Here is a 119,681-nt window from a genome sequence, read left to right as displayed (position 1 = left end):
TTTGAGTCAAGTAAAAGAGCTCCATATTTCTTTACCACTCCTCTTTTAAACCAGTTTTGTGGACAATGGTGCTCATTGAAATGCACTATAAAACACTTCCTTAGTATTCCTCTTTAAAGGTGTGTTTACTGCTGGGATGTAACCTACTGTATAATCATAAGGAATTATGAGAGTCCATATATTTAAGTGCGCCTCCCTACTTGCCCCCTAGCCCCTAGTCTTTTCAGTCTTTCATTTTCTCCATGTCGTCACACTATTAAAATAATCGCCTAAGTCATTTTTTGTCAAAATTGGGTTTTTTTTTAGCCTGAATCATCTCCTCATGACGCCGGCCACCTATGGTAAAATCACCTACATCCTCATTCGATCAGATCATGTGATTTTACCCCTTTAAGATAATCACTTCTTTGACAATTTGCCACATTAATAGGCATCAGATAAGAACCCAGCAAAGAAGAGCTAGAGGGAGATTGTTTTGTTATCAGTTTAGTTTATCAGTTTTTTATTGTTGACACTAATATTGGTAACACTATACTCTAAGGTGTCTACATTAGAGTGACATGAGCATGTTATAAACATGACATGGGATGTGTCATGAACATTATTGACACTTTGAAGTAACATTAATGCTCATGATACTTGTCATGTCATGCTTCTGACAGGCTTGTGTGACTCTTATGTAGACACCTTCACAATAAAGTGTTACCATATTTTGCTTAAGTCACAAAGGCATGTTCAAAAAAATGCCTTGTTGTCATTTCTTTCTCTTAAGTTACATAATTTACACACAGTGTTATTACTATGCCAATAGCCTTCCTTTGTTACATCCTTTTTGAGTGAAATGATCTATAAATGTCATGTGTTACACTTTTGGTGAATTTTTTTTGTGTTTTCTGCAAAACTTGAAAAAATGAGTTAGGCGATTATTTTAACGGGGTGACGATGTGGTGATTCAAAGTAGGCTTTTCATCACATACAACTCAAACAAACCTGACCATTTGATATGATGTGCTGGAAATTTGCCGCGGCCTTTCTTTTTTCACAAAATGATAGTCGTCTTGTCCAATCCCTGCTCAAGCAGAAGCTTGTCCCCGCCTGTTTTTGGCTCTTGAAAGTGCCTGGACTAATCAGCGCTCGCCTCCGTGTGTTCAGCCATTTTGTAAGAAAATCAAGCAAGTCTGCCGCCCTACCTTCGCTTCAGACCTGCAGTTTTTTTCTTGTGCAATGGACGGGTAAGTGAAAAAGAACCACACTTAAAGATTAAATTTATATATGGTAAACCGACCGTTGCGTCGTCTGTTTTCATATTTCGGTTGCTTAGTAACATTTTGAACCCAACGGCTGTTTTGTTAACCGCGAGACCGGGAAAGTTTTGAAACCGTTTTTTTTTTCATCAAAACATGCAACAGTTAGCCAGAGCGTAAGCTAACTAGCAACTGCTAGCCATCGCTACAGTTGGCTAACCGTAGTTGTTTAAATCGTTTGAACAAACATATTTTATAGTTTTGTGATAAAGGGACTAACACCAAGCAAACGTAACTTAATTAGGGTTATAATTTTAACTAACTTTTATCTAAGGAACTTACAGACTACTCGGCCGTTTACTACCAGACGTTAGTTACCGTTGGGCTAACTACCTTGGTAACTTGGTTTCACGGGAGCTCAGGCGCTAGCTAAAGCAACGTGTCTCATTTCCGCATTCATTTGTCTGCCAGGGCCATGTTGAAGATGTCTGGCCTGAACATTTCCCGTTGATTGAATCAGAGACTCCTATACCTGGTTGTCTAAACAGGGTGGGATACACAATAGCGTTTTTATTCCACAATCAAGTGTATTGTACGCCTTTCATGAGATGGATTCGAGGAATTTAAAAGGACTTTTGATGCAGTGTGAATGTTTCATCGAACTCGCTTAGCATCAACAATACGCTCGATGTGCATTTGTTATTCGAGATTTGTTTCATTATTACTTGTAAGTATGCAAAGTGTCCACTCTGAAGTTTGCTCTTATGTTTTTGCCAACCCACTACAGCCGCCTAGACGCTGACTTGTACCCTCTGGGATCCGGCTACGTCCCTGAAATTGAGTAAGTATCTTGTATGTTTTTGCACGTCTTACTTGATTGTTCTGTGATACTTTCTGAATTTCAAAGCTCCGTAAATGAAAAAAATAAGTCAGTTTGCTTTTGGTTGAACTGTACTATATGACTCCCTTTTTATGACTGAGTCTGCAGAGTGCAGACTGTGCTTGCTGTGATGCATTGTGTAATTAGATCTCATGATGGCAATTTTCTTTGATTTCCTGTACAATTCTGAACTTTCTTTCTCTTTTACAGAGGTGTCCATGACATATCAGTTGGCACAAAGGTAGGCAGTTTTTTTTAAATAATCTTTTCTTCTCTCTTTGTAGCTCTGCTTCTTTTATCGTTCCCCAATTTACTGACGACACTTCAGATACGGTCTTTGCAAAGTGAATACTGTAGTTGTACATTTGTGTGTGTGTGTGGTGTTGATTGTAATACTCATTGACTCACTTATCAGGTTTTGGAGTTTTAAAAAATGCATTTATAGCCATATTATAGATACACATTTTTGCTGTAATTGGTTTTTCCTTTACCAAATTAGGTTGGAGATCAGATAATGAGTTTTTATTGTATTCACAATTTTATAACTGGCAGGGACATCTGCATGTGTCCCACCTGCAGCCGAATTAATTTTTAGTCAGCAGTGTTTTTGAGAGATTTATTTTTTATAAGTCAGAGTGGAAATGGAAAAGAACTGTGTTGGCACTGGGGAGTTGAGACACACAGTCTGTCAGTTTGCAAGAGCTTCCTCTATAATTACAGAACTGCTGTCCAGGCTATATCTCATGTCTTAATGAGCTTGCAGTTGCAGGCCGACTCTCATTTTTAAAGATTTATGATATACAATGCTCAGCACATAAAGGTTGGAGCAGCCCTCAAGACTTTGGACATGGAATATTTGATAATTCAATTAGAATAGATTATCTGAGGTGGGGCTTTATGTTTTCCTGTCCTGTTTCTGTTAGATTGTGTTGCTGTAGGGAAATTAAACTTCCTGTTTGTTTTATGTGTTCCTTAATAGCACGTTGGCCTTACTGGAATGTTAAGAAAGCAGCTGAATCCTGCCCAAGTGCTTGATATTTTCTCAGCCTTGTTTTAGCACAAAACTACTCAACAAACACAAAGCAGCAAAAGTATCGTCCAATGTTGCACCTTTTTGTCTGAATCTGCTTTTATCTTTTCCAGTGACGAAGGAGCTGTTGTGTGCTTATTTAACGGAAATAACAACCCTTCTTTACGTGTTTGTGTGTGCAGACTTGTTGAAGGGGGGAGTACATTTGTTTTTGGCCAACTGCTGTTTGCTAACTTGCGTACCCAATAAAAATGCCTGCCTAAGTAGTAATCCTTGGTAACAGGGCCTCGAGCAACTATGTGTAGGAGGAGTAATTGAACTCAAGTTAGGGCTGTAACGATCCTGCGTAACTGTCCTCATCCTCCTGGCCAAAGGTCTTTACACTGCTTAAACAAGCACTCAGATACACACGCCCATAACGGGGACACACCCCACCCCCTCTATTCATTTCAGTAAGGCCTGTTGTTTTTCAACATGTTAACAATGCATGGTTTGATGAGTGCTGATCGGTACTCAAGATTTGCCTCCTGGTGTGATTCTTTCTTCTTTTAACTTTTCCTGTTTTTTTGGATTTGATGTACTGTGGTAATGATGATGCTGAGTTATGGAGCGCTGCCTTGCTGGAATCTGTAATTATTCCGTCTGGGCAGAGCGTCTGGCATTCCGCGGTCGCATTCCAATCTCCCCCCTCCAGCCCCCTGGTGAGGCACAGCTCCCTGCCCCCTTCACTGGCAGAGGCTGATCACATTGAACAAACATGTCCGTACCTGTACTCTTCTCCTTTGTGCTTATCCTTGGAGAATACCACCCACCAACCCCCCAGCAGAGTCTAAAAGGCAGTTGCTTGCTTATTCATGTTAGATTTAGTTGACTTATTAAGATCATATTTTTACAAACGCTGCCAAATCCCACACTCTTTTTTCCTTGTCCTTTGATGCAATGCAAACCAGGTGTGATGTGGTGTATGGAGCTGGGAACTTGCCCTCAGTCCATGTTCCCCTTTAAAAATTAGGTTCAAGGTAGGCCATTGTCGGCGACAGGAAAGCTGCTCAACAGTTTCGGTATGTGAGCCAGTAATGTGTCATCGTCTCCCGAAGGTTGCTATTATACTGTCAGCTTCCCGAGCAAACAAAGGATGTGAGCAAGTCGATACACATTTAGTGGGTTTTTGTTGGGAAAAAAATGGGTTTGGCACTCTGTTGGAGTAAACTAACAAACCATTTATAAGCTCTATTTTTCTTCCATTGGCTTCGTAACTTAACTTTGTGCTTCTCTGCACTTTTTACCACATTCCCTCCAAAAACTATAGCTATTTTATTAAGTTATTTGTTACACAATCCTCTGTTTTTGTATGTGACTTGATGTCCCTGCTCTTTGCTATTGACTGTCTAAGCTCTGGTTATTTTTAGAATAAGGAAGTAGAGGGAGAGAAAGAGTCCTGCCATGGAACAGTAACCATCAGTCCCCAGGAGGAAGTTTAGCAAAACCCTGGAAGCAGGCCTGAGCTAGCTGCTCTTCCTGTTTGGAGTCAGTCTGCTGACTGATAATGTGACACTGCCTGCCCACAAGCATCAGTCAGAAGGGAGCCACTTCCTTCATTTCTTCTGGCTTGCATCTGGCCCTGGCCCATTTATAAAGCGGAAATATATTTTTTTTAGTTTTACTTTTTTTCCCACCATCCAGAATGCATTCCTCTCACACATTCAGTATGATCTGTATTGCACAACATTTTTATCATAATGTTTGAGTAAGATACAAGTTAGCAGGCTAGTCACAACCTTTTTTTGGTCCCCTTTTGTTTTGTGGTCTATTTTGTACCATAGTTATCTTAGCTCAGTAATTGTCTGCCCTGTATGCATTCCATTTATGTACAGAATTGAACATTTGCCAAAATGGGAGGCCCCTGAGCCTGAAGCCACAGTGAAAGGCATAGGAATGTCTCTTGTTGCTCTTAGTTCATGAACTGAGATAGCAGACGCTGTTTTTGTGGGCCTCAGAGAGAGAGTGACCGACTCAGCCAAACCATCTGGAAGTCAAAGGGTAGTTTATTCTACTGCTTACAGTGTTGTGTCTCATGGCAACTAACTCACTACCCCATACCGCCCTGTGACAATGTTTTAAAGGCACCACCAAATGTTCTCTCTTAGATCACCTTAATCCTGCATTTTAAAAGCCTGACTAGAACCCTCACCACCTTGCATATTTAAAGGCCAAGATACACAAGGTGGAGTTGAATGCTTGCAAACCTGCATGACTGGTTGTTGTTAAAACGCTTCAGGGCTCTTCAGCTCCCAGAGAGTCCTTGGGGCACCATATGTGTGTGCGCTGTCGTGTAACAATGCCCCTAGTCTCAGCCGGAACAGGACCTTCATTGTAGAGTGCTGTAGGGCTTAGGCTGCTGAGCCACTTCTTGTGACTGCTGTACTTCATCTCGCACAACCACAAACTCACACACAACCCCGAGAACAGCCTGGAAACAGCACTTTATATCTACTAGAGAGGGAGAGGGATGACAGTCACGGCTGTCAGCAGACAGTAAAGCAGTGTGGGCTGGAGTATCCCCATCTTGTCTTCTGATCTAGAGGGGGTCAGTGTGTTGAATTATGAGAAGATGGGTTGTACTGAATGACAGCTGCTGTCAAGCTAAGGTGTTACTGCTGACTTGCATGCTTCAAGCTGAGCAGTATCTGTGACTCCTTGAGTGTGATTGGCATTAAAACATATTGATGTGGTGCATTGCCTCGAGTTGAAAATGACGACCAGTCATAATTGTGGCTAAGGTTTTGCACTACGAAATACTGTTGAATATAAAATGGGATGGGAAGAGATTAGTATGATGATGTCAAATATCCCTCCTGACAATCCCAGCTAATTCTTCCTGGTGAGGAAGGTAGGGTTCTTTTCAAGCGTGTTAGCTCAATCCTCTTTTGGTTATCAGATTACTTCCTGCTTTATCACACAATGGCTCGGTAATATGAGAGCCGTGCTCTCCACCTGCTATGCTGTGCCCTCATTGGTGAATGCACTGAAGTGAGCCATTGTTTTCTCTCTTTCTGCAGAGGGGATCCGACGAACTCTTTTCTTCCTGCATATCCAACGGGCCCTATATCATGAACTCAGGTAGGGGGGTTGCCATGGAGGGGCGAATCCTTTTTATTGAAGTGCTTGGCGTTTCTGTGTTGTTTGTGTTGCCATGACGATCAATCCATTATTCAAGAAGAACCCGAGCCTTCTGTTCCCTCCCTGATTGTATCTGCTTCTGTTTTTTCTTGCAGCCAATGGCAACGACAGCAAAAAATTCAAAGGTGACACCCGCAGTCCCGGTGTTCCATCACGTGTGGTCCATGTACGCAAGCTGCCCAACGACATAAATGAGGCTGAAGTTATTGGCCTGGGACTGCCCTTTGGGAAGGTCACTAATTTGCTGATGCTGAAAGGGAAAAACCAGGTATGGACTTGTATATGCAGGTTGCTCACCAAACTTGTATAACTTGCAGTCCTGAGTGAAATTTCTCTTTAGGCCCAAGGATCAGCTTTCTAACCTTCTGCACTGGCCTGAAAATTTTGACAATGACCCTTTTGTCAAATCCTTGTGGTTAAGTAGGTAGGAGTAGAATTTAACTTGCTGAGATTTCCTGGAGGAAGACATTGAATCCCTTTGAATGTCTTCATTATCTCCCATTTCTATTACCTGCCCGTCTTTGTCCAAACTAATAAAGATGTCAAATGAAATTTGGCTAAAAGCAGAGCACTGTCGATGGGCAGCAAAAATGGGGTTTTAAGCTAACCTGCTAAATTATCAGAAACGCTTAATAAACAGTATCAGAGTGGCACTTTATATATTAGAATAAACAAATTGAATACATTTCTCCGGTGTTCCTCTGCAGGCATTCTTGGAACTGAACAGTGAGGAGTGTGCACAGACGATGGTGAGCTACTACTCCTCTGTTACTCCTGTCATCAGAAACCACCCCATTTACATGCAATACTCGACCCACAAGGAGCTCAAGACGGACAACTCCCCCAACCAAGTGGTAAGCATGTGCGCTCACACATATATACACACTTGCTTTCATGTGTACTGTTTTTAGGCTTACATTGCTGTTGTATAAATTGCTAGGTACTTAGAGTTACGCTGTTCGCTCAAAGTCTCAAATTTATTGGTATAACTTTGCGATACTTTGAAAGAAGAATTTCATAGGTAAACTACAGAAAATGGCTTGTTTTAGTCCCCATGAAACGGAAGTCAGTATCTGTGCTGTGATGTCTTTCCCAGTGAAACAATATTTAAGTGGAAGAAAGATAATAAAGGGATTTAAATCAAATGCATCGCAACTTATTGGATCACAAAAATGTGGGCCTGCCAAGAGTTCAGCATAAAACGGAGCAACGGAGGAATGTTGTCTCAGTACAAACCCTCCTCACCTGTTGTCAGATCAGGAGGAGGGCAAGGAATAGATGAAAGGGAAACTTTGCCTTCTTTCAACCAGCTTCACATCAATGCCACGCAGGCAGCACACACTGATGAATGGCACCTGGCCTCCCACGTACCCCATGACATTCGCGCCCAGAGCTCTCCGCTCACCAGCTTGCAAGTGTTTCCATGTACAGCCTGCGTTGCAGTAACATAGAATCACCAGCAACAGCTCCCTGACATAGACAACAGCCGCATTGGATGTCAGTGGGCAAAATTAGGTTCCATGTACAAAACAAACGCATCTCTTCCTATTTCTCTCAATATGGTCTAGTAGCTACCAAGGCATGCAAATGTTGAAGTGTGCTTGCATGACTGGTGTGCTTGGGTAGTCACCCATAGTCTTATTATACTATTATGTTATATATTTGCCATACATCCAGAGATATATGAACAGTTAACACGGGGATACAGATTAAAGCTGAAGAGAAGTATTTTTAAGTTCACTGAGACTTTAAAATTAATATTTGCCTTGAACAAACAACATGATCACCTGCATTTACTCAGTCATTTATGTCTACACACTTTTCTCCACCCATGTTAACTTTCTCTTTCTTTTCCCCTTAGCGTGCCCAGGCAGCTCTGCAGGCAGTCAATGCACTGCATGGAGGTGGGATGGGAAGCATGGCCATTCCTGCAGATCCAGCTACCATGGGAGGAGCAGGGTCCCAAAGCCCTGTACTCAGAGTCATCGTGGAGAACCTCTTCTACCCGGTCACCCTGGATGTACTACACCAGGTAAGGGCAGTTTTTGCTTAAGCAACTAAGTTACCTAGTTGTTTTTACATGTCTTATATGCCAGTCCCTTTTTCACTCATACAACAGACTGCAGTTATGTAAGCAAACCTAACTATTTTCTTGCATTTGTACTCAACAAGAAAATTAGCAGTTGAACACAGAACTGTACTTTGCCATATGTACTCACTTTTTTTGCATTTGCCTCTTTCCTTTTCTCATTATGATACCAAGATATATTTCTCTGTGGCTTTATTACAAGCAAAATACATAGCAAATCTTGAAGTGCTAAATAAACAAAATATGCATGTTAATAATAGCAGGATAAAAGGCATGCAATGTATTCGCTTTGTCTTTTCTACTACAATTTTAATGAAAATTTGTGTTTTGTGATGTTACGCCTAATCTTGCTATCTCCCCCTTCAGATTTTCTCTAAGTTTGGCACTGTGCTGAAGATCATCACCTTCACTAAGAACAACCAGTTCCAGGCTCTGATTCAGTATGCCGATGGCTTGACAGCTCAGCATGCCAAACTGGTAAGACTGGTACAACCAATTCTCTTTTCTCATGTTGTTTCAGTCTGACATTGTTACACTGCTGCTTCAGGGCAGTGTAAACATTGTGGGACCAATTGCTCAAACACGAAACTGTAGTTACAATCACCCGTGTTAAATGCTTAACAAATATGTGTATAGTAAGTCTAACATGCTACATGTCTGTCTCAGTCTTTGGATGGACAGAACATCTACAATGCCTGCTGTACCCTGAGAATCAGCTTCTCCAAGCTCACCAGCCTCAATGTCAAGTACAACAACGACAAGAGTCGGGATTACACCCGACCAGACCTCCCCACTGCAGACTCACAGCCTTCCATTGACCACCAGACCATGGCTGCTGCATTTGGTATGATTGGGACAGGATTTGTTTTTGTTTTTGATATCATTTATGATTAGCATTGCCTATATTGCACAGTTGCCTTAGTATTATAACTTCGGGGGGTTATAATAATTTTGTTTGGGTTCTTATTTTTGTTTTGCCTCTTTTTGCAGCTGCTCCAGGCTTAATTTCAGCCTCTCCTTATGGTGGAGCTCATGCCTTTCCCCCAACCTTCGCCATCCAGCAGGCATCAGGTCAGTACACCAACAAGGACTGGTTTTAATCAAATGTCAATCATGATTTTGGCTTCCAGTGATTATGAAAACAAGATCATCAGTTCCTGACTGGAATTATTTGTTTACCAAAATGTCCAATATGTTTGAGTATTCTGTAGGTTGAAGAAGTGCACTAACGTTACAACATAGTTATTTATTTTGATTTGATTTCAATTTTTTTTGTATTTCATCTTTTTAGAGAATGTATTTACAAGTCCATACATATTTTCATATTTTATTAATAAATACATTTATTATTTGTTTTTTCAGTTAGTGATATTCAGTTTGTAGAAAGCGGTTGGTACAAGTGAAAGTAAATATTTTGTTTCTCTTAGGCCTGTCGATGCCTGGTATTCCCGGTGCCCTGGCGTCCCTGGGCGTGAGCCATGGTGGCATGGCGGCTGCTGCAGCGGCTGCTAGCCGGCTTGGCCTGTCAGGGCTCACTGCCACTGGGGGACACCATGTCTTGTTGGTCAGCAATCTGAACCCTGAGGTCAGTAAACTCACTAGGCTTAAACAGTTCTACACCCTGCTTCTGTCAGTGAAGTGCTGAGAAACGTAAAAGTACTACGCCAGTTGTTTACACTATGGTTCAATGACCTGGATCTATTTGTACCAAGAGCTCCAGTGTTTTTCCCTCTCCCCCCATTTCCCACCACCTCCACATGATCAGAATAGTCGGAATACCCTTACCACTGTTTTTTATTTTTTTAAATTAAAAGGGGGTCATCGAGTCAACACCTCTTCTCTTTCAGGACCTCTCTGTGTTTGACCAAACCTGCTGCATTTCTGACCTGCCACTTTGCTCACTGTGAATTTTAAGTTTATTCAAAACACTAACTTCTTTTTTTAAAAACTTACCATTTCATATCTTCATTTTTTGTCCATTAGTTGAAATCATTCTTGAGTTGTTGGAGAGACAATATTACTTTTTTCTTTGTATTCTTTAAAGATACACACCATGTCCATGATTTAGGTAATTTTTTTATATAGTGTGTAGAATGTATAAGTAGTCTGTCACACTCATTACATTTAGCATGTTAATTTTAAGATAAGCATTTAAGTTAGAATATCATTATTTAAATTGACATTCAGATTTGACTGTTTTTATTATAATGTAAATATAAATAATCTAAACAAATAGCTTGTAATTAAAAGTACATATTGTCTCTGCCTTTTTCTGTATTTCATTGTTAATCTTTTTTTCTCTTCTTTTTCTCCTAGTGTTCCCATAGTGACAGTGCATTTTAATTTAGCCAGTTCTACTGTCTGAAGCACTACATTTCTTTGTGTATACTGACCTTGTTTTTTACTTCCTTTTTTCTCTCTCTTCTTTCTCTGTCCCCCTCTCCCTCTTTGTTTTAAAACCCCCTCACCTCAACTCTTGCCAACTGACTGCACGCCCCACAACCAATTGTTCCCTCTGTCCCCCTCTCCCCTCTGCCACTCCTCTGTTACTACAACAACAACCACTCCTCCTTCCACCCACCCAACCCTCTTTCTCCCCAATTCATCATCTTAAATTCGGACACCACCCACAAATTAAACACAATAAAAACACAACACTGGCACCTTATTGGTCCCCACAATTTTGCCATCATCTGTCCCTTCATTATCTTTGTTTCCTCCACATCATCCCCATCTCTTTTCTCTTTCTCCTCCTCCTCTCATACTATTTGAACCCTCTCCTCCTCCTCTTGTCCTCTCTTCATTCTCTTCGTCCCTCATGCCTCTCCTTCCTCCATGGTACTGTGGCCTTCCTGTGGACCTCGCTGCCTGTGGCCTGCGGACATGTCCCGACTCCACTCCACTGTCCTCCACTCCGCTCCGTCTCTTTTCCCCTGTCCCCTGTTCCCTATCCCCCTTTGGCCCCCTGCCCCGCTGCTCCCCCTGCTGTCTCTAAAGAGCGTTACGCCACACTGCCTCTTTATTCTTTTCGGTACGTTATCATCCTTTCATCTCCTTTTTTATTACTACTGTTACCTGGCAAGGTGGGCATGTCTTGTCTCATGTTGTTGGCTTTGTTTTTTTTTAACCACTGATGGCTCGTCATCAGGCTACAGGGCTATGAAGGGTGGGGGTGTCTGTTTGTTTTGGGGGTTTGTATGACCTGCTTTGGTTGTTGTGGGTTTGTGTGAGGAAAGTAAGGTGAGAACACCACACAAAGCTGCAGCATTTCATTTAATTTTAACAGCAGTGCTTGACTGTCCACGGGCTAAAACATTTGCAGTTTTTCATCTTCAAAGAGTACAGCCCTCAATGAAAATATTGCCGCACTAAACGGGAACGTGGGTATCATTTTGCTGGGAATGAGGCAGGAATTTGATCTAAATTCTAAAGCATCACCCTCAGGACAGGGATAAAAGTCAACACTTTATTTGGCTCAGAACGATTCCAATTTTAAGGCATGAACATTCGGCAAATTTCATTTTTGTTTAGCTGACTTCCACAGTTGCCTTGAGTCACTCAACAACATTACATATAAAGATGAAATGCTGCTGCTTTTTTTAGCAATTTGTAAGATGACATATCCTTCGGATAATGTCACCATATTATTACTTTGCAGTTTGTCTCAGTTACTCTAATGTAGGTTTGTGCATGTTTAGTTTATTCCTGCATGTCTCTCTATTAGGCCCTCAAGTTGGTCAAGAAATTAACAATTTCTTCACTGTAGAATGATCAAATCAATCAGAACCACTCATTTTACTTCTCTTGATTTTTTTGCCTTTTAAATCACTACCTCTCCCTTCCCAAGCATAACCATGTTAGCTGTCGGCGTCTGGGTAAATGTAATCAAAGAGGGCTTATGTAGGATTAGTTCTAGAGATCCCATGCAGAATTGAACATAAAATTTGTAGAATAGCCTGACCATTACTTATTAATCAGACAGTGTTCAGTTAGTAGCAGTATGAATATTCATGTCCCTGATGTGATGGTTTAAATTGTTTTTGTTGCTGTGATTGGCTGTGTAGCTTCTGTTAAGGCTGTGTTCTTCTTTGTTTCACTTGTATTGTGACCCCTTCCTCTTCCTCCCTAGGTGTGTATGGCGATGTGATGAGAGTGAAGATCCTGTTTAATAAAAAGGAGAACGCTCTGATCCAGATGTCTGATAGCACACAGGCTCAGCTAGGTAGCTACACTCCAGCCCTGCAAAACACGATTCGCTTTCTTTGATGTGTCATTTTCTTTCATCTTGTTTTGTTTCCTCACTTGCATTGTTTAGAGCCTTTACCTAGTGGGCCTCCACTGAGCAAACAGTGCGGATCTTCTTTTGATGAATCAATGAGCGCCTGTTTTCTGCTTATTAACTTGTTTTACCATACATAACTACACTTAATAGATGTATAGAAAATATTTTCAGATATTTGATGCAAATATATTGTAAGCACAGGGTTTGTTTGTGAGTCTCTTGTGTCAAAGTTTGGAAAATGCTAAATCGTAGCAATTATGTTTTTAAGGAAAGGAATGTGCTTGGTATTGTGTATATACTTGATCTTCAACACAATCTGGTGCTCCATCTACACAATTCTCATAGACCAAAAATCTTTTAATATTTGAATTGAAATAATCCTGTCATGTGTATCCTTACATCTCACACTAGAAAAGCTAATACCTCATAGAAGTCCTCTATTGATCCTTACTGAAATTGGCAAGCATTAAATAATCATAATGAAAATATACAGTCAAAGTTAATATAATCATCTGGTAAAATAAGTGTCAATATACATTGGTTGCTGCAGATTTAGATGTGATGATAGAACCTCATTTTGGTTTTGGTACCATGCTTACATTTCCCCATTTTAAAATCTGTATGATCCCTGTAAGCAGGGAACTGAAGAAAATTAATTTATCTTATTGTTTCTCAGCAATGAGCCACCTGAACGGCCAGCGTCTTCACGGCAGGGCCATGCGTGTGACATCATCCAAACACACCACAGTGCAGCTGCCCAGAGAAGGCCACGAGGACCAGGGTCTCACAAAGGACTACAGCAACTCGCCGCTGCACCGCTTCAAGAAGCCCGGCTCCAAAAATTACTCCAACATCTTCCCACCCTCTGCAACACTTCACCTCTCCAACATACCGTGAGTGCTGCTGCAACAGCCTCATTTTTATTCTCACTCTCTCCCCCAACAGCTTTTGTGCTGTAAGCTTTTTCCTTTGTAGTCCTGACTCATTTTTTTTTCTATATTTAGTGCCTGGGATTAAGTAGTTGTGGCAGTATTTTCTAAACATGCTACTCTAGAGCTGCATTTTTTTTAGATTTAATCAGGCCTCTTGTGTCTTGTTTCACAATACCAGTAAATACACGCAAAAATGCAAATAAGTAAAGGGAACATAAATGTATAAATGCTTTATTTTGATTCTTTGTTTTCCTCTCTCTATTTAGGCCTTCTGTGGTGGAGGATGACCTCAGGAGGCTTTTTGCCAGCTCAGGAGCCACAGTCAAGGCCTTCAAGTTCTTTCAGTAAGTCTCACTTTTGTAACTCTTTTTCTTTTCTCGCATTGTTAGGTCCTTATGGGTGCTTGAATTCTTGTCTGTCTTTCTCTTTATTGTTCAGAGTCTGAGTAGGATGTCTCGACACTTTGAGAACACATTGTCCCTTCTTTATTTAACAGGAAAGACCGCAAGATGGCCCTGATCCAGATGGGCTCAGTCGAGGAGGCGATTGAGTCCCTCATCGAGTTCCACAACCACGATCTGGGAGAGAACCACCACCTTCGAGTGTCCTTCTCAAAGTCTACCATCTGAGTGCCTTTCCTGCCTTCCTCCAAGTCTATTGCCATCTGAATGCTACTTTTGACAAGGTTGCTTTCAGTGGAAATGGCCACTATTACATATTTATGGTTGTGGTTCTTTGTAGAATGTTGCTCCCTTCACCATTTTTAATTACTCCTCATCGTTAATAGGTTTGGGTATCGCATTTAATCATTTTTGCTTCCAAATACTGTTACCAGTGTTGCATTTAAGTCATCAAAATATGTTAAACGGCATTACTTCCTTATGTTTTCTGGTGTTGTAAATTGGCACAAAATACAAGGCATTTTTAAATTGAAATCTAGAAAAATATATATTCCCTCATGTCACACAAAAATTGTTGTTTTACACGTTACGTATTTGAGTTAGTCCTGTTAACAATGGCTGACTCTGGGGCATTCTGATTTTGACTGGGACCTCAAAAAATCCTGCTTTCTTGTACAATGCCGCAGTATATTAGGTGGACTTCTTCCCCGGAGGAGGTTGTTTTTGCTGAGTGATTATATTTTCCTTTTATCTTTACTCCCTTTTGTGAAGCTTAGCTCCACTTGAAAGCAGTATGTCCTGCCCATAATGATGTAAATACTATTGACATGCATTGGCACGAGCGTAACAGAGGATGAAAACAAATTGGCCCAATGCCGGCACAGGAATCAGTAAAATAAATCGCTGTGTTTCTGGTTCCAGTTCAGAAAAGCATCTTGGTACCCAAATCAGTAATTTGTTCCATCATAAAGGTTTATGTAGGGGCTGTGTGAAAGGGGCAACATTTTGCATAGAAACATTATAATGGAGGTAAAGTAGGGGGCAGCTGATGAACTGTCACTTTAGACCAAATCGCTAAACAAAAGACACCCTCCACCACAGATGTATGCTCATGTGGAAGAATCGCATCCACACCAGACACACTTCAGCATTCCTTTTACTATGATAGTCGTGTGGATATATATCTATATGTGTGTGTGCCTTTTTTGAAATGCCACTTTGAACCTGTTTGGCCAGTCAGAAAAAAAACGGTTTGATACAAAAGGATTTTTGTTTTGGCTCACAGACCCATCAATCAGTGTGTTTCCCAATATCCATTTTGATTTTATCTTCTAACTACCCGCTTATTTGCTTCTGGGGATCCATACCACTATCTGAAGTCATTCAATAAGGATGCATTTTTCTTTCAGTATCTGTATCTGCAGTCTTGTGCCTTACTTTGCCCCAAACCAGATTGCCTTAAGCATTGCTTTGGCTTTATTTTTTCAAAAGACATGGCTCCCAAAATGCCTTGTGGTATGTACCAGCGTTGTTAAAGTGGAGGGGGGGGAAGTGGCTCATTCAATCTTCTGTTTCTTTTTAAACACAAATGTTTATCTTTGTATGCATATATCCCCATTATATGTATGTAGAAACTATGAATGTATGTCGGTTAGATGCCTAATATCCTTGCTAGGTGATGTAGCTCTGTTAGGTGTTTTGTGGCAGGAGTTAGAGCTGTATCCAGCCTTCCTGTCTTACAGTCCCCACTCACCTCCATTTAGTCCTTTTTCAGTAGGGGACAGTGGTGTTTGGGGCGTCATTTAACCATATTATGTTCATTTATATGTGGACACCTATATATTCATTTATCTTTTCTTTTATTAGCATTTACATGTGTATCACTTCGAAGCTTAACTGATACCTTTGTGTAGTGGCTGGGTTTGATCATTATCACAGTGCCTTGAGGCTGAAATACTTTTCTGGCCCGGTCAGTTGACTCTGTTTACCTCTCGTTCAGGTGTTTTATCTTACCTGTCAGCAAAGATGCCTTTATCCCATTATAGTCAGGTAATTCTACCTGAGAGAGGGCAGCTTGGAGGCATTTTGTCAACTGAAAAAAGTAACAAAAGTCTTGGACTGTTAAAATACCCAGTAAGTTTTTTCTCTTAAATTCAGGATAACAGGATTACAGGGTGAGATAGCCCTCACCCACTCCTGTCTGTGTCCACGTATCGCCACAGTCAGGTTCTTTAGTGCACTTTTTCCTCAACGTTAGGTCCAAGTTGGCGCCACCACGCTCAAGTCTTAAACGTCGTCACATTCCTGCGTGCCTCAAGCACCAGTTTCCACAGCCTCGACCACTGTAGTTTTGGACCAGATACAGATGCGCTCTGTCTCTATTTTTGTAAAAGATTATTATGCATGGTTTAAAGAAGCTTCATGTAGCTACAGGCGGTTATTGCTGTTAAGGACCAAAGTATCTTCTACCCCTGCTGTTTTGTAGAGTTTTGACTTCTTAAAGGTGTTTTCACATTTCCATAAGTACACAAGGCTTCAGTTTTCTTTTGATTTCCATTTCTCAGATGCCTTGGACAATTGTCACATGAAGTTTAAATATCCTATCAGCCTATACTGTATATTGTATCCCTTTTTTTGTTTGACTTTACAAAGCGCCTACTTTGGTAGCGATTGCTTTAGAATGGATACTTAATTGAACCACAGTCTATGGTGTAGAAGATTATATGCCTTTCGATTTTTGTTTAAAGCTTTTATGTTTCTCCTTTTTTATATGGGGGCGGGGTGGGGTTATTGTATGAAGCGGGATTGATGGTTGTATATATTCATGTTTTTGTACCACAAAATCATTTGGATTATATCCACTTTACGTTCAAAACATGTATATTTTGATAAAACAATACAGACCTATTGAGCTCTGCGGAGCTGTAAAAACGACAAAAAAAACAACTTTTGTAACACAAAGACAATTAAACCTATCTGAACACAGAAGTGTCTCTGTATGTGCCCCACTCCCGCCCTTGCCATTCTGTTCTTGTCTCTTGCATCTTCTGCTGCCTTCAATAAATCTTTAGTTTGTTCCTTCTTTCATCTGGCCTCATTTGGTTTCTGTCTCTTCCTCTCTGTCCTTTGGAACTGCTGCTCTGTATCGGTTAACATCTCGTAACATTTTCCACATTTCCCATCCTGTATACTACTGGTGGGTTATTTTAATCTTTTACTGTATTTTCCAACTTCGTACTCATCCCATCTGAAACTTGACTGACTGCTCATCTGGGCTCAGCTCAATCCTTTGATGAAACTGCTGTGATGATGATGATGGCGGGGTGGAGAGTTAATTTGATATGCAACACTGGATACTTGCTATTCTCAATGATTCTGAATAATCCTCCTGTGCTCTGCTTTGACCTTTTCAGTTTAGCAGGTCTGTCTGACTCTGAGGAGATGAGCCAGGTTGCTAGGGAAACTAAGTCTCTGTATCTCATAAGATGAATAATTAAGATAAAACACAAGCATGGCTATCAGGCATATCTGACATCCATGTTTAGCACCAAGTTCCTCAGGGAGGTGTGAGGGGGAAGAAAAAAATATCTCAATGACAAACTGGCTATACACCTCCTGAACCACTAGGGGGAGGTCTTGCTCTCTGCTGGTAATCGAAGGCTGTTGAGCAGAGGTGACTTTACCTGCCACTCACACAATGTCAATAGTTAGTGGCTTAATCTCAAGTGCCTCCTTGGGCTTTCTGGCATTATTATACCTTATTTTTTTTCCCCTTTTCTTCGACTTCCTTACAGAGCGGTAGAGAGGATTAACCTCAGATCTTCCCTGCCTTTTCAGAGGGGGACAAATGAGAGGAGAATTGAGTCCAGCGGTGTCTGTATTTGTGGCTGAGAGGAGCTGGATTTTGTTGTATAATCCCAGCAGTTTGTGGAGTGTGGTCTTAAATATAGTGTGCTCCAACTTGGTGTGAGCGACGGCACAGCCAAGGCACTTGTTTCTCTTATTAGTTTGCATAAGAAGGCATGCATGAAGGTCATCATGGAGACAGATACTTGTTTCACTTGCTGGGTGGAACCGAAATGACATAAAAAAAAATCTCAACAGCAGGTTTTAGGCTGCAAAAAAGAAGGTTGCGCTCTTGAACAGATGATTTATTTTAATGTTGCCCTTGAGGTATTGGAACAGTCACTTCTGCTAAGATATGTTCAGATACTTTTTTCCCCCTTAAATATAAAATCCTCAGTGTATTCCTACCAATGAGGCAGCTGCATGGCAGAAACTTTGATGCTGCTTTGATACCTCAGACCCTTGTTTACTTGCAGCATCTTTAGTATTTCACTCTGCACTGAAGAGTAATTTAGAGCAGGGAGCAGTCTACCCAGAGCCCTCTTTGGAATATATTGAAATGCAAAGAGATTGCATAATTGGGTGCAAGGGTAACTCAAAGTAAGATGATCCAAACATAGATTTGTGATGTTTTTAGGTTATCAAATGCTAGAAGTCAACTGGCACACAAAATATGGTACTTGATATAATTTTAATCTGTCGAGACGCATTTTTAAAAAGATGAAACTGGCAAGCACTACGTGTACAGCAAGGGCAAGCATTTATTCTCCAAAAGTACTCTGATCCAAAAGTTATTTGACTTCAAAGAAAGAAGCTTTACTGTATAAGCTCTGTTAGAACATCAGAAATGTCACTGTTTGCACTTTTAACTAGTTCAGTGTGTCATGCATGTTACCGTACCCCACCTTCTCTCCATTTGTTTGCCCAATCCAGACCCTCGGGATGATCCTGGCTTCATCCATTGCTGTGTGCACGGGGGCTAAATGAAACCATGTGGGTCAGGGATCCTTCCACATCTGGCAACATTTATTTACATTAGTACTGCGGCCTCTAATCAAGCAAATACTGGCAAACGCCAAGGCCACACACACAAATCGACCCTGATGGGGACTGAATGTGGACTCAAGTGCTTCAAGAGACTGTCCTGTGTATATAATCTGACATGTTCAATCCCCACAAAAGCCAGTTAGTCTTTGAGGGGGGAAAAAGCTGTATGTGTGATGTGTGAGACTTGAATGTGAATGACTCCTTTGTTAGTCAACAGCTTGGAAAGACATACATTCATCTGTTTTATGTTTCGAGATCTGAAGCTGGGAGATAATTCATGTGTCTATAATTTATGTCTCTCGAGCAGAGTTAAACTGCAGAGCAATCACAGACTTAACCGGCTATAAATTCACGGATTTAACGCCCTTTTAAGGAGCCATGTATCTATACACTGGCTCTCTGACCCACATTCCTTTAAGATTTAGGATCACTTAAGAGACCTTCATATCTGAATAAACCCAAAACTGTGTAGCCGGCACAGCTTACATTACATTTAAAGTCACTTTCAGGGTGACACTGCAGCAGAGAAGGAAAAGCCTGAAGCTGAGGTGAAGGATGTCTTTGGTCTGTAGTGGCTCCCCTTTAAAAAAGCCATCAGGAGACGATCCACCTGTTTACATATGCACGCCTCAGACAGATGTTGAATAATTCATCCACAGAGGCGGACAACATGCAGCTGTATTTGGGTTATGGGGGTGCATGGGTTCTCTCCCTGCCTGAATTCATGCAGCCCAAATTATAGGCATTACTTTGCAGGCAGAGCAGGGCAAAAGCAAAAGTAGGACACTTTGCATAAAGGATCCAACCGAGAGGCACAATAAGATGTGAAAGATGGAGCTGCAGGAAGGTTCAATTTCATATTATAACACAGGCCCGTTCAGATTGGGATGGCTGGGAAGTCAGTGTCATTTTGGAAGAGTGTTTGTGTGAAGCTGAGAGTTTGTACACTGCAGAACATCCTTTTCTCTTGAGTCTATAGATTGTATTTTTCTCAGTTCAGTCTGCTAACTCGCACCACGAATGGGCCTACAGGGGACAGGCCCAGGGGCCAAATGTGTTGGGACCACCCTGGCCTTCAGTTCAAGACCCCAGCACCCCAAACTACTACACAAAACAACCACAATGACTACAAAGAAACATATTATGACAACAGTGAGACAAAATGACTGAAGAGAAACCACTATGAAGAGACAAAAAATTAGATGCATTTCCACTACAAACAGATGAAACACATGCAGACACAAATGAGACAAAATGAAGAGACAAACAAGACACAAAATTACAAAGAGACACATTTTCGACAACAAAGATGTAAACCAAGTTACAAAATGGCATATTGATAATTGGACACATGACAACAAAGAGACAAAAACAAGTACCAAGAAACATAATTACTATGAGAAACAACTATAAAGAGACACAAAACAAGACAAAATTAATACAAAGACACATTTTCGACTACAAAGAGATGCAAAAGAAAAGAAGATACAAAATGACACATTGACTACTATGAGACACATTATGACAACAAAGAGACAAAACGACAATGAAGAGAAACAACTACGAAGAGACACAAAACTACAAAGACTAAACGCATACAGACACAAATAAAACATGACTGCAAAGAGACACACAACGACTACAAAAAGCAAAACTACACATTGACAACAAAGAGACAAATATGAAGAGAAATGAGACATTTTACTGCAAAGAGGAAAGCATAAAGGCACAAAACTGCTACAACGACACACATTTTCGAAGAGATGCAGAAGAAACAAGATACAAAATGACACATACTGACTACAAAGAAGCACAAAACAACTACAAACTGTTTCTTGCTCCTATGCAGGAGAGGTGTTGCGGGCCCGTCTGTGCCCAGGGGCCCGCACTAACGCTATGCCCTTTTAAAGAATGCAAATTAACTCGTAGCAAATAATTTTCTTGAATCGATTCCCATCTCGTGGAGTGAATTGATCCTTTGGAACTCATTCTGCCCAGGCTATAGACACATGTTGGAAAAATGATTGCACGCTTTGTGGAAACAATGTAGTTACCAGACCTCCCTCCATCGAAGCTGAGACTAAAGACCTAAGATGGATTTGTTTTTGCAGAGGCGTCTGCACACACACACAGAGACAGGGACAGAGGCAGCAGGGGTGGCAGCGCTCTGTCAGACACAGCTATCTGGAGGTTTATGGCTCACAGGTTTTAGACTCGGCGCTTGCCCTTTGGGCCTAATGGACACTGATGGAAAATGACTCCACTGTTCCAGCGATCCATCAGACGCCCTCTTTCTCCCTCTCCCTGAGCCCATCCATCAGGCCACAGCTTTCAAACACATAGTGAACTTTATGGGTGCTTTACATGCCCAGCTGCGACGCAAATAAACCACATTCAGTCAAACAGATGGTTGTAGCGGTGATTAATAAGTAAACATTGACAAAGAAAGAAACTACAGTTCCCAGATTGCTCTGGAAAACCTCAATAAATCATCTTAAATCGTGTTTGCACCCAAATCCATAATTCATGTCGCACTAAAAGGGTCAGTTAACTTTCTAAAATTAAAAAAAAAAGTGTTTAGTTGACTTGAGGCTTTTCTCTATACATCCCCGGTTGTGTATCACTGGGACGCGGTGAGTCAGCCAGCCCCGAGTCCCCGGAGGGAGCGCGGCACGGCACGGCTACAGACCCCGCCCGCGCAGAGAGAAAAGCGAGCGGGAGATGGAGAGAGAGAGAGGAGGGGGGTGGGGGTTACTTACACCGAATCAGGGTGCCGGTGAGAGTGTTATTGCCGCCATAGGTGGAGGTTTGCACGGGGAGCGTGTTCGGATTAAAGCTGTGATCATCAGCGGCTCCCCCTGGCTGCGCCGGTCAGCGTGACGCACAGAAAAAGTGGAGGCGCACCGCGACTGGAGTCACATTGGATTAGAGCCAGTGACAGCGGAGCGGAGGGATCACCAAGTTGAGATGCTGTAAGAGCTCTTGGTGTGTGTGTGTTTGTGTGTGTGTGAAGAGAGGAGAAGGAGGAGGATGCTCCCGTCTCGCAGTTGTTTTTTGTGTCATAAGTTTGGACTGAAAATAACGGGAAAGGAGCGCGATCGTCTATGTTGGATGTATTTCTTTGAACTGCAATAAGAGAAAAGGTCAAGTGGACGCAGTCTGGAGAGATTTGCGGTGTGAGAGAGGAGCGGAACAAAGCGTGCGCAAGGCTCAATCCCCAACACCAATCTGGGTAAACAAATATGACGGCCGATTTTGACGTTGTCTTTAGTCTGCGGATGAGCAACGAGATCCCTAATAGAATTATAAACCTCGGGTGAATTCTGGAGTGTAATTAATATTTTTTTTCTTCCTTTTTTTTTTTTTTTGGAGAAAGAGGGGGATCTTATCCAAGTGGCGCATCTATCTCCCCGGGGCTGCGCGTAATGGGAGAAAAGTTTCGGACCTTGCAGAGGAGACGCACTCGCAGCATCCCGCCGATTATAAATATCATGTGAATGCTGCCGATCCGTCCGTGGCAGACGAAGTTTGAAAGTGAATTTCAGGGCATTCAGTATGACTTGAAACAGCCTTGGTGGTTATCGGAACTCGCATCAAGCCAGTTAACGATCCATGAACCGCCGAACCGATTGGTCCAAATAGCGCAGACGGACATTAATGATCTAAAGAGGATTTCTGCAGCAGCAGCAGCAGTGAAAGCCTGATCCCTGTTAGAGAGAGACCCCCTCCCCTCCCCCGGATGTCTATGATGTTGTGCCAGCTCGGGCAGAGGTGTGTGATGGAGGTGGTGGTGCTGACCATCCTGTCCTGGGTGTCCGTGTGGGCAGAGGAGAAGATCATATTTGACAGACACGCTGTCTACTGGAACAGCTCCAACCCCAAGTGAGTTTAACTGGCCCAAGTGTATGTGTGTGTGTGATAGAGAAATACTGTTTATATCCCTGCTCTGAAAATAATAATAATAAACATTTCCAGCATGGAGACTGAGCCATGAAATCGTAAAGAAACTTCCATTTTATTTGGCCACATGCTGTCTGAACAAATCACTCTTTTTTTCCCTCCCGCATTTTATTCTCTGTATTCTCTTTCTTGCTGTTTCACTAGTGTTTTGGCTGAATTCTGCAATATTGATGTATTTTACAAATGAGCAAGCAACACACACACACACACACACACACACACACACCACAGGCGTAAGTGTGTGTGCACATACACTAGATGTGGCACAGGGAGCTCCTTTTGTCTAAGACAATGAGGGCAGCCTGCCTCCTCTTCTCATCAATGTCTAGAGATTTTCTCTCTCTCTCTCTCTCTCTCTCTCTCTCTCTCTCTCTCTCTCTATCTCTCTCTCTCTCAAACACACACACACACACACACACACACACACACACACACACACACTCAAAGCCTTTACCTTTCTTTTTGGCTAATTTCAGCCACTTTCAGTAAACACAAGTGCACATTATTTCTCTGTCAATTGCAAACACACACCTCATCCATAAACAAATAAACACAAAGGAGGATGTAAACACACACACACACACACACACACACACAAACACACACACACGGTTGTCTTTAACCGGGCCTCTCTCATTGACATGGGGCAAAGCACACTGGGCCCGTCTGTCTAATGGTTTGTGACAACCTGGCCAGCCTCTCTCTCTCTCTCTCTCTCTCTCTCTCTCTCTCTCTCTCTCTCTGTCTCTCTCTCTCACCCCTTCCTCTTCTTCTCTCCCCACCCTTTTTCTCTCCCCTCCCTCTCTCTCCCAGGTAGATAAATAAACAGTGAAAGTGCTCCCTCTCGCTCGCTCACGCCTGAATTAGTCCAAACTAACAGGCCTGTCTCTCTCTCTGCATCCACCAAATACACACACACATAAACACACACACACGCGCACTGAGCTAACAGGCCTGTCTCTGACTGCATCACTTTTCCACAGAAGGCTTCTCAAATATTTAACAGGCAAGGGGGAACATTTTCTCCCTTTCTTGCTGTCTCCCTCTCTCTTTCTGTCTTTCTTTTGGTCTCCCTATGCTCTTTCTTTCTCACCAAACACACACTCACACAAACACCTACACGTTGCAAACGTCACAGGGTAAATTTAAGCTATATGGACGGGTGCTGGGGGCGCTGTTATTCCGTCAGGGTCGTACGGAGAAGTTGAAGCAGAAAGGGGGCACATCAAAAATGCATTGCTACTAAAGCAATGAATCTAGGCTCTGGAGCCCTGGTGAAGTTGGTTCCCCCTGTTAGACCCTGGCACTGTCATTGCTCATGCTGCGCCTTTTTCAGCACACACACAAAACTCTGTCCCGCTGCACTTGTGAGGACCTTCCACTGACAACATTCATCCCTCAACTTTAATCTAAAGCTAATTCTCTCTCTAAACTTTTAGGATTATTGTGAGTTTTTGAGGAGAAACTAGCCCACTGGCAAAAAGAGATGACAAGACAGACACCGTAATCATCCCAGCTCATACAAAATGTGCAAGACAATTCTGCTTTATTAGCCTATAACTTGAGTTTTATTTACAAAGTCGGGGCCATAATAGTAAGATTGTATTTATTCGAGCTTCTCGCTGTGATCTGTGGAGGCTGCCAAATTGTGACAAGAAATAAAAAAGCCCAACAGGGCCAGAAATACCAGCAGACCATCACACTGGTAAACAAACAATAAAAAATGACAGTAAGTTATTCCACAAATTTCATTGGTGGAGGAGGTAACATCTAGTTCCAATACAACAACATAAAATGACTCAATTACAAGTGAGAGTCCTGTATTCAGAATATTACCAAAGTAAAAGCACAGATGTACATAATGTTTCAAAAGTAAAAGCACTGGAGCTGCAGAAACATGTAAGTGATTGATTATTATATACGAAATTATTAGATTATTAATACTGATGCATCAATGTGCATGCAGCATTTGACTGTTGTAGCTGGTCGAGGTGGAGCTAGTTCTAACTATACAGTCCAGTGGCTCCCAAATTTGGAGTCGAGCCCCTGCAGAGAGCCACAAGACAAATCTGAGCTGTAGTGAGATGATTAATGAGGTCGGAGAAAGGAAAAAGATCTGTGTAAATGTTTTGTGCTGTTCTTTAATCCTTGTTCTTTTTTGTAGAATAATGGATAACTAACTCAAGCTGTTTGATAAATGTAAAAATGACAATATTTCTTCTCTGAAATGGAGTAAAAACGTGCATCAAATAGAAAAACTGAAGTACGAAAACCTCAAAAATGTACTTAATAAAAGCACTTGATTTAATGTTCTATCAATTTCTTTGCAACATCACAGTTTATAGAATGACAGTATTGGACATATTTGTGTACACCAACATTTCAACCTAAACATGATGGATCATTTACTATATTTATTATTTTATTTTATTTTATTTTATTTTATTTTATTTTATTTTATTTTACCTTCAAATTAAGGGGATATGTAGTGTGGTTATAGTGTTGGATTGCTGACAAACTGTTTTTTTATTTATTTATTTATTTGATGACACTTTTTCTCCACGTCTAACACAATTATAGCATTGTTACCTCATTCACAGATAAATTGTGAACAATAATAAAATGGGCTATGGGACGGTGGTGTCGTGGTTAGCCTCACAGCAAGAGGGTCGCAGGTTCGACTCCGGCCTGCAGCTCTTCTGTGTTGAGTTTACATGTTCTCCCTGTGTCAGAGTGGGTTCTCACTGGGTACTCTGGCTTCTTCCCACAGTCCAAAAACATGCAGGTTAGGTTTCACTGGTGACTCAAAATTGCCCATAGGAGTGAATGAGAGCATGATTGTCTATCTCTATGTGTCAGCCCTGTGATAGTCTGGTGACCTGTCCAGGGTGAACCCTGCCTCTCGCACAAGTCATCTGGAATCGGCTCCAGCAGCCCGCGACCCAAGTTCGGATAAGTGGTTAACGATAATAGATAGATGAATAAAATTATATAAAAATGGCTAAAGTTACAAAATATACGAATCAAATTAAGTAAAGTGGAATTACCCTTAAATGTAAATCTGGCTGTTATTATAATTTTTACAACAGGAAAAAATATATATCTGTTGATATTTTACTAGCCACATCTGAATGTACAGGTACATCTAAAAAAAAAAATTAGAATATCGTGAAAAAGTTCAATATTTTTTGTCAATTATTTCAGAAAGTGAAACTCGTATATGATATTGATTCATTACACATAGAGTGAAATATTTCAAGCCTGTATTTCTTGTAATTTTGATAATTATGGCTTACACATCATGAAAACCCATAATTCAGTGTCTCAGAAAATCAGAATATTGCATAAGATTAAAAAAAAGGATATTTTAAACACAAATGTCAGGCTTCTGAAAAGTATGTTCATTTCTATACACTCAATACTTGGTTGGGCTCCTTTTGCATGAATTACTGCATTAATACGGCGTGGCATGGAGGAGATCAGCCTACGGCACCATGTTGCTTTTACAGCAGCCTTCAGGTCATCTGTGTCTGGTCAAGTCAAGTCAATTTGGCCCAAAATCACAAATCACAGATTTGCCTCAAAGGGCTTTACAGACTGTACATGGTACAACATCCTCTGTCCTTAGACCTTTACATCGGCCAGGGAAAAACTCCTCAAAAAACCCTTTTAACAGGGAAAAAAGAAGAAGAAACCTCAGGGAGAGACAGAGGAGGGATCCATCTCCCAGGACGGACAGACTTCCATCTGGTGTCTCTCACCTTCCTCTTGACAACAGCCCATAGACTCCTATGGGGTTCAGGTCAGCCGAGTAGGTTTGCCAGTCCAGCCCAGTAACACCATGGTCATTGAACCAGCTTTTGGTACCTTTGCCAGTGTGGGCAGGTACTAAGTCCTGCTGGAAAATGAAATCAGCATCTCCAAAGAGCTCGTGGAAGCATGAAGAGCTCTAAAATGTCCTGATGGATGGCTGCTATGTTGACTGTGGACTTCAGAAAACACAGTGGACCAACAGCAGCAGAGGACATGGCCCCAATTCACCACTGACTGTGGACTCACATATTGAACTTTTTCACAATATTTAAATTTTCTTAGACACTGAGTTTTGGGTTTTCATCATCTCAAAGCCAGAATCATCAAAAATTCAAGAAAAACAGGCTAGAAATATTTCACTCTATGTGTAATGAATCTACGTATATAATGTATGAGTTTCACTTTCTGAAATGATTGACAAAAAATACTGAACTTTTCCATGATATTCAAAGTTTTTTCAGATGTACCTGTGTCTGTGCAGGTTTTCCACACATTTTCCTTTAACACCTGATTGGCTTATTCAATCACATGTCCAAGAACAATCAGGAAGTGTTTTGATTGAAGTGTGGAGGGCCAGTAAATGCCACTGGAAAGATTTGTTTCATCCAGCCTGTACTTCAAGGTAGGACCCCCGGCACATACTGAACCCAGACCTTAAACTCACGCTGTGGTGTTAACTACGACATGCAGAGAGGTGTTGGACACCTAATATTCTGGAGGAGAAAATTTGCTCATAGTTTCTCAGAGCTCCTTGTTGTGTGTGCAGCCTCTACGACTAATATCTTACAGACGATGATATTTCTAAAAAGCTCATACTTGTCACCTATTAATAAACTAGATTATGATTTAGTCACCGAGGACTGATGAGAAGCTCGGAGACTATGATAGAATAATGAGTCTCATCCAAACTGCAGCCATTGTCTGAGGCAGCGGAATGACACAAACAGCTGGGAGAAATGAACAGCTGTGTGTCTTAATTGATCACACAACATCAAGCACACAGCTTGTATTGAGCTATCAGGATGTGTTGTCGCCTCTTGTGTTCATCAAAAGTTTGCTCCCACCAAAAAAGCAGCTTGAGAAGGACGTTCTCTGCAAGGTCACAAGTGCCGACTTGAAATGTGTAGAATTGATAATCACTTGCTGTTTTTCTACTCCGGGCAACTTTCTGTGTTTTTTTGAAGAAAGGGAAAGTGGAAAGCTGCTTGAAGTGACACAACACAGTGTAGGAATGTGTGGAAACTTTACTGAAAAAGAGCTCGCTACATCAGCTTTACTGTGGCCCTGTCCCTCTCACTTTCTCTTAATCCGTCTCCAACATGGAGCACCTCTGAGAATAATCTCCCTGGGTTACATGGATGATTTTGATGTTAGTTGTACATCTTAAACCCTTTTCCAAATGCTAACTATACACTTAAAAGCAACTATTATACATATTTTTTATATTAACAACAGATGAAATCACTACATGTAATGTGATAGGGGTCATTTATAGTGATTACCCACATAGAATTGCAGTTTTAGCATCTTTCAGCTCCTAAAGCCTGTAGCTTTATTGTTTTGGTTCACTTACAGCTCTCATTGGCATCATTATTAACCGAAAACTTTAAATAAACTCTAAAAAACATCTTCATGCTACCTGCGTAGCACAAAACCTCAGTTCAGCAAAAAGCCCTGATCATACAGAATGCTTTTTAGCAGCCTGGGACAGCTTTGTGTAATTGTTTTAAATGAGAGTGAAGCTTTTTTGCTCGCTGCTTTTGTGTTCCTGAACGCCACACGTTTCTGCAGTAGCACGCTGAATGCTTTGAGCACAGGAAAAAAAGACATTTAGATATTTTAATTAGCAAAATGTCTTCCTGCAAACAATCACCCAGAAAAGTCTTTCAAACAAACTATTCCTTTCAAAAATTAAATTCCATTCATCCTCCTCATATCAGAGTGACAGTAGAAATTTCAGGAACAGATATCTTAAAATCAAGGCATAAAAAACTAAAACTATATGTATGGCGAGATGCCTAGGGAGCAGGTGGGAAAATGTTTTATGTAACTTTATGAGTGGCGGAATGTAACTAAGTTCATTTATTCAAGTTCTGTACTTAAATTTTGAGGTTCTTGTACATTGAGAATTTCCATTTTATGCTACTTTATAATTCTACTCCACTTAATTTTAGGGAAAAATATTGTACTTTACTCCTAACATTTATCTGACACCTTTAGTTACTTGCGGATTAATATTATTAATACAAAATATGAATCAACTAATAAATTATTTTTATATCAAAATCTTCACCAGCTGCAACATTAAAGTGATGAATTATTGCGTCATTAATTTTAATCCAGTAACATAATATTATTCTCAAATGTGCCATTACTTTTATTTTCGGTCATTTGAGTGTATTTGGAATATTTTTGTACTTTTACTTCAGTTTGAGTGACGTGACTCTTTCAGAATGAATGTTTCCCTGTGGCCACAGAGGACACGGTTCTACATATTTCTAAATATTGCTGATGTTTTCCAGTTATATCCATTAATATTTGTCGACTTCCTCTCTGACAACCTCATTCCTGCTTGCTCTACTTTTCTCTCGAGTGATTTTCTGGCATTAATCACCATCCACGCTGACACATTTTAATTGTTTTTTACTTGCTAATTAATTGCCCTGCCAGGTCTGTTAGAGAGCCTTGATCTCGACGAGACTAACCTGGATAAGTCAAGATAAATAAAACGAGTTAAGCATATGTTCCTACTTGAGAGAGGAGGCATACTACAAATTGGCCAAACCCTTTATATGAAGGGCTCTGGCTCTCAGCAGGCCTATCTCTTTCAAGGTCTTGCTGGATAATAGAAAATGTATGAGATAATCCAATTCAAACAGCTCCGGCCACTTTTGGTCACGGCAGGGAGCGGCGCTCACACACACCCAGAGTGATGTCCATCCCCGTGTTGTGATTAAATACGTGGTGCCGCACAGTAACAGAGTACCAGAACACACATTATCACAACAATGCTGCAACACTAGAACAGGATCTGGAAATCTCCCAGACCCACATAAAGGGATTTATGTCACATGCAGGAAGGAATATGGAAGAAACACACACACACCAGTGGTAGCTGGATGTAGGTCACAAACTCACACACACAATCACATAGAACCAGAATGGCTGCCCATTGAATACGAGGTTAGGCAGCCTCCATTTTTCTATTTACTCACTGTCATGTACACACACTCACATGGGAAGGCAGATATGGGACACACACTTATGTGCACACACACTCGAACCGGCTCTCTATTGAGTGAAATCCTTTTTCCTCTTGTTGGCTGCCACACAAGCGTGCACGTGCACACACACTGAGCACCCTTCTGGCTCCCAGGCCCGTATTATAAAGCTTGCAGGTGAGGGGCTTTGTTCACCCCGAGCAGCTAATGTGCTCAGAGCAATGGGCTCTCCTCCACACACACTCTCGCAGACACACACACACACACGCATATACTGGCTCAATGGTCCAGAAGGAGCACCTTATCTAATCCCATGGTTTATCCTTCAAAAGACTTTCTTTTCCTTTTCTTCTTTGTTCCTCCTCTCTCCTCTCTCTTCATCTCGGTGTCTTTGAGGAACTCCGTGTCAGGGAGAAGCGCTGATGGTTGACGACACTCTCATTCTATGGGACAGAATCTATCTCCTTGGAGACACACACACACGAGCCCACACATCCTTTGAGGAAGAAGTGTCTTATGCACGGATCACCCACACACTCATACATATACTGTCACACAGAAAGTTTCCTATGCACACACACAAACACACACTGTCCGTACACAAGTCCTTGCACATAAACCCACACACACGCTGTCTGTGCGTCGCGTCCCCTGTGGCGCCCAGTGATACGAGTAGTCACTCGCACTTCCTCAGCCCTACCACACACATACAGACACACACACACACAGATTTGCATCCAATTTACATGGAGACTTGTAGTCACCCCCGCTCAGTTACTGACAGTTTGTCAGACTCAAACCTGCCCCTGGGTTAAATCCATCTTGCACTGCCACTACCACCACCACCACCCACTCCACCTCTCTTTCTCTCCATCCTTTCTTCCTCTCTGTCTTTGTGTCTTCCTATCAAGCTCTCATCTTCCACTCTCTCTCATCTCCCCTCTCTTGTATCACGACTTCTCTCCCTCCCCTCCCTCCCTCGTCCCATCGGGATGCGGTTAGCATGTTTTTCTTCTGCAGGACCCTGACACTGCCTCAGGCAACCTCTTTCTCTGCATACACACATAAAGCTGCTGTACATCGGGGTCACATGTTCTTGCCATAACCTACATGATTGGACAGAGTATGTGTTGCTTTAAAATGTCAGTACTGCTATGTTGAGAGAATCCGCTCTCGAGAGTTATCTGAGGAGTCCAGAGCCTCTCATGTGGAGCTAAAAATGATACTTTGAGTAATTAAAGTCGGAGCAAATGATTTCTCCCAGCTCAGCAGGAGAGACAGTTACATAACAAGATCTAGTGTTGCTGATCTTAGTCATCAGCAGATTCAATACAATGATTGGCAGGTGGAGGTCAGCTAAATATTCAGGGGCATTAGAGTGGAACAGTTTGCCTGATGATGTTAAATGCACTGCCAATTCCTTCAGTTAAAGCATGAAAGTCAAATAATGGTTGTTTAACCAAACACTTGTGTGATTCTTGACCACAGAGGTTTTATTTTGTTTATGTGGAAGAAAGAAAACTCTGAATTCTGTATTATTTATAATTCAAGAGAGATAAAACGTACAGCATCATGACATGGATCTTCTGTAGAAGAGCTTATAATCCTCAGAGTGATTTTCTATCCGTTTTGACAGATTAAAAAAACACTTTTACATTACAACTAACCTGGGTGTGAGGCCTATTTATATGGTGGGTACGTAATTGGCCAATGCAGCGTGATGCCAGGTTGCATTTCTCCAAAACTTTTTGACTCAGGCCACAGTGAGTTTTTCTCTCCACCGCTGCAGTCCAAACACACTGCACACACTCGAATGAATGGACGGACTGGAAGTATCATAGCAGTTTGTGATTTAGTGTGAATACAGCAACTAATTAATGGCAAAAAGCATGCTCAAGCTGACAAAGTAGGGCGGACGTGAGTTTATACAAATAGGTCGTGTACGTGAACTGACCATGACTATTTATATAAGTAGTTAATGTGAAATTTTGATAGAATGTTAGCCAAAAGCCAGCTAATGTGGGATTCAGTGACGCTAGCTATTAGCACTGTACAGCTCTGTATTATGTTAAGCTCCTAGCAACATTTGCTAGCTAGCTTAGCATGCTAATTTTATACACGGTGTCATTAACATAAGTTTGTTGGACTAGTTCTGCACTAGTAGTGGTAATAATACTAGTTGACAGGAACCATAACTGTTGAATCCAGTTTGGGTTATCTCATCTAACATAGCAAGACATTCGTTAGTTAGCTAATGTTTGCTAGCTAGCAGCTTAACTTGGAGCACACATATGTGTGTCTTTTGATCTTGGAGATATTAATTTAGGAGAGGGATCTCCTAAATGGTTTAATCCACAGCCAGCAATGCTTCTCTTTCGCTTTGAGTCTTGGAAATGGAGAAAAAACGACTCGTCCTGCTAAACTCTGGAGTACCTGGTGTCAAACCGTTTCACCTTGTTGCTCACAGCTCAAAGCTTGACGGACTTTCTTCTGTTAGTAACAGTTGCTGAGATACGATTGGATGAGGAGCGTTCAGGGAGGAGTTTGCCAACGGTCAATTGAGTGGTGACAAAATTCTCTCATAGACTCTTTCCATTGTCTATAAAAGGACCAATTTGCTGCACAAAGCATGCTTGGATAATTGATGCGGTCATGTGGATCAGACTGGTGATACAACGAGAGGATGTAAAAACACCCAAAGTGCCTGGCAGGGCTGGGTGGACGCAAGTTTATACAAATTGGTCACATACAGAGGGCCTGCATCATCAGACACATTTGTAGAGTGGAGTAAACAAGGCACACTGGCATGTTTGATGTAAGACTGAAGAAACCATGTGCACAGGAAGGAAAAAAGTTATGCACACAAACATTTTTGATATCGGCATATTCTGCATTGCCAACCATTCTGATGAAAACACATTTGTTATATTGCAAAACAGATTCTGTGTCATGCCACAGCAAATTCTACCACATATTTATATTATAAAATGCCTGTGTTCATATTGTTAACCCTATAAAGCCTGAACCATGAAATAATTGCCAGAAAATTCAATTTTTGTAAAAACTGAGTGCTTATTAACCTGCTGACGAATTTTAAGAAATGAATAAATTGCATATATGAATTCTAATTTGTATCATATTTGATACATCAGGTCTTTTTGTGCATTTTGTTGCTCACAGTTTGTTTTTCTCGAACTAACAAAAACATATAAACCGTAACATTTTTAACCTATTAAGAATTTGACTTTTCCTTTTTCCTCAACCATGCAAAATACATATTTTTTCCATATAACACAACATCATACATATGCAGATATGAAGTTTTTTAATGCAGCAATAACTGATCCATTCGTGGAACCTGCATATCATTTTTGCTACATCTGGTATTTTTGTGCAATTTGTTGCTCAGTTTGTTTATCTTCAACACATGTATACATCAGGTTTTTGATGATGTAGAGGTCTCAAAAATTACTGTATCTAATATGATACACTTGGCTTTATAGGGTTAAGGACTGCACTAGAAAATAGTCTTAGGCTTTATGATGCTGGAAAGATTAATTATTCAATAAACAAAATAAATATATAACTTAATTTTAAAGTCCTCTATCGTGCAAAAATGCCAAACATTCATTGGCTCTGGTTTCTCATATGTGAGAAATTGCTTTTCACTGTTATATATCGTTACTAGTTGAATATCTTTATGTTTGGGCTCAAACAAAACAATTGAGACTGTTTTTACAGCAAACATATTGGCTGTTCAAACACAGGTGTAGCTGATTACATTAATGATTGGCAGCATTCGGTGCAGGTGTTTCAGGTTCACCGTGCATGCCGGCTGGCTGGCACAACATCGTTAATGTGATTAATTACACCTGTGCTTTGACAAACTGCTGTGACAAGCCAAAATATTTGCTGCGAAAAAGACCTGTTTGAAGATGCCAACCTCAGTTTTAAGGAAGAGTGATTTATTACTTTTTTTTGGTCATTTTTCAAACCTAATGATTAATCGACGATGGATCTCATCAACAGATTATTTTATGATGGGAAAAAAATCATTAGTTGCAGTCCTAGATAGCATTCTGTTATCGTTGACAAACTGGCTGAGATTTAGAAATCTTGTCTTTTTTTGTCAACTACCCTAAAAAAAAGTTAAAATAGTTTGCTAATGATATCGTAGTAAACATGCAGCTTTCGTGAGTTTCACTTTTATCTCTGTTTCGTTGTGCCTGATTTGAGCATTTTCACATCACGGCAGCATTAGTTGTTCTTCTGCAATCTGTCAATCAGCTGATGCCCACAGGGGGGTAGGAAGTCTCTGTGATGACTGTCAGAAACAGTCAAACTTACACACTTTGTCACTTCCATGCTTCTTATTAAGAGTATCTTCACTGTTCTATTTTAGAAATTCAACTGTTATATTTTTTTCATGCACATAAATTCTATAGTGTTGCACACATGATAAAAATGTGCATAGAAAAATAAAATGTCGAGAAAAGTGTTCAATTCCTGCACACTGTCTGCACTGAATATATATCAGAGAGTGTTTCAGTCATGGGCCTTTTGATGGGCATGAAGAAAGATGGAGTAAATGGCTTGTCACTTGGTTATGTTGTGTCACTTTTTGTGAACATACCTTGATTTAATTGGGGTTATTCCTACTTTTCCAGGGTCCTATATTCCTTGCTGCATATGGCACATATTGGAACCCTGGAAAAAAAAATGTTCTCCAGTTCTGAGTTCACTTAAAGTGACATGAGTGAAGATTAGGTGAGAGAACTTAAAACATGACTCTGAGAATTAGTCAACCAGTTAAAAGAAAAACAAATAATGAAAAAGGGAGAAAAAATTATTAGGGTAGGTTGACTCTTGCTATCTCCAAATGGGTTAATATTAGGAGCATGGTTAGGGTCAACTGGATAATTTATGAAATATTTTAACTTAAAATCGACCAGATTTGACCTGAACACAACAACAGAACATTGAACTAAACTGGGGGAACATATGACCCCAGGAACACTGGAGCAGTGGTGGAAGAAGTAATCAGATCCTTTACTTAAGTAAAAGTACTAACTACACTGTAAAATTACTCCACTACAAGTAAAAGTCCTGCATTCAAAACTTACTGAAGTAAAAGTACAAAGTATCAGCATCAAAATGTACTTGAAGTAAGTGAAGTATAAGTACTCGTTTTGCAGAATGGCCCCACTCACGTTGTTTTAAATCTTCTCAATGTGTTATTCGATTTTTGTATTGTATTGTATTTGTATTGATGCGTTTAATTTTGTAAAGATAGGGCTCATATTGACTACTTTTTATACTGTAATGTGGTTTAATTTATAAAAATGTCTAATCCTGTCAAATTGATCATGTTTTTTTATGTTAAATCTCAACCTTAAAAGTAACTAAAGCTGTCAGCCAAATGTAGTGGAGTAAAAATTACAATATTAACCTCAAAATGTAATGAAGTACAAGTATAAAATTATATAAAATGGAAATACTCAAGTGAAATACAACTACCTCATATTTGTACTTAAGTACAGTACTTGAGTAAATGTACTTCACATGTTCCTTGGGAACATGGGATATTGGAAACTTAGGACCCTTGGAACATAGATACACTCCTAATTTTACTCAAATTTTATTTTTACTATTTCTGCCATGAGTGACACTTGAGCTTCACCTCCTCATGACAAGTCGATGGCCCCCGGGCCCCTGGGCTAATTTGCCCTGCCAGTCATGTGTCACACACTCTGCTGTCAGTGAATGTAACAATTAGCAGGAAAAATAGATGTCACATTGAGAGAAATCTCCATTCTCATGATTTTATTTCTCTGTGGTGGTGGTGGTGGTGCTGGCGAGATCTTCATTTTAGGATTAAGGATTTTATTCTTTGTGTTATCAAGGTAGTGGCTTAGAATCATAATCCTTGTCTTAAAAATGATTTCATTTTCAAACCAGGGTTTACAAAAAAAAATTCCCCCAGAGCGAATAGGACCTGTTCCATGCATTTTTTCCACAGAAAGGTGCTCTTTTTCAGATTTCAACCCTGTCCCATGTGTCTGTGCATGCTGCAAAATATCATCATTATTTGATCAGCCCATAGGAGTGTAATGATGTGTTTGGTATGTCAGCAGCATGGCACAGAATGTTTAATGCAATCTGAAATGTTTACTTAACTTCCTCTCCACGTTTGATTGTTCCTGCAGAGTAGCAGGTTTAAAGAAGCGGTAAAGATGTTACGCTGCAGTGCTGCTGCTTCTGTTGCTACCTTCCACTAATGAGGTTTGTTGATGGTAATGACTATGGCAGTGATGGTGATGATGATGTAAGTGCTCAGAAACAACCTGGGGAGATCCCAGGAGTTGTTACTTTAATGAAGAGAGAGAGAGAAAGTGTTGGAGCCAGGAGATAGAGAGTCGGTGAGCCGGGGGTTTTAAGAAGAGACACAGAGGCCAACAGACATGGATGAAAGAATGAAAGCATGAATAAGAGAGGACAAAATAGGGAGATACCAGGCTGGAATATGAAAGATGCCAGACTGCACTCAATACATAGTGAACAATGGGCATTGTCATTCCTGCTCCATCCTTGTTTCTGCTCCTCTCTAATACTTTTTCTCAGGTCCCGGCTGGTTGTGCTGATTGTGTTAGCCAAGCGAAAGAATAGGACTCTTTCTGTTCTGTCTGCCTGATACTCAGATGGGACCCCAGCCGCTCAGTCCTCATATAGACCAGCTGGAGACTGATAATAACACATACACCACTGTCTGGCTACGCCTCGGACTGCCCCTGGGAGACGAAAAAGACAAAAATGTGAAAGGGAAATAGAGAGATCTGCTTGAAGGATTAGGGACGGCATGAATTAGCATGAATATGAAGAAGGACAGAAAGTTGACTGTAGAACAAAGCCAAGGCCACTTTTTTTTTTTTTTTTCTTTACAAAGAAGAAAGAGTTTGTAGTGGAGGAGGGGAGATGCAGAGGAAAGAGAAATTAAGTGGAAAAAGCGAGGATAAGTGGTGGAAATTGGAGTGGAGGAAGATTACTTCTGGAAGTCTGAATGCAGACATACAGGAGAGAAAGCAACAATAAGAGCATGGTTGGATGGTCCCAGCAGGTTGATGTCGAGGGGCTGGTATTACAGGGGAAACACTGGCCTTTAGCATGGAGCCTCACCCAATGTTAAAGATGCCCTCTGGCGCAGGCAGCTTTTAGAATGAGAAAGTTGGCATTTAAAATAGAGGAAGAGGAGATGGACGGGTGAGGTGAAGGATGATTCCACTCTCTGTTTTCCACTTGGCATCATTGCAGGTGAGATTTAACTCCAATAAAGAGCTGACCTCAGTAACTTTCACGCTGATAATCGCCTAGATGTTCCTTTTTTTTTTTAAATAAAGCAATGCGGCAACCGAGTTCACCCTAAAAATATTTGGACCGCATATTTACGAACAGCAGGGTTATTTTCTCCTTGTCAGACTCCACAATAGCATCACGAGAGTCTTGGCTTGCGTTTGCACGAGTGTGTGTTTGTGTGTGTGCAAATACTATGGTGCAAGTGTTGGAGTGATGATGAAAACTGGTTTTTCATCTTCATCCAAAAAAAAAAAGAAAAAGAAAAAAAAAATCCCCAGTAGACTTTGAACAGTAGGAGTGGAAAGTCAAACAAAAGCAGAAGCGAGTGAATCATTTGCATTGTAATCCATCAGACAAGGCAGAGAAATCATCTAATTCCCAGCCAGCTACGGACGCCTCGCTACCTTGGTTTCATCCAGAATGGGGGCACCGTAAACAAACTTCTCATTTTACACTATGCTAATGGGACATAATAAGGCAGAACCAACAGATGTTGCAGCACTCTTATGATTTTGTCGCTACTTTATTCTGCTTGGTTCTGATCATGGGCAGATTATGAGAGGACGGGCCCCTGGGCTCAGACATGCAGGAGGCACTGGAGCGAGACGGAGACTTTATAGTTGTTCAGCCTCTTTTTGTTGTTGCTTTGTGTCTCTTTGTAGTCCTTACGCATCTCTCTTTGTTTTTGCATCTCTTTGTGGTCATTTTCTGCCTCATTGTAGTTGTTTTGTGCCACTTTGTAATTGTCTCAGCCTTTTTGTAGTTTATTTTTTTATCTGTGGTTGTTTCACCACTTTTTGTAGCCGTTTTGCATCTCTTTATAGTTGTTTTGTGTTTCTTGGCAGTCATTTTTTGTCTCTTTGTATAAACTTTGTGTCTGTTTTTGGTAGTTTGACCCCTTTTCGTGGTTGTGAGTGTTGTTTGTGGTCTCTTTGTAGTCTTTTTTGTTTCTATGTGGGCATTTTGCAGGTCTTCGAATTCTTATTTTTGTCGTTTTTACCCCTTTTGTAGTAATTTTGCATATTTTTATAGCTGTTTTGTGTCTCTGTAGTCAATTTTTGTTTATTTTTTGCCTGTGGTTTTTTTGCCCCTTTTTTTGCAATCATTTTGGGTCACTTTATAGTAATTTTGTAGTAATTTTGTGTCTCCTGGCAGTCATTTATGTCTCTTTGTATTCATTTTGAGTCACTTTGTATTTACTTTGTGTCTCTTTACCATGATTTTGTATCTCTTTGTGGTTGTTTCGCCCACTTTTTATGCCTTTGTGTCTCTTTGTATTTACCTTGTTTTGGTAATTTTGTGCCTCTTTGTGGTTGTTTTGTGCCTTTTCATAGTCATTGTGAATGTCTTTTTTATCCCTTTGTGGTAATTTTATGTTTCCTTGTGGTCATCTTACATCTCGTCATGACATTTTGCAGGTAAAGGCCACACAGGCCCCTGGCACTTTGGGCCCCTGCTCACTAATCCATCCTAAGGCTTCTAACTAAATCAGACCTCTGATTCCTATATGACTTTCTGAGTTGTCCATATATATGCGACCTTCTGCTTAAGTGTGTGTGTGTAATTTCTTCTCAACAGCAAAATTTCCTCTGACCTGCAGAATAATCCTCACCGCAGGCCTAATCCTGCGCTAATTCTAAGAAGGTCTCTGAGGGCTCGATGTTAGAAAGCTGGCCTTTAATCTGATGTGCCTGCAGACAGAGAGGATGCACAGAGGAGATGATGACGGTGGTGATGAAATTGATCATTCTGATATGATGAAAGCGATGGCACCAGTGATGAACATATGGGTGAGGGTGGCAGCAGAGGTGTTAATGATAACGATGATGATAGAATCTGTCAGCATTCAGTCCGATCCAGCTGGAAACGTGTATTCAATCTCAACACAGACCCATAAATTAAAAACTGTACACCTATTACATTACACATTCAGGGCAGGTACAGATGCAATACAATGCAGTTGTAATAGTTCATCTGGTGTTGTTGAGGATGCTGACAGCCTCGGGGACAAAAGACCTTTTACAAAGGTTGTTTTTGGCCATCTGCATTTTAAAGCACCAGGCTGAGGGCAGGATCTCTAACTCATGCTGGGGCAACTCTTTTCAAAACTTTTCTATACCTGAGTTATTTTTCGCTGCATGTTTATTTTTCCCAGCAGATTTATTAACAATGCTGTTTGATTTATTTCTGCTTTTAGAATTCAAGTTTCTGAAGCAGCTCTAGAGTTTTCTCCATCGGGCTGATGCATCTCTATGCTAGTGTAGCCTGAAATCCTCAGCATTCTAACTGAAGAAATATATACTTGGTATTTATTTACACAAATAAAATCAGTGTTGATCATGACGACAATGCTAATGATGTTTATGACGATCATGATAGGTATAATGAAAACAGTGGGGAGCGTAACTATAGTGATTAAAATTTTGATGAGGAAAATGAGGCTGGTGACAGTGATGATGATAGGGATTATGGCGGCCGTGGTTAATGTTTTCATTTGATGTTGATTATATTAATGATAATGATGATGGTAGTGGCAGTGGTGATGAGGAGGATGGGTGTATTTTTAAACTACAACATGAAGTGTGTCTTTGTTTCACCAACAAAGACGATGAATAATCAAAAAAACATAATTACAACATAATAAAAATTAAAATATTTATGCATATTATAACCCTGATTCCAAAGAAGTTGGGACACTGTATAAAGCTTTAATAAAAACAGAATGCAATGATTTTCAAATCCCTTTCAAATCCTGAACTATTAAAAATCTTAGTATTTATAAGATCCAGGAGTATTTTTTAACATTTATATGTAAAACGTCCTACACCTGCACCTGTCTGTGCCGTGGCTGGGACACAAAGTGAGCAGAAGCAATTGGCTTGTTGCTTAAAGTTAGTACAATCAACCTTTAGTGGGTAAAATATTCAATAATACACTTTTTCAAACATTAACACGCACAGCATGTGTTAGCTTAGCCAATAGCAAATCCTTTACACAAGCTGAAACAAAAGCTGTCTGTATAAAGTTAACTGGTTACCTTAGTGTGCCACATATCTTAAAATGTGTTTTTTGTAAACTTAGCTGTTTGCTGAGACAAACCTGGATGCAGTGATAGTAATGGGCAGTACAATTAGTCACCACTTGAGTTAGCAGCTAGCTAGCTCGCTAGCTATGAAGGAGGTTAATGCTTGCTTGGTTGGTTAAAAAATTACCAGTTTCATTCATCATTTATGAAACTATGTCTTTTTATAATAATGACTTATAAAGTAGACAACTGCTTTGTTTGGCCTCATATTTATTCAAATAACCATCCAGTGTTCCCTGTTACCCTTGGTAACTAGGCCTACCTTCGGTGGGTACATTCTAGAATCCACCTGTTACCTAGCTGCAATCTGATTGGCTGATTGTTAAGTACTGTTGCCGTTATTTGCTAGTAGTTGGCAGATGTTAGTAAGTTATTTATTTTAAAGATAATTACTGCTGTCACCTTGACCGATGTGGATTAATTATTAAATCTGAAAAACTTGAGTTTAACACCCCAGCGTGCACTAGCTGCAGGACATTGCTACAAACCAAACCGCCGGGACAACATGGCTAACTGCTAGCTTGCCAGACAAGACGCTTTCTTGCTTCCCTTGTTTGTTATTGGTTGGAGGGGATGATACCTGGCCAAAAAGAAGCTTTCCGATATGTAAAGAACTTTTCTGACCGGATAACCAAACATGAAAGCAGTAGGACAACGCAGTCAAATTGGGCTAACCCAAACTAATGGCTAGCACATACAAACAGGGGGTTCAGTTTAACGGCAAGGTAAGGAGAACAGGTATGTGCTCAGACAGATTATCACCTGTGTTAAACTGTGTTATGTGTGAAATGTTAAATATACTGTCCAAAGTAGCTAATGCCTCACTATTTTCCACTTAAAACGCCCCTGCTAAAATAAATTGATAATCATTATGATTAGCTACACTGATATGATCAAGATAATACAGATGACAAGCATGAGGATTATATTATTGGCAAATATGTTGTTGATTTAAATACTGATTACCTTGCTGCTAATAGTGATATATTGATATAATAATTGCACCAATTGGACTGTTATGATGGTTATGAGGAGGATAATGATGAAGATTATAAAGGTGTTGATGACACTAACAATAATGAGGCTAATGACCATAATGCTAATGCATAAACTGATGACCATAATAATAATTATTTGACTGCTATGGTACAGATGTGGAAATTGATAGAGGAAAATATATGAAATATAAAATAGATAATAGAAGAAATTTTGACGATCACAATTATTGCGCATACATTATGAAGATAATCATGAGGGCAACAATGGTGATGGAGGTGTAGATGAGGGGGAGAATGACAGTGAAAATTCTACAAATGTTGAAAGTGATTATGATGGTATTGTGAAGATGACAATGATTATCTTGTTGTTGACAGAAACGCTAATGATGATGACAGAAATACTGATGTGATAAAGATGAGGATAATGATGATGCCAATAGTGAGGTAGAGGAGGATGATAAAAAAAAATCCTGAAGTAAGTAATTATTAACTGATTATATGCTGTTGACAGTGCTGCTTGTGGAGATTATATTGACGATCACAGTGATTGCGCTGGTATGATGATGACGACTGTGTCAGAATGGGGAGGAAAGAGGTGAAAGTGATGCAAGTGATTGTCATGGCACGATGATGATGATAGTGTTAATGACAACCATGATGAAGATAATGATGGTGGTGCTTGTGCTAATAAGAAGAAACAAGGATATAAAATTCTGAAAGTGATTTTCAAGGGTATGACGCTGATGATGGCTATGTTGTTGACAATAACAAGCATAATAACACTGATGCTAATAGCGATGATAGTGTTGATAGCAGTGATTGTACTGGTACGGTTATGAATATAATGATGTCAAAGACAGCGTGAGTAGCACTGGTTTTGAGGCTACTCAGAATGATGAAAGGACCATGATGAGTCACCTAGTCCGTGCTGTTCGCTCCCCTCGCATAGAATAATTTTAAGAACCCCCAAACTCCTCCATAACTCCCCCACCCTCTCTTTCTTGAGGAGACGAGAATCAGAGCACTCCATTAAGATTCTTCTTAGCGCCCCTCTGTTGCCTCTCCATGGAAAATGAAGAAGAGGAGTGAGGAGACGTGAGAACATTATTAGTTTTTTCTGTCTTTTCTTCGAATGGAAATAGAAAAATGAGGAGATTCTCTGCTGATGAGATTGCTCCATTCTTTGAGTCGTCACCCCTAACTCACTCACACAGCTGCAGAGGGGTGTTATGTCACAAATGAGGGGGAGATTGTTCATTTCGTCTTTTGTGGTCCACTCTTTTTTTTCCCCCCTGAAATATATTTTGGGTGTATGTGTGTGTGCGCCTGGCTGCCGACTGTGTGGATCCATGCCTGCCTTTGTATTCCTTTGCCCATTTCATGTGGGTGTTTAGGTGTGGCTCAGGAGTGTGTAAGTGTGTTTTCTTCAGGAGGAAAAAAAGATCTTTACACCGGTTTGAAGAGCCTAATCAAAGGCTGGCAAATTTTCCTCGCCTCTTGTGTAGTTCTGAAGCAACTGCTGGGCTCCTCTTCTCTCGGCTTCCCCCTCTTTGCTCCCTCCTCTCCCACCTCCTCTCATCCCTGATTACTGAAGGGGCTGCAGGAGGGCTCTGTTCTTTACCAGGCTTTGTGTTGACGTCCTTCATAGCTGTTGCACCAGAGGAAGAACGTACTTCTTTATAGGTGGTATCCGCCTCTGAACAAACAAGAGTTTCTGCAGAAGCTTGCGACAGTCTGCATTTTTTATTTCCCACTGTGGATGCGTGGACACGAGTGGGTGACATGAAGCTCACTGTGGCACCAATCATCCAAAGCCTGAGGTGAAGCCAGAGACAGGAGGGAAGGAAGGAAGAGATAGTAACGGATATATTTATAGTTTATGCACAGTGGTGAATTATATTTGCCTAACAAGGAACATGGCTGTGAGGAGCTTCCTCGTTTTTTTTGAGATAAGGATGTGTTATGAAAAAGGAGGAGAAAAGAATGGGTCTAAATAACATAAAGTTTAAAAAAAGAAGAAGCTGTCAGCCATGTATCTTAATGAGATTAGTGTCTGAAGCAATTACCATGTGATTTGTTAACGCAATGAGCACAAAAGTGTTTTAAATCAATCCAAAATTTAAAAAAACGGGAGGGAAAGAGGAGGGATGGGATGGACACACAGGAGTAGGAAGAGACGGAGGAAAAGGAGAAAAAAATTGAGACGAGGACGGAGAGTGGAGCGCGAGAGATGGAGAGAAAGAGAGAAAATTGACAGGAGGCGTGTATTGCTGTCTCTGGGTGCAGTGAGGAGTATAGGCTGTGGCATCCGCTAGTGGTGCTGCATACTCTCTGTTTGATCAAACACACTTCAAACACCCTCGCTGACTTCCTCTCGCAGAGAGTTTGGGGAGACGAGCGGGCGTGTGTTTTTCGCCCTGCGTGTGTGCGGGCGTGCACAGCGGCGTGTTTGCTGAGGAAAGCGTTATTGATGTTTTGTTTATCTAAAATGGGTCAACCCTAAACAAAACAAGCACAGTGTCTACAGTGGCGGCGATGTCGACTGCTGTAAAGTGCGGCTTCCTCGCGGCTCCCAAATGGGTGAAATAATGTTGACGAATGACCCTGTGTGTGTGTGTGTGTGTGTGTGTGTGTGTGTGTGTGTGTGTGTGTGTGTGTGTGTGTGGTTGGGCTTGTGTGAGCTTACTCATGTGCACTACTTTCTCTATTATCACTCCCCTGCCACTCTTTGCCCCTTTATTAAGTTATTCGCCATTAATCGCTCTCTACATCTACTTCATTTCAAATCTTCATTCTCTCCGTTTGCCCCCATTGTGGTTCTCCGCTGCATTTCTGCGTCTTAAAGAGCCACGACTCCAGAGAGCTCATTAAAGCCATTAGCGGAGAAGTCACAGAATAGTTAGCTCTCTCTCTCCGTTGTCTGTTCTCATCTTGCTAACAGCTCCATGCAGCAAAACCAACCTTTGACTCAACCAGTTATATCTGCCTGCCCTTCACCTTCTATAGGTTGCCTCCTCATGCATGTTGCATGATGTGCATACTGCAGCTCGCTGTGACTTCTTTAATTCTCCTCTATTAAAATCACTCTAACACAGTCATCCTGTCACATGAAAGTTTGATTAAGAACATTATTGAAGATTAGATTGATGAATTATTGATCAGCAAGGTGGGAAGTCTGTGGGGAGTAGATTAGACACGGGCCACAAAGTGTGTTTGCGCAAGTGTGTGCTTAATGCATGCATGGGATTGCGTCTGCATGTGTGCAGTTGAGCATGTGTGTCATTGACTATGTATGCTCGTAAGGGATCAAGCGAGAGCCTATGTGTGCGTATGTGTGTGAGATCAAGTGATCAAGGGCAGAGGAGTGTGTTTTTATTGCTGCGTGTGCTGAGAAACCGAAAAAGCGAGCATGACATTAAGTGATAACTCAGCCTGGAGCTGATGGTAAGTCAGTAATTATTCTGTTTTAGAAGATAATTTAGAATGCTCTCTGATGTTACGGTAGACACTTTAACCTCACATCAAGACGTCAACAACTCCACGTAGGCAAATAAAACTGCTGAACCTTTTTTTCATCTCCTAAAGACAATAGTGGGAAGATGATGTGAGGGAAACTGGGTTCAAATCATGGCCAAGCCTCTAATTTTCGACAAGTAGATAAATGAAAAACATTAATTTTTTGCTAACAGAACATACTAACAGTAGTTGTGTAATTGTGGGCCAGTTTAGTCAGCTGTGGGCGGAGGTGTGAATAATGATGTGTCGTATAGGTGTTAGATGATGTGAAAATAAAATGGTGTACAGGGGAAGAATCGGGAAAACACAGATACTGTGATTCTCAGTCCTAGCTGAGCCAGACTGTAGAAAAACATCGCCGTAGTACCTGTGATGTCACACTTATGCCGAGTTTCTGCTGCATGGTACGGCTCAACTCGACTCACTCTTTTGTTACCAGAACTTCTCTTTTTTGGTTTCCCACTGCAGACAGTACTGCATCAGTGTAGGTGGGATTCTCAGCTGAAAGCCGTATTGACGCCGTAACATCATCTGCGGCGCGTACTCGCCGGTTCCTTTCATTGCCAACGACGGAACAGAAACACGGGATGTCTTTGTAAAGTATTGAAGTTTACGTCGCTGCTGATTGTGTAACACCTCTGACACATCCAGGCAAACAAGAGAAAATGTCAAACACTGTTAACCACCGTTTCAGGGAAATGTGTCGATCAACCCATAATCGTTTTCAAGCAAACAATGCAATTTCCACTGCAGCTACCTACACATCTTAAATGCCAAAAAATTGGATTTATAACCATTATATTAAAGACCATTCTGGTTTATTTCAGCTTGGAGTATTTCTCATCAGTCTGGCTCAAGATTCACACACGTCACACAACATATATTGGAACAAGCGACACAAGCCTCCTACAGCTTTCCAAATAAACAGATTGTTTACATGAATCATAACAAATTCTTGATTCAGCTGAAAGTAAACAAATGAAGTAGCTGCCTGGAATAACCATTATGGTGATGTACTTAATGCTTTTAATCGAACAATGATTTGACAATACTTAAATGGCCTATAAAGGCCATTAGTGTCTTAAGCACACGGCTGATTTTGGTTGGTCATAACCCTGACCTTTTCTTTCTCCATGGCAACATTATTCTTGGCAACTGTTTTTTCTTCTATAATATTTATTCATATTATTCCACAATAATTCTGATGATTAGAAGCTTGGGAAGCTATTCATTTTTAGACAAAGCTGTGATTTTCATTGTTTGCATGCACATTGTACGATACTTGCTTAATGGGTCATTCTGTCCTGGTCTATTGTTAGTGTGTGAGCAGCTCCATGCACATACATGACCATCAGGTAGTTGGTAAATTGCATTATGTAAATGAATCCAAAATTATGCATTTATTTATGCTTTGGTGGTGATATTTGTTAACATTGTCCTGATACACAACAGTTTACCACATAAGTAACAGGAAAACAATTTTTTATTTTAGCAGCAAAGACTTGATAAATGTCAGTACACACGAAAACGGTTGGTAAACTAAGTGTAAGTGGGTTTTTGTGGTGACAGGATAATAAATCCAAAGACAGTGCTGCTCACCTCCTCCCTGTGAAGAGGAAACAAATAGGCCATGAGTGTCAGTTACTGGTCTTTTATTTAGAAGCCCCCTTTTGCCGCCTGGCCCTTAACACACTCTCACTAAACCATCTGGGGAGCTACTTAGCAAACAACTCTGAGTCAGTAATGAGGAAGGTGGTTTCTCTCTCAGCAGAGCGTCTCCCTTTCCTCAAACCCAGCCTCCTGTTTGTTGATGGCCTTGTTGTGTCTTGCCGAGTCTCTCGGCTGTGACACCAAATGCCACCGTCTGCATCCAAATGATTTGCCCACGGAGAAGTCGGAAAAAAATCTCACATTCTGAGGAGAATATGAACTCATATGCCTACCAGGAAAGTTCTGGGATAATCCAATTCAAATAGCTCTGGGCAACCACTGCAGATCAAATCCTTCCCGGGCAGGGCTTGCTTGCCGGGCGGGCACCCCTAGGCCACGCTCATGGGTGAATTTTAAGCTGCCTTCAGAAGACCAATGCGATGAGAGGGAAGAACATACACTTGGAAAGTAATTGTGTGTCATTATTTTTATTGACAAAAGGCAGGTCTGGTTGAGGCATATTATCTGTAGCCTTGGTTAAACACAAATTGGTTCTATTACACATCTGTACACAATCTGTTTCAATCATGTGAATTTTTAGGCCTTTTTCTACAGGGTATTTTTTTTTTTTTACCTCAAAACATCAATTTTTTTCTCTAATAGTGACGACTTTACCTCTCCCATTGTGCAGAGGTGTTATTCCCTCTTCACTTCCATCATATGTCAGTGTTATAGAAAGCACAGTCAGTCTTTGAAAACACTTCCATCTTCAATAATAGCACTTCTACTTCCCTGTGAAAATGTGGAAATAAAGAAATTATTCAAATGTGTGTGCATGAATTTGCTGCGGTTGTGTATTTGCTCGTGCACATGGATGACTGAGTGTGTGTGCAACTGCAGCAAGCACTCGATAAACCCATGACGATTCCATTATAGTCAGAGATTTACAAATCAAACTAAATATACTGCAGAATCCAAAAACTCTCCCTTCATGCACCATGCAGCATGCAGATGCAGTGCAGGATGCAGCTGCATATATATATATATAAGGTAGTAAGTATAAGGGTATTTTCAGTTTTAGGATTGTTACAGCAGCAGTAACGTTGTCCAAGCAAGAAGATTTACAAAGGCCTTCAAATAAAAGAAAAACACCAAAGCCCATTTCCATTGTTAGAATCTTGTAACTTCTGGTTCGGGCGTCCTCCCTGCTGTTTCACTGATTTATTCATCTTTTATGCTGAATTCCCATGAAACCTATTCAGGCTTTATGTTTTCTCTGATCACTGCAGTGATAACAGAAATAAAAACAAGACAAAATTGCACATTAAAGATTAAATTTCCGAGGTGCTCTGTCAAACACGTTCACCTCAAATCAGAGCACACAAAAAGCAAGCAAATGAATTAGATATCAGAAGCTGAAACTAAACACGAAAAAAAAAAACCCATGGGGGAAAACATCAGAGAACACAAAGCAATAAAGTGATTTAAATAAAACCCAATAGAGAGAATGAGTCATTGGGATGCTCAAATTGGCTAAAATTTTCCTTTTTTTTGTTAAAGATTACTTCAGGATGCATGTTGCTTGTGACTGTCGTCCATATTGTACTTTGTGTAGTGAGTGAATATCAAAACTCTGATGAAACATAGATGCGACAAGAGAAAATAACCAATTTTGTCAGTTGAGATAAAACAAAAGAACAACAAGCTGATCAGAGGCCTTCTCCTTTCTCAAAGCAAACTAATGAAGCAAACATGAAGCATCAAAAGATAAAATGAAAAGACTGAATTGGAAAAACAGGCACCTAATCGTGTGAAAAAACACAGCCAGTATCACAGAAACTGCCAGCCAAAACTGGACGTCTCTCAATCTGAAAATATGTGAATTTATTTCTATTCCCAAGAAGCTGGCTCTTCAGAGACGTGTGGAATTTCTCCTGACAGCGGTGACAGGCAGGAAGTCCTCCTTGCATTTTTTACCACAGTCGATTTGGTTGGCATCTCCGACGAAAACACAGGTTTCTCTCTCACTTCCCTGAAGCACTTTAGCTCCGAACTGTTGCTGTTTTTTTCCACCAAACGGACAAATCTGAACCGAGGTTGGTGCTTTCGGGAAGTAAAAAAAAATTTCTCCAAAATCAGTTGACTGTGTGTGTGTGTGTGTGTGTGTGTGCGTGTGTGTGTGTGTGTGTGTGTGTGTGTGTGTGTGTGCGTGCATGCATGCATGTGTGCATTTCCCTCTCCCTGCATCCCCCATCTGCAGAGGAAAGAACTCTTTGAACTGTGAACCAATGAGCATCACAGCAGCAGAAAGATGTTGCTAGGAGCAATTCCTACATCCAGCTGTGGACCTGTGCATAACACACACTCATAAAACACACATTTAGTACACACATCCAAAACAAACGTGTCTGTCTTAAGGCCATACTGTCAAGGTGATAGTTTCTGGATGTAACCCCCGCCTCCTCCTCCTCTTTTCGCTTCTTCATCACAGGATAACATGTTATGTATCTGGAACATGTTATCTCCTACTTACCATTTCTTTTTCTCTCTCCCTCCATCTCTCTTTCTCTCCCTCCATCTTTCCTTTTTTCTATCTAATGCATAGAGACAGGGAGGATGTATAATTCATACTCCCTCTGCCAGCCGCGCTCCTCTGTGTATGTGTGTGTGTATGTGCTGCCACCATTACTCGTCAGGCCGAAGAGACAGACCTCACCCAAAGAAGCAAGGCGGAAAGAACAGGTCATCTGAGTACGTGTGAGTGTGTGTGTGTGTGCGTGTGTGTGTAGATGTGTTTACCTCAGTGTGTCTTTAGATTGCTATAAATGATGTATAGGCGTGGGAACGCTCACTTGCTGACTTTTCTATACGTTTCATTACGTGGCTCAGGGTTAAAGGAAGCGAGCGTGGGCAAAACGTTTGACGTCTGTTTTCCTTTGGCGTATTTATTGGTTTAGGGATTCGTATTTATCTCCGCGTGGCGTGCGCTTGCTGCGCCGCTTATGAAACTGTAAAAGCAGGCCAGCGTTTGCTCTCTGAAGGCAGACATGCTTCTCTGAGCTCGAGTTTCTCTGAAATAGAATTTGGGAGGGCAAGACCCACCTCTCTTCTCCACTCAACCATACACTTACTCATTCCCTCTGGGGAGGAGAGAGGGAGAGGGAACGAGGTACAGGAGTGGGAGGAAAGAGAGAAAGAGAGAAGGGATGAAAGAGTGGCGTAAAGTGCAAAGGAGGGGAGAGGAGAAGTGAGGGAAATGGCCGAAGAAAGAAGGAACTGAGGAAGGTGAGAAAAAAGAGAGGATGGCTGGGAAAAGGTGCCTGCAGTGAGACAAAGTTTAACCACTCATGTGCTGCAGTAATATTTTTAATTAATGCTATTGTACTCATATTTTACTTTACTTGACATTTATTTGACGGTTAAAGCTCCAATATTCTTTATCTTGATAAATGTCAACAATGTACATGAATAGGCAAAAACCTCAAATGAATTTAATCTAACCTAATTAATGTTCCTTCTTTACCATGAGCATGGACACAGTGGTTTATTTTGAGTATAAAAAGTCTATAAATACGCAGCAGAAAATAGTTCCCAACAAATGCAGTATTTACTCCAGTTTGAGTAACATTTCCTTAAATCTGCAGTCCCCGGCTGTTTTAAAAAGCCAGTTAGACTTTATTAAAAATGTATATTTGTGAATCGTCTTTAATGATTTACTCCTTCAGTAGGAACCAATAGACTTGAGGCGGAGAATGTGAAAGCATTGGACTAATGCATTGTTTGTTTTAGTGCTTTAATGACAGTAGGAGAAATGTAGAATAACAACAAGCTTTTGCTTGGTTCAATTTGTTTAATATGACACATTAGGTGTTTTCGGGCCAAACAGTTCTTGGGCCTGAGAGGAATTACCCACTGTGTAGTTCCGCTGGGAAAATCAAGGTGAATTTTCCCTGTTGCATATGTGCTCGGTCTAACCAGGTTGGTTGCTTGTTGGTCAATTTATCAGTGTATTAGTCAGTGTTTTTTCATTATGAGCTTTAGTTCATGTTTTGCAGTGTCTGTTCTTTACAACGGGTTTTTAAAAAATGGTTGTTTTGTGGTGCTGCATTGGCTGTGTTTGAAAGAGACTGGTCTCCCCTCAAAAACAGCCCCATAGGTCGTTTACACACAGCAAAATATGACAGATATTTACATTTTAGAGTCTCCTCCACTACCCTCTTGCGGACTTAATATTAATGAAAGATGGAGATGCAGAGTTTAAATGGAAGAATTCAGGCTTGGGAGGGTGAGGGGCGGTGAATGGGTCGAATAAACTTTTTACCCAAGAGAAAGGGTTTTGTGTCGTGTGGAAACAAAAGTAAACAATGTGATTTAAACATCACTTAACTATGTCACTTCCGATAGTCACCTCACCCTTGTTACTACCTCACTTCTGGCATTTATATACATTTACTTTTTATAATGCCTTATCAGGAAGTTTTGCAGTTGTCCTAAACCTAGATCTTGGTTTTGTAGCCTTAAGTCAATGCAAAGTCAACTGCAGTCTTTTTTTACAACCATTAACTATCTGCGTATAATGACGTGCGCGCTATTCTTAGAATGCTCCGCTCTGTACCGTGAACTGCTCATATGGGTCATTCTTACAACTGCTCATGTTCTATTCTGTCCTTTTAGGTTGGAGATCTTGTTGGTTTGAAAACGGTCACTAACTGTACGCCACTTGTGATTTTTCCCAGGAACGTATCCACAGATTCTCAGTTCTACAAATGCAATTCTACAAATGCAACGGCTTTCATCAGGGGACCATAGGTTCAATCACCATTGTGTTAACTCAATGGATAAGGAAAGGTGTTTATTTGAATGTAAATCTTTGAGATAATTATAAATTACCTCCACCATAACCAACTACAACATTAAAATGCTTCCATCATCTGTAATGATAATCCAATAATGTAGTAGATACTGTATAAACTGCATTATTTAAATGCATCTTCCATGAAATGCAGATGCAGATAGAGCAATAGAAGGAATAAATGGAGTGAGAGGATGAGAGAGAACACAGGGAAGCTATAGGTGCAGAGAGCAAAGTAATGGAGAGGACATGTAGAGCAACAGAAAAAAAGATGGGAGATGGGAAAGAGAAGAGCTATAAGCCACCAAAAGCATGTAGAGAAAAACAAGATAAGAGCAGGAGAGAGCGAAGCAGAGAGCGCAAGAATTCATGTACTGGTGGGGAAAAAAAGCGAATGAGCAAAAGGGAAGCGCTATAGGCACAAGCCAAGAACAGAACATGTAGAGACAAAAAGAGAAACAGAGAGAGAGAGAGTGAGAGAGAGAGAATCAACTCTTTTCCCTCTAATGGGTGAGTGAGCATTGGGAACATTCAGCTGAGTCCGTGTCAAGAGGAAAAGAACCTAAACGAGAGAGGAGCGTTACATGCGCAGTTTAAGCCGCGGCCACACCGCCGGAGACAGCTGGCACACTAATGGACAGCGAGCAGAGATAGAGCAGGTAGAAAAGAGACTTGGGAAGATGTTTCAATTGAAAAGGAATGAAAAAAAATCCCTTCATGCTCTTTACTGTACGTCTTAGTGTAGCCGGATTCAGTGATGGAGTCGGCTGGCTCAGTATCTGATAAATTGCAAACAGAGCAGGAAGAAGAAATACACACGGGAGATGCTTTGATTAAAAAAGTCTCAAAACTCATTTAGGGTAACTTACTGCTGCCGCTGTAGCTCTGTTTAATAGATGGCAGGCAGGGAGGAGAGGAGAGGAGAGGGAAAGTTACATCAAAGTGCTGTTGGTGATAGAAATGCATTAGATATAAGCACTGCCCTGATGCTTGGAATTTCAAAGCTTCTACATTTTATGCTGCCTATCCTGGGATCTTGGTGTTTTTATTACTTTGAGGGTGTGTTTTTTTTTCCTGCAAAGGAGGAGCGGGTGACCGTGGCTGATTCTATTCAATAAAGCAAATGACACGTGCACTACAAGCGCCTAGTTTCTCTGTTTAATGGACAGCAAAGCGAGGAGAGACAGAAGTGGGAGAAAGTGTCTCCAAGCTAATTTAGTGTTTTCACTGGCTGGAGCTGGTTAGTGTTCACTTCAATGGACAGGAGGCAGAGGGGGGTGCAGAGAGGAAGAGCAAAGCAGTGGATTTTTCAAAAGCTAATACCAACACAATATATTACTGAGTCCTCCAATACAAAGTTTATTAATAGTAGCAAAACATCTGTCAGCAGCGTGGCATGATTTTCACCTCATCCTGGTGGATTTGTCTCTAATATTTTGCGGAATCAAGTGTCATTTTCACTTGTGCGACAGTCTAAGATATTGGAAAATGCCTGAAATAAGAAACAACACTGTGAACAAGTGGCATTAACTCACTGCAATGGCGGATTTCTTTTACAACTTGGAGGCTTGATATCGGCAGATTAAATGACGACTAAATATTGTTAACATTTTGTAACATCAGCTAATTATAAGTAGGATTAGCAATTCAGTGTTTTAAACTTTACTTTTTGAATCTAACTAAAGTCTCAACTTGGTAGGAGTGAGACACATGTCACGCTCAGTGTCCTTTTGAGAAAGTCCAAGTCAGGTTTTTCTAAATCATGGATGACCTCAATCAATTTTAAAACTTTTTTTATTGACTGTTTTATACCGTTGTGGACTGGTGACTCCTCACCTTCCTAACTTGATGTTAGGGCCTTAACTTTTCAAAAAAATCACATGGCAGAAGACATTTACGACAATCAGTGAGGCAAAAAACAAGCCTTACGTAGTCTGTTGCAGGCCACATTTTACCTTTGTAGTGGCTCAAAAACTGACATAGGAAACTCGGGTCTTATTTTTGAATTGGAACATCTGTAGTTTAATTCCATAGGCTATCTGATATTATATAATCCATTAAGGTAAAGCACAATACGAGATAAATAAACCTCTGTTTTTGTATTCCACACCGCAATCTTGACTGTAAGGGAGTCGGCAGGGACAACTGAGTGAGATAGGGTTAGGTTGAGTGTTGATTTCATTCATTCAGGAGTCCGCTTCACATCAGGTGTGAAAACCACCGTAGTAGATTTGCAAAGGCATTTTTCAGCACCACCGGTCTCTAAAATCAGGCCATGGGTGAGAAAGTATACCAGCAGGGGAGAGGTTTGTTATTGACATTGTCTCCAAAATATAAACAATATTAGGCATAATTCAAATGTTGACTCCATTATATGGGCTTGGGATTTTGCAATCGGTGCAACAACATAACAAATATCATGTAGGGGATGATGCAAGTGAGGGGAGATAGTCCCACTGGGTCATGTACCAATCAATCATACCTACTGTGAAAGAGACCTGAGTCTTGATCAAGCCCTATCCTCCAGTCAAGCCCTCTGCCAGCCAGTATATGAGAAAAGACTTACCAACTATACCTTGTACACCTGAGAATAAATCAAAACATTTTTACAAACAATTCCTCTTGGAAACTCTCTGTGTGTACCTGCTAGGATGCGGGAGGGACAAAAGAGAGAAACATCCACGGAGAGACGCATCAAAGAGGGGAAAAAAAAGCCCCCCTGACAGAGTTTCCTTGTCAATGTAACTAAATAGCTCTCTATTTAATGGACAGCAAACAGAGGGGAGAAGGGGAAAAGAAGATACATGGAAATAGGGCTGGATATTGAAAAATGATACCTTGTACTGTGCTGCTCGCTCCACAGCAGCTCTCTTTATCAGGGAAAGTAAGCAGACGGTGTGAGAGCGAGACAGAGAAGGATACACACAGTACGGCAGATGCTTAAAAAGTGTCTCCAAGTCAATTTAGTGTTCCCATGCCACTGTAACTAAATAGCTCTCTATTTTATTGACAAAAAGTGTAGAAGAGAAGAGAGAGACAGTGCGATGCGAGAGTGATGAGTCGAATGAAAAATGAGTCGCTGGAGACGTAGGAATCCTCTCAACCTCATTTGTGAGCTCTGGTATTTACTGCTGCTATCAGATGTGGATTATAGGCAGATCACAGAGGCAAGTCGTTTTATCTCATTCACTCACTGAGTATTATTAAATCATCACTGTCCTGGAGAAAGCTTCTATCTTTTCGGTTTGACATTTTCCGACGACTAATTAGGTTGTTTAAAACAGCGTGTCATGTCCAATATATATCTCGCGTCTCGTTTGGAGCAAGAGCACTTTTTTTTTTTAAACGCAAGTTATTAGCCATGTATTTCACTTTAATGTCTGCACGGTGGCAGCTGATGTCTCGCACCAGACGATAAAATGATGACAGTGTTTGAAATGCGATGTTTTACGTGTGTGGATGTTCAATTAGCGGCCTGTGAAGAAATATGTGGGAGTTTTAGCTCAGTTTCAACACTTGTCTCTCATTAAAAAGCTGATTTGTTTTGCCTTTTGTGCCGCATGTCCCACACATTACTCATTTTTAACATACATTGAAATTATTGATGGCTGTGCAGACAAGTATTATGCTGCATTCATGTCAAAATATAGCAAAGAGAAAGATGGGCGCTCACATCATCAGACTGGGTAATGCTTTATTTTATTTCTTTTAAATGATGTCCAACCATTTCCTAGAAAGTTTTCTGGAAAGATCAAAGTAATGTGTAACAGATTATAGAGACAATTGGAATATATAGTGTTAATTTACTATTCATTTATTATTGGAAACTTTATTCTCCATGTATGCTTCCTTCTTATACAAGTTTCACCAAGTTTTGCGTGTTCAGCTGATCTGCTCTTCACTAACTTTATGTTAGCAATTCATTGGAATTTAATTATATCAATTGTACCAGTTGAAGACAGTGTAGGGCTGTGTACAGGCAAGAATCTGCAAATATTCTAGAAATATTGCAATAAATTGCATTACTGTAAGCAAAGTGATATATATATATGTATTATTTCAGCTGTCATAGTACAAAGAAAACACCACCATATGTAAAAAAATAAAAAAAAAGAATGAAAGAAAGAAAAATGTTACTTTAATCAGAATCAGAACAGTGTGTTCTGCTTTCCTATCATCCGACATCAGAGCAGTACTTTTTGTACAATCTGTCTGCTACTGATTTTTTTCTGATGCATGTAAAATATGTATTAAAAATTAATAGTGTTTCTGAGAATTGATACAGTATCACAAAACATCATGATACTCAAGTGCTCCCTACAGTTCTGCTGTATGTTATTGTATAGTTATGTGGGAATTAATGCCGATTGCTGAGTCGGTTGTGTGAGCATAATAAATAACTGTGCAAGGTCTCTATAGAACTACATCTATTTAATCAATATTTAAACAGCTTGAACTTGGCTGATATGAAGTGATTTTATTGACTTTTTCAGACATTATCAGCTTCTCTAAAAAAATGCATTTATATTCTATTAATTTGTTTTGCCAGTTATGTTTTGAGTAGAAACATGCAGCAACAAACACACTATGGTTAAGGTCAGGGAGCATCATGCATTTGTTAAATGTTACCAGAGGGAATGATGCTACGTGTTACATCTTCAAAACAGTTTTGACTTGACTTTTTGTTTTGACTTGACTTTTTGACTTTTACTTGAGTCATGCTTTAGTTTGTGCAAACATCACACTCTTTAGGTGGCATGACATTCCCCTCAAAAACATAATTGCTTTTGAAAATTATTACTATACAGACATAGTTTCAAGAAGACTAATTTAGTTTAAAGTGGATGAATTTTTAACACTATTTCTGTTTTTCCTTGACTTTTATATCTCTATATTCTTAAAATAAACTTGTTTGTCCTGACAGCTGTATGACTCTGCAGTTGGTTGTGTGTGGGTAAAGAACACTGCGTGCGGTCCATATGGCTCTACATCCATTTAATTAGCTTTTTATTACATCAAACAAGAGGATTTCGGTGGGATGTCGATGCCAGCTTTGTATGGTGACATTGGACTTGCTGTAGACTTGTTCTGTTTTCCCACAAATTCTGAAAAGTTTGTGTTTTTTTTAGGAGGAATCGGGGCACTCGGGGACTGTGATGTATTTACTCAAGTATGGAATCAATACAACAAAACAAACATATACTCTACAGCTGTGATTATATTAGAAACCACTAGAGTACATCTGCAGTGCAGCAAGGTTACCAGGTTCATACCAGCCTGATCCTGTCAGTCTTTGCTCCTCTCTAACACACACACACACACACACACACACACACACACACACACACACACAAAGAGAAAGGTAGGAAAATTAGTCAATGAAAGTAGTCACAGGAGAACACAACATGTTGGTTTGGGAGCGATGTGGTGTGAGATAAATGGAGGAGGTGTGAGGAAAGAGGGGAGGAAACAGGGTAGTGAAGCGAAAGGGAAGACAACAGAGGAAGAAGAAGGGGATCCATGCATCGCTCCACTGGGAGCCACAGCTCCAGCCTTCCTCCAGACCTTCAAGTCAGAGCCGTCTAACACTACAGAGCAAACACACACACACACACACACACACACACACACGCTACCCCCACCTCTCTCTCTCAACACCCAGAACAGCTGTCAGCTACCTCTGGACCCCTCTGGAGGGAGTGTGTGTGTGTATGTACTTTAACTACATGACATGCATCTACAGTGTTCTACAGTGTGTGTGTGTGTGTGTGTGTGTGTGTGTGTGTGTGTGTGTGTGTGTGTGTGTGTGCCTTCTTGCCATTTGTGAGCCTGTGTGCATGTACTGTATGTTTATGTGTGTGATGCCCAGGACTAAGGGCTCATAAGTTTGGGGTTTTGTATTTATTTGTTAAGAATATCCAGTAGTGCACAGAAAATGAGTAAAGCAATACAAACAAAAAATTGAAAATTAAGTTTTAAAAATATAATTTTGCAGCGCAAACATTTAACCATGTCTAATTTTATTTCTAACTCGTAAGTGCGGTGGTGCATAATCATCAGTTCATTTGCATTTTCCCCCCATTTTCTTCTTCACTTTATATTATAAGAAGCATTTCCTGTTCTGTGGCTGTCAAAAAAGGACTTTGTTTAAAAGAAATGACTACTTTTGGATGCATGCACACATAAAATCTGGATATTTTGGGGTGAAAAATATGAGCCGTTGGTTTCTATTGTGAGTGTCTGTGTCTTTGTGTGTGTTTCATTACCTTTCCGCAGCAGAGGATGCAAGTGTCTTTATTGCCGGAGCAAATGTGTGAGTGTGCATGCACAAGTGTGTGTGTATATACATCATAAGTAAAGAGGCTGGTTAACAAGGCATTAGTGGTCCTACTGTGCTTTCTGTCACTTTGAGTCTTGTTAGAGGCTGTTGTAGCTCTGCTAAACTAAATCGATACACAATAGCCGGTGCCTAACTACACATGCATGCACACAACAACACACACACATTTGCGCTGCCAGAGAAATTGCTCAGTCAGCGACAATGTCCAATCAAGAGCTGTTTAAGAAGATAGAGAGCGCTATTTAGAAGATGTGTGCATGTGTGCGTGCCGCTTTGGAGAACAAGAAAAGCATTTAAAGAGGTGTTTCTCTTGTTAAGGAATGGTGCTGCTTGAATTCACATGCTGCTAATTCATCAATAGCCTTTTAGCGAAGCTGCCAATATGTGCATGTGTGAGTATGTGCTTGGAGTGTGCGTGCATAGGTTTTAGATGTTCAGTTGCTTCAAACAACAGTCCAATTATTTTGCATTTCTTAATACCAGGAACATTGCTTATATATGTGATGGTGCAAAGCTATTAGTTGAAAGTCATTTCTTCAAACACACTCTGTTTGGTTTTGCTTTCATCTACTTGAAAACTTCTTTAAAGATATGTATTTTTCCAGGCAGAATTTTGTCTCAAAACTAGTTAAAAACAAACTGATCTGTCTGACTGCAACAAAAATCACTTAGTGGAAATCTTATTAGGTACACCTATAGAATCTGTTTCAAGATGTCTAGGACGACATGACGGCTCCCTAAAAGTGAAGCCAAAACATCGTGATGGCCCCTGGAGGCTGGCTGCAGTATATATCCCGCCCCTTCCATATCATGGGCCAAACTAAATAGTACATTTTTTCTATAATTTAAGGTAGTTCTTATCATACTGTTATATATTCCAGTTTACATTTTTCTATTAAGTTTTATTAGATTTTTTTTAATTTATTGCTATAAAACCGGCATGTAATGTCATGATTGACAACTGTGATTGACAGGTGGGTGTATGGGCGGGACCTTAATACTGCAGCCCCAACCCCTGGTCACTACTGCACAGACTCTGCCTCCAAATGTGCAAGATGTCAGCTCCCGTATCCAGGACATTTTGGCTTCATTTTTGTAAAGCTAAAACTAATGCATTCGAACAGTTATGCAATAAATCGCACCCTCATGAGGGTTATACTGTTTGCTTGAAACTGTTGCAGTTTGTGTTGCTGTTGAACTGTATTACAGGTGCTTTTATTATTTTGTCCAATCCAATTTATATCATGAGGCTTGTCCACAGAAACAGCTCTCTGAGTGTGTTTACAGTAATTATGAAACAGGTTGTATAATTATGTATAAAAAGCTAGGACTGGCTGACAGGTAGCGTTCATGAGGCGGCGGTGCAGAGGGCAATTAAAAATGCATACTTTGCTATTTATGGAGCGGAAATTTCAGTGTTATGCGAGGGCGGACCACATGGTACTTCATAACCGGTCCCAGCATAATACCCCTGTGTGTGTGTGTGTGTGTGTGTGTGTGTGTGTGTGTGTGGAGGAAGGAGAATGTGTGTGCGGCAGTGCAGCAGAATGTGTATCTCCATATATGTGTGTGTGTGTGTGTGTGTGTGTGATGAGCATTTGACTGCTAAAGACCTGAAAAGCCATGAATCAATACTGCTAATGAGAGTCTTAGAGCTGGGAGAGGAGGGATAGAAAACCTCTCACCCTGTTCTTTCAATTTGTCTTTCCCTCCTCCTTTCCCACCTTCTTCCCTCCCTTTTTCCCTCCTCTTCATCCTCTCCGTGTCGCTCTCAGTCCATATGTTTCTTTGCTCTCGTTCCACCACCCGTTTGTGATTCGCACCATTTTGTTTTTTCACTCCTTTCTCTCTCTCTCTGTCTCTGTCTCTCTCTCTCTCTCTCTCTCTGTCTCTGTCTCTCTCTCTCTCTCTCTCTCCCTCCCTCTCCTTTCCCTCCGTTTCTTAGACCCACTAGTAGGCGTCAGGTGGTGGTAAACCGTACCATCATCTCCTCCTCTCAAATGCACTTTGCTCCGCTCCTCCACTCTGACAAATTGAATATTCCCTCTAAACACTTTTTCCAGGAGCGGAGGCATCTCATGTTCTGCTTCCACGGATCCACAAACTTAACGTCAGGCCCCTTAGACTCACAAACAGCCTGTTATCTGCACAGACGTATCCTGCAGCGCCCAAATCTTCATGCCTTAAAGGACCGTAGCGTGGTGGGTTTGCAAGTTTTAGCTCCTTGTCTACAAATCACATAGACTTAACATTTTGCAGCCAGTTTTTTCACTTTTCCAACAATTCTAGACAGCCATTCATTTTTCATTCATTTCTGTGCACCATTAAGAATTAATCAACTCTGGAACTTGTAATCCATCATGGCAAACATTAAGTCTGCATTCATTTTTATCAGTGTTATGTTAACTGTGTTATGGTAATGCACTTTTAAGCATTGTTGAAAAGTCTGCACTGCATCACAACAACAGGAGTTTAACTATTAATAGGTCCGTTTCACCACATTTAAAACATGCAAGCTGCCATTTGCAACATGATGAAATTATTTCATAACATACATATGCACAAGCGTGTCAGAGCTCTGTAGTTCTCACACTTGTTCTGTGCCATTTAAAGCGACAGTCATTTTTGAAACTTGCAGAATGTGTGAGGAAATTGCTTTTGTGAAACAGGCCCCTGATGCATTACTTATAAAAGAAGTCACCTAGATTTACTCTATACATTTCTAGGGGGTTTGACATACTGTAAAAAGACCAAAATTGGTGCAACAGAGGTTCCTAGTCTCACCTTGTCCCTGGTGTGGGTCAAACTCCAAAAATCCTACATTTCCCACAATGTAACTTGCATATTTGCATCTTTCGTTCTCCTTGCCTGGTAAACACTAATGTCATTAAATTTTAAGCACAGGCTCTCTGTCAAACATCCAAAAACAAGCAGTCATTCTCGAGTGATGCTACTTGAGTCATTTTTTGACATGACAAAACTGTAATTATCATAGCCACTGACGGCATTGTACAGCTGTTTGCATAGAGTAATAGTAAATTGACTTAAGCATGCAAAATCAATGAGCTGTCACCTGATTGCAGTGGAGTGAAAAGTATATGTTTGTATTTATCTCTGAAATAGAGTGGAGGAGTATAAAGTAGAAATACTCCCAGGGATGCATAATAGGGATTTTTTTTCAACTGATATCGATAATAATATGCTACTAATCGATGATACTTATACAAAAACCAAATATTAAAAAAATATCTTCATAGCCTGTACTTTGAGGGTAAAAGAGGCTAAGATGAAGTGAGGAAAGGTGGATTGTTTAATATTTCATAACTTGACATGACGTAACCTGATGTAAATTACAACAAAGAACAAACAAAAAACCCTTCAAAGGTTAATTATTTTTTTTCTTGTAAAGTACATTAAAAAAATCTTCACAAACATATGTTAGCTTTTATTTTGCCCAAGAATTCAAAATAAATTCATGGACATAATGGGTCAAATCAGACATGTTAATGTATTAAATAATCAATACCACTGACTTAACACTGCCCCCTAATGAATCTTGTCAAATCAATTAAATCAATTTGGCTTTGTATGCATAATTTCATTATCGGAAGAATACATTATTATATAAATTCCCCATTATACTCAAAATTTTTCTTAAAAACATGAGTAAATGTACTTAATTACTTTCCACCAATGCACAGCCATAATGTAACTGTGTCTGAAAAAACAAAACAAATTGATGCCGAATTTATATTTATTCTCACAGATTACACTCACCCATGTTTCTGCATAAATCTGACTGCTGATATCATTATGTATAGAAATGAGTAGAAACCAATGGATGCCTACAGTGATTAAAAAAAAAACACTACTTTTGGTTTGCAAAATGTTTGCGTGTAATGCAAAGTGATTTTAAATTGCAGGAAATGGGCTCAAATGTGCAAAACAGCTGGCATGGTCCTTTAAGAAAGAACACCGCCTATCTAATAAGGAAGAAACAGAGTTGCTGATTAACACAGTCAGATGAAAAAGGAGGCGGGGGTGGAGAAATGATAGTTTAGAGACTGGGTTGCACAGAGGTGAGGTGCGTTTGATAAATGGCTGACTGGGCACAGCATCGTTTAGAGTTATTAATAAAACACAGACGCTGTATCGATCCATGACACAGGCGGGGCTCAGAGCCGGCAGATATGCTCTCTCCGATATAGATTTACATATGGCCCCTGTTCTCCCATATGGATTTAATGGCAAAGCTCAGTTTGTTTCTCAGGCTTTGACTGATTAGGCCTGTCCACCCTGCTGAAGTTAGGAGAAGAGATAGAAATGAGTAAGAGAGAATGAGAGAAAGTAGATTTACTGTATATGAAGAGAAAGAGGCAGAGGGCAAAAGGGAGATGCCCCCACTCCCAAATCACCCCTGTACATGTGGAGAGCTAAGCGGACCGGACAGGTGTCAGCGCCAACGGTGAAGTCTCCCCCCAGTGAAGCTATCAGGGGGTAGAGCTGTCGGCATTCAGTTAAAACTCCTAATCATTTCTTCTGACTCCCACAACTTCCAGCCCGTCATCATCCTCTGTGAGACATCTCACAAAGAAGTTCTTAATTCACTGTGATTATGACACTGTTTGCATATAAATCACTGTTAACGATTGGGGCCGTAATTTGAAGGGAGGAGAAACCGAGAAGGGAGGGTTTACTCTTTTTTTTTGGTCTTTGTCGTGAGGAAGAAGAAGCGGATCCCACGGCTTAAGTTCCCCGCTACTTTCACACACCAACACGAGCACATGCACACATGCACACATGCACGGCCCATCTTCTTTCCCCCATGAAGGCACGTGCAGGGGTCCAGGGATCACCCAGAATGCTTTGCCCTGCATTGTTGAGCTTTTCCTTTCAGTGCATTGGAGGGGGGTGAGAGGCTCTTCTTTGCCAAAAGATGGGTCAGGCCCTTTCACTGCCAGCATCCTTCTTTCACCCAGGCCTCTGTCTCCCAGGGCAACTCTCTTTCTTGTCCCCTGCATGTGTGTGTATATCTCTGAATATGTGTGTGCGTGTGTATACATATGTGTGTGAGGAAGAGTGCAAGTGAAAGAGGAACATGAAAGGGAAAAGCAGGCTCGATGACTCGCTGCCAAATCTTCTCCAATTTCCTCTCCACGACTAATCTGATTGGCTCCTCTGATGCTCCGACGGTGAAAGGAGAGCAGGATTGGATGATGCCGGCAGGAATTGAGCAGGCAGTGGGACGGACTTGGCTGGGAATGTTTGGGATGAGGCAGGAATTTGGGCAAATTTCCCCCCTATAGGACTCTTTCGGGGAATCATTATGTATGTTGATGCGTCTGTATAGTGTGTATGTTTAGAGCATCCCCCTTCAAGTGTCTAATTTGCGTTTGCGTGCGTTTGCAGTTTCACATAAGCGTTCTGTTGGATTGAAGGGCAGAGGAAGCTTTTGATTTGGGGGGGAATAAAAGGCAGAGAGGCCAGGGGAGAGAATGAGAAAACTCTATCTCCGTTCACCCGCTTTAGGATTACCAAGAAAAGCAGGGGGGCTGTCGGAAAGAGGGGGAGGTGGGATGACAGAGAGAGAGGAAGAGAGAAACACTGGGAATTAGAGATGTAGAGAGAAACAATGAGGCCCGAATGAATCAGACTGAGCAAACCAAATCGAGGAGGATGTTGGGAATCTGAATCAGGCTAATAAGCAGGTAGGTTTTGCGAGGATGTGTCGAGACGAAAATCCTAGAGAACCATGCTCAAAATGTTACTCACTTCATGCACACCCAATAGTTACTAGACTAAGGGCGTTTCTACACTTTCAGTCATTTGCTCTGGATAGAATCAGCTGATACATTTGTGAACTGGGAGCCTTTTCCCTTTGCATCACTACTAAGATGTGAGAATGCTCACTCCACTGTCTGGGGTGGCAACCAGAAAGTAAATACAGGAAAAAGGTCCTGTGTTCTGAACTAGTGTCCTGCATTCAAGCTTGCAGAGTACACCTGGGGCGGATTGAGGACGCATCACGTTCCCAACACAAACGAACCGCTCCAGAGTTTGTTTGGAACCAGACTAAGACCTCTTTCTAAAAAGGGTCTCGTTACGGTTGTTTCAACCCACACCCAAGTGGAATTCCTGTGTTCACACCTGCCCAAATGAACTAGAGTCCGCTTTAGCCAGAATAAAAAGCCTGTGGCAGGTGGAAAAACACCTTTAGTCAAGGGCCATGCTTGTGACCCTGTGATGCTGTACTCGGGCACAGCAGTGCTTTGAGCTAAATGCTTTTGTGGCTTAATGTTTACCCTGTTAGCATTCTAGGTTTAGTATGTTTTACGTGCTTTTGCTGTTAAGCACTAAACACAAAGTTCACTAAAGTATTGGACAAATAAATTTGACTTGATGGGAAGTTAACAACTCATCCTTAGGGTGACATGATTCTCTGTGCCAAATTTTGTCTAAATGCATCCCAAAAAAAAAGCACAAACGTCGACCTCAATGGGATCCTAGAGGAAAACTCAGTGGATCACCAAAGCCAACAAGACTCATCCTCTGGGTATTATGCAAGTCTGTACAAAGTTTTGCGCCAATGCATCTATTATATTTGATCCAGTCCAATCCAGTAAAATGTTTCCAAAGTGGTGGACCCAGCAAAAATACAAAAGTTACCATCCCTAGAGCCACAGCGCTAGCATTGCTAAAACATATGTGGACACTCATGGTATATGTTTCAACCCATATGTCATTGTTGAACAGCTCATCCCGAAATCCTTACCACTCTTGTGCTGCTCAACTCTGAAGCCTCCTCTCTTCTGGTGAGGCTTCCAGCAGATTTTGGAAGGTGGCAGCAGGGATTTGCTCCCATTCAGCCACAGAAGCATTAGTGAGGATGAGCAACGATGTTGAGAAATAAGACCTGGCTTTTAGTCGGCGTTCCGGTTTATTGGAAAGGTGTTTAATGGGGCTCATGGCCGGCCATTAAAGTTCAAGGTTATGTTCTGGAAAGAGTTTTTCCGAAAACTTCTGCAAAGAAGTTGGAAGAACACTTTTGTCTTTAGATTTTCTGTAATTGGAACTAAAGTAGCTCAGGCTGTGTCCACATACTTTTGACCAAACACTGTGGGCTCCTTTAAATAAAAGCTTCCTGTACATTTGGAATTTACCTTAGCGAGCTGGTGTACATGAATAATTGCAGCAAAGTAAACAGTCATTAACTCTGACACCGTGCTCTACACAGAATAAGCAACAAGACATTTTACACAGCAAACAGTCCAAATCCAAACAGTGATACAATGCAAGACACGGATAAACTGACTGAGAGAGAGAGAGAGAGACAGAGAGAGAGAGAGTGGGAGACAGAGAGGGGGGGGGGGATAAAGGTGAGAAATAAAGGAGAGAAGATAAAGGAAAAAGGAGGTGAGAAGCTAATGAATAAATAAAAGAGACACGCTCGCCAATTCGGCGGAAGAAAGGAGCAAGGATTAGGAGGTGTACAGATGCGGAAAAAGAGAGTGGGAGAGAAAGAGAGAGATGAAGAGAGGAGTGGGGGGGGGAGGAAATGAGAGAAACAAAGACCTCACAGTGTTAGGAGTGCTGCTGGGCATCCTCAGAGGAAAACAGAGCAGACTCCTTTGTAGTTGGAGAGGAAGCTCCAGGTCTTCATGGATGTGTGCATTAGCTGGTCCTTGAATTAGTGGCTCCCAAAGGTCCCTCTTTCTCTCTCTCTCTCTCTCTCTCTGTACCCCGTGTCTATCACTTTCTCCATCTTTCCCACTCTCTAAAGCCATCTATTTCCGTCAGTTTATCTCACTGGCTCTTCACCTTTCTCTATATCTGTCTATCTTCACCTCTTCCACTCCGTCTTTCAATTTCTCTTTCTCAATCTCCCACACAAACTTTATCTCGAACACACTCGCACACACAGCAGAAATACCAGAATAGAAACATTTGCGCACACACAGTAATGCACACGTTACACAAGCTTACGTGCACACACACACACTCACACACACACACACACACACACATAGAAACACAACTGAGTGTTTTTCTCTCACAGGCTTTCTCTCAAACTCAAACAGGCTTTCCAAACCTGGCTTCCTTAGCGGGTTCCCAGGTGCAGAACTCAGCATCAAAACAAACTCCCTCTTCTTTTTCTTCTTCTTCTTCTTCTTCTTCTCCTTTTCTTTTACTTTTTCTTCTTTCTTTGTCTGGAAGAAGCTCAAACTAAAAATCCACAAACTGAAATTGACAAATTACTCACAGCAGGCTCTACCTGTTCTCTTCTCCAATGTTTTCTCTTCTTTTTTCCTTCAATTCTTTGTCTTCCTCTCTCTCCCTCTCGCTCTTCCTCTTTTGTCTCTTTTCATTTAGCAGAGGTGAATGATTTAATGTGCAAACCAAGCTTTGCTTTATTACAAACTGTCTCTTGTGAGTGTTTCATTTAGGTGGGAAAGCTTCTGAAAAAGTTCTTAGGTACTTTTAAGACTCTTTGTTTAAGGAGACCTACTTTTTTGGTTTTATTTTTCTCAAATATTCTCCATATGTAACAGTCATTATAGCTTTGCTGTGACAAGTTTTTCTAGCCTAGCACAAGGATTCCCAGGGAGCATAGACTTTTTTGTTTTATTTTATTCAAGTGGTCAACATTCTCACATCAGTGCACATCAACAACTTGACTTTAAAGAATGGTCTGATATTTTGGAAAATACATTTAGATGTAGACGAGACAATTGTATCAAAATCAAAAGCAGGATCCATGATTGCCCCTCTTTTTCTTCACCCCCTCACCTAGTTGTCTGAAGGAAAATAAAAAAACACTTCAAAGACAACACAACATAGTTTGCCTGTAGTGTGCTGCTGCACTTTTCTTTTTTACTATCGCACTTTACTATCACACATTTTAGATTTTAAACTGACAAAAGTTGGTGGTAAGAGGTAGAGCTGTGCGATATATCGATATAAAAGATATACTGATATATTTTTAAATGTGATATGGAATTAGAGCATATCCCATATAACAATATAGTTTAAAAAATGTATTCTTTCTTTATATATAAATCCTGCCCTTACTAGGGTTTGTCATATTGAGTTATTTTGTAATGTTCGTTATTCTTTTCTCATATAAATATATTTATTTCAGAAAAAGATTGGCCTATTTTATTTCATAGACTATTTTTATTTAAGATACTTTTTTATTTAAATGTGCACTTTATTGGGCTTTGATTTTTTTAAAAAGGTACTCCTGTTGTTATACAGTATTTATGTTCACTTTTCAATAAAAGTATATCAGTAATATGACATGTCATATTTGGCTTTGACTTTGACTGAACATTTGCTCTCACTTTGGGATAAAAAAATATTGAGATATATATCGTATATCGATATTCAGCCTAAATATATTGGGGTATGACTTTTGGTCCATATCGTCCAGCCCTAGTAAGAGGTGAGCCAAAAATCCTAGACCTCTTATTTAGTGTTTATTTGCAGTTGGCAAACCAGCTTGAAGGTGCATTACCCCCACCAAGTGGACTGGAGTTGCTACTCTGTAATTAGTGGACTTGCATTATGCATTACTTTGGGGCAAAGTACACCTCTGGGTAAAATTAGGTATACAGGTCCGGTCAGGTGGTGGACTTTTTAAAAAAAAGGTTTTACGCTGGCATAATTCTAGTTGTCAGGTCACTAAACCAATAAACTGTTGATCTCTATGAACAACAACATAGCAGTCAGTGCTGAAAAAATATGTTTAAATCCAGTGGCGGGCGGTGCATTTCACACTTAGGCCTTCAGTGATGTCCAACTTAGTCAATAAATACCTTTCATTATGCCAGCATTTATAACACCAGGACTGGAGAGTAGTTAGAAACACACTTAAGCACTACTAGGCATTGCACCACCTCAGTTGTGTACAAAATGGGCTATTATCCGGCGCCTTTTAAAAATCAACAATACCGCATTAGCAATTAAAATATATCTGATATGCTACTGTCAAAATTTAAGAATAAAAGGGTCTTTAAAATTATCTTTCCAAAAAGTTTTATTAAATGAGTCCACAAAGAATATGCAAGCTTTAACAAGATTGTACAATAAATGGCAAAATCGCAGTTTAATATCAGAAAGACACTAACAAGACGGCCATACTTTGGCGACAGCGACACAATAAACAAGTCTCTTTGTGAAAAAACTTTTTCATGTCAAAACGTGACGTATCACGTCTTTCTGTGACCGCTTTGAGTACAACCACACAGCTGCGCCAATGCGCCAGATTATTTACATACCGTTAACAGTCCCGGCCGGGTGTGACTCTGTTGATCTGCATAGCACTGCCGTGGCTCAAACTAGTAAGTATCCATATTCAATCACAGGACGCGTAAATGTCACATTCAACGTGAGGTCAGCTAGAGGGCCTTACTGACACAACTCGTCATCTGATTGGCTATCGCAACTATCTATCAACTGTATTTGCCGGTCCACTTACAGTGCACAGACGCCCGCATTGTTGATTCTGAAGGCCCGGGCAGATTTCATACAGTCTGGCAACATAAGATAGCTGAATTCTGATTGGATAAAAACTCTAACCGAAAAACAAGAAGGAGCATAATATAACATGAGGAGAATATGAATATTTTTAGATATTTAGGGAAAGTAAATGAAAAATTAAATTAACCTTTATCATAATCATGATCATGATTTCTGGTTATGTTAGGCCAGCAGAGAAGGCCTTGCTGGCCCTGACGGCCCACCACTGTTTAAATCAAAAATCTAATCAAATTGGGGGCGTCCTGGTGGCTCACACTGGTAGAGAGCGTATCATTAAGGCTGAGTCCTTGCTGCGGCGGACCCAGGTTGAATCCAGCCTGAGGCCCCTTCTTCCCCTCAGTCTCCCCCTTTCTATCTGTCACTATCTAATAAAGCAGCAAAATGCCAAAAAAAATCTTTAAAAAAGAAAAAAATCTAATCAAATTGTTACTCAAATATCGTGGATAGTTTAATTTAGCATAAAGACTGCATGCAGTGGGAACCAGCTAGCCTGGCTCTGCCCACAGTTTCGTCTCCTAGCACCTACGGCTGGCTAATTAACACATTATATCTTGTTTGTTCATGGCATACACAAACAAATACAATAAATGTCAATGTGCTGCTTCAGTTCAGTCTTGGATTCTTAATATGTTCTGTTTGTTGCTTGTTTTAACGGCTTCATTCTGTTCAGTACAAAACTAGGCCTCTGAGTACTTTTTGTGAGGTTTATAGCTCAGCAATCACCAGACTGCAACAGATTTATCGCAGCATGATTGTTTCTGAGGTTTTCATTGTCTTTTAGGGAGCTCTTAACAAGCAAATGACTTCCCGTACAGTATATCATGGCTTAGCTGACAATGGTAACTTCAGTCAGTGGTTGGGTAAGCTCTAATGCAGAAAGTTATAGATTCAATTAGTGACTCTGATGAGTCACTTTATCTTGAGAATTTGGTGCTAAAGCTTTGTTGGCTGTCAGGATATTAGTTACATTTATTCTGAATCATGTAATTGAATTTAGTGACCTCAAGTAACATAACACAACTTGTTATTTCCAATGCAGCCGAACTGTAGACTTTCCTATTTGCCATGCATCCTCTGTAAAGCCTGCAGACAGGTAACACCGAGATGTTGGATATCCGAGATACTTGTTCTGGAAGAAAATGTTCCACCAGTCAGTGCTGTGTGTATTTTTCTCAGGACAGCTGGCATATTGAATGGAAGCCTCTGCACAAATCTCCAACCCCCTCAACCCTCCTCCTGCTTTCCCCTTTTGCTCCTTTTGGCTGCATCCTTCACCCCCTACCATTCAACAGTTGGCACGGAGACAAGAAGCAAGAAGAGATGGGGGAGAGAGGAGGAAGGCGAGCGGAGGGGAGGGAGGGGGAGCCGGTGGAGGAATCGAGAGAAAGAAAGCGTATCGGTTGCACCTACAGAGAGCGCCGAGGGGCAGCGGGCAGAAATAGGGTTGTTAGTGAGGGGTTACAGTTGGAAAGTGTGCAGAAGCCACTGAGCTGGAACAGTAGACGATAAGGGCACGCTCGTTTTGATGAAGAGCTCCCTGTTGGGTTATCAGTCCATGAGGGATCGGGTTTGGGGGTTTTGTTTGTGTGCGCTTGTTGGATGCTCTTGTACACATGTGTGAAAGTTGTCTCGGTTTAGCGAGTGTGTCGGCACAGTTGTGGATGTGCTGTACCGATTTGCTCATGCAATAATTTCTGCACGTGTGTGTTTAAAGTCTCTCCAAAGTCCATAAGTGCCTCTCAACAGTCTCTGCGCGTGTGCAATTGTCAAACGTCCCGGTGCGTGTCTGTCAAACGTCTCTGTGTGTGCGAGCGTGTGTGGCCTCCTCCACATCTGTTTATCTCATTGTATCAGTCCCAGCAGTAAGGGCATGTCTTCAGCGAGTCCCAGTCTGCCCATATGTCTGCCGTGATCCGTGAATAACTCTGCCTGCCAGTCTCAGACAGGGCCGGCCCTCTGCTCCACACTGCACTGCTCTCTGACACACAAACACACCCTCAATAACACACACACACACACACACAGATGCTAATGCCTACCCTCTCTTATTTATGCACGCAGGTATTCACGTATCCTCTGATGCATGCACTCATACACCCACACAAGTATACACACAGACATGTGCAGGCACAAATTCTGCTCAGGTAGATAATTGAGGCAGGAACACAAGCGCACTCTCACAAAGACACACATATACTACACACACCTGCATACACAAAAAAATCCAATTGCTCACAGATGGGTAATTGATGCAGGAACAGAAGCAAATATACACATGAAAGCGTCGCAGACACATACGCATGGCTCCCCCACGGCATCACTCTCATTTCCTCCAGGTTAGAGGACACTGAGGTTTTTGACATTGAACACAACAGAGGGAAGTAGTTTATAAGCTTCAATAAAGTCAGATAATAAGGGGTAAGGTAAATAAGGGTAAGGTTAATAAGCTCCGGGCGAGAAGTTGTGTTAGAACATAGAGCAGAAAAAGCGAAGAGACCTAGGTTCAGACAGATCAAAGTCTTACATCGAGATTACTCCTCTTGGAAAATAAACCACAACAAATTGGCGGCAGCCGAGGACTTCGCTCTGATTCTAACTACGATAGCATCAATTAGCACTTCAAAGCGGCATAAGGGTTTTCTCCAGCTATCTTTAGATGCCAGTAGGCGTCTTTCTGCCTTTTTCTGTCAATAACATTCAAAGTTGCCGTCGAGAGAGAAAGCGAGGGGGAGTTTGTTGGAGAATCAGCAGAGAGATGTTCACAAATATTTCCAGTCGAATCCGCAGAGGTCAGAATCACCTTCGTAATTGGCATCGTTATAGAGATGAGCAGAGTTTAAAATACCAAGACAGACAGACAGAAGGAGACAGGCAAAAAGTTGGCAGAATAAATTGGTGCAGAGATGAATTTGGGTGCGTGGGACTGTGTTGTTTTCTCTCTTGTATATTCCAAACGACAGGCTCTTCCCAGCACCAGAGTCAGGAGAAAGTTATAATGATGTGCATGAATTCATCAAGGATTTACACCATCCTTGCAGCACACTCAGCATTTTGGAGTTTTAGAATCGGAAAAATCATCATCAGATAGCACCGTAAATTATCTCAGTCATCAGCGTCGTTACATTTAACTCCACACTAGAGCTTCGCGCTCAGGATTGCGGCGTCCCGTGCGGTGGGAGGGCAGCGTGACCCTAATATTTCGACCTAGACGGTCTGATTGCCGCTGATTGAGATGAGATTGCAATAAAGCGGCGCTCGCTATGGAAGCCTCATGATTTCCTCCTGCGCTTTGTCAGCTGTACAGATTGAGCCGCTGTTCATTATCATGGAGAGGCTGTCGACTGTTTGGGGAATCCAAGGGGAGGCTTGGAGGGAGGAGACAAGGAGAGGGAGGAAGAGGAGGGAAGGGGAAAAGGGGGGGGTTGGATGGGGGGTAAATCAAAGCAAAGTTTGGTAAACTTTCCTGAAGGTCGTCCGAGAGCGTGGCTGGGACGGGCCCGGGGGAGGGCCAATCAAAGACAGCTTTGTCAACCAATCAAACAGCAGGCACCGTATCATCTTCAATCGACAAAACGCGCCTGCGGAATAAAAGAAAGGAAATGCGAGTGAGCGTGCTTCACTTTCTCAGAAGGTGGGTACAGAGAGATCCTAACCTTTATCTGTATACTTTATCAGCGACTTGAGCGACTTTGACCTCCACAGCTATTAACAGGCATTTCTGACACACACACACACACACACACACACACACACACACACACACACACACACATGATGCAACACACATACAAATGCACTCTGTCCCTGTCTTTGTTTCTTTTCACAGGCACACATAGTAGGAAATTTAACGCTCCTTCTCACACACATGTACACACACACACACACACACACACACACACACAGTGCTCGGTGCTATGGGGCTGTTTACATAAGGCCTTGCCCTGGGAAAGCACTGTCATGCTGCCAATGCTGCCAGCAGCGAAAGAGCGAGTGAAAGAGATGGAGAGTGTGGAGGGGAGGGAGATGGCGGGTGATGGAAGATAGAGCTTTGCCAGTCTGATGTGCTCACTGCCTGGGGGACCAGCGGTCACTCAGAATGAGGGATGAGGATGGACGGAAGGAGGGATGCAGAAAAGGAATGCGAGATGAAAGGAGAAGTGTAGTCGAAGGAAATCTAAGCAAGAGAAGGACGGATTTGGATGGATGAGGAGATACACGGGGCGGCGGGGGGAGGGGGGAGGGTGAGAGATAGATTTAAGCGGAGTGAAGCAGGCCAAACCAAGCAGGGCAGAAGAATGGACCGACAAGCAGAGAACAAAGGAGGTTAGAGAGAGATTGGCAGGAGGGGAGGATGGAGAGACAGCAAAAGAGAGGAGAAAAAGATGGGGATGGAGATGGAGATGGGGGAGGTAGGGAGGGGAGGAAGAATCCCAGAGTCCCCTCGGTTTGATGCTGCTTCTCTTTGAGGCTCTTAATCTATATGAACAAACGCATCAGCTACATGTTCACACACACACTTCGAACCTTCATGTCGGCACTTCAGGCTTAAAAAAAGTTTATTTATTTAGCCGGTAGAAAGGGTTGGGGGTTGGGGAGATGTACCCAAGGTCAAAACCACTTAAGTGTGTCCCTCTTTCTTCTTATGTAACCCCTTTCTCTCTCTCTCTTTCTCTCTCTCTTTCTCTCTCCTTCTCTCTCTCTCTCTGTATCTGAGCTGCATACTAAGACACACACACTCAGGCACACACACACACGGAGGCATACTAAAGCAGGCGAGAGTGTATCGATTTAGCATGGTGTGCAGATTCCCACCACTGCCCCTATACGCAGATTAAAGGGAGAGGAGAGGAACACACACACTCTTGCTCCCCTCACACACACACACCTGCACACACACACACACACACACACACCCTCACACACACACACACACACACACACACACACACTTAGCGAGGCAGCTTTTGCTCTCCAAGCTTTTTCCTTTATCAGTGCAAGTGGGGTATAGTCATTATGCATATTCATTTTACGCATATTTGTAATTAGTTCTCAGGCGTTAAGTGGTTGTGACAGTATTTTCTAAACATGCGAGTTTGGATGTGCCACGTTTTAGATTTAATTTAACAGGGATGTGCAGGGGAGTGTGTGTAGGTGTGTGTGAGTGTGTGTGCAGGCGGGCACGTGTGTTTGCATAATGATCTTGCCCCTATGCTGCGGCTTCTTGGGGCTCTCAGCATGCCAGCTGTTATCCCCTGCTGAGGAGGTCGCACACACACACACACACACACACACATACTACACCTACACACTCAAATGTCACACCCTCTCTGTTTCAACATTATCAGTCAGCAGTGCGCTTCTGTGTCTTCCTACAGTCACGTCTCGGAGTGATGTGTGCGAGGCCTCGAGGAGAGTGTGTGTGGTGACAGAGTGTGAGCCCTGTGTGATCTCTGTGTTCTCTGTGTTCACTCTCCTCTGATACACTCTGTTCCCAAGCCACACCATTAGTGGCCCACTGGACCCTCTGACTGCAAACTCCGAAAGGAGCTCTTACTGGCATGCACCAAAGAGATACGGCACGCTCTGCTCCATTAAAAGCATTTAAACTTATTTTTATAAGCCTGACAGCTTTCTTTTTTTTCTCCTCTCCTGGTTTCTGCACGCAGTCTTCCACACACAATTTGGGTTATTTCCAACTCTAGCTGTGCATTTTGAAAGCATAGAAATCATGGATGCCTCTAAACTGTGGGTTAGGACCCAAACATGGCTCATTGGCCCATTTCTTGCCTCACAACAAGAGCAGCAATAACATTTTGTGACCTTAAACTGCAATGCAAGAGATGTCAGAGTGTGAGAGCAATCTATGAAAGTCTACAGCAAGCAGTATTGTTGTGGGTTTCCCTCTAGCCAAAACATGGCTGACAGATATTTATTTTTAACTTGAGTCAATTGATTTTCGACAGATACCTTTATTTGGCTCGAGTTACTAAAGTTTTTCCATTCTCCCAACATTCTTGAATGTTTTAGAGACTTTAAACGCCCCCGAGCCCTCCCCTCTCCCTATTATAGGCTGATACTTTCAGATCAACAGTAGATATGAAATAGAAGTGGTATACATCATCTGAAAGCTGCGAACCTGTATATTAATTCTAGATGCAGCACGGTGTGTCCAGTTCTTGTAGTCATAAAAATGTAATTAATCATGAGTTTTGGTGATTTTTAGGGTGGACACCATTTGCAAGAAATACAGGTTTCTGTGATTGGATGGCAGGCACTGTTCTGTAAACTGCAGAAAAACTCCCTTATTGTTAAAATACCTCGGAAAGCTATACATGCTCTGAATGCTCTAGGTCTGTAGTTTGTTGTTATAACGTTTCATTAGGCTGTGATTATCCTAGAGGTCACAACATGTCATTTTTTACAGTGTGGTCAAGACTAATTCCACCATACATAAATAAAATTGGGCTCATTGAATCCACAGTAGTCGCAGCTTTATAGTCACACCTCATTTATCCAATTGTAAGACTGTTTGGGGACCTCAGTATGCAGAAAATTTCATATGCAACAGGAGAAAATAACACATTTTTATGCTGCATGCTAAAAACTACATGGTTTTAGCATAAAGTAGGGATGTCTATAAAGGGGAGGCTCATGGGTACTCATTGAGCCCATTTTTATTGACATATCTTAAGTCCAGAGGTGGCAATGTCAGTTTTTCCCTTTGCCAAAATTCAGCCTAGCATTATTTAGCTCATTCAGAGCCTGTCAGCCGAGGATGCTGACATCTGAGAGGAGTTTAAGGGGTGAAGAAAAGGTTTCAGGTGATTGACAGTCAGACAAGGACAACATAATGCAGCACAATGAATTAACAATAAAACAGCAAATTTAACAAAACTAATTTAGGTCTTTACTGCTGCGGATTATCCAGCTCAGGCAATTTTCAAGTCTGTGGAAGTTGTTTTTCATGCTATATGACAATGAATGGCAGTAAACAGCTTTATCGTGAGGTGAGAAAAGGAGTCCTGATACCTCCAACATTGTTGACAGACTGCCAGCAGACAGAACAGAAATCACGTGGAGAGACAAACCTGCCCTTTGGCACAAACTTTAAAAAGCACCCATTAAAGATAGAATTCTACAGCACCGTTGACCGAATCATTTATCTCTGTTTAAGCACACATGAGTAACTACTAACCTTAACACTGCTTGTGCCCAATTTCACCACATAATTATATGATAATCAGATCCCTTCCTGTGGGCACAGTGGAGTGGTTCTGCATATAATAAGAGGTAAGATGATGCTTGTCTTGATTGCCTTTTGAAGATCTAAAAATGAATTCAAATTAATTTTGTCTAACCACTTCACATTTCACACTGCATTTTGTTGTAAAACTGAACTGAGTTGCCCACAAAAAAGCACCAAAACATGCCAAAAGACTAACTTTTTACTAAACAGTTGGCTGCTAATAGGGATGGGCGTTTGGAAGAAAGCTGCCAACTCGATTATCTATAACGTTAACGATCAATTAATCGATTAATCGATGCATGCATACATGGGCAAAATAAAAGCTATAAACACAGTACTTTGCAAAAGCCTGTTCTGATAATGGACACTTTTATTCTGAAAGGACGAAAAGATACTTGGTCCTGTCGATCGTTTAAATCGTGAGGTGATCCTGTAAAGATAATGTCAAGGAGTTCAATGTTTTATGTTTTAGCCCCCGAAGAGGCATGAGGTTAGTTTTCACAGTAATCTTGCATATTTACGTGTGTTTGGTGTTTAAATAAGTTTTAAATAGAAAATAAACCTAGTAATTCATGCTAGTAAGGTTTGATACAGTAAGCTAGTTTTGCTGAAATTAATATTCTTGTATTTCTGTGTGTTTTATTAATTGTATTTTCAGTTTGCAAACTGTAGCTTTATCCAACTTAATTCTCAGCTCATTGCCTTATTCATGTATGGCTGCAGAACTGAACGCTCGGCCATGTTTCAGTTTAGTGACCACTGATGCGCAGTCAGAGATAAAATTAAAATAAAAAAAAATTCACAGATTGATTAAAAATTCCACATGATCGACCAAATTCTTAACAACCATTAATCGATCATCGATTAAGTATTCCCATCCCTAGTTGCTAACCTTTATTGCTAGGTTGAGGGCTACCTGTGGTAACTAGTTAAATTGGTTTACTTGTTTCCATTTAAGAATCAATTATTGACCTTGGCATGGGCCCCCCTTGGCCTTGGGCCGGGGTCATCTGTACTCTTTGACCTTCCATGACGTTGGGTCTGCTGTTAGATAAAATATTTTTATTCCATCAGTGCACTTTTAAAACATCAGTACACAAATGCTTTGATTGCATTTGCCATTTCGATGACACTTACACAGCTAATTATGCAGAGACAGGTCTGTAGAGAAAGTATGTTTAGCTCACATTACTGTCACATTTCTGGCTGTCTTCTGGCACTGTAATTTGAAATCACAGTAGTCTGAACACAATGCGCAAACAAGAGGTTTAAAGTGCTGGATTGAGGGAGCAGGCAAATGTAATGCATGCACAGATTTAAATAAATACTGTACATCCACAGGAGACACACAGAAGACATTTTTAGGCCAAATACGTGATCTCATGAGGTCCAGACTAGAAAACCGATCCCAGAAACACATCAAAATTACAAGTGTAACCAATAGCAGTCATCTGACAAAAGCTCCACTCACAAAAAAAATTGCTGGTTGTCATTTTTGTCAGGTTGACAAATGGCTGCAATTGTGGCTCTTTCACACAGATAGCGTGAGGCTTGTGAGACCATTTGGATTGTTACAACCAGTGCGAATGATGCAATGGTGCATACGCAGTCACTTGTTAGATTAACTGCAGGTAATGGTTGCAGTGAGGGAGCTGCACTTTAAGCTCGGAATAGGTGCTGTTTAGTATTCTGTCCTACTTCGTGTATTGCCTTTGTACTTTCTTTTATATCATGCACTTAAGCATTGGAATAAATATATAAGTTAACCTTCTGTAACAGTTTTTTTTTGTCTGTTTCATGTATTTGTTGCTCTAAGAAGTGTTCTGGTTGTGTATCCTTTAGACTTTTGCTTCCAAACAGCACAATAGGTGAGGTAGTAGGTAAAATTATGGCAATTACTGTACCTTAGACAGCCTGATTTAAATGATTTAGCTACGAATAATGTTGAAATTGGCTGCAACATACTGAATTGTTTCCCATGATGTATAACTATCTGCTCCTTGTTAGAAAAGCTGCCAGTAAGATGCAGTTTGGTCTCTCTTTCTTTTTCCCTTCTTCCTTTCTTTCCTTTTATCTCTGCACTCATGGGACAATTATTGGCCAAGATAAATGAGACCTTTACCGCGAGACCTTTACTTTTTGGCAAATTCGAAAAACAGAGGTAAAGGATTGCTCTTTCTTTCTTTCTTTCTTTCTTTCTTTTTTAGTTCTCTCTTTCTTTTTTCAGCTCCTTATTATAGCTCCGAGCCGTGTAACAGCGATACTGATGGAATCAGGAAGGCTAACACCATCATGCTAAGATCAATGTAACATGACAGAGGGGGCTTTTTGGCCAGGTATTTATAGACTCCAGTATTATGGCCTCGCTCTCTCTCTCTCAGAGACACTTCATTATCATGAGCAAATCAAATCGCTCTCACCTATGTGTGTGTGTGTGTGTGTGTGTGTGTGTGTGCGTGTGCCTGCGTGTGTGTGTGTGTGCCTGCGTGTGTGTTAAGGGATGTAGAGGAGCCAGTCAAGGAAAGTGGAAAAGAATGTCAGTGTCTCTCACTTGCTTTTTCCAGGCTGTCCCTGATCACACTGAGCAAGGTGTGTGTGTGTGTGTGTGTGTGTGTGTGTGTGTGTGCACATGTGGTCACCCATTAACATCTCTCTATCATCCTCTTAGTACTTTTTTAGGACAATTTCCTCTGAATTTTTCACCACTGCTTAGCCGTTTTCTGCAAGAAAAAAAACCCATGTTTCGAAAGAAAATAGGGCGCTTTTAAGCTCACTTAATAGACACCTAGTTTAAATTTTTCTCTTTGATTTAGCCCGACCTAGTCGCTGCTATTAAGTGTCATTTGAGGAGCAAATTTGAGAAGAAGATCGCTTGAAGAACAAGTAAGGATCCAGTCAGCTAAACTCTATTTATAAACCTCAGGGCTCTGATTGGACGGTGCACGGTTGCTCTTGTCTTCATTGGTTAAAAACACATGAAAGAGTCAGGGAGCACGCACACACGCGCACATATGCTCCAACATACACAAATGCATCATGCACTCATGCGCGCCCTCGAACATGCACAGCTACCACCACAAGCGAAGGCATGCATGTCTTCTAATTAACATCCAACCCCCAAGCTGTAACGTACAGTACAGCCCCTAACAATAAATTCATCCCCTCTCTCTCTCTCTTTCTCTCTCTCTCTCACACGCATACACACACACACACACACACACACACACACACACACCTCTGCTAATCCGCTATGTGTTTGCTGAGAGGCATTCCCCTTTCCCACTTCCTCCCCCTTCCTCTCTCGCTCACATCTCTCCTTCCCTCCATAACTCCCCCCTCACACACACACACACACACACACACACACACACACACACACACACACACATATCTTCCTCCCAAACTGCCTTAAAAGAAAAGACTTTTAAGACTTACGGATCTTAACACTTTTTTGGGGGTGGCTTAGGGGTGTTAGAGGTTGCGAGTGTGTGTGTGAGTGCGTGCAACATTGTAAATGTGTGTGCCACTAAGACGAGAGTGCGCAGCGTGCGGTTGTTTGTTGCCGAATGCTTGTGTGTATTCCTGTGTATATGCATGAGTGTGCGTGAATATGTTTGAGGGTGGAGAGGGGAGCGGGGAGGGGGAGGGGGGTGTTAAGGCTTTAGGGTTTAGAGGGATAGAGGCGAGGGAGACGAGGAAAAGAGGGAGAAGCAGCAGTGTGTTTGTCTACGTGCACGGCGTGCGTGCGAGAGGCAGCGACGGCGGAGAAACAGCAGCGCTAGCACTGCTTAATTAATCAACATCAAAAGACAGCATTAAAAATGAATGGAACCCGAAGCAACAGTTTGGCTAAAGTGAATTATTCAGGCGTGGAGCTTACCCCGCTGCCCAACATTCTATTAAGAACTAAAATCTAGATTTTTTTTCTCCTCGTGCCCCCATTTAGTCTCTGTTTGTACCAGGGCTGCAAAGTTTGCTGCTGAGGATCAATGCCTGCTTTACCGAGGGAATTTTAGGCAAACAACTCTCGGTCCACTTTTCAGGCTCTTGTGTTTGAGCAGAATGCCATTAGTCTCACTGCTGACCACAGTTACGGGCCCTTAGTTCCAAATTAAGGCTCTATTCCTTTTTCAATTAATTGTATTCGAGGAAGTGGTTTTCAATTAAATGAAAAAGTCGCTGAACTCTGAGATGAGGAGATCTTTAACCTAAGTGAAAATCCATTCTCTTTTCCATTATTTAACTGTAATTTGAATATCTGCCCCGATCACAGTAAATTAAAACTGAGATAATACACATTTTAATCTTTTAGTAGGCGCTGTGTTGCGTAATGTCTGTCAGGAGTCATGACTGATGAAACTAGCTGCGAATGAGGCATCCATGGGGATGTAATAATACTTTAAATTCACGATTCGATACAATTCACGATACTGGATTCATGATACAATTCTGTCAACATTAAAAAAAAGTGAAAAAAAATTACATTGATGATAAATTATGAGTGAAAAAGATTCATTTGTTTGTTCCCCGGGTCCTATGTATCATTTTGTTTGTCAGAAAAAAAATGAAAATATCTTACTGTCCCAGAAGTGATTATCCAGTCTGCTTTGCTAAAAAAGGAGCCAAAATCCTGTCATAGCCAGTCAGTACACGTTACCTTTGGCCCCAAGAAAACTATTAAAGGTTTCAAGTTTCCTTAGCTCGGCCCCCAGTAGTGCTACTTGCAACGTTATTGAAAACCATTCATCTGATCATCTTCACACTCCAAACTGGAACCACATGGGTCCTCAGCAATACACTCATTTAAATAGGAAGTGGTTTGGATGAACAGTTCTTGAGATATGTGAAGGACAGTCATACATACACTGACAGAAAGTGAATCATCCTTTAGAGTAAGATGCTGCTGCTAAAGCACCCCCCATGTCAAAATGGTGCCAAGTTTGGACATCACGTCTACACAAGTCCCCAAAATGTGGTTACAATAGCAGAAAGCATTCTGGAGATATACAACTATTTTGTAATGCCCATAGTTTTTTAAGCACCCTTTGAGGGACAAAAAATCTGAAAAAGTAACTTTTTTCATCTTGGGCCAGAGATGTTCTGGACCAAATTTGTTGAAATTCACCCCCAGTTTTGTAAGAGGATCAGCAAAAACTCTGATTTAGACACAATTCAATTGGTTTTTGTATGGAAAGATTGATCTGAAATCACAGAATCCTGGAAAAAAATCTTTGGTATCAGAGAACAATGGCTCAGAAGTTATAAATAAAAACTTTAGTTCATTGTTATAATCAATTTTCAATGTAAAAGCAGATGCAGAAACCAGGTATTTGCCAGCAATACACCCGGCAAGTAACAGATGAACGGTGCCCAAGATATGCATCATATGCATGCATATGATGCATATCTTGGTCACCGTTTTTGGACATCTGAAGGCAAGGAAAGCATATGCATGCATATGCCTTCCTTGCCTTCAGATGTCCAAAATCAAAACAATATTTTAATTTTGCTGCCATCTCCTTTTGGTGGGCCACACAACAGTTGTATTTCACTGCAGCATGAAATGAAAAGCAGTAAAATGTTGAAACCTTTATGAAAGCTATATCTTGGTGTAGCTGGTAAACACAGATGTCAGGGCTTCCCAGTGTGCAGCTGTTCACACAGCTACAGCCACTGAGCCACACAGGGAGCTGTAAACTCCGTCGACCAGCCACGGGCAGTCTGTCGCAGTCTGGACTCACTTCCTGTTACGCCGCCCCTGAAGAAGCAGAGCGCTGTGTGCTACCACTGCTGTCAAGGGGAAAGCAAAGGAGAAGGCAAGATGGAGGAGTGGGGCAGAAGAGGAGATGAAGGGGAGGAAAATGAGGAGGGACTCGGGAGCTTAGGCATCAGGACTTTGTTTGCATACATTTAAAAGTCTGAGAGCCATTCTCATCAAAACCAGATTGTTGCATGAATCATATCTCTATAGCACGGGGCTCACTGCCTGTAACCGAAGCAGTATTTGTGAACTTTGAAGTTGAAGACATGCAAAAACATCTTAGCTATGCAGCATTTCACTTGTTAATGTTTTATCAACCCAAGCCTCAGCGATGACTAGGTGCAGGAGAGAGGCTACAACGACGGACAACACTACAAGCAAACGGAGATGGTTTTAAAAAAGCCCTCCTCAGAGTATTTCATGTTGTTTATCTTCATGTGTGTGTGTGCATTTTGTGTATTTTACAACACTGCAACGCTGGAAAAGTCCAGGTTTTTATCTTATTTTCCACATTTTGATGCTCGGATCTGGTCTAAAAATAGTCGGACTCAAAGCAAACCATGCTGCGCTATAGGGTGCAGCAAAGTACAGACATATAGCCGACTGGTGTGTTACAGACGTTGGGTACACACACACAAGTGCAATTTCTTTTGGAAATCTTTGCCCCCCATGGACCAATCTCCTGGGAAACACTTTAAAAAATAAAAAAAGGAAAGAAAAAGAGACATCTGGAACAACAGTCTGGGTCTGTGTCTACGGGGTCTGTACGTGTGTGTGCGTGTGTGTGTGTGTGTGTGTGTGTGTTGTGCTGTGTTTTACTCAGCAGTCGACAATATGAGTTCACCTTCTCCCCAGAGTGAAAAAGTGGAAAACCATGCTGGTGTGTGTGTGTGTGTGTGTGTGTGTGTGTGTGTGCTAGCACATTTTAGATGTGTGTGTGCGTCCGTGCACTGTACGCATTTATGCTCTGGCAGTGGCAAGTGTGTATGTGTGTGTGTGTGGTGAAAGGAAAGGCTGGAGGCTTTATGTGTGTGAGTGTGTTTCTTTCTTTTCCTCCCTTAGCGAATGCCTATTTCTAGATCGGTTTGAGGGTCAAGGTTTGGCCACCGGTGGAGAAAAGCTGTGTTCCCATTTAAAAGGGAAAAAAAAAAAGCTCTCGCTCTCTCTTCACAATGAAAAGAAGACTGAACACACATCATCCTCTTAAAGCCTTAACCCTTGCTCTGCCATATCGCTCCTCGCAGCACAGATCCTCCCAAGACCAATGCGCTGCAACACTATCAGATCCAGGATAAAATAATATCAAATCCTGCCATTCTGACACCTTACTGACCATTAAGTCAAATTGTTTCGATTTCAATTTAAATGCATCTTTGTTTGAAAACGGCCAGCGGCAATGGAGCAAATATAATTGGTGTTGCAGCGATTTCATCAGAGATACATTTTGGAGCTGTAACCCATCACCTGTTCTCTCTGCAGCATCCTTTTGGTACAATTTGATCATTTTTCTGGCATTTACAGTGTACAGTGAATTGTTTAAAGGCCCTTCTATATGAGTGATTTTAATAGAATTTGTATTTCAATATCCTATTTATATAATTCAGTGTTGCGGGTACAGAATGTATAATCTTCATGATTTATTCAAACCCCCAGTGTTCACCTGGATTAGGAGTTCAAATGAGCTCTTATGATGTGAGAGTCATGATCAGTGTGACTCAGACTCTGACTCATAGGTTAACACAGGCTTTAAATCCATTAGGCTGCAGAAAAATATGGATATAGCGTCCATGACGTTGCTGGTAGGTTTCTCAAGGGAACTCTAGAAGCCTTAGACCATGTTTATAAGGAAGCTCTCACATCAGGGACCCGGGGCCTGGATCTGAGTACGCTTAACCCCAAAGTCCAGTTTGTTTGAATAGTGCCATACCATAATGTATTCTGCCTGGGTCCACTTAGGCAGTTTTCAGTACAGTTCGTGTGTTCGCATCAGTTGTGATTACAATAGATAGATACACATGAGTACAATTCAATTGTACCACAACAATTTAAAACTATTTACAAGTTGCAAAGAAGTTTCTCAACGCCGCTGGTTCCTCCAAAATCAATCAGACTCGGACATGGTACGAATCAATCACACAATCATTTGCACCCCTGATTACTGCATAAAAACATTGACATTTGTGAAAAAATCCTGTCAAGTGTGCAGATCGACATAACTTGCACTTTTCTGTGCTGCAGTCGTCTTGGACCTACTGGGGACCTACTGGGGATCTCTTGAATATATGAGCATTTTTCTTGAGTTAAGGAGTGGAAAGTCAATATAAAACTGAAGAATTTTTACTGTTATCTTATATTTAAGTCCAAAAGTGAACTTTCAGTAGTTTGATGAACACTGGCCCATAGAGTCTGATTCACTGCTTACGGCGATGTTTTTGGCACCAGATAAAACTCATTTGGCATCATGGTGGAGTCTGGTTGTAGTAGAGTGTAATAATAATAGGAAAAACTATTTTATTTGTTTAGCACAAAACAACATAAACCAATCACAAATACTGAAAGAAAAGAAAAGAAAATTCCAAAACAGCAAAATACCATCACAGTTTTAAAAAACAAAACAGTATAGACAAAATGTACAAATAAATGCTCCAAAATAGAAAGAAATGGTTGCAAAATCTCCATTGTTAATCACTTGTACTGTAAGGTGACTTTCACTGTGAGTCATGGCAGTTGACAACCTTTACCTCTGGGAGCAATGGTCTAATATTTTGGGGGTTCCGATATTGACAACCTGGATATCCAGTCATTGTTTACAGTCCACTTAGCAACGTGAGACACAATAATGGAGTTGTAGAGATGATGTCCTGGACAAGATTGTTTCACAAGCAGCAAGTTCACAATAGATATATCAATTTCATTCTAAAAAGGTAAATTGTCAGCGGACGATGGGTTCTGAGAGGGTATTTCAGCCAGTCAGTGCAACTCTTTCTCTCGCTACACAGATTGTTTACCTGCATTCAACCAAAGTCCAATCAAACGTGATTGGTCAATACTTATTGGACTACAAATGTTAACACTTCTAATATCAAAATCTTGTCCCCTTAGCTACAAATTCTGCATTCTATTTCAGACATCTGTTTAGAGAGAATATGGTGGTTGCCACTTGGTTTGTTTTAGGAAATGAGAATGAATTCAGTTAGAATACGAACAATACATCTATGAGTTGGACAGAAAATTGTTTTGTCAGATGGAGTCCAACATTCACCATACATTTTCATGATTTCACCAGCTATATCTGTATGTATATATGTGCTCTGAAGTTGAAAAGAACCTCAAATTATAGCTATTACACAAAGTAAGCAGAATTTAGATGGAGGATTGTGACAACTTTCCAACTGTGTTTGTGGTGCTGTGTAGAGTATGCAGAGTAATTGCTACCATCCCTCTCACTGGCATCACCTGGCAGACATTTTCAACAGAAATAATTGTGGGTGGCATGTCGAAAAAAGCCCAAATTCATGAAAACTGAAAAGTCACACCACTGCAACTGAATGCTCCATAAAACTGAGCAGTGCTGATTTGTAATGGGATGTACTGGTGGTATTAGCGCAGTGAAAGTCCTGGATTTATTACAGCGACAACATTAAGATTCTGAACCCTTCCTTTCATCCACCAGCTGGTTACCATGGCATATTCCTCACTGTTGCAAAGCAGGGCTGCAGCTAATGATTATTCTCATTATTGATTAATTAGTACATCACAGCTCAAAATCAGAGAAGATATTCAGTTTATTATGATATAAAACGGCAGAATACATTTGTGTGTTGTTTCCCCTTCATAATGCTCTATCATATTGATCTCAGCCATGTCACCAAAATGGCAATGTCCTCATCAACAAGCCGCAAGCTGTTGAACACAAACATTTTAAAATGTCAAGGGATTCACAGCATCCAGATGTGATCCCAACTGTGAATTTTAATAGCAGAATCAGCTGCAGCCTCCATCATGGCTCTGCCTGCTGCCAGTGGAAAAAAGATTGAGGGTCCATTTGATAACATAAATTCATGACTCAGTTAGTGATTTGCATTGACTCGGCGGTGATGGATGGGCCAAGATGTAAGTGTATGAAAAACATTACTGCGGGACATCTTTGCACAATTTGTCCCCCCGTAGTTTGAGCGAACTGTGTGAAAATCAGCTCTCTGCACACAACAGTAAGTTTTCGAGCTGGATGAAAGACTTGTACCATCACAACCAAAGTCGCTTCAGGCCAGGTTGAAATCATAACCAAGATTGACTAATGTTTATGGATTTCGTAGTGTGTGTGTGTGTGTGTGTGTGTGTGTGTGTAGTGGGTGGGGGCTATCTGTGACTATTTGAGGGAAAAAAGGAGCGAGACTGAGAAAGAGAGACTCAGAGAGAGAGAAGCAGCGAGTCTCTGTGGAGTTGTTTTGGTCATGGTGCTTGAGCACTCTGATTAATGCTCATAGAGAGACACCAGATGGAAAGAGAGAGAGAGGGAGAGAATGAGGGAGTAGAGAAGGAAATTTGGGGAGAAGAGTACCGTGCAAGAAGATGATCAGAGGGAGAGAGAGCAGGGCCGGTAGAGGCGGGAGGTGGAGAGAAAAAAAGAGATTAGACTTAACACATGGAGATGATGAGAGAAACTGAGGGAGAAAGAAAGTGAGAATGAAACTATACTCCATAAAAAGAGGATTCTTCTGTGGCTTCTGGTCATGGAAGCAGTGTTTCTTTACTGACCAATAATGACTTTGAAATCACAATTAGTCATCCCCGTTCTTGCAGTCCAAAATGATTTCAAAGTGCTTTTCAAAGTCATTATTAATATATGTGTTTTTATTTTCTGACAGGAGGGGAAAATGGTCTTCGGAATAGATTATAAATGCTCCTTTAGCCTTTAAATCTCTGAGTGGGTGTATGTGCTTGATTGACAGCTGAGCCGGCGGGGACATGAAGCAACAATCAGTAGGTGTACATCCACACAAGAAACCAGGTTATATTGAAGACGCATTCATGCACTTCACTAAACCAGTTGCTGTAAATTTGCAGACACATGCAGCAGGTCAAATGTTCAGCTGTGGAAAAACCGACTTTTGGGACTTTCGATGGAATTATTTTGAATGCAAAGCTTCATTTCTAGCAAAGCTGATCTCTTCTTTGTTCCAGCTGCTCCACTCCATGCTTTGCCCCTCTAGCATATTTGCTATGCACATGCAGTGGCAGACTCAGACTGTCTGAGGGGCAGGGGCTGGACAAAATAAAAAGGGCACCAGATATATGTGATGGGGCAGACATTTCTCTAGCATGCAGACTAGCCTATAGGGCACTGCATTCATGTTTCCTTCATGTTAAAGCCACCCTAGAGAAGACTTAATTACACTTAACATTCAAAGGCAGTCTTAAGGGCACTGTATCACATTTTCTGATATGTGGGGTGCACCAAATCCTCCAAACCATACGTTGTTTTTTGTCGTTTGTTCCTACCCTAAATTTCAACCAACAGGAGCATTTCTAAAGATAATGCCCCTACTGCAGGAGATCAACACATACTCGTACATAAATGTAACAAACGCGGTTGTGAAAAGGTTGCAGTTTTATTATGATTAGACTACAAAACTTCTTCTCTACTGTTTGGGGCAAAAAATCATCCTGGTAAGGTGTTATAAAAGATTAGGTTACCTTACTTTATATAAAATTGATTAGGTTTGTTTTCACACGGGACAGTTGTTTGTAGATAAGAAGAGGATATTAGCTTGAAAGCTAATGGGCATTGCAGTTCAAAGTCATCGCTCATGTTGCATTGCAGCGGCTAAATGTTAGCCTGACAGATACAGTAGTCTTTCCATCAACAAATTTCTATGTGCATTATGAAGATTCGTATTAGAAAAGCTTGATGGAAATAATACTAAAACTTTCAAAAATGCATAAAGTTTTTATGGTCATTTGAGGTGGTTTTTTTTGTCTTCTTAAAAAAAATAGTTAATACGCTAAACGGGAGATGGAAACGATTTTTCGAAGAAGTTCTGATGTAGCGAACATTTAACTCACATGACTGATCAGCCGTTTCCGCTCTGACATGAAAGAACAATTATAAGTTGCCCAATTGAATCCAATTCCTGACGACTTCTCTCAATTTTCTCTCGTGGCTGGACAAAGTTGTCCAATTATCAACCTCTTTTTTTGCTGTTGTTTTTCTCTCACGCGCATGATACTGATGATTTGTCCACAGCAATACATTACACTGCCATCTTCTGACCAAGGTATGTTTATGCAGCTTTATTTATTTGCTTTAAACTAGTTCATGGAAAAGTCTGTAATTCGCATATTCTTTAATGGGTCATTTCAAAATTTCCCTTAAAATTTTGTTTTGACTGGGGCATTCCCGATGGCACGCCTAGTAGCTCGCATACCACAGAGGCCCAGTCCTCGTAAGCAGGTGGCCGGGTTCGAGTCCGGCTCCGAGGGCCTTTGTCGTCCCCTCTGTCTCCCCCCTTCACTCTAAATGTCTCTACTGTCAATAAAGCTACAAAATGCCCCAAAAATATCCTTTTTTAAAAAAAAAATGCTTTGACTTTAATGGAAACACGGCTAGTGACATTACAACTTTATGCAAATACAGTTTGAAATGCAGTGGCTGGCTTAGCTATATGCAGAGAGGCTACAAATGCTCAGATTGTTTATATGTGAAACTGCTTATGCCGTCGTCTTGATCAGGACTCTCTAGAAGGAGAGATGAGATAAAGATCTAAAAAGAAATGTGTGTGAATTACAGAAAAATCAATTTGTCTTTAAAATGATAGAGTAGACAGTGGTGCTTTAAAAGTGCTTCAGTCTGCTGGTTTTGTAGTCTTCCATTATTACTTTGACAATGCTGAAAAGAGTCCATGGTAACTATTTTTAAATGATTCTACAAAGAACATCTACAAAAAAGGGTTCATTATCTAACCAAGATGTGGTACAAGCCTGAAGAATATTTTTTGGGTTAAGAGACTAGTTGGAGATGTAAGCTTTGCAGAGGAGACAATTTTGAAGGAGAGAGAAGAGAGGAGGGATGGGGGGTGGAATTTTGGGAGATCAGTGGCAGGGAAGAAGATGAGAAAAGAGGGTTTGAGCGCAGTGGGATTACTCCAAGATGTGGTGAGTGGGAGACAGGAATACAGAAAGACAGAGAGAAGGGGGGAGGCAGAGAGACAGCAGCACTCGTTGAAAAAATTAAGAAGAAAGAGACTCCCTGATGTTTGATAGGTAGCAATTTAGGAGACAGTTCCCCAAATGACGAATATAAAAAATGAAAGTGATGTTTGAAATTGTGCTGGCCCCAAAATGTGTTTTTTCCCCCCCTTTTTAACTGTTTGATGGATGTAGTTCATATCACCATGACATCCACCTTTTTGTCAATCCTAAACAATAAAATAGGAAGTTTGTCAAGAGTTTATAAAACAACACATACTGTTTGTGTGCCAGGAGGTTCAAGTGTTACATTGCCTCAGTACATCTGGGTTTGGACCTCCTGTATATGTTAGTATTTCTATGAAATCAAGTGTTTTTATCTTACTTCCTGTTGTAATTGTGCTGATGGTGAGTTATTTCTATAGAAAATATAAAAAAATTGGCAAAATAAGCATCAGCTAAGCTTCCATACTTTATCCACTCCGCTTCAAATCAAACCGTCTTCGGCCACAGTCACACATACATGAATGCAAGTAAGTGACCATCGCCTGTAGAGGTGATATTCCTGCTGCAGCATGTGGCACACGGCAGTCAATTTGCTGGTCTGTAGTCCATTTGACAGCCAAGTGGGGTCAACCACACACACTCCTTTGGTATTGATTGAGGCGGCGACTTCAACAGTCGAAGTTCACCAACTTCACACGATGCAAAGACGTACTTTGCCTCAGTAAGGGAATGTTTTCCCACCCTTTTGCTCACATAGAATGGCTCAAACAATGTTACTTGCTACTTTACTCGCTGTTTGCCCCTGAGAGTAATAAGTCAGGGACCCCTGGAGAGTTCTCCTCAGGTTAATGTAAACAAAGGTCATCATACATTTTGGAACTAACAACCAATGCTATCTTTCTTGTGAGGACAATCTCAGTTCAAAATCTTTTTTGCTGTTCCTTCTTTTCTTTTTTTTTTGGGACCCTTGCACCTTGGAATTGGCACTGAGATTGAATTGCAACTGAGTGACAGAAAGAAAGATTGACACAACAGACAGAACATTGGAGAGAGAAAGAGGTGGAGATCAGAATGAAGAGAGCAGAGAAAAAGAATGAGACAGACGGAGGGAGGGAGGGTAGGATATGCTCGCCATTAGAGTCAGGCGGTATTGACCTTCATTCCATCCAGAACCACGTACAACATTCAGCACATATGGCTCTACTTAATGTGGCGAGACTTAAGTGTGCGTGTGTCTGTGTGTGTATTTCTATTTTTGATTTACTCGTAGAAGTGTGACTATTAGTATGAGCGTGCATGCTTCCCTGTGTGTGTCTTTGATTTTGTTTACATGCTGATGTTTGCTTGTGTGTCGACACATGCATATATGTGTGTGTGTGCGTGCGTGCGTGTGTGCGTGCAAACCCAGTGTGTATCTTAATTGGACTCCATTCAAGTGTTTAATTACTCATTAGAGATGCTGCAAAGCAATCTATACACCAGCTTCCCCCCACCCCAATAGCTCCCACTGCCCTCTGCGACTTCCAACCCACTGAGGCTCAAACGCTTTGACCCAAACTACATGGATTAGTTCACCTCGTCAATCTGGATCAAACAACCCATATTAGATGAAGATTCTTGAGCCGGAGGGTGATGCCGGAGTGAGACAGACAGTTAATAAGTCAGCCAGCCAGCCAGTCAGTCAGTCAGCTTGACATACTTGTTCATGGGAAAGATTAGTAGTCAGACAGTCGGATGGGTTTTTTTTTTCAGTTATTCAGGTGGTCAGCTAATAAGCCAGTCAGTCAGTCAGTCAGTCAGTCAGTCAGTAGGCCAACAGCCTTTTAGCTGGCCGACGCAGTCAGCTACATAATCGTGTTGTCACTCCGCCTATCAATCTGCCAGTCAGAATGTCAATCAACGAGTAGAAACCCTTTGAAGCCATTCTTGTAAGTAAGTTAACATTTTTCTATAGCACCTTGTTAAGTGATGCTTCTCAAGTCCGTTCAGTGTTTGTTTGTTCACCACATTTATATGTATGAGTGTCGGCAGAATGGAAACACTGTATAATTCAATACAATTTAACAGCAATACAAACTACATCCTCCAGTGTCCTCTCTAAAACGGTACTTTTTAAACAAGTAGTGAGAGCTAGCTTGAAGTTAAGTTCTGATTTTGTTTGGCTGCTGCTTGGATTTGTTTGTTCAGACCTTGCAGGCACAAATTCATAAAACTCAAATATTCGGATAAACTGGCTCATATTAATGAGTGACCATGTTAACTAGTGACTTTCAGCCAAATTTGCTAGTAGTAACTTACCAAAATGGTTGTCGAATATAATGAAAACAGATGAGTATGTCTTTTATATTCAATTAAAGTAAAATTTAAGGCTTTTCTGTTGGTGTTTTCAACAGCTGCCATCACTATGAACAACCAGTTAACACAGTCACTGTTAAAACTTTAATATGTATAAAGATAGAAAGCTTGTGCCCCTGGGTGCTGTAAATGGGCAACTGAGTTTAGGACAAAATAATATTTTAGTCTTGAACTATCAGGTTACATTTGACATAGTTTGAGCTTAATAAATAAAAGTACAGCCTGAAGAGCGGAGTATGGTCATGGTCATGAATATATAACCAAGCTGAACAATGGAGGGTTTGGTTTTGCAGCTCTGCCCTTGAAGGGCAAAGTTGTTCTACTGGTCAGTGTGTGGTGGTTATGGAAATATAAGAAAGCGGAAAAGTTTCCGAAGAAAATATTCGTGGTCATGTTGATTGGCATTCAAAGTGTGTCCAAATCTGTCAAAAAAAAATCATTAAAACTGCATTGTAAGATTTAAAGAATGCATGAGTATTGATGGAATGAAAAATAAATCACTTCTCCCTTCTTTAAACATTGACTCTGTGGATACGTGACATATCTGCAGGGCGCTGACACAAATCCTTTCTTGTCTTCACACCCCCTCTGTGTTGAGAGATTCCTATTGGTGTGCTCGGACACCAGCCATCAACTCCTTCTCGCCTCGCTTCGGGCCAGCCTTGTCGATACCAATACAGGCCCACTGCTGTTTATGCCGTCCACTGTGCCAGAGCCGGTGCTGCATCATGGCGAATGCCCCTCAGAAAACAAGGAGACTGATATAGGCATATCATGCACTCTGTCTGTCAGCCTGTCAGATGCGCCGTGTGTGCCCGAGCTCTCATCTTGTCTGTCTGACTAACTCATCCTGCTTGTCCATCCGTCAGTGGCGTTGTCACTTTATCTGTCTAGCTTTGGGTCTATTCTGTCTCTACTTTGTGTGTGTGTTTTTCACTACCACATCACCAAGGTGACAATTACCCTTCTGGGGCATCTGGAGATTTTTTTCCTGACAAGTTTTGTTATGTTAATTCAGTGCCGTGGGTGTCGGGTTGTATGTGTCTGTATGTGTGATGGGAGCATGTTTGTGTCTGACAGTGTCTGTATACGTATACGTGTGCATAAATGTGTGTGTGTGTGTGTGTGTGTGTGTGTGTGTGTGTGTGTGTGTGTGTGTGTGTGTGTGTGTGTGTGTGTGTGAATTTGCCAGGGATTGGCACAGGCGGCGGTTAATCCGCAGGGGGGCCATGTTGCCCGTCTTGGAGAAATACATAATAACCTTTCAGATGTGCTGAATGTCACCACAGTGATCTGTGGGCGACATTATTCAGAGTGACAGATGTGGAACTCAAAACAACACAACTTGAGCTTTTGAATGTGACAGTGTGTGCAGTGTGCGACGTACAGTATGATATTTGTGTGTGGTATATTGTGTGTGTTTCTTGTTGGAACGTAGAAGCGAGGATCCAGAGGTAATTTGCATAATTTACTTAATTATGAGATTTATGAATCCCAGTATTTCCCTGTGTGTGTGTGTGTGTGTGTGTGTGTGTGTTAATGTGGATGTACATGTGTCTGATTGTGTTTGTGTTTACATGTTCTATCAGAAGGCATGAATAAGTCTTCGCTGGGGTATATTTATGTTCATATATGTGCAGGTATGTGTGTCTCAGCGGGTGTTTGTGTAGGGGGAGGTAACATATTTACTTTGCCCCACATACCTATAAGCATCAGCAAGCCATGCAGCGGGAGTCGTAGGCAGAGACGACAGCATGAAAAAGGAACACCTCATGCTGAGAGAAAAGCCGCTAAAGAGTCTTAGCAAGAGGAAGATGTGTGTCTGTGGAGGTGTTTGAGTGTGTGTGTGTGTGTGTGTGTGTGTGTGTGTGTGTGTGGAGGGATCATTTTAAACATTCAAAAAGAACGAGCAGGAAGCAGAAGGAGGCAGGGCGGGGGGGAGGAGTACACGAAAGTTAAGACGGAGGAGAGAACAAGGAAGAGAAAACAGAAGGAGAGAATGAGAGTCATGAAGACTGAAGGAGAAAGTAAAAAAGATGCTCCTGGAGGGAAAGTTGGAGAAGAAAGAAAGAAAAAAGAAGGGCCGATAGCAAGTAAATGAATGCGAAGTGAGGAGAAATGAAGATTGAGGGAAAGAAAGGAAAGAAAAGGAGCAAAAGATAGAGTGAAGACAGGAGCAGATGAAGACGGAGAGATAGAAGCGGAGAGTAATGTGGAGTTAATTGGAGACATTGAGAGTGACTGAAGCTGCAGCGCAGCAGACTGAGACTGCAACGTAACTGAGGCTACTCGCAGACACACACGTTTCTTCTGCCAAAAAGCCAAATGAGGTGAAATTGGAATCATTACATGTGCTGAAAATGATATTTGACATATATAACAATGAATATTTTTATTTGCCTGGAAACTGTGCCGGGAATGGGCCATGGTTAGCCAGATATAACGCGGCAGTCTCTTTGTGTTCGCATGTGGTAAAGAGCAAACCGGATGTTCATTATTGTCAATAGTAGAATGATGAGCTCAGTGCTGGCAGAAGGCATCACCCACTGTGCCTGCAGATAGAAATTGGCAACAAGAGTTGATTTTTCCCAACTTCGACTGGAGAAGTGAAGATGAATGGGATTTTTAAAAATTGAAAATCGATCCACCCCCTGATTCGTCCAACTGTTCTTCTTTACTCTTCCAAAAAACATGGAGTGATGTGTGGAATAAGCAACATGGTTGTTGTTTTTTTTGACTCTCCAAGAGAAGTTGGATTTCACTGGCCGATTGAAATGCTTGCCTTGCTTTTAATTTTCCATTACATCTTAGAGTTTTCATATAAACAAACTGAAGTTATGTAAACATTCAGTTTTCTGCAGAAAAATAATTGAGGTCCATTGAGGTTCCTTCCTTATAAAACATTAGCAAAGTCGACTCTTGAAAAATATCTTTAAATGGCTTTAAATTTGTTTACGTTCATGTCAAGTAATTAGCAGTATAGCGTCTTGCATCAGCTGTGTTCTCAAGTGCAAAAAGATGCATGCATCAAAAACTTTTTCTGTACTGACGCTCATAAAAATAATAATAATAATGATAATACATTTCATTTATAAACGCCTTTCTAACACTCAAGGACACTGTACAATAGTTTGAACAAGACAAAACAGTGAATGAAAACAAGACACAAGAAATAAAACAAAACAAAGAAAGTGTGCTGCGCTTACAGAAAATAATGAAACAAAGTGCAATAATACTGAGTAAGCTAGTCTGGATTTGAATAGTGGGAGAGAGTCAGTGTTACAGATCATATCAGCAGGATTGCCAGACGATAAATCTGTTTTGAAGATGTGACAGTGCTACACTTAAGGTTTGGTTAGGTTTAAGAAATGATCATGGTTTGGGTTAAACTAAAGACAAGGGGAGCTTCCTTGATGATTACAACAACCAACACGTGGTTATGGTCAGCAAATGATTGAAGTATTTGAACAGTGTGAAAGTTGTGTCTTGTTGGATCTATCCTGATGTCCTGATCTCGCACTTTGTTGCTCTAATAACGGTGCCATGCAGTTGTTCCGATGGCCCATTATTCTGAAACCACAGTCGTACGAAAAATGCCCCAATGGACTGAAAGCCCATTTATCAGACAACCAGTTATCCCCAAAACGAACACCCAATGCGCCAAAAATACACAATCTCCCCTCGGGCTATAACGATATAGGTTTTGGTGGAAAGGCAGAGTTGCGGTTACCCACAAATGCCTCCGTTGACACCGATTTCAGAGCGATGGGCATTTGTTATCAGGATAATGGGCTATCGGACAAACGGTCAGTTGGAACATTTCTTTGGACAATTTGGGGTTTTGGAGTAATGGGCCATTGGAACGAAATGGTCAGTCCTGATTATAACATCACTTGGCGTCCTCCTTCACACCTGTCATAACTACCACCGGCACTAGAGGGCTTCGTGTCTTGATCGTAAACATATTTGTCGTTTTGGGGCACCTGCTGAAACAGCTAAGGCTGTTGTTCTCTATGAATGATACAGGGTGATTTCCACAGGGTAGCTTTAATAATTTATCTCAATTATAACATATAAAAGGTAGGACAACAAAGAAGAAAGAAAGGTTGTCTTTTTGTTTACATGGATGTTTGCTCATCCTTGACAGACCTTGTAGGTTGCATCATTAAGTTATTCCCGAGCTTCTGTTTGAAGCATCGTTTGAACAAATATCTCGATGCCGTATGGAAAGCTTTTTTGTTGACTGACTTCCTGTACCCAGAGCAATTTTTTTGTTTGTTTGTTTGTTTGTTTTTTCAGGCCACAGCGTGAATCCTGCATCTGCGTGAGTGACAAGGGGAGATAAAATGAAACTGGAGAAAAAGAGAAAGTTATGGATGGAGAGAGGGGGTGACATAGTGAGAGTGAGAGACAGAGAGCGAAGCATCCTTTGATGTTTGTTGGTTGATCCGGCCTGCTGTTTAGGACGCAGGCAGGTATGGTAAACATCCGAGGCTTCTTCAACCAGCTTTGATCACAGCCATGCGGAGAGTTGATGTTGATGACTCAATGGTGTCGGAATACTAAGAAGTGGCCACTACACACAGACACACTTCTTACTGTACGCGCATCTACAGTACGTAGATACACATCCAGTCACACACTAAGCCTTAATTCTTTTCTTTTCTCTCTTAATCTTTTATTTAAACTTTTAAACTCCACAATTTCTTATGTTCTTTTCATCCTGACGTACGTGCACAACACCATTAAACCCTTTCACACAGAGTATTTTCCACTGATTGTGGTCCAAGCCTCAAAATGAGCCTTTTACATTCATTTGAGAGCCGGCAGCCGAAAGCCGAGTCCTTTCGGCTGCATCTGGCTAACCTCGCCAGACAATTCAATTGAACTGAAAGAGTGAGGAGAATCTGTGAGACATCAGGGGATTAGGAAACGAAGCAAACCATCATATCATATTGCACAGGTTTACACACAGACAATATTAAAAAGAAATGGTTTGAGGAGGCGGAACAAAAAACTGAAAAAAGACCTTGTACTGAACAAGATGCACTTCAACAACAATTTGTTTGTTTTATGGGCATAATAAGCCTTTTTCACGAAGACACTGCTGCGCTTGAAAGCCAAAAATATGATAACATTTTTACATTCCATTCCTTCCTGAACCTAATTATCAAGTTTTCCTCCTTTTGCTAGTTCTCCGTATATGGAAATTATATTGACTGTCAATATGCCAGAAATACAAAAAGCTATCTATCTCTGGAAATGAAAGATAAGCAAGTTTTATCACCCAGAAAATAAGAAGCATATGCACTATTTCTTGTGCCGGTGATCAGAGTTTACACAGAATGAGTAAAAGGATTAGTGGAACTTGCACTGTACTTTGCTGTAAGCTACCTTAAAGCCCGCTGTATTATAGCATCTGTCAAATTATTATGATGGAATAAGTTTTGTGGAAGTTTTTTGTTTGTCAAAAAAAAAAAAGAGACAATCACAGTGGAAATTGGTGCAGTCTGTGTATGTGTTGCTTCACAGCTTTGCATTCTTAATATCTTCAGGTTGGATTGATGGAGGGGGGAGGTGCTGTGTCGTCTGCAGGTTTGCAAGAGCATCTATTTTGATAGAGTCAAAAACTGTACATATACAGTAGGGGCTTTAAAGTAGGTTAATCTGTATTTTTTGTACTGGAGGGAAAATGTGTAATGTGAGAGGCATTGCTTATAGTGTTTAACCTACACTCAAAAAATTAATACTGCATATTGCTTAATTCAATTCAAAAAGTGCAACATTTTTACAGTTAAAAATATTGAGTTGATTTGAAAGCTCTCAAATCGGTTAAATGAAACATGAGTAATGAATAAATTTAAGTAATATTTTCAAGTACGTCTGAATGAATTGACTTGGCTCAATTACCACATAAATTGAGTAAATGTAACTGAAATGTGGAAAACCTGAGTAGAAATCACTAAACAAACTGAGTAAATATAATAGAAAACATTTGTAGGATATAACTGCAAATTTGCTTATGATTTACTTTAAAAAAATGTGTTTTACCGACTGATTTTACACTTATTGTACACGTATTATTACAAATATTTAAACCATGTAATCTGTGAGTCAAAAATTAATTTATTTTGAAGAAGTAAACTTTATTTATATAAGGATATTTTACACAAAGATTCCTGATGGAGTTCTACTAATGAATTTTGATGTAGTCAACTCAAATACTCATCATGATGATATTCAGCATTTTTATTAAGTATGCATACCTAGTATATGTTACTGTCACATTTACAGGCTCCTTGAGTTTACTCGTGCTCAGAATCAAACATTAAAACAAGATCTCCAACCTAAACGACAGAATAGACCGTTTGTCAATACCATCCATAATAACAGAAGTGTTTCTCTGGCTCACGGTACTGCAGAGCGCTCAAAAAATAATTTATTTGTGACAGATAAAATGTATATCTTCTCAAAAGTTTAGTCATCAATCTCTTCCAAACATATCACAATGAAAATTAAAGCACAATTAACAGAGGATTGTGTCTGAAAACAAAATGATTCCAACTATATGGGCGACCATGTAGGCTGCAGTTTCTGTGAATTTAAGCTACAAAACCACTGACCGAGGTTTAGGGCAAAATAAACTTCCTAGTTAGGAGTTATACATTTCCATAAATGCCGGAAGTGAAGTAGTTACAAGGGTGACGTGAGCCAAGTAAGTTATGTAAAAAGTAATTTAATTTTGTTTTTACAAAAACATAAATGTGAGTCGTATTTTGCTGCCTGCTTCAAACGCGTTATATTGACATATTTTGGGGGGGGCCAGTCTGAACAACATGGTTGGCAACTAGCTGGTGAACATAGTGAAGCATTTAGCAGTTAATAGATATAGATATTGTTAGACTTCAACAAGTGGACAGAAGGTATATTTCCCCCTCAAGTTGTGCAGATACTTGTTGTTGTTGTCTTTGGGGCGTTTTTGGTAATCTTTGAGTTTCTGCCACCGCAAAAAGGGATTCCGTTCACCTTCGACTGTTGACAAAAGGGTAGAAAAGAGTAACCTAACACGAGTCTGAACATTAGCATTTCACTGCCTTCTTTGGTTCAAGACATCCAATATCCCTGATAGGTGTTGAAAGTAACCTGGTCTCACAGGAATCCGTGAAATAGCCACGGGACTCCATGACTCCATGACTTGGAACAAACCAATAGGAAAAAATATCCATAGAATAGCCACGGGATATGACATTATGTCATTAACTTGCATTGTAGCGAAATCCGTGTCAGTTTCACGGAAATTTGAGTTATTCCGTGGCTATTTCATGGATTCCTGTGAGACCAGGTTCGTTGAAAGAGGTGTGTCCGTCCTCTAACTACAACCTAACCTAACCCAACTAACCACATCTTTGATGTCACGGTGTACTGACACACCCTGAAGTACACTGCGACATCACTGCAGTGAAGAGGGGGAAAAATACGAGTTTCCAAAAGTGTTTAATTGACTTTAATGACAACATCATGATCATAAAAGATCATAAAGTTTGATTAGTTTCCTGGATAAATCTACAACAAGCATTTAGGTGAGGTATTGTCTGAGTTGTTATATTTTTTGTTTGGTTTATGATGTTAATTTTGGATTTATTTTTCTTTTCACATCTGTGTGACAGTTTTTGTTAAATGACATTAACTTTTTTTGTTGCTAATTAGTTTAAATGTTAATCCGATAAGTCTAAGTCTATCTATTTTTTATTATTATTCTCAACAAAAGTGAGATCTGTGATGAGCCTTTAGGCTTCTCTTGCATATTTTGTTATTATTCATATTGTTTTGTCATTATTCTTTTTATGCGCTATTAAATAAAACAGAAGAAAAGTTTTTGTCAGTGATATGGCAGCTTAATGCATACCCTATAAATAAAGTCTTAGAGTTTATTGTAATGTCTGTGCAGGCCTTTATATACCAGGAGCTTTTTCTTTTGGTGTGATTAATTTGCACATCAATATAATTTTTTTAAACTTGTCACATATGGTTTTACACAGAAGATGAATATTACACAAATATTCACAGACGTTACTTGTCACACCCCTAGTGTGTAAAGGCCATAACAGGTTTAATACAGGTCTAAATAACATGCAAGTGTGATAAAAGAAAAAAATGCAACTTGAAAGAAAGACACACCAATACCTACACTAAACGACACACACACATCACACACATAAGCTCTGTGAGGAAGAGACATGCCGTAAGTGTGAGTGCATTCCCATGTCTTTTTGGCTAGTGCAGTGTGTGTGTTTAATTCCAAATGACACACAGCCTGAGAGGAGGGGATGCAGGGACACACAGATTTACCCACACATAACTGCACACTAACGTGTGCTGTTTAACAGCTCCGAGCCTGGTGGCACACACCTGCACACACACACGCACGGTTTCCACTCGCCTGGGCGTATTAGAAATGCAGACAGTGTCACAGGAGCAGGGCAGGGCGCTGAGTGGCTTAATACAACCTAATGTATCCTGGCACATTAGCCCTTTCTTGGATTGAGCATCCTCACTCATCGAGACCCACTTTACCAAGCTACCATTTAACCAACCACGCACACAAACTTGTGTCCATTCATGCAAACTCTCTCTCTCACACACACACACACACACACACACACACACACACATGCACTACATTGTATGCCCAAAGCACTAATGCTCAGATGGTCGTCATCCATAAATGTATCAGTGCACAATCAATAGGCAAAGCACATTTGTCTCAGATGGACAACCACACAGTCGTACAAATTGAAATGAAAGACAGAAAAACTCCTCCTCCATCTGCTCTTCCTCCAGCTGGCCTCCTCCTCCTCCTCTTCTGCTCTTTCTCTTCTTTCTTTCTTTCTCTTATTGCAATCTCATTATCCCTCTCCGTCCCCCTCCTTCCTTTCTCTGTCTTTCTTTTGTCCTCATTTGCCACGTATCTCCATTCCTCCCTCTACCTTTTCTGTCTCCCACTCCCTCCCTCCCTCCCTCCCTCTCTTCTTTCCTTTCAGCCGTTTTATTCTCATTCTGTGCATCTCCCCGTGTGTTTCTCTCTCTGCCTTTCCCCTTTAGTTGTTAATCAGAGTTGATTGGGAGCAGAGAGAGCCGAGAGGAGCTCCCCAGTGGATCAATGCCTCTAAATGATCTGTTCAAGGATCCCTTTAGAACCTGCAAAACTCGCTCTGATAGGGCACCGAAGCATGAAGGCGCTCATTTCACATCTAACTCACTTCCTGATTTGCCCTCTGGGAGAGAGATAGGACTGCCGTTATAGGGATAATTTGTCCCAAAGCTAAATATCCCACTAACCAAAAGTGCTTAGACCAAAATGTCTTCATTCCAGGCAATCAATTACTGCCAAGGTGAGGGGGAAAATGATGAATTTGTTTAAAAAGCTCCGTCTGTGTGCGCGCGCCATCTGAGACGTCGAGATTGCCCGACAACTGGCTTTGTTTATGCTCATTTGATTGAAGACGTTTTCCTGCGTCTCAAATTTACTTTGAGAAACAAGATTTGATAACACGCAGCGGCTGAATTTCAAAAATGTATCTGACGTGGTTCATTCGGAATTAAATTGATCGTAACTCCGGTGAGCGGTGATGGTAATGACGAAGAAGAAGCGGCCGATACAGACTTAGAGATTACTCTACGATATAACACTTAGGAATTTTAAACAGCCATTTGAAATGTTTGATGGATTCAGTGAAGAATGTCTCAAAGTTAAACTTGAATTTTAAATGACTGCGGGCTGTAGAAGATGCAAAAGGATTATAAAGTCGTACTCTTGGGACATATTATTTATGGAGTGCTGTAAATAAAACATCTGACCTATCAATTATTTAAAAAACACTGATGTATTGTTTTTTCTCACAGCAGGGTGCCAGTATGAAAGCAAAACATGAACAATGCATTTTAAGACTCGTGGTTAAACAAATGCTACATTTGTGAGCACTGATACAGCATCAGATGTAAAATATTGATTGATCAGTTTCAGCTTTAAGACGTTTTGCTAATGGATCACATCAATTAATAAGAAAAGACAGTTTTCCAAGATATTCTGTATTTTTTCTTATTGTCAATCATTCCCTCATGGAGACCATAACCAACAATTAACTGATTCTACTAACAAGTAATGTTTGTAGTCTGAAAGCAGATATACAATAGCTTAATACTTTGTGCCTTGTTGTCCAAAATGTATTAAAAACACATAAATGAGCCACTGGCTGGCAAGTTTCTTCATAATCAAACCTGAGCAGTGAAGTATGATATTATCATCATCCTGCTGCCATAAATACTTGCTACAGAAGCAAATCTGTATTAATCTGCAGCACTCGCTAAAAACTACTGTGCCCAGCTGTTTTAAACGAAAATGCATCACCTTTAAAATGTCTATTTGCATATCAATTACTTACCCCGTGTTACCTTGAATCTTTGAAGGAAATTGTGTTTTTCTTCCCAGTGAGAGGGGAATCCAAAGTAAATCCTTTAAGATTTTGTTGCTTTAACACCAGAAAAACTCAATTTTAGCCATAAAGTTGGAATAATTTGATTTTCAGACACAATCCTCTGTTAGTTGTGGGTTTAATTTTCATTGTGATATGTTTGGAACAGATTGATTAATAAAGTTTTGAGAAGATATACACGTTTTCTTTCAAGAATGAATCACATTATCACAATAATTTCATGGAAAGAGATAAAAAATATGTTATTCCAACTTCATGAGCAACAATTTATCAAAACATCAGTTTACAAACTCACACAACTCATGTAGTAGAATTCAAGTCACATTTGCTCAGTACTTCCCAGATTACATTTTTGCATTTAAAACATTCATTTAAACACACTAGAATTCACAGTTCCTTAAACTTGTTCACATAATAATATATGTGTCAGATTCTGGTCAGAAGTCGGAAATTGGATTTGCAGATTTACAGGAATATCTCTGGCTTTTGCTTTTTTAAAGATGAAAAGAGATGTTCATTAAATAAACTGTATATCGGGTTTCTTGTAATACAATTACATGTGTTCTGAACATATTTTAACAACATATGTAATTTTAAAAAAAGTTAAGCATAATATTTTTTGAGAAGTACAGGATGGGCTGATGGAAATGAAATAAGTGGTTGATTATTTGACTAATAGATAAAGGATCTGTGTATAAAAATATATATTTTTTTTGTAAATCATAAAGCAATGCAGGAAGGTTGGGCACCTATAGGCTATAATAGCTTCAGCTTCATTAACTTGTAATGTTTTGTTGTGGATTCTGTTGAAAATGATAAAAAATATTCTGCTACCACCACTTTATTATGTAAATGTATTAGTGTAATGGAATAGTAATGTCAGAGGTATCAAGTACCAGTCATGAGTTTATTTTTATTGAAATAGTCAGTAAAAGGTTGCCATATAAAAAAAATCAAACATATTCACTTTCCTCTCATTGAAAATTCTATTTTTTTCTAACTGTAAGTGTTTTATCACATCTTTCAAGTGGGCTGGTGGGGTTTTCAGTTTCCAATTTAACAAAATCAATCTCTAACAGTGTCAAAAAAATCACATTACATAGGTTATTTGACAGCTCCGTTATAACCACTTTCTCTCCAATGAATTTCATTTTAAAGATGTATATCTTGAGAGCAAACGTGAGAGCTACAGACAAGATGGGGAAGTCATGGAGTGCGTAGAGACAGACTCCATATTGTTGGTATTGGATTTAAATGGCATTTGTCGACAATAACAAAAATATAGAATATCGGCAGCCTAATCCTTTAAGAGAGAAACTGTTTCACTCCAGTGACTTCAAGATTGTAAACAGAAGTTTAGTTCTTCTATAAGCAACATTGGCATCAAAACACAAACATAAATAGAGCCTGTATAATGTGTGGGGGAAAAAAATGCAGCCATATGTTTTTAATGTACTCTAACTGCCTGGCAGAGATTGTTGAAAGGAGATTAGGGAGTCACCGAGCATCTTCTTATGTATTTCCATATGTTACCTGCATTTATTTCACAACTCTTTGACTCGGTGCCAGGATGATGAGAATACAGTGATGACAATCACCACAATATGCATCCTCTCTACAATGTGTGTACATGCTAATATTTCTTCTTCAGTAACCTCTGACCCACTTCTATTCATCATGCCAACCTCGGTGATCCCCATGTGTACGGAACTAAGTGGGCATTCACCACAGACTCTATGCACTGCTTAAGGGGGTGGGATAATAATGTGTGCTCTCTACCACCACATGACCCACTTCTCTTGAGTATCATACTGTAAGAGAAGGCTCATTCAAGCACTCTGCCTGGAAAAAAGACTATATTCTAAACATGCTAATAATTCCCGTGAAGCGTAGCTCGGCGAGCTTTATTAAAATAAAATTGGTTACTATGCAGACTTTTGCCATAACCAGAAGGGTTAATATTGATTTTTCTGACCTTCCCTTGTTTATTAAATAGTAGGAGAAAAAAAACACCCTCTAGGATGTTTCTGCTGCAATGATTCAGGTGGTTAAAAGAGCCTCTATCAGAAAGCATTTGTTGAAGTGTCCTTGAGCAACGCATGGAGTCTCTACGGGTTGCTGTGTTGTAGTTGACTCGACCTCAGATCTTCCTGTGGTGATGTGCGAACACAAAAATGTCCTAACAGCGATCATGCAATTTCATATAACTACGTTACGCAGCATGACTGCAGTAAGTGGGCACTCACAGCGGTCTCCTTTATGCTGTGCAATCATACAGAAATCTAATATAGGTAGTAAATATTCATAGAAATGTGGAAGATTTTTTTTCTCAAAAACGTGTCTCACACTATCTCATTACGCTTCAGTAAACTAGGGCTCCACACCCCAAACCACTTATTCTGTGCATACTCCTGAGCCTGTTTGTGATTATTTTTATTCATGAAGAAATTCATTGTTTCCTCCCGCAGGTTCTGGCACGGAGAGTACAGGGTGGCGGTGAACATTAACGACTATCTGGACATCTACTGTCCTTACTACGAGGGTCCTCCGTCCCACGGGCGCATGGAGCGCTACATCCTGTTCATGGTCAACCACGAGGGCTACACTTCCTGCCAGCACCGGATGCGTGGCTTCAAGCGCTGGGAGTGCAACCGTCCCAGCAGTCCTGACGGACCCCTGCGCTTCTCAGAGAAGTTCCAGCTCTTCACTCCCTTCTCCCTGGGCTTCGAGTTCAGGCCTGGACACGAGTACTACTACATCTGTGAGTTATCAGCTCTGCAGTGTGTGTGTGTGTGTGTGTGTGTGTGTGAGAGGTAAAGAGTGTTTGTCCGTTTGTTGCGTGCATGCACAGCGTGTTAGCCACGCTTCTGTTCAATATGCATTCGTAAACGATATGTAAATATGCAATCAACAGAAGTTGATTGAGAGAGTTCTCAAACACAGTAGACCCACAGGCGTGCATAAATACACCTTCCATCTCTCACTCGCTCACGCCACTCTCTCTCTCCCTCTTTTTATTTCTTGATGCATCTCTCTGCTTCTGTCGAGATCATAAGTGGTGTGCTCAGCAAAGTGGTAAAAATGTCACCAGGCGTAGTTTGTAATCATTTTTATATTAGCTGTATTGATGTTTCTCCTCACTTCAACAAGTGATGTATTAGTATCACAGATGGGCCTTACCCCTTGAGACTGTTTTCTGAACAGAGTTAAAAAAGCTATCATTCCCCCCACAAGGCATGGGACAAATAGTAGCTTCAAATTACTCTTAAACATTGTTTTCAGCTGCGCCGTGTAGCAGGTGGGTGGGATAGATTTACCGCATCCGGACTGTTTAGTGCAGGATCAGTTGGTAATCACAGAAAAGCACATTAAATTGACTTTCAAAAGCTTTGTTGTCAATGTCCAAACTTTCTGTGGTTGCACAGAAAAAGTGCCACTTTTTTTTTCTGTGTAGGCTGCAAGAGCTGCTGGGCTTGTGACAAAACATTTGACGGTTTGAATCCACAGACCAGATGGAAGAATATGTAGAAAGAAAATGAGTCTTCTGAGAGAGGACCGTCATGATTCACACAATCACAAGAGGTCACTTGTCAGGGGAATGTATGCACGGTGTTGGAACAAACAATCAATTCTGTCATTTGTCTAGAAAGGACAGCTTCAAACGGCCATGTGGACAAGTGTGAAATTACTTTCAAAAATGAATCCTTTTGGAACGACTTATTTCTCTCTTTAAAGCAACTAAAAGGAACTTTCATTTTGTGTTGATTTTGGCGGCCCCTGTGGACAAAAGTGGTAGTGTTTCCATGAGCACAAAGTGTTGAAGCAAGTTAAAGAAAACATTTTTATTTCATAATACAGTTTTCCTTTATTAAACAGCTGTTTGCAGAATGCATAGTGATGGGGTAATGTATCTATTTGGGGCTATGTAAGACTAATAACTAATATGACAATGCTGAAACTAAGTTATTAAAACTTTATTTTAGTACCCTTCATACAGCCATGTAACATGTAAACCTGCAACTAACAGATTTGGTTGCTCAGTAAGACTAATTTTGTTGAGAAAGCCATAGTTATTAACATTCTGTAATGTTATGTCTTTATAATCATAAGCCAGAATTAGCTTGGTAGCATGGCCAACATAAAATGTTACGTTATAAGCCAGTTGTGTTGCAGTTATTACGATTTCCTTTATTTCCCACATAGGGGACATTTCCAGAGTTACAGCAGCAAAGTGGATTGCAAAATAACAATAAATAGAAAACAGCAGTAAAAAATAGAAATATAAGAAAGGTATGTCCACCTTAACCTAGACTGTAGACATAATAGACATAATTCGTACCTGTCTGGGAGGAAGAGGGCCAATTCACGATTGGTTTTGTATCCTTTTAAATCCCACATTTCTCCCCAGCTGTTGAATGACTGACCAAGGTTGACAGTGTTTTCACCGGTACTCTCTTACTGCCCCTTGGAGCTTTCGTATTTGCTCTTTGGTCAATTCATTTCTTTTTCTCCTTGCTTATCCTGCCCCCTGCAATAACCACAAAATATGATGTCTAAAAGAAAATTCTCTAAAGAAGAATCTCTTCCTGCCTGTCTTTACCTGGCTAATGCACTGCTCACTGTGAAACTTCGCCTCGTAAATGCTAACATAGGCTCTTCCAGTCTGCATGCTGTAAAATGCCACAGACATTAGGAATAATTGTATAGAATTATCTAACTGCTGGTGGTCTTTTTTTCTTACATAGGTCATGTAGAAGCTTCAATATTAAAATAAAACAGTTTCATAACTAGTTAAAAAAAACTCTTTGTAGTTGCTTTAAGATATAATTTTGATGACTTTACTTGATAAACAATTAAGAAAATTAAAAAGTTTAGTCCTTTACTGTGTTACACTGACCAAATCTTACCCTTCAACGTTACCTTGTTCTGAATTTGTCACATAAACGACAGATTCTACAACGTTTCTGCCACTATGCAGCCAGGCACAGCTCTCTACATTTCTCCCCACGTCGCTGCTGCACAGTCGGCTGAAAACTGACCTTAACCTTTTTAGCAGCAGATGATGCATTCTCACCGTGACCCATAATGGGATGAGGTTCCTCTGCCATCAGTTTCAGGTCGGCATGCAAGTGCGACATATTTCTTGATTGAGTTTTTGCCCTCGGATAGAGAATCTGACCTTACAGTTATAGTCTCCTCACTCAGACAGCGGACGGAGTGATCAGCCGAGACAAAAAACCCGACTCGACACAGGTTTTAATTCAATTTGTCGAAGCATTTCTGTGTTCAGATTTTATTTCTAATGCAGTAACACGAAATACAATCAGTGGAAATTAATGTGCTGCACTACTGAATTGCTGTGAAAGATAATAAGATTAAAGTGATGTGTTTCCTCTGACATGAGTAACTTTAATAATAATGAGTAGGAAGTATTTGCACAAATTTCCTTGCCCCGGTCTGTTGTCAACACTGTCACAAAGACACAGCAGGCGGGAGTCAGAGAGCTAAAGAGGCGAAGATAACAGCCACCCGATGTCCTACTGCACTTTTCCCAGTCGGCACACACACACACAAACACACACTCTTTTGTTTCCAGGCTCATGTAAGGATGGACAGGGCCCCTCCAGAGTTGTATAGTTGCTGACTATAGTATTGTCTTCCTGGGACCCCTGAGGGGAGTGTGTACTCCACTAGATTGGAGTGTGCGTGTATGTGTGTGTGTGTGTGTGTTGTAGGGGGGGAGGGCTGGTTGTGGGGTCAGTTGTCAAGCGATTGTGAGTCCGTGAAAGGCCATGTCCATCATCTTGACTGACAGCAACACACATTTTTTGTCTCTTGCATGCACATCCGAACACACACACACAGTCCCCCACACACATAGACACACAGGTCAGTATTGATGTGGAACGAGGCAATTTGACATTTTTAACCACCCGGCCCTTCACATGAGTGTGTGTTTTTAAGTGTGTGTGTGTGTGTGTGTGTGTGTGTGTGTGTGTGTGTGTCTCCTCTCCGCAGTTACTCCACAAAGTAAAAAACAAAGATCTTTGATGGTGATCTGCGGACAGACCTGTGCGAGTGTGTACCCATGTGTGCACGCCGGTGTGTGTGTTTATTCGTCATGTGGCTGACATGTTGACAGGTCCGCTCCACCCCTTACTTCTCCCAGCTGCCATCTGATGAGGTTGAGTGATTTTCAATGGGTTTTCAGGAGACGTTGGATTGTGGATGTGCTGGGAAACGGCGGCGATGGGAGAGCCGATAAGACTTTTAAAAAATGACAAAAGTGAGAATTTTTTGGAGGGCACGGAGAAAAAGAATAGGGGAGGAGGGGCGGGAGGAGGGTGTGTGTCTTTTTCAATTCTAGTCTTTTCTCCCCGAAATGTTGCCATTTGTCAGTGAAACAGTAGGGAACCCGAAACAAAGACACACAACAGGAGAGAAAGCTCGATACAAAGCTGGCGGGGCTTCATAGGGGACCGTGATGCTCTTTCTCTGGGCGCTGTAAGGAGCGTAGATGGATGATTTGAAGAAATTTGAGGCAAAGGAAGTGGGCTACAGGGAAGGGTAAAGGAGGTGAAGGGCAGGGAGAAGGATGGAGGGAGGAGTTGTGGGCAGAAAGAGAAGGGAGGAGAGGGCAGAGGAAGGGTCAGATTTATTTCCTGTGCGCTGTGGATCTTGATGATGGTCCTCTCCAGGGTCACTCTGGGCTCTGGCTATGCGGACTTCCTCAAGGGAGAAGGCCAATAGGTCTCCACGCACACTTCTGCAAGCACGACGTGTGTGCACATTCTTTTTTGCACATCCATGCGTGTGTGTGTGTGTGTGTGCATGCGAGCGGTCACAGAGTTGGTCACCATCTGCTTTAAGGTCTCCAGCTCTATTTCACATCAGAGCGAGGTGGGACTAAAAACCCAGATTCAATTTAATTTACTCTACTTTGAAGTTTGAATCACAGTTTTTTGGTTTTTTTTTTTTTTTACATTTTTCTCAATTTTTTTGCATTCAGCCAGTGCAGCATGGTGGCTCAGTGGTTAGCACTGTCACCTCACGGCAGAAGGACCTGCGTCCGTGGGGAATTTGCATGGATTTCCTTCCCCATTCCAAAGACATTCAAGTCAGGTCGATTTGAGAGCCGGTATTTCCCTTAGGTGTGAATGTGAGTGTGACTGAATCCCAGTGTGCGGGCTGATCCCTCACAGACTTGTTTACGTTGCCTGGAGTGCTCAGTATGTTTACGGGAGCTCACAAGCTCGGGAGCATGGGTTTAAGAGAACTTAAAAGGACATAATATAAGAAACTCTTCAACTGCTGGAAGCAATAAATGTCATCAAGAGAGTAATAGGCTGCATAAATGACTACATTAATGTCAAATTATAACAAATGAGTGTTAAGTTAACATTAAAACATGTTCCTTTCTTTTATAATGACTACCCTTCATTTTCCACCCCTGACACTTTTGTTTCAAGCTAATTACAGTAATGTAGGTGTGTTTTACTTTGCTGTAACAATTACCCAGTGATCAAGAACAAATGTCTACAAAAGTCTGCATGTTCATGGAGTCAGAAGTCGGCATTAAAGCACACAAACACACTGGTTTCTGGCAAACGAAATCCTCCTGTGAACAGTGAACAGTCTGCACTATAATTATTTCCACTGTATCTCTATTATTACCTTGTTATGTTTTGTCAGTGTCTCCATAAATAGGTACAGGGGCTAAAAATAATTGGGGTTAAATTAAGTTTTGGTGTCTTGCTGTTGTGGGGATCAGACCTATGACCTTCCAGTCACACTCCTGAGGGGTCTTGAAAGCACCAGGTTCAGTTGGGTTGTGGTAATTTGAATATTTTTTAATTAGTTTGAGCGCCACTATATTATAATATCAGCAGAACAGATAAAGGCATTTAACTGGGACCTGCATTATAATGCTTAAATGATAAGCCAGTGTGTTATGCTATACTTTTAATTGCCAACAAATGAAAATGAAAAATAGAAGAAATGTGTAATTTAACACTTTCTCTCTTTGCTGCTTTGTCTGTAGCACCACAACCATTCATTTCTACTAAGGACAGAAATCTTTCAAAATGGTGGAAGAAATTAGCAAAAAGTATTGGTAACGCCTTATATTAAGGTCCTTGTAATAACCATTAATTAACAAGTAATAAGGCCCTTGTAAGTCCTTACAAGATGCTTAACATTATTGTGTGTTTATAAGCTTATATAAGTGTTAATAATGACATTACAAACACCCATGACCCACCCATTATGTCTTTGCCATGCCTTTAATAATCTTATTTTGTTTGCTTATTGATATTAAAATATACTTAAAATAAACTGCTCATCTATTATAAGTTAACTATAAGTTAACTATGCTTTTTGCAACTACCGGATCTAAAGCGAGAATAATGCCTTATTACTTGTTAATTAATGGTTATTAAGGACCTTATTATAAAGCGTTACCAAAGTATTTGTTGTTGTACGGCGCAATCGTCAAAATTAATTGAAAAAGTATAGATGTAATATTTTCTAATATAATATATAAATATTCTGCTTCAATCCATATTTTGTGGCATCTAGCTTTTTGAAAAACAACATTTTCGCTGCTGTCAAAAATGTTTGCTATCTCGCTCGCCGCACACAGAGTGAGGCACGCACCTGTATTAACAGAGCGGTCAAGCTGCAGTCTAACATGTAATTATGTTGATGGAACTGATCATTTATAAAAAAAATTAAAATTTTATTTTTATATATTTATACATTATTATTATTATTATTGTTATTGTTATTATTTTATTTTTTTCTGACGATTTATATTCATTGTACAATACTTTTTTTATCAAGGATTATTTTCTTTCTTTTTAGGGTGATGATGTCATATTAGCATTGGGCGATATATCGATATAAAAAATATATATCACTATATTTTTAAATGATAATGTGGAATTAGACCACATTGCATATATTGATATAGTAAAAAAATATTTCTTTATATATAAATGCTGCAATTACTAGGGCTTGTCATATTAAGTTCTTTTGTAATGTTCGCTATTCTTTTCTCATATAAAAATATTTATTTAATAAAAAGATTGGCCTATTTTATTTCATAGGCTATTTTTATTTAAGTTATTTACTCCTGTTGTTATACAGTATTTATGTTCACTTGAATAAAATAAATAAATAAATAAATGAATAAAATGTTTCAATACAACTACTTGTGACATGTCATATCTGGCTTTGACTTTGACTGAACATTTGCTCTCACTTTGCGATAAAAAATATTGGGATATATATTGTATATCGATATTCAGCCTAAATATATCAGGATATGACTTTATGGTCCATATCGGCCAGCCCTATGTCATATTCAGGTTTTGTTGACGGCAAGAAAATATGGAATACCACCAGTTGCATCTTAAAATGTTGAGGCCCTATTTTTCCCCATGTCAAATCTACTTTTATATGCCGTGTATTTCTAAATAATTTGTGTTCACTGTGTGTGCTTGTAGGAGACAGTAATACAGAGCGAGGAATGAGGAGGATAAATAATCAGGACCCGCATCTCAATTTCTTTTCTGGCCCCAGGGCTATGGTTACAGTATTGTCTCTGTAAACTCCCAGTCCAATCAACCGCCTCGTACCACTCAGAGACAGAACAACATTTAAGAAAAAAAAAACATTTATTAAATGTTCTCAATTACTTTATGAGCGCAATCAGCAGCACAAATCGCTTTATCTCTCAACTAATCTCTTTCAATCTCTCTGCTTCTTACAGCGTCTCCTCACCCAAACCATGTGGGGCGAGCATGTCTAAAGCTGAAGGTGTATGTCAGACCTCCAGGTAAGTCACGCTCTAACTACACACTCACACACACTCACACACATTGACACAACCACACAAAGGTCCAGATTGGCTATCAAAGTAAAATTAGGGGGGAATAAGAGGTCTGATAGAATGCCCCGGCAACACTCTCTGCTCTGATTCACAGACCAGCCAGGCAACACTTTAACACCTTTACACACACACGCCGAAAACACACACACATTCACACACAAGTGTGCGCAGGCGCATGCACGCAGGCACAAAGTGGCATACGCACTTCACATCAAATCACATCACATCACACTGGGTGTGAGGGAGACCTTCTGTCCTTGTAGAAAGAGAACAGAGCAGGCTGAAAGTGCTCTCTAAAAATGTTACCAAGCCTTCACATCACTTTACCGGCTAGATTTGCTCATAAGAAACAAGAGAGCAATCTAATAATAAACCCATCGCATACTGTAGAAGTCTAATCTAATAATAGACACTTCATATTTCTTAATAAAATTCTCCTTATGCATCAGCCTTGTGGTTAAAATATGAAGCATGACTTGCTGGCCACATACCGGGCCTTTTTTTCCCCCAAACAGCATGTAGCCTGATGAGATACACTCTTTTGAAAATAGCTCTCTCATAGATTGGCGTAGACGGGACGCAGTGCTCACACAAGAGCAGCGTGTTCAAAAATAACTCAACAAAAGATTGGCATACATGTAGAGGCAGGCATTACACTAGACTTGCGTTATCTCGTATATCTACTTGTAGGTCTTTTGAAAAGGCGGATTCCACCTCATGAGTCTTCAACCTAAGCCCGACTAAAGAATCAAACCCGGGTAGTAACACGTCTCCCTAGGTAATGACACGGCTTTGAAGATCTTCGTAAAAGGATGAGAGTCGGCCTTCGCAGCTTTCCAGACTCAGATCATTCCAGTTTTTCGCTAAGGGGGAAGGAAATTCTCTCCTCCTCCATAATTACTGAAACAACACGCGTTCTTTTATTCTGTCATGGCTGCAGCTCCTCTTTGAGATTTTTTTTTCATTTTATGCTGTTAAAGTAATCTGTCTGACATTGCAACTTCCATCTCATCTGTGAAATATTGTCACCATAGTGAGCTGTGAGCGGTTGCACATGTGTGTGAGTAGATGTGTGTCTCTCTCCGTGTGTGTATGTGTGTGTGTGTGTGTGTGTCAGCTGCTCCAGATTCCAAGTCTCTGTGATTAAACTGTAATTAGGTTGGTTAAACCCCCTGCAGAGCTCAGTTGCTGTCGTCTTCTCCTCCTCCTTCTTCCCTCTCCTCATCCCTCGCTGCCGTCTTCTCTCTGCCTTTTCTTGGCGTTTGAAGGGTGGGAGTTCTGTAGTATGTCGCTCATATTCCACATTTTTTCCCCCTATAACAGTTCCACTCGTCTACCCTTTGTCTTTCTACAAATTCACTCCATCCATTACTTTTTTCATCACCCTGTCTTTGTATCTGTCTGTGTGTCCCGCTCAGTTCAGATGTTTTGTCGTTTTTCTCTCTTCTTTCCGTTTCAGATGGGTCGGGATATGATTCTCCGGAGCCCTTCCTGACTGACGGAGGTCCAAGCTGGAGGCCAGGGTTCGTGGCCGTGTTAGCTGTTCTGGCCTCACTGCTCCTGGGACTCTTCTCCTGGCTGTGACCCCTCTCCCCCTCCTCCTGGAGCTCCCACCCAGGGTCGCTGGGCTGGGCTGGCTGTCCCTCTAAATCCACCACCCCTCAGGGAAGCCCTCTGTCTCCGTCCCCCTCCCCCCTCTCTCCCACCTCCACCTCTATACGACCACCAACCACCCCCACTGCCAGCCCCCTCCATGGCCCAGCCACGGACACTGTTCCCAGGCCTGGCTGAGAGGGTTGGGTCTCAAGCTGTCTGGGAAAGCTGCGCTCTGATTCCTGAATTCTGGGTGGGACAGCACCCCTCAGCTGAAAAACACAAGGGAAATGTCTCTGCACTCATATCAGCGGGTCCTTTTGATTTGTCTATTGACTCTTGGCCACTGATGGGGTAGATGTAGCCGCGGCTATGATTAAACTTGTCGTTCCAGTGCAATTCCTATCATCCAATCACTGCAGGATGCATTAAGCGATAGGCCTGGATGCACAAAAATTGGATTTTTCTCACATTGCTATCCCATCGTCAAACCAAGAATTGGAAGTGGCCAAGCTTGCATTGTAATTGGAATTCTATACTACCTGGACCAGTTCCAACTGCAACGAGAATAAGAGCAGACGTACTGAGACGGAGAGGAGAAAAGTGACCCGGCCTGTGCAGAAAAGAAAGGGAAAACAATGTGGGCACAGATTTAAATAAATACGGCCATATGGGAAATGTAATGTTATATGTGTTGATATTTTCAGACCCAGTTTAGATGCACAGAAATGTGATATAAAAATCATACTGTTTGATTTGTTTTTTTTTATTTTTTATGAGAAGCTACGATATAATGACAAGTATAATCATAGCCTGTTTCAGTGGGAGGGCGGGGTGTGTGTAGGGGGGTGTTCTGGGTGGGTTTGGTGAGGTGTATATTTTCAGGTGGGATGTGTTCTGTCTTATTCATGTTTCTAAACAAAGCATTTATCACAGCCTGGCCAGCACAGGCATCTTCAGCACTGTCTAATGTCGATTGGGTCGGGTGACTTTTGGAACCATGACTTTCTCATGTATGAATGTACCACTGGTCACCCACCTCTTTGTCTTTCTGTATTATTACGACTGTGGTCACTTAACAGTACCTTCTCTCGGACTGGCAGGACGAACGGCTCGGGATGTGTGTGTGTGTGGGCAGCAGGAGAGTGAAGCAAGGATGAACGGAGGACAGGTGACAAAAAAAGGAGGCGACACTCAAGTTGCATGACCACTGTGAAACCTTCAGATCAATCTCGTTTGTAATGATGATATATTTTTTCATGGGGAAAAATCAGAAACACCCTGCTACCGCTCTCTTGCTTTCCCTGAGACTTTTTCAGACATCAAAAGGAAAAATTCAGCCTCTCTGCTCACACGGTTTTCTCCTGTCTGGCTTTCGGTCGTTGATGGATTAGCTCGGGTCGGGAGATAAATGGACCCACGGGGTGAAACTGACTGGAAATCGGCCCCTCAGAGTCCAGGCCAGATCACAATGGACGTAAATACTGACTGAAGCTGGTCCTGGGTCTGAGGGTTAAACCAATAAGGGAAGCGCATAGACTGTGGCAAATGAGGCGAGGTGTGTGTGGTAGCATCACAAAAACACACATGCGCATGCACACACACACACACACACACACACACACATATACATGCACACACACACACACAGTCTTTGATAACGGGACGGTTCCGCTGAGATTTTTGGGAGCATTCATGGACAGGACTATAAAGGGAACAGCACAAAGAGAGAGGGAGCGGAGGAGCAAAAGGAAAGTTTGTGTGTATCATGGGACTTCTTCTTCTTTAATGTTGGGAAGTGAACATAATGAGTAAGCACTGTGAACACACACATACATACACACATGATGACCAGTGTACAGACAGACAGACACACACACACACACACACACACACACACACACACACATACACACACACACATACAGACATGTAGAAAAGCACATGCAGATCTAGACATTTACAAGGACATGGCATGCACATACACACATGTACAAAGACACACACACACACACACACACACAAGGAAACACAAACAAGGGGAAGCACTTCCTTCCCTGTTTCATCTTATTTTTGTAGCATTTAAAATCACTGTTAATTACTCCTGTGTGGGATGCAGTGATGGGGTATAGCCTGTGGAAGATTAAAAAAATGTGTTTTCTCTTCTTCTATTCCACTGATGCTGTCCTTCTATCGTTCTTCTTCTCTGGTTTGTGATCCATGGTTGGTAGTGGTAGGATGCCTCCAGGTCTGAGCGTCATGTATGAGTTTGTCTCCTTTTCTGTTTGTGGTGTTTTTTTGTGGGGAGCTGACCTCAGTCATTAAAGTCAGTCAGTCAAAAGTAAACACAGAAGTCAGAGCAAGGAGAGAAACACACAAATAAAGATTGTCTTTTTGTCTACTCGAAAAATAAGCCAAGTGAGTGGAATTTCTTCAGTGGAAATGTGAATTAATTTTTCATTTAATGTCTTTTTCTTTTTTTTTCTTCCCCCAAAGGGCAGATGATTGTATTCATGTATTAGACTGAACCTGGGTCTTTATTTTGCTCAGTCTATCTTCCTCTGACGTCAAAGTCTTGGGACGGTGAGCAGTGAGCTCTGCCAGTCAAAGCATGAAATTATTCAGATGAAATCACCCTCTCCAATCTTCAGCTGTTTCTCCCTCCGCGATGTGACAGCTAATCTGAACTGCTGACAACATGGAGACTGGATAGCTTGATGGCCTTTCCTCTCTTGTTTCAATCAGATTTCATGGAGGGTGGCCTTCCGGGGACGGCAGTACTCAAGTATATGTACGCTTTTGATGTATGTGTACTTTTACTTGAGTATTTCCTGCAAATTTCCAGCTACTTTAAACTTCTGCTCACCATATTTTGGAGGAAAATATTGTAATTTTCTTTGTAGCTATAGTTCATTTTCAAATTTTACTAAAAAGTGCACATGATTAGCTTATCATATACACTGATCAAGAGAAAGGTCATATTCTCGGCTTGGTTTGTCTGTTTGCCGGCAGGATTATGGAAAAACTAATGTCTCGATTTTCATGAAACTCGGTAGAAGTATGTAGCATGAGCTAAGAAAGAACCCATTAAATTTTTGAGTGGATCTGAATCACGGAGCAGAAACACAACAATATTTCACTTTCAATAACATTGCACGATAGGGCATTTGTGGTGTATTCAAGTGGTGTCAAAATAATCTGAAAAAAGAATTCCGGACTGGAAAAAAATCTTTTGAACATCCCCCTCAAGTTAGAAGTTAGTTAACACTGAGAGATTTGGCATGTGTAAGTGGAAATCTCCATTCTTGAGCGTCCTTCAAGTTTGGATTGAATTTGTGATCTAACAAATAAAAAGCAGCGTCTGGTTGGGCCTCCGTCACATTCCAGATATCTCCAAGAATGTTTTAATCCTACTATTTTCACAAAAATATCACAAATAAAGTTTTAATGCTTGGCTGAGGTGGAACAGTTGAATATAGATAATACACCCTTCTCCTGCAATGGTTCACTGGCACCTGACTGGCGAATTGGCACCACCAGTTGTTTTTTTGAAACGCACAACTGCTAATATTTGCATAACAGTAATGGATGAAAATTTGCATGAATTTATATTTTTTTCCTGCCCTTTTTTTCTGGAAATTTGAAACATTTGTGCTACATTTAGATGGAAACTTGCTTTATACGTATTTCCAACAAAGACAGACTCTCCCTCTAAACTTCCCACATGGTTTCATTTTAGTAAGTGTATGAGGCCAAAAGAGGTAAAATGATCCAATATTTAATTTAAAAAAAGATAAGAAAAAATGATGTAATTTTTTTGCAGCATGATTATGTTTTTCTTCTTTATTACCCAATTAATCATGTCATGACCACTAAGATTTTCTTGTGATGTTTTGGAGGAGGTCCGACTCTAGTTTGGGACCTGGTTTTAACATAAAGTGGTTAATACCAGCTGAACCTTGGTCAACCACTTTAAATACTTTAAGTACATTTTGCTGATGTTTTTGTATTTTTACTCGTAATATAGTATTTTTACATTCTGCCACAACTGATATGTCCATCAGAAGTCAGGTGTCCTTGAAGACGACATGGAACGATTACATGCTGGTGATGCCCAAAGGCTAAACGTCTAAAAAACTGAATATGAAATGTTTCCTCTCCTCTCTGAGCTCAGTTGGTTTTCTCTAGATCCTGACATGAACAGACAGATAGACAATAGACACTTTCCTCCCCATTGGGGCTTGTATGGGGCAGTGCTAGCTTGAAACATTTATCAGTCCTGTTTTAAAAGCGTTATTTGAAACCACCGACTCGCCTCTTTTGGCAGCGTGGTGCAAAAAGAATATCAGAAACGTTGTTTTTGGGGGAAAACTGAGGTGCATGAATAATAGATGAGCCTCGGCTTGCCATGTTTGGCCCTCCTGTGCAAAGCGGGCTAATGGCTATCAATGTCTCAAGTTTCCATCAAATTGCTTCATATGAGAGCTCAATTCAAACGGAGGAAGAGTAGATTCCAGTGAAACAGAGACGAGGGAATGAAATTATCTCCGAATATTCAAACCCACGCTTGGTCAGCCGAATCTTTGTCCTGACAAGTATCAGGTACCAGCGGAATTAGCCTAACGTAAAATTAAGCCCGATCAAGCAAGGCCTCGAAACCTTCCCATGTCTCAATCCTTGAGAGAGGAAAGATGGATGTGTGATACGACTGGAACAGAGCCAGAATTGAACAGATGTGCTTCTTGAAAATCATGGGAAACTAGTCATCTGGGCTGTGTCACACACACACACACACACACGCACAATATTATATCCCTGTGTGTTCACTTCTAGATCTTATTAATCACTTGATTATTTTGGATATTTTCATTGGCTGGCGTGCATGTGGGAGAATAATTGGCGAGAATAAATTTGGCCTATATTGATGTTGGTTTTGGCAACAACCAAAAAGGAAAGCCAGGAAATGCAGATGGCGACCCCTCTCCATTCTCTTCCTCTCTTCATCTCTTCCTCTGTTGATTTCCTGCGCTCACAGACACATTATCAGGGTACAGGCTAATCTATTCTCCTCTCTCCCCTGTACTTTTGTCTCCTCGTATTCAACTAACTGCCATGATTTAGGAATTATGGAATTAGGGCAGCGCACCCATCTCTATTAATGAGGAACGGCATGATGAAAGAGCTTGATCCTGAACGTGCCATCTGTAGTCACTATTACACATTCTCTTAATCTATCTCTCTTTCTCTCACTACTGTTCTATTCTTTCTCTTTCTCTTTCATCCCCCCTCACTCTCTCTCTCTCACACACAGCCTCTTTCAAACACACTCACATTATACCTTAGTTGTAATTACAGAGGAAGTACTAATTCTTAGCTCTTCAAGCACTGTTGGATGTGGCGTGAAATGGTGAAATTGCACAGCAGGAAAGTTAACTATGGACCACACACCCATGCATAGGCACACACTCACAGTGAGTCCAGATGGACCGTGTGTTATTGCTGAATAATGCATGCTATGTAGACTCTATAAAAGATACATGTGCAGAGAGAGCAGGGCACCATGCAGGCACCATGGGCAGTTCGGTGAGCGAGCATCCCTTGTGCAAATTTGGAGTTGTTACAAAATGTTCAGCTTGTAGGTATTTAGCTGTAGGTGACCCAACAGGGAGAAATATTTAGCTGCAGTTAGTGTGAGAGAGAAAAAAAACTTGCCTTTTAGTCATTGTCAGTTGATATGTTGGCTGGCACTCAGCCCAGTGTCTTTGCAGTCACCTTGAACAGGCTATTGTGGTTTAAACCATAAAACTTGGGGAATTACACAGCAGATTCAATGCTAGAGGCTCAGATTTCAGAGCATCTCACAGAAACACTATGAAAAACATCCAGCAGTCTGTCTTCATGTAAAATACCAGGGAGGGGGAGGAGGGGGAGGGCGGGGGGAGGTCTGGGTGAAGGGTAAATGCTGCACTCATGTGGGGAAAATGAGCAGCGCCTCTTTTTCTCTGGAGTCATATGACAGGACATGCGCACCATCATGTGCTGCGTTCAAGTGCTCATGGAAAGCTCCTCCGTGTATTACGTGCTATAACGGGCCCAAAGTCAATGTCTTCGTATCTAATCTGGTAGCTACAATGAATTGTGAATTTGACATAAGGTGAAAAAAAAAGAAAGAAAATATAAGCATATAACCATGTGAATTGTTTAAGTATAATTTTGAGATTGGAAGTACTCAGATATTTACTAAAGTAAAAGTAGTAATACCACACCATAGAAAAGGTCTACTCTGACACAAGTAAAGGTTCGAAATTTACTTAGTTTACAAACAAAGTGACTCATCAACATTGTCAAGAAGTGGCGCAGTGATGTATGACATATCCACGGACGTCATTTTGGGGGGGGACTCAGGTGACATGTCCCCTGCACTTTTTCAAAAGGCCGTTTTTGAAAGTGGACATAAGAGACTTCTTTAGAAGTCAAAGTGTAAGTTACTCAAATTACAGCCATCCTGCAACACCTTCACTGGGTCCCAATAAAGCAGCATCCACTTCAAGATCCTCCTCATCAATTACAAAGCTCTCAATAATCTTGTAAAGTCTATTTGAGTTTTAAAGTGCTGATAAATTAAATGTATTATTATTATTATTATTATTATTATAACTGTAGAACTTCAACAATGCAGAGATTTTTAAAAAGCTTATATTTAATGCCAAAGAGATACACTTTTGATTATTTTTATTTATATTTCCATGTGTGTTGAAAGGCAGCAACTGTTTAAAAAACACCAACAATGAAAGATTTAGGGGAAAATACAATAAAACCTCAGATTACAAATGTGATTTTATACATCCATACTCATGATAATTCTGAAGTTTTTTTCCTCTATAACTGTATC

General features: G+C 40.8%; 2 protein-coding genes across 4 annotated transcripts; both read left to right on the top strand.

Moving 5' to 3' along the window:
* The first annotated feature begins 1,156 nt into the window (after nt 1–1,156).
* On the top strand, nt 1,157–17,125 carry LOC131987923 (polypyrimidine tract-binding protein 1-like). 2 transcript variants are annotated; one of them, XM_059352850.1, is made up of 16 exons: nt 1,157–1,232; nt 2,032–2,085; nt 2,335–2,365; nt 6,214–6,274; nt 6,430–6,602; nt 7,042–7,188; nt 8,196–8,366; nt 8,790–8,900; nt 9,090–9,267; nt 9,414–9,494; nt 9,851–10,008; nt 11,421–11,454; nt 12,553–12,645; nt 13,382–13,598; nt 13,904–13,981; nt 14,134–17,125. In XM_059352850.1, exons 1-16 carry the CDS (start codon nt 1,225–1,227, stop codon nt 14,264–14,266), a joined length of 1,728 nt encoding a protein of 575 aa, XP_059208833.1. In that variant the 5' UTR covers nt 1,157–1,224; the 3' UTR covers nt 14,267–17,125. The 2 variants fall into 2 exon arrangements, with proteins under 2 accessions (XP_059208833.1, XP_059208834.1); XM_059352851.1 differs by lacking the exon at nt 1,157–1,232 and adding an exon at nt 1,375–1,793.
* Nucleotides 17,126–21,716: 4,591 nt separating this feature from the next.
* Nucleotides 21,717–114,103, top strand: LOC131988750 (ephrin-A2-like). 2 transcript variants are annotated; one of them, XM_059353982.1, is made up of 4 exons: nt 21,717–22,813; nt 103,773–104,065; nt 111,077–111,142; nt 112,656–114,103. In XM_059353982.1, the coding sequence occupies exons 1-4, from the start codon at nt 22,671–22,673 to the stop codon at nt 112,778–112,780; spliced, it is 627 nt and encodes a 208-aa protein (XP_059209965.1). In that variant the 5' UTR covers nt 21,717–22,670; the 3' UTR covers nt 112,781–114,103. The 2 variants fall into 2 exon arrangements, with proteins under 2 accessions (XP_059209965.1, XP_059209966.1); XM_059353983.1 differs by having other exon boundaries at nt 111,077–111,143; nt 112,660–114,103.
* Nucleotides 114,104–119,681: the final 5,578 nt, after the last annotated feature.

The sequence above is a fragment of the Centropristis striata genome, chromosome 16 (assembly GCF_030273125.1).
Source record: "Centropristis striata isolate RG_2023a ecotype Rhode Island chromosome 16, C.striata_1.0, whole genome shotgun sequence".
In the NCBI taxonomy this organism is placed as follows: Eukaryota; Metazoa; Chordata; class Actinopteri; order Perciformes; family Serranidae; genus Centropristis; species Centropristis striata.
This window is presented reverse-complemented; position numbering and strand designations above follow the sequence as displayed.

Excerpts from the sequence above, each read along its gene's own strand:
- LOC131987923 (XM_059352850.1), top strand. Across the intron at positions 2,086-2,334 it reads GGCTACGTCCCTGAAATTGA|AGGTGTCCATGACATATCAG; the intron begins GTAAGTATCTTG and ends TCTCTTTTACAG. Across the intron at positions 8,901-9,089 it reads CAGCTCAGCATGCCAAACTG|TCTTTGGATGGACAGAACAT; the intron begins GTAAGACTGGTA and ends TGTCTGTCTCAG.
- LOC131988750 (XM_059353982.1), top strand. The coding sequence starts at position 22,671 with ATGTCTATGATGTTGTGCCAGCTCGGGCAGAGGTGTGTGATGGAGGTG. Across the intron at positions 22,814-103,772 it reads TGGAACAGCTCCAACCCCAA|GTTCTGGCACGGAGAGTACA; the intron begins GTGAGTTTAACT and ends TTCCTCCCGCAG. Across the intron at positions 111,143-112,655 it reads GGTGTATGTCAGACCTCCAG|ATGGGTCGGGATATGATTCT; the intron begins GTAAGTCACGCT and ends TTTCCGTTTCAG.